At 42.8% G+C, this 126,276-nt stretch overlaps 2 protein-coding genes across 5 annotated transcripts; one reads left to right on the forward strand and one right to left on the reverse strand.

Moving 5' to 3' along the window:
- Positions 1 to 2,149: 2,149 nt before the first annotated feature.
- On the reverse strand, positions 2,150 to 11,823 carry LOC147915890 (uncharacterized). Its single transcript, XM_087437791.1, has 2 exons — positions 11,267 to 11,823; positions 2,150 to 9,242 (listed from the first exon to the last, which is right to left on the reverse strand). Exons 1-2 carry the CDS (start codon positions 11,763 to 11,765, stop codon positions 9,223 to 9,225), a joined length of 519 nt encoding a protein of 172 aa, XP_087293917.1. The 5' UTR covers positions 11,766 to 11,823; the 3' UTR covers positions 2,150 to 9,222.
- A 606-nt stretch (positions 11,824 to 12,429) lies between these two features.
- On the forward strand, positions 12,430 to 92,350 carry PPA2 (inorganic pyrophosphatase 2). Of its 4 annotated transcripts, XM_087437790.1 has the most exons (11): positions 12,431 to 12,543; positions 19,798 to 19,862; positions 27,483 to 27,536; positions 29,171 to 29,290; positions 36,828 to 36,914; positions 49,023 to 49,149; positions 67,249 to 67,376; positions 69,675 to 69,760; positions 76,716 to 76,785; positions 91,059 to 91,095; positions 92,161 to 92,350. In XM_087437790.1, exons 1-11 carry the CDS (start codon positions 12,480 to 12,482, stop codon positions 92,187 to 92,189), a joined length of 867 nt encoding a protein of 288 aa, XP_087293916.1. In that variant the 5' UTR covers positions 12,431 to 12,479; the 3' UTR covers positions 92,190 to 92,350. The 4 variants fall into 4 exon arrangements, with proteins under 4 accessions (XP_087293913.1, XP_087293916.1, XP_087293914.1 ...); XM_087437787.1 differs by lacking the exons at positions 91,059 to 91,095; positions 92,161 to 92,350 and adding an exon at positions 85,835 to 86,551 and having other exon boundaries at positions 12,430 to 12,543; XM_087437788.1 differs by lacking the exons at positions 12,431 to 12,543; positions 91,059 to 91,095; positions 92,161 to 92,350 and adding exons at positions 18,189 to 18,528; positions 85,835 to 86,551.
- The last annotated feature ends 33,926 nt before the right edge of the window (positions 92,351 to 126,276 follow it).

The raw sequence follows: 126,276 nt of genomic DNA on the forward strand, positions 1-126,276 counted from the left end.
GCCATTTAACAATGTGTAGTTAAATCACATGTGATTCTTGTATGATGGATAAATTTTATTACATCCAATTTAGTAAATAGCCAGAAGACTGAAAGCTTAATACAAATGTATTCTGCACATCATTGGGACTTGGTTAAAAACAACTTGACTGTCTTCTTTTCTATTTGTAAAAGGTATATGGTCCTCAAGACATGGGCTTATTTTCACATATGTACAATCATTCAGAAAAGAATTTCTACATGCTAACAACTGTTTTTTTTCCTAGACAAAAGGGAATAAAACTCATTTCTCATCTTTCAACCAATTGTGTCTCTGTTTGCTGGGTGAATTTGCTTTTTGCGCCATTTGTTTCATCAAAACTTGGATCAAAATCTTTTACAATAGGGAAGAAAAACATTTAAAGAAATCAGTAGAAGACAGACAGATCTCTTATCTGCTCTTATTCACAGTCCTCTTAAAGAGGAAGCCAATGCACCAGCACACTGTTTCTTTGTCTCTGTTCTTCTATGTGGCTCTCCTTAACCACTCCCACCACAGTACTCCTGGGGGTGAGGGGAGGGCCATGTGCCCCTTCCCTTTGTAGGTGTTGTCACTGGGGCTTCTGAGGTGGAATTTAGGGGGTCAGTGAGCTTGGACTTTAAAAAAGATTATGTCTTTACTTTCACTGACCTCTAACTAAAATTTAGCATTTGTGAATGTAGGCAACAAACCCAAGTAGTGTTAGTACTCTCTCTGATTTTTGTCTCCAATGGAAATAGTATACAATTGTTCTATTATTTTCCCAATGTTGCAGCTGTCTCTAAATATCATCTACACCTGTGACTACTTCAGAATGTTGGCAGTCATTGGATCTACTGCCAGAGATAGTCACTTAATGCCTCAGTGAGGAGCGAGTATGTTATTAGATCACAATGTTTTTTCTAAAATATTTTTGTAAAGATATTTTAATATAATTGACTTACTCTTTAACTATGTATTTTATTTCATGCACTCACAAACATTATTATTATTATTATTATTTTTTTTTTTGCTGAGGCATATTTCCCTGAGCTAACATGTGTTGCCAATCCTCCTCTTTTTTTGCTTGAGGAAGACCAGCCCAGAGCTAACACCTATGCCAATCTTCCTCTATTTTGTATGTGGGACGCTGCCACAACATGGCTGAGTAGTGGTGTATGTCTGCGCCCAGGATCTGAACCCACAAATCCCAGGCCGCCAATGCAGAGTGCACTGAACATAGCCACTATGCCACGGGGTTGGCCCCTCACAAACATTATTGTGAGAAGAGTTTCATAGGCCTCATAAGACTGCCAATGGGGTCGATGGGACAAAGATGGTCAGGAACTCCTAAAGTAGTTATTTTCAACCTTATTAGACCTAACTTTCCCCTTTTTAAAAATTGGGATGAAGTTCACATAGCACACAATTAGCCACTTTAAAGTGTACAGTTCAGGGGCACCTAGTGCAGTCACAATGCTGTGCAACCACCATCACTCTAGTTTCAAAACATTCTCATCATCCCAGAACACCCCACACCCTTGAAGTAGTCACTCCCCATTTCTCCCTCTCCCCACCCCCGACAACTGCTCATCTTTTTTATGTCTCTGTGGACTTGCCTATTCTGGATATATCAAATAAAAGGAATCATACAACATGGGACCTTTTGTGTCTGGCGTCTTTCACTTGGCATAACGCTTTTGATGTCCGTCCAAGTTGTAGAATGTATTATGGCTGAATAATATTCCATTGTATGTATACACCATAACTTGTTTATCCAACTCAACATCAAAAAGACAAACAACCTAATTAAACAATGGGCAATGGACCCAAACAGACATTTTTTCAAAGAAGATATACAAATGGCCAAAAAACACAGGAAAAGATGTTCAACTTCATGGTCATTAAGGAAATACAAATAAAAACCACAATGAGATACCACTACACACCCAGTAGGATGGCTATAATAATTTAAAAAACAAAAACCAAAAAATAACAAGTATTGGCAAGGATGTGGAGAAATAGGAATGCTTGTACATTGCTGGTGGGAATGTAAAATGTCACAGTTATTGTGGAAAACAGTTTGGTGGTTTCTCAAAAAGTTAAACATAGAATTGGCATATGACCCAGGAGAAATGAAAACATGTCTACATAGAAACTCACATGTGAATGTTTATAGCAGTATTATCTGTAATAGCCAAGAGATGGAAACAATCCAAATGTCCATCAGTGGGTGAACAGATAAACTAAACTTCCCTTTTCAAAGGAAATCTTTTGTAACAATATCTTTACTCTCCTGAAGTGAAATTGATAGATAATAATAAAATTTATTACACTGATAATTTTCAAAAAATCAGTATAGTGCCTATCATATATAGAAGACATGAAAGAAATTTGAAATAAAATCATAGGTCTTTCAATATGTGAATGCTCAGGCACCAGCACTCGCGACGTATGAAGTAGTCATGTGTAGAATCACCGTGAATTAAGAGCTGTAACACAGAGTGACGCAGTGTATAGTATTAGAGACTCAAACACCATGAGCGTATTAACACAATGCAAAAATACTTTGTTATATACAAAATGGCATTAGTTTTTAGGCTGAGATAATTTTTTTAAAAAGCAGATTTTGCACCTATGCGACTGATGGGACATTTGAGAGCAATGAAGAACACGGGAAAACACTCTCTTGTGTAGGGCTGTCTTAAGTGTCTTAGGATATTCAGCATCCCTGGCCCCTACACAGTAAATGGCAGTAACGTTTGTCAATCATTGTGATATCAGAAAACACCCTGACAATTTCAGAAATGCCTCCTTGGGGGCAGTACTGCCCCGTTGAGAACATGTGGCCCAAAGTCTACTCCCTGAATCTTGAAATTTCTCTGAAGATTCACGTTTTGTCCTTAAAATTAAATGCATATCTGTATTCTACGATTCAGTATAAATGTGTCAGTTTATATATACACGTAACTCTCCTGTGTCCAAACTGCTCGCTCGGAGTCTACCTCAGTATGTTGCATCTTCCTTAAAACACAAGTCTAACTCCAAAGGTGTTAATGAGTAACACAGATGTCCCCATCACCTTCAAAGGAAGTCTTAGGAAAGAGTTACATTTCACCACCTACGGCAAAACTTCTTTAAAATCCATTTTAAATCTCTCTGCTCTTTTCACAAAGTCCCTCTCTCTCCCCAAATATCTATCCTTCAGCTTTTCCAGCCAGGCCTCTTTCAGATCTTTCCACAATTCTCTCTAAATCCCTTACCATATCACACTCCACCAAACAGAGCAAACATTACACAGTAAACCCGGTCACCCATCCAGTTTCCTGGTCCCTCCCTCCAGACAGACGCAGACTCACAAGGAGGTATCCTGATATTTGTCCTTTTGTTGCGTTATGGTAGAACAAGGCGTTCTGGCACCTGGGGTTTTGTTTCTAAGGCTTCTGGCCTGTAGGAGCAGACTTACAGGAGCACACGGGCCCTGGAACCAGCTCTCTGCAGCCCTGGCCCCCGCTTCCCCCAGAGTCCTGGCTTGTGCTGATCGTGCTAGCAGTTGTGTGGACACCCCACAGTGCCTTTCTCCAAGTTGCTGCTTAAAAATTGCTTTAAAATGAATCAATTTGTTCTCAGGGATTCTTCTGATAGTGGAAAGTTAGGAAAAAACTTTGAAACAATGTCACTTCAGAAAGTAAAACAAAATTCACAATTTGCTGTCAGGCATCGTAAAGGCTGAGCCCCCACGACTGAGGTTGCAGAGACCCACCGTGCGCTCTGTCAGGCGACTGGAGGCGACAGACCCACTGGAAATCTCTTTTTCACTTGGACTCAGTATATAATATAATATACTTTCTTCATTCAAGGAACCCAGAGCTAGGTACTGTATTTGAGTTGAATAATCTTTTCAAGAATTCTCACAAAAACATCCTGCTGAATTATCACACAGGTGTGGATCTGGCAGATATACATGAGAGCTACGAAATAGGAAGAGAAAAATGATGAGCAGTGAACTATTGCCTCATTCAGAAACTCGCCCTCTCTATATTAAGAAGCCTTCAAAGTGGGAGCTAAAATTCGTTGCTACTTAACAGCTGCATATGAGGAAAAAGGAATTTTTATATTTCACACTAGGTGTTCAGTAAGTCTTCAGAAAAGGATCTCTGAGAATGTAAGCTCTTCCATTAAGTTAGTGGAGCTGGGGGTGGTGAAGGAGTTGGGTAAAATTTTATGAAATAAAAATTAGATAGGACATTTGCTTAAAAATAAAATGATACAAAATTTTCTCAATAATAATAAAGAAGAGTATGCTAGAATCTCCGGAGCAGGGAAACTGCCCAGGGGATGCCCACAGGGGAACCTACCTCCACTTACTATGAACCGATCAGTGAATTTGCAGACGAGGCTGCAAAGGCAGCAGGGCATGCCCTGGCTACAGCAGGAGTGATTCGAGTGAAAACTGAATGCCTGTCATGAACGCAGCATCCAACGCACTAATGGCACTTCTGCAGGCACTGCTAGTTAGCAAGTAAAATAAAACATGATTTTCAGTAGATGATAAAGGAAAATACAGTTAATAAAAAGAGAAAAGGAATGATATATTTTCTAAATTTAAATGACCATACTAGATATTGTTTCAGATGTTCTTGAAATGTTAAGTCTCTTGGAATCATTTTTATTTTATTGATTTTATTTATTCTTTTATTTATTTATTTTTTTGATGAGGAAGACTAGCCCTGAGCTAACATCTGTTGCCAATCCTCCTCTTTTTTGCTGAGGAAGTTTGGCCCTGGGCGAACATCCATGCCCATCTTCCTCTACTTTATATGGGACACCACCACAGCATGGCTTGACAAGTGGTGCATCAGTCCGTTCCCGAGATCCAAACCTGCAAACCCCGGGCAGCCAAAGCGTGTGAACTTAACCGCTATGCCACCGGGCCGGCGCTTTAACTTAATTTTTTTAGAGCAGCTTTAGGTTCACAGCAAAACTGAGCAGAAGATGCAGAGGCTTCCCTTATACCCTCTACCCCCACACGTGCAATCTCCCCCACTATCAATAGCCCTTGTCGGAGTGGTTCTTGTGTTACAATTGAACCTACACTGATACGTCATCACCTAAATTCCTTAGTTTACATTAGAGTTCACACTTGGTGTTGTACACTCTATGGGTCTTGATAAATGTACAATGACATGTAACCATCACTATGGTATCATGCAGAGTGGTTTCACCATCCTAAAAATCCTCTGTGCTCTGCCTATTCATCCCTCCCCAGCCCCAAACCCATGGCAACCACTGATCTCTTTACTGTCTCCATAGTTTTGCCTTTTCCAGAGTGTCATATAGTTGAAATCATACAGTACGTAGCCTTTTCAGATTGGCTTCTTTCACTTAGTAATACACCCTTAACATTTCTGCATGTCTTTAATGACTTGATAGCTCATTTCTTTCTTGTGTTGAATAATATCCCATTGTCTGGATGGACCACAGTTAATTTACCCATTGACCTACTGAAGGACATCACAGTTGCTTCCCAGTTTTGACAATTATGAGAAAAGCTGCTATAAACATCCGTGTGCAGGTTTTTGCGTGGATATTAGTTTTCAGGTCATTTTGGTAAATACCAAGGAGCATGATTACTGGATCGTGTGTAAGAGTATGTTTAGTTTTGTAAGAAACTGCCAAACTGTCTTCAAAGTGGCTGTAGCATTTTCCATTCCCATCAGCAGTGAATGAGCGCTCCTGTTGCTCCACATCCTCGAAGCATTTGGTGGTGTTGGTGCTCTGGATTTTAGCCATTCGAGTAGGTGTGTTGTGGTGCCTCATTGTTGTGTTCATTTGCGTCTCCCTGATGCCACGTGCGGTGGAGCATCTTTTCATCTGCTCATCTGCTGTCTGTGTGTCTTCTTTGGTGAGGTGTCTGCTCAGATCTTTTCCCCATTTTTTAATTGGGTTGTTTTCTTATTGTTGAATTTTTAGAGGTCTTTGCATATTTTGGATACCAGTCCTTTATTAGATATGTCTTTTGCAAAGATTTTCTGCCAGTCTGCTTAAAATTTCAACCAAAATTCTCTTTTAATATCATCTTAGTTGGTTTTTAGAGTTGAACTTAGAGTTCAACTTAGTTCAACTTCAGTACTTTAGGGTTGAATTTTTTTCTTACGATTACAAATAACTTCTTACTTTAAATACTTCATAAGTAACAGTTCATGTAATATTCTCACAGTATTTTTGCATGAAATTGTATAGGTAGTAAAGAGGGGGCCTTCAATTAGTCAACATTTCTCCTAAAATATTTTCCAATGCAAGAAGAAAAAAATCAAGATTAGAATTAATTTCAGCTGGGAGAACCAGAAAACAAAAGCAAAACCAGAATATTAGTCGCTTAAATAAGATAGATGCTTCTCTCTCTCATGTAAAAGTCCAAAGGCGTGTATTCTAGAGACGTACGGCAGCTCTGCCCCACGAGTCCTCTGGGATGCCACCTTCTTCTGGTGCACAGCCCCGCTCACCCAGGGCTGCCCTTATCTTCACGGACAAGGTGGCGTCTGAGTTCCAGGCAGCAGAGCTCAGGGAATGAGGAGGAGGGAGACATGAAGGCGAGCCAGTGACTGCCTCCTTTCCTCTTGCTTTACTGAGACATCATTGACACGTGACATTCTGTAAGTTCACGCTGTACAATGTGATGACTTGATGCACGTCTATGCTGAGAAATGGTTACCACAATAAGGTTAGTTCACACCTCCTTCGCCTGACATAATTACTCCTTTGTGTGTGTGGTGAGAGCATTTAAGATCTACGCTCTCAGCAAATTTCAAGTATACAGTACAGTATGGTTAACTATAGTCACCATGCTGTACACTACATCCTTAGAACTTCTCTATCTTAAAACTGGAAGTTTGTACCCTTTGACCAACTCTGCAATTCCCCTACACCCCAACCCCTGGCAACCACCATCCTACTCTGTTTCCATGAATTTGGATTTTTTTTTTTAATATTCCACATATAAGTGAGATCATACAGTATTTCTCTTTCTCTATCTGACTTAGTTCACTTAGCATAATACCCTCAAGTTCCCTCCAAGTTGTCACAAATGGCAGGATTTTCTTCTTTTTCATGGCTGAATAATATTCCATTGTATATATGCCACATCTTCTTAAGGAATGTTCCTAGATGTTGTCTTGCCCCATTGGTGGACTTTAATTACATGGCCACACCTATTGCAAGGGAGGCTGGGAAGTGCAGTTTTTACCCAGGGCAGCCAAAACTTCTTTTGCTATAAAAGAAGGGGAGTACCGATACTGAGGGACAACTAGCAGGCTCTGCCACCCGCAACGTACTCAGTCTCTTTCCAGTCTGTCTCACTATTTGTGTTCTTTCCTTCTTTTACCCACTTTTAAACTAGGTTGTTTGTTTTCTTACTTTTGATTTTTAAGAGTTCTTTGTATGTTTTGACAACAGTCCTTTATCAGATAGGTCTTCTGCAAATATTTTCTCCCAGTCTGTGGCTTGTATCATTCTCTTGAGATATCATTGCTTTTACTAAGAAAAATACATTCACCACAGCACTTAATATGACATAACATAATATAATATGCTATTTTAAGATCTAAAATTAGCAGACAAAGCCCCTGTTGTTTTGTTGCATTGTCATGATACTAACTTTGTTTCTCAATAGAATAATAGTATTTAAATGAGAGATGATATAGAATTTTTACATGTATTTAGAAGGAAAAAAATGTGGCTGACAAATAGCGGATGAATGTGAATGCTTGGTAACATTTAGAAATATTTTTGGAACATTTATTTGATAATATGACAGATATTTTAAATGTCTGGCAACATGAGCATATTTTTAAAGTTGCCCCTATTGATAAAGTATTCAAAAGGCCAGTGAAATATAGTCTGTGTGTCTCTAAACAGATAAATTAGAAAACATTAAAAATTGTTTAAAAATTCTCATCGTTTTTTATAGAATATTGCTGTATTTCATGGCCCTGCCCCTAAAGCTAGCTATTGGTTAGCAAGCATGAGCAATGGCAATTATCCATTTTTAAAATTTGCTTGTCATATTGTAGGTAAGGATAATAATTCATTTTAGAGACATATGCTGCTTTTACAAAAGTTAACACAAAAATAACTACTCCACAAGTCTAAACTTGTTTTATTCCCTATTAGGATAATCCAGCATTTCAGAAAATAACAGCTGTAACCGTGGTAGATTTTGTGTTATGCTCACCAATGCCAAAAGCAGAAGCAGGACTGGGACTCATGAATTATCTAATGTTTCTCTAGCTCCGCCTCCCATCTCTGCGCAGTCACAGTTGTGGTGGTCACCGGATGCACCCCTCTAATGCCGAAGGACTTCTTGCTTTAGCTGTCGGCCTCTTCAGGGATGGCCTCAGCCGCTTTGTCCAAGTCACGCCCCTCTGCAGGGAAGCGCATAGCCAATCACTGGGGTTATAAAGGCCTGATGATTCTGGTCCTGCACTGGACAACTCTAACTGGCCATTTAAGCTCCAGAGCGTCCGTGGGGTCAGCTGAGGTTGGTGTTGGGCCTGCATCACGGCTCAACTCTTCCCTCTACCCAATCTTGCCTTCTTACCTTTACTTCCACACCGGTCCCAAGGGTACACCCTAATAACTACCGCACATACTCAACTCGATCTCAGAGAATCCATCAGTGAAAACTGTCTCATCTTCAGTGGGAGCTCTCCGTATTGTTTCAGACTCAACCTGTCCCAAGGCAAGGTTATCATCTTATCTCCAAGTCGCTCTCCCATCTTTATTTCCTTATATCTGAGAATGACACATCTTCTGGTTGTTCTGTATAGAAAACTGAGTGATTTTTGTGACTCTTCCATCTCATTGCACTACTTCCAATAAGGCATCAAGTTTTGTAATTTTTTCCAATTCCAATATTCCTTTCTGTTTCCACTGCCAGGACTATTGTCTGGATCCTTATCGCCTGGTATTTGAGTTACTGTCAATATCGGGACACCTTGTCTCTTATTTCCTATTCTGAGCCCTGTTACATACTATTGATAAATCAGTTTTCCCAAATCGTCGGTTTATAAAATCAATTCCCTATTCAAGAATCTCCGGTGGTTTTGTATTTTGTAAACTCTGGAAACGTTATTCAATGGTTTTGTGTGCATTTGTCTTTACTCTCCAGCTTGTAAACTCGTCGACTTGGGACTTGCACTTGCTACCTGATGATCGCAGGAGACGTCAGTGATGGAGAACCAATGCTAAATTTGAAATAATTAAATATTACATAATAAATACTACCATCAGAAATTCGTAGTTAAAAATTTAAAGAACCTTACCTGTTATTACATCTTTTCATTGATATTGCACACTCTTAATTCTGATTTTCAAATATTTTAGTAAATTGATGGGGATTTAAGTGATTAACGATAAATAAAAACATTTAATAAAATTCATTGTTTTCTTTTCTAAATGCATGATAAACTTGGTAACATTTAAAAATGTAATTTACAAAATAACAAGTGTCAATATTTTAAGTAAACATTTCATATTCTAAAAACACTTAACATTTTTATTGGTTTCCTCAAATTAGGATGCACGTAACTTGTCATGAGTTACCAATAAGATAAGTTGCCAGAGTTAAGGGAGCTATTGGCACGAGGGCCCTCAGGACCACATGCTGGCTTCTCCCAGTGGATGACTACAGGTGTCTGGAAACAGAGATGGTGTTAACCTGGGGAAGAATTCTCTGGGAAAATTCTTCTCTTCACCATTTCCTAAAGAAAGCCATTGTTTTTAATGCCACAAAGCAATAATATGTCTAAAAATCAGACACTTGGAATGTTTGATCTCACTCTAGGAATCTATAGATCAATAGAAATTTGCCCACAAGTTTGTCTCAGCAGGATTTTGTCTTGTTGAAATATCTGAACTTCAAAGGTTAATAGAACAATTAAGCTTTTTTTTTTCTACACAAGGAAACAGTAAAATTATACAGCCACTGTGATATATGCACCAAAGAAACTTCCCCCTTTTCATGGGCGAGTCTGCCTTATAGTTTAGCCTAATCAAGTTGACACATTACAAAGCCACCACTGTTGACAAAAACATTTTAGGATCTATAATCTAAGTAGAGAGTCTAAGTGGTTAGTGACAATGTCTCCTAGAGATCCTTTCTGGAACTTGGGTAGACCAGTGTCCTAATTTTAACTGTCATGAAATAATTGGAGATGCTGAAAGAATCCAGGTGCCCAGAAGGTAAGAATGTGAACCCTGTTCACAATTGGAGTAGAAACATGTAGAGTTCTCACAGACCTTTCTAAAAAAGTTGCATTATAGGGAAAGAAAATAACATTTGTGGCAAACTACTGTTTGTTCTCCAATATTTATTTCCCTCTTCTTCTGTACTAGCATGGCTCCTAATTTATATCCCGGCCTATGACCACCCAGGAAAAAGGCTGCTAGTATACAGCCAATTCTGACCAGTAGAGTAAGTGCTGCTCAGTGGGGTGCAAGTAGAAGTGGTGTATGCAGATTTCTGGGATGTGTTCTTAAGGGAAGCGGCACATCTTTTTTTTCTTCTTTCTTGTGAGGTGGAATGAGGATGTGATGGTTGGAGCTGTAGCAGTCACTCTGAACTATGAGGGTGACCTTAGCAATGGAGCTCCAACAAATCAGAGAAACAAAAGAGAAGTAACTTGGCTCCCTCACAGGGGAGAGCCCTGTATCACTCACCTCCAGACATTACATTGATCAAACCCCAACCACTACCTAGATATAAGGACTATTCTCTCTATATAGTCACATGACTGCTACAGAGCCATCTTGATAAGATTTCTGTTTTCAGATTTTTTCAAGTAAATGTTTGTTTCAACCAATTTTTAGAAATCTTGTCTATCTTGTTAACACTAATAACCAGAGGATGTAGTTTGCAGCCATGGAACAAAGAGAAGTTAACTAGTTTAGACTAGAATCAGATCTGTAATTGTGACTTAATTAATATAAATTAGTTAACAAAATCTGTGTAAAGATGTTTGTCTTATCTTGTAAGAGCCAGGATTTTAAGTTAGAATTATATTTTTACAATTATTATATTATAAATCAATTTTTATTACACTATTCTAAGAGATTATTATTTTAAAAATGCCTTCTCTTTTAATTAAAACCATTTCACTTAGTTTCTGATAAGATCATTAGGCACTTTTCCCCCTCTTTCTGTAAAATTGCTACTCTCCTTGCTTTCGTTTTTATAGACAGAATCACTGAGGTACTCAATTTTCCTTACAAGTTTCAATTCGTAATTGAAACACGGGATTTACTGCTCTCTTCTGGACTCTCTCACTCGGATTCCTCGCGCCTCCTGCTGGGCCGCGGGCCGCCGACGACCTGAGACGGTGAAGTCCGCGCGGGGAGACGAGGGCCGCACGCGAAGACGGCGACGGCGCCGCGGACCACGGCGTCCACAGGCGCTCTGGCACGCGGATAACGGGCACTGCGCACGCTGGCGAGAAGGCTCGGGAGAGAGGGAGCTCCGGGAGCGCCGCGCGCGAGGCGGCCGTTCCCACTCGCGCGGCCCCGCAGCCCCAGCATCCCGAGCGCTCGGCCCGGCACGTTAGCCACGCGCGGGGGCAGGGTGACGCGGCAGCACGCCGCGCGCACAGACGCGCAGGGGCAGTGCCCGGCGCCGCTGCAGAGCGCAACGCCAGAGCAAGAGGGGGCGCACGGCCCTGCCCGGCTGCACAGGAACGGCCTCGCGGAGGACCGGCGTTCGGGGCGGTTCTCATCGTCTTCCGCCGGACGTCAGCTCAAGGTCAAGTCTTCCCAAGGAGGCCTGGCCGTCACGTCTGAGGGTCGCTTCTGTGGGCACGCTCGTCCGCTCTCCACGCCGGACGGATCAGCGCCGAGCACTGACGCAGCGTCCGGTCGTCGTGGTAAGCACGTGTCCTGAGCGTGCACCCCGACGGCGGGAGAAGGGGCGGAGGGCGCCTCAGGGCCGGGACCTGGTCAGCTCGTCTTGGCGCAGGGGCCTGGACGCCTGGGGGGCTCGGAGCTCGGGTCCCAGCCCCATCAGCCCGGCGCGCGGGCCTGCAGAGACCCCTCCGGGCGGCGGGGGGCGCCGGCGCCCAGGCTCCTCTGGCAGCAGTGGCTCCTCCGGGCGGCCGCGCTCCTCCGGGCGGCAGGGGGCGCCGGCGCACACAGTCCTCCAATGGCAGCGGCTCCTCCGGGCGGCCGCGCTCCTCCGGGCGGCAGGGGGCGCCGGCGCACACAGTCCTCCAATGGCAGCGGCTCCTCCGGGCGGCAGGGGGCGCCGGCGCACACAGTCCTCCAATGGCAGCGGCTCCTCCGGGCGGCCGCGCTCCTCCGGGCGGCAGGGGGCGCCGGCGCGCATCCCCGTCGCCATGCTCGCGCTGCTGCGGCTGCTGCGGCCACGGCGCCCCGCCGCCCGCCCGCCGGCCCCCGCGCTGTTGGGCCCCGCGCTCCGGGCCCCGCGCCGCGCCATGGCGGGCTACGGCACGGAGGAGCGCGGCCGGCCGGGGGAGCCGGGGTACCGCCTCTTCTTCAGTGAGTACGGGGCTCCTCCCTGCGTCCCCCCCCCGTCCGTCCGGCCTCGGGCCGCTCCGGGGCCGCGCCGTCCGGCTCGGGACGGAGTGTCGTGCGGGGCCGTGCGCTGGGGCCGCCCTCGTACCTCGCCGCCCCCGCCGCCCGGGCGGGTCCGTGCGGTGAGGCCCCTCCCCCGGGTCCCTGGGGCGCCCCGCCGGCCGGAGATCCCAGCGGCCCTGGCTCTGTCCCCGGCGGGCGACCTGCGCCCTCTGCCCGGCGCCCGAGACCCGGAGCGCCCGCGGGGCGCCCCCGCCCCCCTCCCCGGGGACAGCCCCGCCCGCCCGGTCACCCCGCCCCTCCGCCCAGGGGACGCAGGCCCGCCCTTCATCCCCCAGGACGTCGTCTGCGCCGCCGGGTGCGTCGGGCGCGGTTCGCTGTGACTAGCCCGCCGCAAGTGAAGTCCTGTCCGCTCAGGGCGGGAGGCGGCAGACGAGGGGAAGCGGCCGTGCTGGGCTCGTGGGCGACGCTTGGAGGACAGGCGGGCGGCGGGGGGCGGCGTTGGGAGGCAGGGGCCGCGGCCCCTCGGGAGCTGGAGGCCGGGCGGCGGCCGGCGGCCTGTGCCCCGCGGGGCTGGGGCGGCCGGGCGCGCTGGGTGAGCGGGGCGCCGCCGCCCGCCGTGCGCTCCGGCGGAGTCTGCGTGTGGGCCGGGCCGCGGCTGGAGCCCCCGCGGAGAAAGACGTGAGCGCGGCACCGCTCGCGCAGCAGTCGCTCCGCGCTGGCGCCGGAGCCATGCCCCGCGTGTCCGCAGGCCGAGTCGGGAGCGCCGGTGCGGTGGCAGGGAGACGTGTTCCAGCCTCTCTGCAGGGGGCCTGACTGCCGGTCGGAGGAAACAGAATGGACTCATGTCGTGCTTCCTCCCTTAGTCGCCGTGGAGCTTGGTAGAAACCGTATTGGAGTGCGACTGGGTGACGGCGGGAGAGAGCATCCTGGTGGGGTGCTCAGGCCCCCCGGGGCCAGCCCTGGCCCCGTTAGTGACTTTCTCTGTGGCTTTGAGGGGTCATCTAACCTCTGTCCCTCATTTTGTGACACCAGGGAAAGGCGATTGGACTGGATGACGTCCAGGCTGTGCCTAGTTGATCCCCGGCGTGTTGTTAGGTTTCCTTTAAACATTCGGGATCTGGGAAATTCTGATGTAAAGTGACTTCTTCCACACTGTTGAACCCCAGAGCCCCAATTCTCGGAACATTTGTTAACGTCTTAGCGACCCTCGAGTTTCATGGCATTCAGTTTGGGAAGCGCTGGATGAGATGATTCTAAAGCTTCCAGAAGCAAGTGTGTCTCGGAAATTGTTCTAGATTAATCGTCAGACACTTAGGTTGTAGGCCTGGCTTGACTGTCTTGGGTGTCACTTGACGTCCCTTAGCTCCATTTCTCCATCTCTAAAATGAGGACAGCAGAAGTAATTTTGTAGAATTGCTAGGGCAGTTAAATGAGACAGTGTGTACAGATATCAGTAGATAATCTTTGGCCATATAGTAGACATTTAATATATGTTATTTGTTTTTCCCGTTTTACTTGAAGACATAAGACCAAAATTCTTTTTGTTACCGTCTGTGGAGGGGAAAAACAATGGCATATGGATACAATTGAATATTTTGAATATGTCACAATTAATAATTCCTAGGTCTCAGAGTTTTAATGGGTACTGCCCTTCAGTCTTTGGATTAATTGTGAAGTCATGATGAAGTTACAGCTGTTTACATGGGACCAAAGATGCAGCACTGCATGTCAGTATTCCTTTGATAACCTGCATGTTTTTGTTATCTTTTGTTAATAACTTGAAAAATCACTATTTTCGTTTTTTAAACTTTTCTCAAAGGATGAGGAGAAGCAGTGCTTTTCATACTTGGGATTTTGTTAGTGTGGGGTAGGCGGCTGGTAGTGGCAGAGAAACGTAGAGAGCTGGTGCTGTGGATAATTCAAGTTGCTTTCATTTAGCGTGAGAATGGATCATGCGGTTCTTTACCAATGAATGTGTTTGATCATTTATAGTAAGCATGTGCTCATGTTGAAATTACTACAGGTTTTCTAAGTACATCTGAGGAGTAGGTGGAATCTGCCATTGAATGACCTATATGTTTGGACCTAATAAAATTTCCTGTGAATAATCCACAAAATATGTTGTCTTAAATATGAGTTCCTGTAACTTTTTTTGGTAGGTTGGCCCATATCATAGAACTGGAATTGACACAACAGAATGTAATGGCTATTGTGTGAATGTAGAAAAGCTATTTATATTCATTTGGTTTTCATCGTTGTTAAAGCTTCCAGTAAGAATCTCTGTAAATGTAGTGTGTAATGGTACGTTGGTACTTGGAGTACATGGAGCTATTTGGTGTATATATATATAATCAGATATAGTTTTCACATTCTATTAAATTTTCTCACATGGTAATACAAGTAATAAACTTTCATCCTGGTACAACTTGCTGTTGTGAGAAACACCCTCCATATGTGTGGATTCCACATCCGAGGATTCAGCCAACTGTGGACCTTGTATGTACTACTGTGTTTACGATCTGCGGGTGGTTGAATCCGAGGATGCAGAACCTGTGGGTACAGAAGGCTGACTAAAGGCCTTGAGCATCCACGGATTTTGGTATCCACGCAGGGGGCGGGGAGGGGTCCTGGAACCAGTCCCCCGCAGATCAGGGACGACTGTATAGATAACTTACAAAATGGTGGGGTAAGTCCCCTTTCAGTCCAGCTGAAGGACAAGTTTTGACACTGTGGCGGTATCCAGTGCATACAGATGGGCCTGATAGAATTCATGAGGTTATGCCAAGGGAGGCAGTCTGATTTTTGACAGGAGCAGGGTGACTACAATTGTTTATCGTACTCCTGATAAATATCCTATTAAAGTGATAGTAAGTGAATAAAAAAGGATAATCCTAAAACAACAAATAAAAAGTCATCAGAGCTGGAGATTTCAAAATATAAAAGATGAAGAACAGCTGAAGTTGTGGGTATTGGTGAAGCAGCGTGGAGGACGTCCCAGCTGGAGTATGTGTGCCGAGGGGCCTGGCTACTTTAGGAAGAAGCTGAGCCGCATGGCAGAACCTAGAGGGGTTGTGGACGTGTTGGTGTCAGGAGAGAGGGTGAGTGTGGGACGTGGAGGTTAGCACTGGGGTCAAGTTACGTTTTGTGCTGGAATCACACACGGCGGTTTACTGTGCAGGCAGGGGCTTGAGGGACGGGTTAGTTCCCTCTGTGGAAACTGAAGATGTTGGAGGGGAGTAGGAGAGCCTGATGTTGCTGCCCCAGCAGAGCTCTGCGTCCTGGCGTTCAGGAGCCCCCAGGGTGCCACCACACGTCTCCACGGAACCCGGCCCTTCCACAAGCCTGTGTGTTCCCGCGCACGCATCAGTCTCTTGTTCTTCAGGGTAAACCAGATCGTCAGGGATCACCTTCAGCAGGCTTGTCACCGCGCTCTCCTAGACTGCGTTTGTCAAGGCTGCCTGGGACCTCCGTGCAGCAAATGGAATCATCAGTTTTAAGTTCTCATCTCACAGGAGTTCCCAGCAGTACTTTCTGCAGTCGATCACTTTCTCTTCCTTGAAACACTTTTTTCCCTTTTGCCTCTGGAACAACACTCTCTCTTATCCTGTTTTGTTCGCTTCTCCTTTGCTGGATCTTTCTTGTATTTCTGAACTCTAACCTTGACATGACCTGGGGCTCAGTCCTTTGCCTGCTTCTCTATCTGTTCTCTCTGGGCAGGGGTTGTAAAGGGTCACGTAGTACATAAATAGGCTTTGTGGGCCCTGTGGTCTCCGTCACAGCTGCGTGGCTCTGCCCTTGTCGCGCAAGAGCAGCCAGAGAGAGAACATATGGGTGTCTCTGCTCCAGCAAAACTTTCTTTACAAGAATAAAAACGGGCTGTGGGCTGTACTGGGCCCAGCGCCAGAGTTTGCTGGCTGTTGTGATCGCTGTAGGTGATCCTGTCCCACAGCTTTAGATTCATACCGTCTGTGCCTCCCACCTTGGTAACATTAGCCACAGTCTCTTCTTGAACTCAAAATTTGCATGTCCGGCTTTCCACCTGTATCCCTGCTTGAAGGTCTAAGAAGCATCTTAGGGTTAACACGTATAAAACAGAACCCACTCCTCCAGCTGCCTGTCCTCACGTCTACACAGTAACCTTGGGATCATTCTTGCTGCCCCTGTACTGTTACCCCCCATCTAGTTCATTGGTCGCTCCCCTCAGCTCTGCTTTTGGAATGTATCCAGACAGTCCCTTCTCTGCATGTCCGCCTTGCTGCTTCACCATCTTCTTCCGCTTGACCAACTGAGTGGCCTCCATATTCTTCGCTCTGCTTCCCCGCTGTCCCCTGTAGCCTGCTTTCCACACAGAACTCACCTAGATCCTTTTCATATGTAATCAGATCACGTCCAAGCTCTGCTCAGAACCCCAGTGGCTTTCCATTTGGCTCAAAATGAATTTTCAGTACCTACTGTAGTGTACAGGGTCCTGTGTGACCTGGTGCTGGGCTTCCTCTGAATTCGTCTTACGCTCTTCCCTCGGCTCGTCGTGCTCCAGGCGTCCTGGCCTCCGTGCTGTTTCTCAGATGGACCGTGCGTGTGCTTGCCTCGGCACCTCTGTGCTTGCTCTGTCTGCCGTGTTCCTCCCTGGATGTCTGCTTGACCCGCTAACTCACTTCACTGAGGTCTGTGCCGAAATGTTGCCTGTCAGAGGGGTCGTCCCTGACCTTTCAATGTAAGACGTTACCCCCTTCCATTATGCACTCTTTTCTCACCCTGTTTGTTTTCCTGTGTGGTTTTGTTGCACCTGATACAGTATACACACATTCATATGCATTGCTTTTTCTACCCCCTACTAGGATATGTTTCCTAAGAGCTGAGAATTTGTATACCTAGTACCCAAAACAGTGGTTGGTATGAAATATTTACTGCATGAATGAATGAATTTAATGAAACCTTATAAGTTAAATAGAAAAAAAAAAAAGAATTATAAATTAAATAGGAAAAAAAGAAAAAGGAAAAGAAAGAAGAGAGCTTGAATTTTAAAAGATGGGTGTCCTCTGAGATTTTAAAAGCTATTGCACACATTAAAAAGTAAGAAGAGGCTATGAAAAAAAGGCAGTTAAAGAAAAAGAACTCTTGGAAATTAAAATGTGACTGTCAACACAAGGAACTCAACAGAAGGTGTAGTGGGTCAAATGGTGTTCTGTTGTTTTAGCCACCAGGTTTGTGCTAATTTGTTATGGTAGTCCTAGAAAACTGAGGCAGAAAAGTTAGAATATGAGGTAAAGAAATCTACCATAAAATAGTATAAAATGTCAGTGAGACAGAAGAAAAGAGGTAGAAAGAAGAAACCTGGAGATTTTATCTAGAAAGTCCAACATTTGAGAATATGAGTTCCAGAAGGAAAGAACTGACAAAATGGAGAAGAAATTATCCAAGGGATAATAGAAGAGATCTAAGAATTTAAGGACTCAAGTGTTCTGAGTCCCAGACACGCTATTGTGAAATCTCAGAAAACTGAGGCTGTACGGAAGATCCTGAAAGTCTTGGGGCAGGGGCAGGGAGGGAGGAGAACAGGGCACCTGCACGGGCGGGAATCAGACTGGGTCTGACTTACAGCAACACTGAACGCTCGAGACTGGAGCGATGCCTTCAAAATTCTGAGAGAATCGTCTCCTCCTGGAATTCTCCGCCCAGGCAGCCAGTAACCCCGGGTGAAGACTGAATCGAGACATTTCAGACATTTAAGGACTGGGGAAGTCTACGTCACCTGTGCAGCTTTGCTTACAGAACACAGGTTAGGGATGTGATCCTGCAAGACAAGTCAGTCAACAAAAACAGATGAACGCATGGCCTCCAGAGACAGACCTCCGCTGGGGGCCTAAGCAGCGGAGGTTTCGGACGCCAGGAGAGCATCCCGTCTGGATGGCAGCTGGAGGATAGAGATCCCACAGGAGCTGTTGGGTAAAGAGAATTCCATAGTTCTGTTTTTTTGAGGAAGATGGGCCCTGAGCTAACACCTGCCAGTCCTCCTCTTTTTTTGCTGAGGAAGACTGGCCCTGGGCTAACATCCGTGCCCATCTTCCTCTACTTTATATGGGACGCCGCTACAGCATGGCTTGACAAGTGGTGCGTCGGTGCGCGCTGGGATCCGAACTGGCGAACCCTGGGCAGCTGCAGTGGAGCACTCACACTTAACCACTTGCACCACTGGGCCGGCCCGTACATTTCCTTTTGACATACCTCCAGCCTTTTGTTTTTGGGGCAGTTGGTTGATTTATGTGATTTCAGGATGCTCCAGGTTCATCTTGTATTTTCTTTGCCCCAGCCATGGAACCAGCCCTTTCTTCAAGAAGCCCTAGTTCTTGTTATTGGAGATTGGCATTTAGAAACCGAGATTTGGGGGCTGGGTGTACTTGTTGCTATTCGGATGTCAAACCAGTCCTTGTTTTATTTTGTTAAAAGTTTATTAAAGACTAAATTTGGAGATTATGCCAAAGAGGTAGCGGGCCAGAAATAAAACATACCCTGACTTAGGAAATTACAAAGTGAACATTTCTGTGGCTGTATTAAGCCCAGCTTTTGGAAACACATGCATTCCAATGAAAGTGCATATTGGGTCATTGTATTTGTTTAAATAATATATACTTTTAAAAGTATTTAAAATATACATGTCAGTATGCAATCGAAGATAAGATAGTGTCTGTTATTGAAGTTTGCTTTTCTTTTAAGCTCACCTTGATATTAGCACCCTTATCACTGTGAATGGAAATAAATGATGTGTTTCTGTTTTTCGATTGAGTAGGGCTGCAGACCTTTGTTCACGTGGGTTTAGGTGGAGATTGGGAGGTCTGTGGTTAGGTTTCTTCTCAGGAAATTCACATCGGTTTCTGTCCAGTTCCCTTATTAATGAGTCTCTTTTGAAAAGTGAGATTTTTTCATATTTAGAGTTTTAGTCTATTTTAGACATTTTCTGCTTTGGATCTTTTAAGCCACAAGGATGAGAAATGATTTCAGCAACCCAAAGATGGTTTATTGCTATGTATTTCTCTTTGGTCTTTAGGTTGGAGCAAGTTTTACAAGTTGAATTAAACTTTAAATTGGGAGTTAAAGTTAATTTTGAAAAAACTTAAAAATTTTTTTTAAAGTTTGCAAGTGGATAAAGGTGTAATTGCGCTAAAGAACAGGATAGTCTGTTGATTTAATCCGTTTTTTTTTTTGTTCTCTTTGCAGAGAATGTGGCTGGTCACTACGTCTCCCCCTTTCATGATATTCCTCTGAAAGTGGACTCTACGGAGGTATTGTTTTAACTTGTTTTGGGGATGAAAGTATGTACTTCTACTATCACCATAAAATGCTTTTTGGAAGCATCTTGAAAGGAAAGAATGTGGTTGGAAGTCAAGAAAGTCAACGGAGTTATTATAACAGGATTGTCAGCCTCTTCGGGGATTAGAATTTGTATGAGATTCTCCCAGGAGGACTTGGGGAGAAAGCGGGGAGTGAGCCATAAAGCTGAGAACTTGATAGGAAATAAAGATCTAAGGGTAAGAGTTTAGGAGGTTAACAAGAGGCTTATTTTTAGTGATAATGACGTAGTTCATATTGGTGGATTATTTTCTGTTTGCTAGCTGCCATGTGAACAGATGCCATTTTCTTTAATTCTTGTGAGTTGCTATTATTATCTCCAAGGACACTGAAGCCGAAAACATTCTATTGACTTGTCTGAGGTCACCAGCTGTTAAGTGCCAGCACCAAGTGTTGAACTAGCATCTGCCCGCAGAGTGCGCTTCTTAACCACCCTACCAAACAGATGCTAGACAAGTCAAGTGGGAAAAGTGGTGGGCTTTGCAGAGCTGTTCTCTTAGACCCTCAAGTTGCTTGACAGATAAAGGGTGGAAAGGATGTAAGTGAGGTGGGGGATCTGCTGCCACAGGTGGAGCCGAGGGGGCCCAGAGTCACCGGGCGTGCAAGGGCTCTGCTGACTAGTTGGCAGGATGGTGTAACAGGCAGGAGGTATTAGTAATCCTCACCAAGTGGGAAGGCTTTCCTTAAAATCTGAGTAATTAATTGGTTTATTTCATTACCAAGTTTATTATGGGGCACAACTGTTAGGAAAATAACTAGGACTACATTCCAGCTCAAGATTGTATGGGGCTGGTTAGTGGGGTCGGGTTTCTGCAACTGTGGGGAGATCAGTGTAGGGGCAGAGGCCAGGGAAGAAGGGGAGAGCTCGGTGCAGGCGTGGTTTGGCCTTGCTGTCCCCTCAGGGCCAGTGCCGGGCATCCCTCTAGGCTGTGGAGCGCTGAGCAGGGTCTGTGCTGCCTGCCGAGGACGGGGCTGTCAGTCACCAACTGTGGCCTCGGGAGGAAGGGTGATGGAGACTGACTGAGTGCTCCGTGCTCGAGCTGCATCTCCCTGCCTTTCTAGGCTCCTCTCCTTACCCTTGTCTTATGATGAGGTTGAGTTCCTGCCTGTGGTCACAGATCCAGTCTGTTGTGGAGGTGGGCTCTGAACGCAGCTGCTGGAGCCCCAGAGCTCGTCCTCCGAACTGCCCTGTGCAGTCCCTCTAGCTTGTTGCTTGTAAGGAGTGTTCAGCGGGAGGATGGGGGCTGTAGTCCAGAGAGAGAAGGAGACCAGAGAGAGGGCAGAGAGGACTCCATGTTACGGTGTGTGCCTCTGTGAGAGTGTGTGTCCGTGTGTGTGTTGTTCTGGCTGGTGAACTGTCCAACCAGAATATCTCACGTCTCCCAACACCTCTCCTTGTTTTTGGCCGAAAGTGCGTGCATTCATTCATTCATTTGTTCATTAAGTTATTCATTCAATAAATAATCCTTGCATGCTCATTATGAGCCAGACAGCATTCCAGGCACTAGGGATGCAGTGGGGAGTGAGATGGATGGAGACAGACAAGCAGAAAAGAAACAAGTCAGTCAGATAATGGTAAGCGCCGTAAAACTAGAGCAGGGGAGTGAAGGGAGCAGTGACTGGTGGGTGCTGCTTCATGACAGAATCTGTGTGCCTGGTACAGTGATAGTAATAGTTTGGGGATCCAGTAGTAGGTCGGGGTGGAGGTGGAACAAAGAGTGGGCTAGAATCGTCCAGGGGGCGTGTAATTCTGCCTAAGGAGGAGGGGTTTGGGGAATTGTGAGGCTTGGGTTGGGCAAGGATGAGGACAGGGCTGGACGAAATGTAACGGTACGCCAGGGACTCCTGGCCTGTGGAGCTCGGTGCACACGGGGGTCGTGTGGGTAGGTTTCTCTGTCCTCAGCCATAATGATTAGAACGGTCGCACTTTGTACTTTGGGGTGTGTTATTTTAGGAGCAGGGCCGACTTGGCGTAATCCTTTTCTGTTTTGTTTCCTTCATTAGTATTGTTTTGGTGCTTCAAAGTTAGGTATAACGTGTGAGCACTTGTGAACGGCATAAGTTTTCTTCCCCACCCGCCGCATCCTCAGTTTTAATGTGCAAGGGCTCTGTGGGCGTAGCGGTGACCCCGGTGTGGCGTCCGCATGCGGGAGCGCAGCGCTGCCTTCATGGCCTGTCAGTCACGCTCCCGGGAGCTTCGTTTCCATAATGAAAGGACTGTTTTCAGAGTAATCACTGGAAACTGCCTGTCTTTCCTTACAGACTGAGCAGGGCCTTTGCTTAGTTAACAGCTGGGAAATGTACTTGAGAGAGATGTAGCTTTTCTGATGACTTATCTTATGCAATGCTCTGATGCTTGTGCCTGGGGGCGCAGATGCTGAGGAGATGGCTGGTGTCTGGGGGCTCTGTTGAGTCGGTCTGGACACCTCTGTCCTGGAGTGTCTCTACAGTGGGCATAGCGTCATTGCCTTACTGTGCGGCTGTATTCTTTATGAACTATTACAGTCGTAAATGCCGTCTTTTCTCTTAGAGGAAAACGGCGTTCCTACAAAGAAATCACGAGACGATGACTATGAGGTATATCTAAAGGTTTTTACTGTTGTGAGTTGCCTTATTGGCTGTTACAGACCTTGATGATAGTTTGCACTTCTGAGGTGCTTCTCAGTTTTTCGCCCTGCAAGACTTCTGTGTGCATTCTGCGTGTTTTTCTTCTTCTAGTATCTCTGTAAGGCAGTTAGGGGTGATATTACCATTTCACTTTTTTTCTTTTGGTAAAACATATGTAACATAAAATTTACCATTTTATTTATTTCACGCTTTTTAAAAATGTCCAGTTCAGTGGCATTAAGTACTTGCACATGTTGTGCAACCATCACCACTGTCCATCTCCAGAACTTTTCCATCTCCCCAAACTGAAACTTTGTCCCATTAAACACTGACTCCCCATCCCCCTCCCCCAGCCCCTGGCACCCACTGTTCTGCTTTCTGATGAACCCGACTTTTCCACGTACCTCCTTACCATTTCATTTTATAAGCGAAAAACCGGAGAGAATCAGGAAATGAACCCAGATTTTAGTAGCAAGTTATTTATCATGTAGATGGTCTAAAGTAAACGTACTTTGTGAAAATTGGTCAGTTTATCATCTTTTTATTATAAGAGAAAAGATAGTTTGAGAAGCTATTTCAGAATCCAGGAACAAGCCTTTTGGGGGTAGAGGAGAAGAAAAAAAATAGTTTACCAACCATAAGTCTGTTCTAAACATATCTTTGAAATATGTGACTGTCAAACCTTTAATAGTTCTTGACCAAGGACCAGACCATTTGATTGATGTCTGTCATCCCATCTCTGCTGTCAATGCCTCTTCATCCTGCTGATGCCAGCAGCTTTCCTGCCACCCTCCTCAGCCTTGTTCTCTCTTCCCAACCTTATTTCCATCTCTTCTCTACTGCAGCTGAAACTTATGACTCCAGCCTTTGACTCTACCTTCAGACAAGCTCTGGGGGCTGTTTCATGCCTGCCACCTTTGCCTGCCGTCTTGTGTTTTCCTAAACTGATGTTTGTCAGAATGATCCTTAAAACCACCTACACTGGAACCACTTACTTAAGCCCTTGTTAAAGGTTCATAGTCCTGCCCTCATTCCACATCTACTCAGCCAGAATCTCTGCTTGATGGGGCTGGTTAATCCGCATGTTTAACAGCGTCCCAGGGCACCCTGTCCACACTGAAGTTTGAGAGCCACGACCCCAGATGTTGGGTGAATAGACGTTCAGGGGTTCAAGGCTTTGTAGATTCCTAGAGACTCTGTGTATTAACCTGGAAATGGTTGTTTTAGTGGGAAAAATGTATTCTGAATTCATATAGCCAACTTAAAATTTAATTCTTAGGACGTGCCTGATTTGAGTTTGATTTTTTTTTTTTATTCTCTTTCATTTCCCCCACCCACCAGCCCCTGGCAACCACTTTTCTACTCTGTGTTTCTCTGAGTTTGGCTTTTTTTTTTTTTAAGATTACACGTGTAAGCGAGATCATACAGTATTTGTCTTTCTTTGTTTCACTTAGCTTAATGTCCTCAAGGTCCATCCATGTTGTCACAAATGGCAGAATTTTTCTTTCTCATGGCTGAATAATATTCCAGTATTCCATATATACACACACACACACACACCACTTCTTCTTTATCCATTCATCCACTGGCGGACACTCAGGTTATTTCCATATCTTGGCTATTGTGAATAATGCTGCAGTGAACTTGGGAGTGCAGATATCGCTTCAATATCCTGTTTTCACTTCCTTTGGATAAATACTCAGAAGTGGAATTGCTGGAACATATGGTAGCTCTATTTTTAATTCTTTGAGGAACCTCCATACTGTTTTCCATAGTGTCTGCACCACTTTACATTCCCACCAACAATGCATGAGGGTTCCCTTTTCTCCACGTCCTCACCAGCACTTATTTCTTGACTTTTTGAGAATAGCCATTCTAACAGGTGTGAGGTGCTATCTCACTGTGGTTTTTTTTTTTTTTTTTTGTGAGGAGATCAGCCCTGTGCTAACATCCGCCAATCCTCCTCTTTTTTTGCTGAGGAAGACGGCCCTGGGCTAACATCTGTGCCCATCTTCCTCCACTTTATATGGGACGCCGCCACAGCACGGCTTGCCAAGCAGTGCGTCGGTGCGCGCCCGGGATCCGAACCAGCGAACCCCGGGCCGCCGCAGCGGAGCGCGCGCACTTAACCGCTTGCGCCACCGGGCCGGCCCCTCACTGTGGTTTTGATTTGCATTTCCTGGCGATTGGTGATGTTGAGCATCTTTTCATGGACCTGTTGGCCATCCGTATGTCTTTGAAAAATGTGTATTCAGATTTTCTGCCCATTTTTTAATTGCATTGTTTTTTTGCTATTGAGTTGTATGAGTTCCTTATATATTTTAGATATTAATCCCTTATCAGATATATGATTTGCAAATATTTTCTCCCATTCAGTAGGTTGCCTTTTCATTTGTTGATGGTTTCCTTTGCTGTGCAGAAGCTTAGTTTGATGTAGTCCCACGTGTTTATTTTTGCTTTTGTCGTCTTTGCTTTTGGTGTAAGATCCAAGGTTTATTTGATGTTTTAAGACTTAGAAAGAGGAAATAAGGGTGATTTCCTCCAGTTTTTTCTCCGAGTATGTAAAATTTACTGACTGCTTTTTCGTATCTTGTTAGTTTTTCTTTTTGATCTCTGACATAAAAATAGAAGGGAAAAATGGAGAGAAAGAGAAGAAGTATAGGAGGCCCACACCCAGCTTTCTGAATTGAAACATGTCTCTTGTGTCTTTGTGACTGTTTAATGAATTTCAGCAGATCATTGTTGGTTTATAATTAACACTAATTCTAGGATAACCAGACTAACATTGGCTTTAAAAAATTACAGGTCATGTACATTTTAGCTGGAGAGAAGAAAAGCTGTCTGGAAGTGCGCGCTGAGTGATCAGGAACAAGTGATGGGTAGAGTGTGGTTTGCAGGCTTAAAATTCAAACCGCATGTATTGTTCTTTTGGCTTGATTCAAGGCTCTGTGAGGGGTTTTGGTAGGTGTCGTTGTGGAACACGATTGTCAACAGCCTGGTCTTCTCTGTCTCCTCTGAGTATTCGTCTGTGTGCTCTTGTTCTCTTAGAGCCGGGCTTTAGGGATGAATAAATTATGGGAACGTCTGCCATTTACGTAGGCTTTTCTTTTTAATGGCTACTGCAGACATAGTTAAACAGGTGCTGGGGCACCTCATGACAGAGCGTGGAAAATGGAGCATAACAGCAGGCCTGTGTGTGGAGCTGCTGAGACCGTGTGAGACAAGCTTCTAAAGAGCAGTTGTTGAGAATTCATCCTCGGCTTTGCTCTTTGTCTCGTTAGGGGTGTGCAGTTTTGTCGTTGGTAAACTTTAGTCTTATCTAGAAAAACTAAAAACCATCATTACTTTTGTGACTCAATTTATGTTTATATTTAATTTATGTAAATAGCATTCTTTGAATTAATAGCATTCACGTTTCACTAAGAAAGCCCCAGATATTGTTTATGATGCTTTAAACTCAGCTCTGGCTGCATATGAAAATTGCTTGGAGAGCTTTTAAAAACAAGCAGTGCCCTGGCTCCACCTCAGAATGATTGAATTCAAATATGTGGGATGTGGGGCTCTAGGAGTCTTTTTTTTCTTTAATTGTTTAAAGCTCTCCAGGTGATTTTGAGGTGTGCATGATTGAGAATAAGTATATTTAATCACTGCTTATCAAATGATCTGTGGTGAAGGACTAGTTTTTTGTTTTTTTCCTAACCTATTGTAAACTGATACTTCAAAAGAATACAGTCAAAATGACTTACTAGAAAAGTGTAATTCAAGTTCCAAATTTTATTCTTTTTTTTTTTTTTCTGGTGAGGAAGATCGGCCCTGAGCTAACATCTGCCAATCCTCCTCTTTTTGCTGAGGAACACTGGCCTTGGGCTAACATCCATGCGCATCTTCCTCCACTTTATATGTGACGCTGCCACAGCACGGCTTGGCAAGTGGTGCGTCGGTGTGTGCCCGGGATCCGAACCAGTGAACCCCGGGCCGCTGCAGCGGAGCGAGCGCACTTAACTGCTTGTGCCACCGGGCCGGCCCCCAAATTTTATTATTAGGCTCAACAGACATAAGAATTACTCTGTCAAATTGCTATAAATGTCTGTAAATGAACCAGTAATAGCCAGCTTGCAGATCAGCCCTGGTCCCTGACCGCATTTGCAGTAGCACCTGTAAACTGTTGCTCTGCCCTGGTAAGCTGTTACTTACTGATGTCTAATGGCACGCAGGTCAACTCCAACCTTTAAGACTTTCTTTTCGTAAGGCCAAAACTGTAGGCATTTATATACTTACATTCCTAATTACTGTAGGAAATTATTTTTACTCACCATTGAGCTAGGGTCTCCTTTGTTTTAAGCACTCTGCAAAGTTCAGAAATGATAAAAGGAAGCCCTGGTCCTTTTGTACCTTCGGAGAACCAGAGAGCACTGGATAGGTGAGCTAGGTTTAGAAAGGCGTTGGTCCGACTCTGCAAGCTTTATAGCTACCTCATAATTTTCTCTGTATTTTCATTTAAATTATATGATTGATCTTCATAACAGCCCCGTGTGTTCAGTCGGACAGAGATTATCTCACTTACCTTACAGGCTGGAAGACAGACATTCAGCTCACATGGTGGACCCAGTCTCTCCTGATTTAGTTGGAAAATAAAAATTGAAACAAGTTCCTGACTCCATTGTAGCTCTGTCACTACACGGCAAAGGTATTTCCAGAAACGTAGCAGCTTCTGACACTGCAGTGGTGGCCAAGAGACATGGTGGTGTAAATTCTGCTGTGTTGTAGACAAATTCTTCTCTAATTTTTTAGTAGAAATTTAAGGCATAGGCAGATGTATGATGCAGACTCTGAACATTTTTTGTGGGAAAAAAACTAAAGCATTCTTGTACAGGAAATAAGTGAAAAAATAAAGGATAGGTAAAATTTTTTTAATTTTCTGTCTTTGTTTTTTCTTTTAACTGCAGAATTTGTTTAATATGGTTGTAGAAGTACCTCGGTGGACAAATGCTAAGATGGAGGTATGGATATATTCTGTGACTATCAAGTGGAAATGATAATTAATAATAATATGAAAACTTTATTTCAAGTTGTTTGCCATAATATTTTAAATTTGAGATGGTTGATAAACTCCTGTATAGTGAAACATTCTTGTGAACTTACTTTGAATCTAATTTCAAAAAGCAAAATATTTAAAGCTGAATTTACACTTTAAGGAGAATGGTTTCCGTTTTTGCCTCTCTAGTTTGTGACACACGTATTTACTTAATTTTCCTTGACGACTCCGTCCTTTAAAGTGACAAATATTTTCAAGGTTTATTAAATAGAATCTGAGATGTATTTTGTTCATAGACACAACGGAAACATGTTTATTTGGGGCTGAGGGCAATTTTAGTTTCTAAGGACTTTATTCTCCTTTAGATTTTTCTCTACCAGGAATGAAAGCATTTTCCCGGCCAGCTGTTGATGTATGAGCACTATCTGAGAGCATCTGCTGTTCCCCTGGTTAGCTTTTTTTAATCTTTTCCATGAGACATGAACCTATCAAGAACTTCCCTTCTGCTTTTTGAAATTTTATTGTTCCATCTTCTTAGGTAGGATTCCTTATAGTTCTGAGTGAAATTTAATTTATGGTCCTTAGCTTGTTTAGTTATTTAAGCCTTGTCTGACAACTTTGGATGTGGTGGCAAGTACTATTGCAAGTGTTTTTTTTTTTTTAATTTTATTTATTTATTTATTTTCCCCCGAAGCCCTAGTAGATAGTTGTATGTCATAGCTGCACATCCTTCTAGTTGCTGTATGTGGGACACGGCCTCAGCATGGCTGGAGAAGCGGTGCATCGCTGCACGCCCGGGGTCCAAACCCAGGCCACCAGCAGCGGAGGGCGTGCACTTAACCGCTAAGCCACAGGGCCGGCCCTATTGCAAGTATTTAAATTAAGGATTGTTATGTAGGTGTATATTTTTCAGAATTTATATTTGGAGAATTGTCAGTAATTTCACCAGGTCCTGGTAGTATCTTTTTGTTTATATTTTAATAGGAAAGAGTAAAGATACTAGACTCTTCTTTTGGTCTTATTCAGGTGTAATGGTTTGTCACCTGGCTGTGCTCCACCCCATAGGTACAGGACCAAGAATCTGAGATTCTACCTGATTTAAGCAGCATTGGTTCATTCAAACATGACTTCAGTTATTTTTTGTTTACTTTATAGGATAGATTTTTTGTCTTTTTGCATGGCAATTTGGATAAGTTTGATAGAAAGGTAGCTTCGAGATGAAACCACTTGGTGAAAATCTGTGAGGTAACTTTATCATCACGAGATTGATGGTAAAAAAAAGCCCAAGGTTAGTAACAAAAAGCAATTTGATGAATCTTTATCTTCTTGCCGTTTCAATCATTTTATTATTTGTGTTAGAAATAATGAGTGCATTAGTAATAGAGTGCCTAAATATTTCATCTGTTTCCTTTCTGCATGGTTTTTCTTACACAGTACTGTAAATTAGAAATAAGAGCTGGCTTAATCTATTTTAAAGTATCTTTGATCAGTAAGTTGGAATATGAATATTTAGTCTGATAATAGCAGATTTTAAAAATGCTGTTTGAATATAGGATTACTCATTTCTCATCACCCCCCTTTCTTCTGTCATCTGCTTAGATTGCCACGAAGGAGCCGTTGAACCCCATTAAACCAGATTTAAAAGACGGCAGGCCGCGCTACGTGGCGAATATCTTTCCTCACAAGGGTTATATATGGAATTACGGCGCCCTCCCTCAGGTAACATTTTTGTTAAAATGGTAAAACTTCTCCGTCTTCTGAAAAAATTGCCTTGTAAATCCTGTGAACTACTTGAATTTAAATTGGTTCTGAGGACATGTCAGTTTGAGAGATTTGTACATTTAAAATTTTTCAAGTTTTATTGTATCAATAAATTCTTTTTAAACGACATATGTGTCTGTGCTCAGGTTCTTGGAGTTAGGCATTTAGAACACTCACATCTGGCCTTTTGAACACATTTCTTTTTCTTGGTTTGGCTAGTAAGAGTCAGTGCAGAATGTTTTATCTGCTTTATCTACTATCATTTCTTGAATGTACATTCATACATGATAGCAGGGATTTTATTGTTTAAACTTTAACAGATGAAGCTTTTAAATTATATACTTTTTTCAGAGCTCACTATGAATTGCGTTAGGGACTTCATTGTTCTCTGTTGTGAATTTACGCTGTCGGTGGGAGCAGTGAGGGCAAGGAGAACCGGGCCTTGGCGACGGGCAGCCGCGCTCCTGTCGGAGTCGCCGCTGTTGGCTGCCCCTCCTTCTTGTCCCTGTTTGTTTTCTTCTCGTGTCCCTCACTGTGGGCACTGGAAGTGGTCGCTCCTTCCAGGTTATTCAGAGAGGAACACTCAGAATACGCCGAATCCAAAGTTAGGTTTTGGGGAAAGAGAGAAGCATCTGCCTTCATGTTTATAAAAGCCATTCGACCATCCACCTATCTGGATATTTCATTTTTGTATTTTTATTTTATTAATTTTAATATTTTGCATGAAATTCCAAGATGCTTTTGGGGAAATATCTGAGAAAAAAGGGGTCTGTCTTTATCCAACTCAAAAAAACAGCTGCCCATGTAGACTAAACATTCACAGGAAAAGAAAAAATGTGTTTTCTAAAGAGTCCAGCTGCCTTTGCTGCATGAGAGCACCATGCGGATACATTGCTGTGAAACAGGCGCTTCTGAAATGACAGGCTGAGAGTGAGGAGGTCTGCTCCAGGGGCGCCAGGTAGACGTTTTGTGGACCTGCAGGGAAAGGGTGAAAGCATTCTGTTAAGCTTAGGGGATACTGTCTGTAGGAGAAGATATGTGGATGAGGGGAGGCCAAGGAAGCCACTGAATTAGAGACAGACAGAGACGTGTAAAGTAAAGGAGGCAGGGGATAAACTCAAGTTCACCTATTTATTTCATTAAACATTTACTAAGGCTTTGTGTGCTAGGCAGTGTATTAGGTGTTGGGTGTACAAAGAAAAATGAGATATAAATACGAGATCGAGGCAGCATCACGAGTGACTAAGAATGTGGGTTTTGGAGCCAGATTGCCACTTCTAGTACTGTGACTTGGGCAGTCCCTGTGTCCTGTGCCTCGCCGTCTTCGTCTGTGAAGTGGAGATGATAGAGCTCCTGCTGTGTGTGGTGGTGCTGAGGCTACACGAGTTACTGCGCGTCCGTCTCAGCACAGCGCCTCCTGGAGAGTGAGCTCGATACCACTGCCACTGGTGCTGTGATTGTTAGGAGGTCTTCCCTCTGAGGACTTTAGTCTCGTGGGGGTGACCAGCAGCTAGACTGGTGGTTACAGTGGAGCCTAACGGGTGCTCCTAACCTGTCTACTCATTCTGAGCTTTTGTAGTTTATCTATTTCAAGTCCTGACAAATTTTTGTCCTCCTCTGGATGTCTGAATTTTCAGGGTGTTCTTATCTGCTGTTATATTGTTTGTTAGATGCAGGAGTTCTCCTTTAGTTAAACAGAATTAGACTGCAGCAGCATCTTAGTGCGCCCTGCCTTCACTATTGCCTCCCGAAGTTCCATGCTCCACCCAGCATCCAAAATGCCATCATGGAAGCAGAAACCTGCTAACGTGTTGCCCATATGAGAACCTTACTAGATGGTTCAATAGCCACTGCCATTCAGCACTGCTAAGAGGGTAAGAGAAGATCCTGCCAAGCCTCCCTAGCCCTGCGTCGTCTGTCCGCTCCCTTCCCTGGCCCCGCCCGCAGCATCCGTCCTTCCACTGCGCCAACTTCCTCAGTGTCCGTTTCCCTGTTGCCTCACAGAGCTGCTCCTTCATTCAGTGCACACTTCTGAGTGCCTGGTGTTCGCCAGACAGGCCCTAAGTACTGGAGGTCAAGTAGTGAGAAAAGTGACAGATTCCTCTGGGACTTTTATTCTGGGCAGAGAGACAGACCAGGAAAAATAAGCATATACAGTGCATAGTTTGTCAGATGGTGGTGAGTGTGTTGGAGAGAAATAGAGCAGGAGTGGGGCTGGGTGTGTTGGGGGTGTTGGGGTCAGGTGGGGAGAAGGCCTCTGCGAGAAGGTGCTGCCTGAGCGAAGACCTAGAGGAAGTGAGGGGACCAGTGGTGTGGACGACATCTGGGGAGCCCACCAGAGACGGTGAGTACAGAGGGCCCAGGGTGGAAGAGTGCCTACCATGTTTGCTAACAGACAGGAGGGCAGTGTGGCCAGAATGGCGGTGAGGAAGAGGAACAGACCTGTGTTCTCTCTGCCTCTTCTTACCAGGGGTCTTGGCTATTTTTTAAACCCAAGCTGCTCTTGTAGTGTGTGTCTGTGTGAGTGTGTGTGTTAGTCTTCAGCAGGAGAGTGTACTGTAGACTGCATAGAAGTTATTTACCAAACAAAATAACTAAATCGATTAATGTTTACAGCAAGTTGAAATTAGGCCAGTTGTTTGTGGGAAGGATAGTTGTGCCTAATGTCTTTTTGCTTTGTAGTTGCTGATAAGGCAGAATGAGCCTGTTAAAGTGAAAGCCGCCCAGCTCCTGTTTATGTGTGTTTTTTTTTTTTGGTGAGGAAGATCAGCCCTGAGCTAACATCCGATGCCAATCCTCCTCTTTTTGCTGAGGAAGATTGACCCTGGGCTAACATCCGTGCCCATCTTCCTCCAATTTATATGGGACGCCGCCACAGCATGGCTTGATGAGTGGTGCCTCGGTGCGCGCCGGGATCCGAACCTGCGAACCCTCGGGCCGCCGAAGCAGAGTGCATCCACTTAACCGCTACACTGCTGGGCTGGCCCCCCGTTTACATTTTTGGCCTCTCTCCAGCGCCTCCCCGTCCTCCTCCTGCTTCCTCGCTCCCACACGGGCCTGCTCGCATTCGATTCCTCTGCTCCTCCAGGCACGTCCGCCAAGGCCCTCACGCTCACCGTGTCCTGCAGCTTGGAACTGTCTCCTGATGTGCACACGGCTCACCTTAAATGTGTGCTCCCAGTCACCGTCTTCACGATGTCTGCCCCGCGCATCCTGTATGGCTTGAACCCGGCCTCCTGTATCCCATTCTGCCTTCTGTGCTTTATTTTCCCTTTTCCATGACACCTCCCAACTTCCAACATGCTGTATAATTTAGGTGTTTATCATGTTTGTTGTTCACTTACTCCAGCTAGAATGCCGGCTCCGTGAGGGTGGAGAGTCTGTCTGCCTGGTTCTCGGATGTCTTCCACCTGCCCGGCTTACTGCCTGGCACAGAGTGGGTGATCCATAGTATTTGTGGGATGAGTAAGTTCACGAATGCGCTGCGTGTGTGGTGTTTGTTTCATAGGCGTGTGTGGGTATTGGATTTTGCTGTTCTCTTACCTTCTGTCTTGTAGCAGCAGAAAATTAGTTCAGAGAAATTACCAAGCCAGCCATGCCTGAGGAACTTGGAAGCAGCAGAATTCCATTCAAGTAGCAGTCTCTCCCCTGAGCTGGTGATCCTCAGGGTGCCGTCCTTCAGACCTTCGCTGTCTGGATGGTTTACCCTTGATATCTTCTCCTGCACTAGCAGACGTGCCTTCCTCAAAGTCTGAGTTTGGCCTGTGCAAAAATCCTCTTTGTCTGTCTTCCCGCAGTTGTTCAGATTTCACACATCTAATGGGTCATTCAAGGGTTCTCTCTTTCTGAGTGAATGTTTAGAAGACCCGTCTGAATAATGGTAAAGGACTAGAGTCACTAGATTCAAGACTTCTTCAGTCTTAATGTGACGTCGTTGAGTTTATTGTTTTGAACTTCACCATGAGTTTGGGTCATTGACCCAGGTCATGTAGTACACGTATTAGCTTTTAACCTGGGGCCAGTGACTGAGGCTCTCGGGCCTGTTCATCTGTGTCGTCAAACCACTTACCCCACAAGGTCACTGTGAGTGCTGAGTGGGGTGATCAGTGTGTGGGGCCCCGTAGTGAGTTCTCAGTGGTGACACTGTCACTACTGATGTCAGCTGCTGGTGGTGAAGCAGCGGTTGAGGTGTTTGCTCCAGACTGGAGCTGGCAGAGTCCAGGCGGAGGCTGAGCAGACCCCACCTCCGCCCACGTGGTGGTGGGAGTCCCCATCAGTCAGGAGTGGCTCTCGGGGCACGGGGTGCACGGCTCTGTGTATGTCAGTGGTTTTTCAGGACCTGAGGACCAGCGTGTGGTGACTGCAGACATAATGGCTGATACTTAGGATTCTAAGGCAGTGATCTCAGATGCCTGCATGAGGATGGGTAGGATTTGATTTGGGCTGGATCAATAATCTGTGTGTTCTGATTTATTTATTTTCATGGCCTTATAGCTGTCCTTTGTGTAAGTTTAACATTATTTATATTCCTCTTGATAGGTTGTTTTTTGGTCTGCTTTTCTTGGGTCCATGCAAAAATTTTCTGTATATGTAGTGTACAGGTCTGTACTCCTGGGTCTGTAGCTGTGAGTCAGACGGCTAGATTTTGAGTTACACCCCATGTGACTTGACTGGTATCCCAGATTGTTCACAAAAGAAGTTGTGACATATGCACTCCTACCAGTAGTCTCTGGGTTCCAGGTGACTTACATCCCTCCTGGTGTTTGGCATTATCAGATTTTTAGGTTTCTGAAATGGTGTCTCGTTCTGGTTTTAATTTGTATTTCTCTCATCAAACTGGTTACCTTTTCTTACATTTGTAAGTCTCCCCGTGTCCTCTTCTTTGAATTTCCTGTTCCTGTCTTCGCCCATTTTGTATTGGGTTGCCCTTTTTTTTATTTAGTTGTAGAAGTTAGTTCTAAATTCTGGGGGAAATAAATATGAAGCTTTGGAATTGCCTCTTCTGGGTATTTCTTTTCCAGCCTGACTTTACTTTCCAGTTGCTTCTCTGCCTAGTTATGCACTTGAAGCTCCACAAGAGGGCGTAGTCAGAGTTTTTAATTTGTCACGATTTCCTCTCCTGGTGATTGCTTGAAATGATACTATGTTTTCAAGTTAAGTTAGAAGTCATTTAGTATGAATCTCTTTTTGTAGTAAAAACAGAGGCCTATAGATACAAAGTATTAAAGGCAGGGCTGGAAGTAGAAAGAACCAGCCTGGTGTTTTGCTGGAGAGGGAGATCATGAAGAACTGGCCCTAAAATGACTTTATGTAGCTTAAGAGTTTTGCAATTACATGCTTATTTCCTCAACAGAAGGAACTAAATTGATGGGTGGTATTGACAGTGGGGTTCTGAGGGGAACGTAGACCGACCAACCAACCAGCCAACCAGCAGAAACACCACCAACACCAAGCGGAGCACACCTTCTGTGAAGATGGTTTCTGTCTCAATACAAGGAGAGACTTGCTTACAATTCCCGCTGATCAGAACGGGCTGTCACCTCATGAATCTGGGAGTGTCCTCCCCCCCTGGTGGCAGTCATGCAGGTGGTGAGTGACCAAGACAGTCACAGAACTCAGGCTAGTTTGTGTCTACCACTGTCTCAGTTAAGCCACTCTTCTGACAGCTGGGGAAACTGTGGTCTGGATGTTTCAGCCAGGGTGGTTCGTGGCTGAAGTAGGACTAAGTCTGGATCTCCTCCCTGAGGCCAGAGTGACTTCTCACCCACCACACTTGCCCCTCTGCATGGGAGGTTTGGGAGACGATGCCCGCGTCGGGAGGGAGGCCCTCTCAGATGTTTCCATTCTGCTTCTGGGTGCTCTGATTCTGGTTAGACCTCAGTCTCATCTTGGTCTCTCCAGCACGTTAGGATTAATTTTATGGCATTTGTGACAAATGCTGTTCCAGTTATTTACATAACATTTTTCAGGGCTTGACTGTGTCCTGTTCATCTCTGTCCTCACTCCTGGCCTAGAGACGGTGCTCCACAAATCCTGGCTCTGTGCATGGATCCTGGTGGGAGGTGACAGAAAACAAGAAGCAGTGAGGGGACACTAGGACAGAACAGAACTGCAAGGAAGGTTTTAAGGAGATGCTGAGAGTAAGAGGTGGTGTTTAAAAGAAGAGACCCACGAGATAGACTAAAGGTGGTTTCTGAAGGTAATGGCCATTCAGTTGCTCTGGCTGTTGCAATTTGGGCATCATAGCAGAAGGGTTAATAGCATGAGTTCTAATCCTGTTGCCACTGCTTAGGAACTGTGAGCTGGGGCACGTTTAAACTCTGTGCTGCAGTTTACTAATCTGTGAAACGAGGTTGATAGTGGTACGTTCCTTCGAGGGTGGATGTGGGTGTGTGTCACCTAGCAAGCATCTCTCACCTATAGCCAGTTGGTAAGGTTAACAATTATGTTTATTCTTCTTATATTTTATTAGTAATATTGGGGTAGTGAAGTGTTGTTGGACTTGGTTTACTGATTTTTTTTTTGATAGGGTGGGTCAGTTTATTCCTAAATATACTATAATTAAGACTAGAAGGAAAACACTGGAGTTTATCCAGGGTTAGCTGTAGATGAATCCATTTTTAGTTATTTATATAAAAGTAGAGGAGCCAAGCTTGGATAACCTGAAGTTCTAGATAACAATCTTGAGATGACACAGGCTCTGCACATGTTATACTGTAAATCTAAGGAACTTCTCAGTTCCATTTAAATTCAGGTGATTATGAAGCTTTTTGGGGAGGATGGTGTGTAGGGGATATTGAAACTTGATAACAAATGTCTGTTATGCTGTCCATTTATAAAAATCCCCATGTATGTATTCTGTAGCCAACAGGGTATGTAATGTTTTCAGTAAACTAAAGAGTTGACATCTTCTCATGTGTTTGTCAAGGTCTTGAGATTTGATGGCAAAGGTAAAGATTTTTTAAATGGAATGAAATTGATTTTTCTCTTCTTTGGTGGATGCTGTCTTTAGTTTATGAAGGGAAAACTGGGTTTCTTCTAGTAGAAGTCACTTAAAGAATAGGAAGTTTATTTTCAAATGCGGAAAGCCAGACCAAAGTGCAGTTACCATGTAAAGGAAGTGGTGAGTGGTGGCAGCAGGTTTAGGCGGGCAGGGGGGCAAGGGCACAGACTATGGGAGCGTCGAACCAGAGCGCCAGTGAGCCTGAGTGTAGACGCTGACTAAACTTGGAGGAGGTGTGTGTTTGGAAGTTCCACCCACTTTCAGATGTGATCATGCAGACAAAGGAGAGCCAGATGGGAGGACACACTCTAAATCTGTTCTAGTTATGATGATGCTTGGGGCAGGACTGGCCTGTTGGCACTGAGTCCACGTAATTTCTGAGCATTTCCCTTTGGCTTATGTCTGTCTATGGAACTTCATGATCGTGTGGAAAGATTAAGATATGTTATAGCGAGCATTAACCTATGTTTCTCCCCCATCCCTTTTTTTTAGACTTGGGAAGATCCCTGTCGAAGAGAAGAGAGCACAGACTGCTGTGGAGACAATGATCCTATTGATGTTTGTGAAATAGGCTCCAAGGTTTGTTTTATAGATGTGTTATTCTAATGTGTGTTCTGGTTTATTCATGCCACAGAATTTCAGTTCTCCTCGGAAGGCACCAGTTCTTCAGCTCTTTGAGTTCTAGCCCATGGATCCCTGGTGTCAGTCCCTGTTTGTATCTTCACTTTCTCCTCTAACGAGGGCTTGGTGAGCTATGGCCACGGCAGGTCAAATCCTGCTCACCACCTGTTTGTATAGATAGCGCAGCTATGCCCATCCATTGACGTCCTGTCTGTGGCTGCCTCTGCACCACGATGGCAGAGTTGAGGAGCGGTGGCAGGGACTGTGCAGTCTGCAAGGTCTAAAGTGTTTACTGTCTCACCTTTCACAGAAGAAGTTAGCTGAGTCCTGTCTTCAGCTCCCTTGCCCATCATCCAGACAGGAAGTTCAAACTGATGAAAGACACCTGGTCCTCTTCTTTCTGTGCTTGCTTCCGGGTTGCCAGGTCCTATAGGGAAAAACAAAACCTACAGTTTCATTGGTTGCTGCCAGCCATAGAATTCTGTGTCTTTGATCAATTCTTTCTTCTATTTTCTGCTGCATTTATTGCTAATATTTGTTGTTCTCTGCACACGTCCAGCTCCTTGCTCTTTATTCTCTCTCCCAGCAGAACATCTTGTGTCTAATTTTGTAGAGCTCCTGCAAACCAGCAGACATGAGCTCCCCCACCTTGTCCCCGTGGACGACCTGTGCCTACAAGTGTTTCTTCCCTTCCCTCTGTGATGTGAGAGTTCTCTTCTTCCCAAGACCAGGGCCTCTGCCGGCTCTCTAGACCCCGTCCCTCCCTGCCTCCTGGGTGACGGCATTTCCTCCTCCCTCCTGTCCTGTGTCTGCAGCTCCTATGTCTTATGGCCCCTCCCACCCGCCTCCTCTCTCTTCCCCTTCACAGGAGGGTGGTGAAGAGTTTGCAGCCTCGTCTCAGCTCCTGCTTCAGGGTGTTGCCATCCCCACTGTTTTAGTGAGGCCGCTCTCACTAAGTCCCTTGTAACTTTCTTTTAGCCAAATCCACAGGCTGTTTCTCAGGTTTTGTCTCACCTGAGTTCACCTGGGCATTTTATGCTGTCAACCGTGTCTTCTTTCTGGAAGCTGTCTCTTGGCCTGCCGGTGACTGATGCCGATATCTTGGATTTTTCTAATTCTCTTCCTTCTTGGTGTCCCCTGCAGGCACCCTGAGTACTGGTCAGCTTGAAGGCTGGGCCCGTGTCCAGCTCCCTCCTCATACAGGAGCTCCCTGGGTCGTCCAGTCCCCAGCACGTGGCTTTGCTCTCAGACTGGTCTCTCCAGCTCAGACGGATACTCTCAGCTGCCGCGTCTGCACCTGGGCGTCTCGCCGGCATCTGCAGCTCTGTGTGTCCTGGACTGAGTCCATTATTTCCTCCCCTCAGCACAGTCAGGCTCAGTGAGCGCGCCTCTCCCCCCCCCCCCCCCCCCGCATGCATTCTTAAGCCGGAAACGGAGGGGTCATCCCTGGTCATTCTTCTCTTCCTCCCATTAATCATGAAATACTGGTTCCGTGTTCTGAAAGGCCTTCCCATCCGTTTCTTCCGTTCTCAGTGCAGCTGGTCTGGTCCCCTGCTGTCTCTGACTTCAATTATTCCTGCTTCTAACCAGTTTCCTCACCGAGTCATATTTTCCTGGCCATCGTTGATTCCAGGCTCTTTTCCGGCTTCACTCTTTTGGCCCCGACCCCTCCTTCTGTTTCCGCTTCTCGCCTTTCACCCCCATTTGCTCACTGCCTCCCGCTGCGCTGGTCTTGGGTTGCTCTGACAAGAGTGTCTGCTCTCGCTCACACGGCCTCGTGCAGCTCTTCCTTCCATGTGGGATGGAGCGTTCTTCCTCCTCCACTCTAGTTCCCCTCCCCTCCCCCGCTGGCCCTCAGACCTCAGCTCAGGCTCACCTCCTCTCCGGAGTCTTCCTTCACCCTCCGTAGCCTGAAGCAGTTGCTCTTTGTTACGTGCTCTGCTCTCAGTTTCGTGGTCTCCGCTCTGAGGACAGGTCACACTGCAGGGTTCATGTCAGGGCCTGGCCCCCAGCCATGCTTCAGTGAAGAAGTTCTAGTCAGGATCAAGTCAGTTCTCTCTGGAAACTCGCGTTAGCACTCCTAGGCTTCCAGAATATTATTTAGTATATAGTTTCCTCTGACTCTGTCGCTTTATTTACTGTATTATTTTGTTGCTCTCTCCTTGTCTTTCTCTTCCTCCTCCTCCTCTTCTTTACCCTCCTCTTAGACTTTCTCTTCTGTCTTTTACTCTTTCTCCTTGCTCTCCCACTTTCTCTCTGTCTTCCCTCCTCATCCTCTCCCCCGCTTCTCTTTCCTCTCCCTCTCTCACTCCTTTCCTGCAGGGGAGACCTCCATCCCACACACATTTCTAGTTTACACACAGGTAGGGACGGTCGGGACCGTCCTGTGCAGCAGCCCTGGCCTCTTCCCACCAGATGCAACAGCAGGTTAACAGGGACCTCAGTCCTACAACTGCAAAGAAATGAATTTAAGTGGATTCTTCCTTAGAACCTTCAGATCAAAGCCCAGCCTGGCCGACACCTTGATTTCAGCCTTGTCAGGCCATAAGCGGAGGATCTAGCCATACTGTGCCTGGACTCCTGACCCGTGGAAGCCGTGAGATACTAAATTTATACTGTTTTAAGCCTTTGGGTTTGGATCAATTACAGGCTGTAAGCAGCTTCGCTCCCCATGGTTTTCTTGTATTGATGGGTCCCGTTGAAGTTTTGCCTCATTCTTCAAATACTGAATCAGCAGAGAGTGTTGTTGTGGGCACTACTTCATTCTGCTCCTGCCAGGCTCCTGAGGCTGATCAGGTGACAAGTGTGAGCGGATGCGTCCGTCTGTAGAAGACCTCTTACGTTCTGATTCATGTGTCCCTTATTTCCTTTGCTCTTGACTTCAGCGAATGAGTAGTGTGGTCCATTTGACCGTTGAGAAACTGAGTCCTAAAACATGATGTGAAGTAGTTTGCCGAAGGTCGCCTCTAGGAATGGTGAGGAAGAATTCAACCTCACATATTTGTGACTTAAAAATCCCATCTTTTGAAATCTTTTCCATAAGTAGCTGGAAAAGTTGGTAAAAACCCTGGTGTGGGTCTGCCTAAAGCCTTGAGGCGCACCCATGTTGTTGTCCCAGAACCTCAACTCACTCTTCAGACGTGGTGAACCGTGTGATCCCAGAGGGTCAGGGACAGAGTCTGTGTGGACGTTAACTTCCCTAGAAGGGTAGACTGATGGTTTTGTGATGAACTGGGAAAACAGGTTTCATCTTATAGCCAGAGCAATTTATTTCTTTAGTTAATGAGACCTGAAACAATATTTAGTAATTACAAAGTGAGTGCTTAATCGCCATCTGAAGAACAGGCCTTTGTTGGGCCTGTGCTCCTGGCTGTGAAGAGTCCCGGAATCCTTGGTACAGAACCTCAGAGTATAAACCTCTTTGAACACCACATGGGGGGGGCGAGGGGAAGGAGCAGAGTCCTGGAAGCTGGTGATAGACTTGGAGCCTCAGACATAGGAATGTTGAAGGTGGTTTAAGTTCCTTGAGGGATTATGTATTGTTCATTTGGTGTCTAACATTCTATGTTCTGCATAGATTTGTCGAATTGATTTAGAATGAATTGAATTGGGGGAGGGGTTCATAAGAATTTTACCATTTGTTCCTAAGCATCTTATCCCGTCTTTGGTTTGATTGAGAGAATTTCCAGTTTTTAAAGGTGTTATGACAGGACAGTGGTTTGTCTGATCCCTTGCTGTGGCTTCTGACATCAGAGCCTGTATCGATGTGATAAAACTGGGAATCCCCAGTCCTGCTGCCTGCTTGCCCTGTAACCACAAAAATCTCAAGCCTGCTCTTCTGTTGTATGAAATTTTGAAGTAAATTTTTGTGAATAAAAATAAAACAATTTAGAGTGTGCTTTTTAAAACTGTGTCTGATTCCCAGGAATTCTGATAGACACTGCCGCCTCCACGGTCTACTGCAGGCTCCTCAGCTGTGGCTCTCCTGACGTTATGGGTGGTAATTCTCCTACCGGGGATTGTCCTGTGCAGCGCCCCTGGCCTCTTCCCACCAGATGCTGGCAATACCTCCCCAGTTGTTTCAACCCAGAATGTCTCCAGACATTGCCAGATGTCCTCCAGAGGGCAAAGTGCCCCTGGTTGAGAACCAGTGATCTAGTTTAACACCAAGTTAGCCAGTGTAGCCAGTCTTTCATTGGTAATTATGTGATAACTTCGAATTTGGACATTTTTGTTTGATGAAGGATTTCCTGGCGTGAAGTGTGTAAGTCTCCCCAACAAGATTGCAAACCTTTGGGAACAGGGATTCCTTCTTTTTATATACATCGTGTCTAATATAGCGTTGGGTACTTAATAGAGCCTAAAGGTGTGAGAGTCTGGTTAATGTAATTGTGCATATTCCCCTAACAGTGAGATTTCAGTTTAGTTCATACAATCACACTAATCTGTTGTGTGAACTAATCACAGATGCATGCAGATTTATATTAAGATTTTAGATTCATTTGCAAATGTTCTGAAAGGTTTATTTGACTTTATGGTTTAAGATCTGGTTTTTCTCTCAAATAATTTCAAGACACAAAAGTGACTTTCTTTTGCATACCTTGCTTTCCAAATGTGAAGCTGCATTTTGCGTCGTGAAGGAATTTATTCTGAAGCTTATATTCAGATTTCAGCTTGTAGTGAAATTCTCTAGCCGACTAAACCTTTAAAAATAAAAGCATATAGAAGCAATGCATGCAGATAAATTTCGCATTGGCTACTTGAAGGAACCCCTGAAATAACTTTCTTTAGGCGTGGAACATCTGCGTCAACATCACGCTATTTCTCGGTTTCTCTTAAAACCTGTTTTGTCTGTGTCTTTAACATATTCATACTTCTTTCATTGTCAGTCATTACCTTCTTAAGGCTGTGTTCTAATATGTTTTTTTTTTTTTTAATTTTTTGTTTATTGCAGTAACATTGGTTTATAACATTGTAAAAATTTCAGGTGTACATCATTGTACTTCTATTTCTGCATAGATTACATCATGTTCACCACCAAAATACTAATGACAACCCATCACCACACACATGTACCGAATTATCCCTTTCACCCTCCTCCCTCCCCCCTTCCCCTCTGGTAACCACCAATCCAATCTCTGTCCCTATGTGTTTGTTTATTGTTGTTATTATCTACTACTTAATGAAGGAAATCATATGGTATTTGACCTTCTCCCTCTGACTTATTTCACTTTGCATTATACCCTCAGTGTCCATTCATGATGTCACAAATGGCTGGATTTCATCGTTTCTTATGGCTGAGTAGTATTCCATTGTGTATATATACCACATCTTCTTTATCCATTCGTCCCTTGATGGGCACTTAGGTTGCTTCCAAGTCTTGGCTACTGTGAATAACGCTGCAATGAACACATGGGTGCATGTACCTTTGCAAATTGGTGTTTTCAAGTTCTTTGGATAAATACCCAGCAGTGGGATAGCTGGATCATATGGTAGTTCTATCCTTGATTTTTTGAGGAATCTCCATACTGTTTTCCATAGTGGCTGCACCAGTTTGCACTCCCACCAGCAGTGTATGAGAGTTCCCTTCTCTCCACATCCTCTCCAACACATGTTGTTTCCTGTCTTGTTAATTATAGCCATTCTGACGGGCGTGAGGTGATATCTCATTGTAGTTTTGATTTGCATTTCCCTGATAGTTAGTGATTTTGAACATCTTTTCATGTGTCTGTTGGCCATCTGTATATCTTCTTTGGAGAAACGTCTGTTCAGGTCTTTTGCCCATTTTTTAATTGGGTTGGTAGTTTTTTTGTTGGTAAGATGCATGAGTTCTTTATATATTTTGGAGATTAAGCCCTTATCAGAAGTATGGTTTGCAAATATCTTCTCCCAATTGTTAGGTTGTCTTTTCGTTTTGTTGATGGTTTCCTTTGCTGTGCAGAAGCTTTTTAGTTTGATGTAGTCCCATTTGTTTATTTTTTCTATTGTTTCTCTTGCCCGGTCAGACGTGGTGTTTGAAACGATGTTGCTAAGACTGATGTCGAAGAGCGTACTGCCTATGTTTTCTTCTATAAGTTTCACAGTTTCAGGTCTTACATTCAAGTCTTTAATCCATTTGGAGTTAATTTTTGTGTATGGTGTAAGGTAAGGGTCTACTTTCATTTTTTTGCATGTGGCTATCCAGTTTTCCCAACACCATTTGTTGAAGAGACTTTCTTTTCCCAATTGTATGTTCTTGGCTCCTTTGTCAAAGATTAGCTGACCATAGATGTGTGGGTTTATTTCTGGGCTTTCGATTCTATTCCATTGATCTGTGTGTCTGTTTTTGTGCCAGTACCATGCTGTTTTGGTTACTATAGCTTTGTAGTATATTTTGAAATCAGGGAGTCTGATACCTCTAGCTTTGTTCTTTTTTCTCAGGATTCCTTTAGCTATTCGGGGTCTTTTGTTGTTCCATATAAATTTTAGGATTCTTTGTTCTATTTCTGTGAAAAATGTTGTTGGAACTTTGATAGGGATTGCATTGAATCTACAGATTTCTTTAGGAAGTATGGACATCTTAACTATGTTAATTCTTCCAATCCAAGAGCACGGAATATCTTTCCATTTCTTTGTGTCTTCTTCAATTTCTTTCAGAAATGTTTTATAGTTTTTGGTGTACAGATCTTTCACCTCTTTGGTTAAGTTTATTCCTAGGTATTTTATTCTTTTTGTTGCAATTGTAAATGGGATGGTATTCTTAATTTCTCTTTCTGCTACTTCGTTGTTAGTGTACAGTGCAACTGATTTTTGTATGTTGATTTTGTATCCTGCAACTTTACCATATTCGTTTATTACTTCTAAAAGTTTTCTGGTGGATTCTTTAGGGTTTTCTCTATATAAAATCATGTCATCTGCAAATAGTGACAGTTTCACTTCTTCCTTTCCAATTTGGATCCCTTTTATTTCTTTCTCTTGCCTGATTGCTCTGGCTAGGACTTTCAGTACTATGTTAAATAGGAGTGGTGACAGTGGGCATCCTTGTCTGGTTCCTGTTCTTAGAGGGATGGCTTTCAGTTTTTCACCATTGAGGATGATATTAGCTGTGGGTTTCTCATATATGGTCTTTATTATGTTGAGGTACTTTCCTTCTATACCCATTTTATTCAGAGTTTTTATCATAAATGGATGCTGTATCTTGTCAAATGCTTTCTCTGCATCTATTGAGATGATCATGTGATTTTTATTCTTCATTTTATTAATGTGGTGTATTACGTTGATTGATTTGCAAATGTTAAACCATCGCTGCATCCCTGGAATAAATCCCACTTGATCATGGTGTATAATCTTTTTAATGTATTGTTGTATGCGATTTGCTAGTATTTTATTGAGGATTTTTGCATCGATGTTCATCAGTGATATTGGCCTGTAATTTTCTTTTTTTTGTGTTGTCCTTGTCTGGTTTTGGTATCAGGGTAATGTCAGCTTCGTAGAATGAGTTAGGGAGCTTCCCCCCCTCCTCAATTTTTTGGAAGAGTTTGAGAAGGATAGGTATTAAGTCTTCTTTGAATGTTTGGTAGAATTCACCAGGGAAGCCGTCTGGTCCTGGACTTTTATTTTTGGGGAGGTTTGTGATTACTGTTTCGATCTCCTTACTGGTGATTGGTCTATTCAAATTCTCTACTTCTTCTTGATCCAGTTTTGGAAGGTTGTATGATTCTAAGAATTTATCCATTTCTTCCAGATTGTCGAATTGGTTGGCATATAGCTTTTCATAGTATTCTCTTATAATCTTTTGTATTTCTGAGGTGTCTGTTGTAACCTCTCCTCTTTCATTTCTGATTTTACTTATTTGTGCCTTCTCTCTTTTTTTCTTGGTGAGTCTAGCTAAAGGTTTGTCAATTTTGTTGATCTTTTCAAAGAACCAGCTCTTGGTTTTATTAATTTTTTCTATTGTTTTTTTGGTCTCTATTTCATGTATTTCTGCTCTGATTTTTATTATTTCCCTTCTTCTACTGATTTTGGGCTTGGTTTGTTCTTCTTTTTCCAGTTCCTTCAGGTACATTGTTAGATTGTTTATTTGAGGTTTTTCTTGTTTGTTGAGATAGGCCTGTATCGCTATAAACTTCCCTCTTAGAACTGCTTTTGCTGTATCCCATAAATTCTGGCATGTCGTATTTTCATTTTCATTTGTCTCCAGGTATTTTTTGATTTCTTCTTTGATTTCTTCGTTAACCCAGTCATTGTTCAGTAGCATTTTGTTTAATCTCCACGTATTTGTGGCTTTTCTGATTTTCTTCCTATAGTTGATTTCTAGTTTCATACCGTTGTGGTCAGAAAAGATGCTTGGTATTATTTCAATCTTAAATTTATGGAGACTTGTTTTGTGGCCTAATATGTGATCAATCCTGGAGAATGTTCCATGTGCATTTGAAAAGAATGTGTATTCTTCGGTTTTTGGATGGAATGCTCTGTATATATCTACTAGGTCCATCTGTTGTAGTGTGTCGTTTAAGGCCAATGTTTCCTTATTGATCTTCTGTTTGGATGATCTATCCATTGGTGTAAGTGGAGTGTTCAAGTCCCCTACTATTATTGTGTTACTGTCTATTTCTGTTTTTATGTCTGTTAATAATTGTTTTATATATTTAGGTGTACCTACATTGGGTTTGTAGATATTTACAAGTGTTATATCCTCTTGTTGGATTGTTCCCTTGATCATTATGTAATGCCCTTCTTTGTCTCTTTGTACAGTTTTTGTTTTAAAGTCTATTTTGTCTGATATGAGTACTGCTACCCCAGCTTTCTTTTCATTGCCATTTGCGTGGAGTATCTTTTTCCATCCCTTCACTTTCAGTTTGTGAGTGTCTTTAGGTCTGAAGTGTGTCTCTTGTATGCAGCATATATATGGGTCTTGTTTTTTTATCCAGTCAGCCACCCTGTGCCTTTTAATTGGAGCATTTAGTCCATTGACGTTTAAAGTAGCTATTGATAAGTATGTACTTACTGCCATTTTTTAACTTTTCTTTTTTTCTCAGTGTTTTAGTAGTCCTTCTCTGTTCCTTTCTTCTTCTATACAGAATTGATGGTCACTTTAGTTTGACCTCTCTGAAAGCTGTACTCTTTAACTCCCCTCCTCCCTCGTGTTTTTGATATCATATCTAACCTCTTTGTTGTGCATTTGTATCCATTACGTTCTGATCATGGAAATAGATAATTTTTCCTATTTGTGGTCTTTTCTTTTCCCCTTAAATCAGTCCCTTTAACATTTCTTGTAGCACTGGTTTCTTGGTGACAAACTCCTTTAATTTTTGCTTATCTGGGAAAATTCTGACCTCTCCTTCCATTTTGAATGATAACCTTGCTGGGTAGAGTATTCTTGGCTGTAAGTTTTTTCCTTTTAGCACTTTAAATATATCGTGCCATTCTCTTCTAGCCTGTAAGGTTTCTGCTGAGAAGTCAGCTGATAGCCTTATGGGGTTTCCTTTGTATGTAACTTGACATTCTCTTGTGGCTTTTAGGATTCTCTCTTTATCTTTAATTCTGGACATTTTGATTATGATGTGTCTTGGTGTGGGCCTCTTTGGGTTTATCTTGTTTGGGGCTCTCTGTGCTTCCTGTACCTGGATGTCTGTTTCCTTCCTTAGGTTAGGGAAGTTTTCATCTATTATTTCTTGAAATAGATTCTCTGACCCCTTGTCTCGCTCTTCTCCTTCCGGGACACCTATAACACGGATGTTAGTGCACTTGATGTTGTCCCAGAGGTCCCTTAGACTGTCCTCAGTCTTTTTAATTCTTTTCTCTTTTACCTGTTCACCTCGGGTAATTTCTTCTAGTCTTTCGTCCAGCTCACAGATCCATTCTTCTGTATCCTCTACTCTGCTTTTGAGTCCCTCTAATGAATTTTTCATTTCCAGTATTGTATTCTTCATTTCTGATTGGTTCTTTTTTATATCTTCCATTTCTTTGTTGACATTCTCACTGAGTTCATCTATTCTTCTCCCCAGATCAGTGAGCATCCTTAACACTCTTATTTTGAACTCTCTGTCAGGTAGGTTGCTCATTTCTGTTTCACTTAGTTCCTTTTCTGGGGTTTTGTCCTGTTCCCTTACTTGGAATGTATTCTTTTGCCCCTTCATTTTGCCTCTTTCCCTGTGCTTGTGTCTACGTATTAGGTAGGTCAGCTACGTCTCCTGCTCTTGGATAGGTGACCTTATATAAGTGATGGCTTAGGAGGCTTCCAGTGTGCTTCCCTCAGTTCTCAATGTTCCAGGGGTGGCCCCTATGTGGGCTACGTGTATCCTTCTGCTGTGGCCTGTTTGCTCTCCCTGTAGGCACCCAGGGAGGCCGAGTTATGCTCCTGGCCAGCTGTTATAATGCTCAGCTGCTTGTAGTTGTTGTGGGCCCTTCAGTCTCTTTATCAGGTGTGGGGAGCCCCAGCACAGTTGGCTGCAAGTTCTAATACCACATTTGTGTTGCGGTATTTCTTTTAAGTGAGTAGGCCCCCCGCGTGGCAGGTTGTTAGGCTCAGGGCCTTACAATTGCTGTAAACCTCTAGCCTATTAGGTCTCTTGTCAGCTCTCTGAGGATTGCAGCTGGGTGGGGCTGGCCTCAGGCACAGGAGCACCCAATTGTTTCAGGCTTTGGAAGGTGGGGCAAACCTCCTATGTGGGTCTTTGAGAAGCACAAGTCTTCTGCAGCTGACAAGCCCTGTTGCCCACAGGTCCACACACACAGTCAACACAGTCCTGCCCCGTGTGAGCGCCCCGACCTCCCCAAGCAGACCCAGTCTCTCCACGGCGGGAGCCCCACACACTCTGCCACCGCCCCACACTCTCCACCCGCTCCTTGTGCACACCCTGCCCGGCTAAAGTCGGCTCAGTTGCCAGGCTGCAGAGAATCCAGTCACCAATCTATGCAGGCCCACAAGTTGCCTGAGGGCTTGTTGTTGGGTGGGGCCAGTCTCTAGGCTGGGCTGCCTGCCCTGGCTGAGCTGGATGAAATCGGTGCTCTAGCGGGTGGGGCAGACCCTGGGCTAGCAGGCCTCATGGAGAACTCCAATGGTCAGCACGCCCACACCAGGCCACAACAATGGCCGCCGCCAATGTCCCAGTCCCTGGAGAGGTCTCACCCCTCACCGAGATGCACTCAGGGCCTATTAGGTGAGTCTCTTGTCACCAAAGCACTGTACACCTTTCTTTCTGGTGATTTTAGGATGCTTCCTGAAACGGGTGAGTTTGCGTGCGGGCCCTTTAAGAGCCAGTTTTAGTTTCTTTGTGAACCGGGTTTTCTGGGGGTGCTCCCCAGTGTTTTAGTAGCAGGCAAAGTCAGATATTATGCCGCTGGTCTCGATTGTGCTGGGTCCACAAAATGCCCACAGCGGGGGCGCTCCCCGGCTCAGGGCCCCGCGCCTCCAGGGAGGCTGCGTACCTGTGAGCTGCTCCCGGCGGCCGTGAGGCCAGCGGCTTGTGAAGGCGGCGTTTTTCCTCTCCAGAAGGGAGTCTCTGCCTCTTCCACCTCAGTTAGGATTGTCCGTTGTTGCAGGAGTTCCTCTCATCCAGTTTTCAGTTCTGTCTCAGGGGTAATTTTTCCACGAGTAGTTGTAAATTGGCTGTGTCCGCGGGAGGAGGTGAGTTCCGAGTCTGCTTACGCTGCCATCTTGACTCCCTCTCCTAATATGTTAAAATTTACTTTTCACTAGTAACTGATAAGTGTGGCTTGCAGAAAAGGTACTATGAAACAATTTAAGGATTCTCAAGTCTCTCTGTACCTCTAAGCTGCAGAAGCCAGGTTATATTATGGAATGATATACATGGGTTTATTATCTATTCAGTGTGAGTTTCTAGGCCTAGTACATTAAATTTCAAGATCTATAAGTAAGTTCAATTTGCAAAAAAAGGATCAAGATACTTAATTCTAAAAGGGATAACATAAAAGGCCTTATGACCATTTTTATATTATTTTTAATTATTAAAGCTTTATTAAATTCCAGTTTGTAGTGCTTTGAATCTTTCGTATGGATTTTTATGATATGTGAGTGAACTTCTCCAACACCTTGCAAATGCTAAATTTCTTTTTGCTTTAAAGGTACTGTCTTGTGGAGAGGTTATTCGTGTGAAGATCCTTGGAATCTTGGCTCTCATTGATCAGGGTGAAACAGATTGGAAATTAATTGCTATCAATGTGAATGATCCTGAAGCCTCAAAGTTTCATGGTAAGTCTGTAACTTTGCAGAAACAGAAGTAAATCAGTGTGCCATTGGAATTCTTAGAATTTAAAAGGGGCTCATGTGAAGCACAATGTATGTATTTGGGAGTTAAATTTATTTGTTTTGTTTTTTTATTCTGTCTACACGGAAGGTAAAGGGCAATCCAACATGACTGTGTCTGAGTCGTGTCATGTTTCTAGGAGGAACGAGAGAGAGCAGGATGTAGATGGGCAAACGATGCTTCAGACTAGGAAGGGTCAGTCTGGGTTCCCTTCCCCTGTCTCCTCTTCTCCTTTTCTTTCTTAAATCTCACTTGTTCATTTGAGTAACAGGAAAAAACTAAGGAAGGAGCGTTCATCAAGGCCATAAGCTGTTTCTGCACCTCGTTTTTGTTCTGTCTTGTACAAGTGAAGGAAGGGAGAGTGCCCTCTGACAAAGTGTTGGTGTCCCAGAGGCAGCTGGTGTGATGAAGAGCTGACCTCTGAGGCACACAGACTCCAGGTTGGGTTCTGGCCATACTGCTCTTACCCGAGGACTTTGGGTAGATCATTTAACCTTTCTGAATTTCAGTCTGCTCACCTATAAATGGAGATAAATATGCTTAAATATGCCTTCTTGTGAGGTTGTTGACAGTATGAGAGATGATTTACTTAAAGCATCTGGCTGTCACATATCAAGTGTTGAATATATGGCCACTATATTATTCTTGGACCAATTTTTTTCCTTATTTTTCTAGCCTTCTTCCTTTCAGTTTCATCTGTATTCAGTATCTCGGTGCCTTCTAGACCTCAGTTCTTATCTCAACTGGAAAATATACCATTTCTGAATTGACTGAAACTCACGAACACTTACGTGTTAACCTCTCTTAATTTATGTGCATTTAAACCTTTCCTTGCACGTGAAACAGCAAGAGGGCTCTTGCCTTTCTTGCTTGTAGTTGGGAAAGGGAGGTTCTGAAAGAGTGAAGTACGTATAATCTCAGGGTCAAAACTAAAACGTGAAAATTACAATTAAATTATGAGACTTGAGTCCATGAGCCATATATATTTCTTGCCTGTCTCGTTATTTTACCCTGGGTTTCTTTATCATTATATTTCTCATACATACCTATGTAAGAAGAGTAAATAAATATCCAGTTTAAAATATCTTTTAATGCATTAACTGCTCCTCAAATGAGAACTGATAATATAATGGTGCAACAGCCAGCCAAAACGAATCATCTAACTCATTCATTTCTGATGTGGCACACTGAAGTCACGAATCTCTGCTGAGGGATGTCCCTTTATACTGGAGTGGCTGAGCCTGAATGAAACTAGTCTTTAGGTGGAGTAAACTATCCTTTAGGTGGAATAAACTGGTTTTTAGGTGGAGTAAACTAGTCTTTAGGTAGAGTAAACTCATCTTTAGGTGGAGTAAACTAGTTTTTTAGGTGGAGTAAACTCGTCTTTAGGTGGAGTTACACCCAGTACTGTGGGGGCTGTGTTTTAACATTCTGAACTCCCTAGCATATGCCAAGCACTGGTGCCTATTCTAGTACATATTATTATTATTAATTTGGAAGATGCTCAAAAGATTTAAATAAGTTGCCCAAGTTTGCACATCTCGTGAATGGTAGAACCGTGATTTGGACTCATTCTGTCTGATGATAAAGTCCATTGTCCATCTGCAGTGCTATACTGAGCCATTCATACTTGATTAGTAATCTGTAGTATTTGTGACTAGCAGCATTGGAACCACATTCCATAAAGCCAGGTGCCTACTCCTTGTTGAGTTTCTGGAGGGTTAGAATGAAAATTTGAACTGTCTTTTCACTTTCTTTCTGTTTGTACCCAGAAAGGAGAAGACTTTGCACTTGGCGCATCTTCTCAATTCTTTTTGTGTTTGCCAGTAAAAGACATGCAGGAATACTGAAGGTTATTTAGGTTGAGATAAAATTATCAGACTAGAACAATTGGGGCTGGGCCGGTGGCGCAGTGGTTAAGTGTGCGCGCTCTGCTTCTGCAGCCCGGGGTTCTCAGGTTTGGATCCCGGGCGTGCACCGACGCACCGCTTGTCAAGCCATGCTGTGGCGGCGTCCCATATAAAATAGAGGAAGATGGGCACAGATGTTAGCCCAGGGCCAGTCTTCCTCAGCAAAAAAAAAAGGAGAGGATTGTCATCAGATGTTAGCTCAGGACTAGTCTTCCTCACACACACACAAAAAAATTATCAGACTAGAACAATTAAAACAAGAAATTGTTCTGAAAGAGAAAAAGGACTTTTTTCCGTGGCACTAAAAGGAAACGTGTATATTATCTCCATCATGAAAAATGCTTCTTCATGGTATGTTTTTAAAATCCTAAAATTAAAAGACTAGATGAGTGTCATTGACATATTTTGCTCTGAAACGGTATGCTGACATTGTGTTTTGTGTTTATGTCCAGAATGAGTCAGGCACCTGGGGGAAATGGGATTATTTACTCTAAGGGCATTTGCACTGGGTAGGACCTTACGTGCTCTTGTAGACGTGGATTTGGTAAAGCCAGTTCTGCAGCTCTAAGAGTTGCAGCTGTTTTCTTTTATTGCTTCTCCTTCCCTTTACCTTCATGTTATTGTCACATATGCACACATCCTTATTGAATTCTCCTCTCTCCTCTCATTTTACAGTGCCCCAAGAAAAAAATAAATGTAGGTACAAATTGAAGGGCAGAAATAGTTGTGGTATAATTTTCTTTTAGTCATAAATCATGGACTCCTAGGTGACTCTGTGTGGCAACTTTTATTTTATTTGAACTGGAGTCTTGACTTATTTTTATCATACCTCTCAAACGTCTTCCAGCTGTTCTCTCAACTGTTTCAGATGAAAGACGGAGTTTCTGTTGTCCTGCTGGTTACGCGAATGTTAGTGAACAGAGATCATTCCTAGTCTTACATTGTTTCCTCACTGCTTAGCCTGTGTGCTATCTCTTCCTAGGACACCTGCTGAAGGGGGTTGCAGGGAGGGGAACAGAGAGACGCTCAGTAGCTGCAGGGGCTGAAAGCTTCCTAAATTTGTGAAGGAATTTTTAAAAATCAGTTTGTGTGATTGGATTACAATATTTAATAGCTTTCTCTTGTATCATAATAATTAATTCATCTTCTAAAAGTACCTGACTTATAATTCAGGGGGAGCTTAAGCATTGTAAGCACATGGCTTGTTGGATATGATGTTACAAGTGAAAAATAGAACCTTGGCAGGGGTGAGGGGGCCTCAGAAATAAATAGAGGATCAGTCTCATGATCCTGAGAGTAGGTGAAATGCCTCTTATAACAACTTATGATTTTAGTATAGTAAGATAAAAGTGTATATTTGGATTCATATGATTAAATAAATATCAGCTAATAGATATTAAAAGTTTGGTACTATTCTCCATCTACGCTACATCTGTGAAAGTTAATCAACAATCTTAATCTTAAATCAAGCAACTTGTAAAAATGTTATGTGTCCCTCCCACATTTACCTTCTAAAATAACAAACACAGGATTTTGTATGGCACTTTTTTAGATTATAAAAATAATCATATACTTGGAACTACAATCTCCACCCCTGCACCCCGTCTGACTCCCGTGTGGTCTCCTATGGTGTCAGTTCTCCTCGTCTGGGAACGGTGTGCTCACACCTGTTCCTGAGTTTACATCTTTTCCCGTTGACTCAGGCTGCTGCCTGAAAGATTGGGAATTCACGTCTTGTACATTTCTCAGTTTTGTTCCGAATTTCTTCTCTTGTTATCGTAATAACTCTGACTGTCACACATGGAGCTGCACTGATTGCTTCGTTACTGCTCAGCAGTGACCGCAGCTGCCTGGGATGCACCCGGGGGCATCAAGGCTCCTCTCCTTCCTCCTCTGCCCTCAGTGACCAGCCGCTCTGGGCCACACCTAGCGCTACACGACAAAGTTGATCACGTTTAAGTTCCCTTCTTTAACTGTGAATGCTGTTCATGTTTTGTCTGTTGAATCTGAACGTTGAAAACAATAAACAGCATTGACAGTATCTATTGTTCACCTTGTTTGTGGTGCCTTTTACTGAGTGGTCAGCCTGGAGCCTGCTGCCCGCTCTCATCCTGGGTCTTTTCCTCGCCCTCCTGGTTACTGGCCCCACTCTTTCTTAGATTCTCGTTTTTCTTGTCCTTTGTCACTGTTGGCTGATGTACATTTTCCAAAAATTTTTACAGAAAATGCGTGGGAGATTGATTCTCTGTGTCCATACGTGTGGAAAATGGCCTTTTTTGGGTTACTTTCTACTTAAATAACTTTAAAACAGCTAATGCAGTAACTTTAAATATAAGTTACTGTTTATGAATTGGAATTTTTATCACAAAGGAGTAAGTGATTTTATAACAATTTAAACATTTGTCATCTACACTTCTTGGCATTTTTGTTAGGCAGATCAACAAGAAGAAAGATTAAAAACATGTAGGGAATGGTAAAAAAATCTGAAAATTTTTTTAAAAATTCTGTAGTTTTCTGAGGATGTATGTAATACAGAAATTTGTAGAGAAATTTTTTTATTATTTCCTATACATTTTTATTATTTAGACATTTAAAAAACAAACCCCTCCTATTAGTTTTCACTACCTTAAGGAAAAAAAGCTGTTTTTTGACATGGTCAGTACCTATTTACCAGTACCTAAAAAACAAAAGTCTTTTTTAATTTATAGACAGTATGTCCTTCCATATATATAATATGTTATATATAAAATGATGTATATAATAATATACATTATATATGACATATATAATATGTAATAATTATATAATATATATATAATTTTTTCGGTATATTAATCTAGACTCATTTAAGTTAGGATTCTGCAAGGAAGTTTTAGGGTTGTTTCATTTGTTATGAAATAACTTCTTTGATCCTAGTGAACACGTGCGCAGACTTTGGTAAACTATAATATCCTGTTTTAATATTCATAGTTTTTAACTTTGATATGACTGAACTAAAACTAGCCATTGTGTCAGAGAATGCCTTTGAATTAGAAAGAAACTGTGGTTGCTGGCTATATTTCTGTAATTTTAACATTATTATTTAAATCTAAGTTTTGCTCTTTGAAACTGAAGTAGCCACTGTGAAGATCTAAAAAAAAGTCTAAATAACATTTGAAACAAATTCCTTGTACTCCCTGGTAGAAAATAGGTCACTCTGGCTGGCTCATTAACACATGGAGAGCACCAGGGCCATTTAATGCGCTGTAATTAGGATCCAGGCCCTAATGCTCTTAATGGTACCTTAATGGCCTTGAAGAGTTAATAAGACTCTGAGAACACTGAATCGTTGCTGAGAATGCCTCGGCCATTAGGGATAATAGCGCTTGGTTATGAAATCACCAAGTTCAGAGCTTTTTGAGAAGATTGAATTTCGAGGGCATGTGTGATTTCTCTCTTGGTCAAATTAACCAGGTTCTGTAATGTGGAGCTTCAGATGCCCACCACGCAGGTGTTGGAGCCCCTCAGACCTGCCCGTGGAGCCTGCGGGCCTTGTGTCAGGTGAACTGGTGTCCCGAGGAGGTAATTTAGGCCTAGAAGCTACTTCAGCTTACAGAGCAATAAACATTTGTTTGGTCTTTAAATGAGTCAGCCCTGTTGTCTGCTGTCCTGTGATCAGTGTTGCCTGTGCACTCATTTTACAGTTTAAAAATGAAAAATTAAATTCGGAACGGTTGTATTGATGTAGATATGTTCGGGGTGAGTAAATTACATGGGTGATAAGGGGATTATTTGAAATTGGGCAGCTGAGACTTTTTCAAAGGTCGGCATTATAACTAAGATTATCGGCATTTATGTGTATTTCATACATGTAGAATTTCAACTTATGTTAAGAGAAATCTAAAAGTCAAATAAAACTACATAGTTTCTTTTATTGTCTTTCAAGGCCTGAATAAACATGTGGAAAACGAATCTCTTTGGCTTAAATTTTCATTTGCTAAATAAACACTTCTAGTGTCCTTGCAATTACTATTTAAAAAATAAGCACATTAATAAGGTGTTTGATTTCCTTGCTTCCCAAAACACAATTTAATACTGTTATTTAGGGGAAAAAAATAGGGAATAGCATAGTAATCCTAAGGGGAAATATTCGTGTGGACCGTGGAAACCAGAGAGAATGGGGTGCAGTTTGCTTTCGCTTCGTGTACTAGTGGGCACAGGAGCTCGCTGGCACGTCACCATTGTCATCCTAAGAGCTCTGACTTTCTGCAACAATTACTGTGTGCCGAAGAGCTGTGCCAAGGGCTTCTTCTGGAATGTCTGTGTGATGCTCACACAAGCTCGAGCAGGATGTGCTGGTGGTCGTGTTTTGTTCCAGGTTAGGAAGCTGAGGCCTGGTGGGGTGGTTGGGGCCTGTCTGGAGTCATACAGGGCGTGTTGGGATCCAGCTGGGCCCCGGGGCCCGTGCTCTTCACCGTGGCGTGGCACTGCCCCAGACAGGTCCTGGGTGCTGGGAGTGTTTGTGCCCGTGGACAGGGCCCCTTCCTGGGCTGCTGACCATTTGCTCCTTGTTACTTTAGGCATCAGTGAGATGATCATGATTAGGGGTCCCCGTAAAAAGATGGCTCCTCTGATCTTCCTTCCTTTGGTTTCAGTGGTTGGTATACCTTATTAGGCATGGGTGTGTAGGGATGAGGTGTGCAGGAGGCAGCTGAGGAACAGGGATGCACAGAGCTACATGTACCGCAATTAAGAGTAGCACTGACTCACTGAGAGTCTTTGTCTCTGTTCTGAGCCCTGACCTCCTCCAGCGTTGTCAGGCTTCAGTCATATTCCCATGATGTGGGGAAGAGTTGGGAGACCTCAGTTCTGAGGTCCTCTCTTGTGTGTGTTAGTTATCTGACCTGGGAAAATCCTGTAACCTCCTGAAGCTTTAGTTTCTTCCCCTCCAAAGTTTCAGGGTTGACCCTCTCATCAGCAAATGATCCCTGGGGTTTTTTTCGTTTCTAAATTTTGGTTGTTCTAGAAAATATTTTTAATCCATTATTTTTAGCCTGTCGTCTTCTAAAGTAGAAAGACCTAAATTATCTCCAAAGTTAGTGCTGATGGAAACACAGTTTAAATTAAAGGATCGTAGATAGATTTCTCGGGACATGGGCACATTTTTAAGTACTTCAGGGAAGCTGTTAAGTGTGGAGCTGCAACCGCAGTGGAGGTCTGTCTGACCCAAAGCCTGAGCCACTCTGTTATATGCTTCAAATTAAAGTTAGGTTAGAGAAATATGTGAATTTCTGCTATGTTCAAGGCACCCAAATGTTTTTCATTTTATTGGTCATGTAAAATTTCTCATGAAATGATAATGAATATTTATATTTTTGAAAAAAATCTACGAAGTCTTCTCCGAGAGGTTTTTCTGATGCAACACAAATAGACCTCTACGTAGAATTACCTTGTTTGGTATTACTTATTTTGAAGTATGTTAATTTCCATTATTTAACATCTCGTTAATGTATGTTTTTAGTACAGGTGTTGATAAGAGTAGAATTTGTGGAAAAGGAGAATGGAGATGGAAAGGCAACTAAAATGAAGGATGCTGCTCATTAGTCTGTGTGCTGTTAAGCAGGTTTGCAGAAAGAGTGGAAAACAGGAAAATCGTTTAGAGATCCTGAGTAAGCACAAACTGTTAAAACAATTAATTCTCTGAGCTGGAGCCTCTATTCATGATGCAGAACATACAGTGAGTGTTATGGAATGGAACTGTTGTTTCTCATGAATGTTTGTAAAATGTCATTAAGGACGTAGGTTCTTGCTCCCCACAGATCCTGTGTGGAGGCCACTTGTGCACACGTGTAGTTCTGTGAGAGCAGCCTCTGTACAACTGGATGAGAACGTCATGCATTTGCCTCGCTGCCTTCAGTAAAATCCCGTAGAATTGGAAACTCCTCTTTTCTTTTTTTTACCCTCTTTGGATAAAATTTCAAGTATGAGGCCATTTCTTAGTGTCTTTTATTTTCTTTTACATAATAGAGGCAAAGAGAGGTGGCATTACATTTATGTCACTGGTTTTTATCTAAAAGCAAAACCAAAAAGTCCTCAGCTGATTATATGCTTTCCTCACCTCATGTTATGGTTTGGTGAAAATAATCCAGATAAAACCAGCATTTAAATTTTTTTCTCCGGGTCTTCTTCCTCGAAGTGCAGATAGTTCTCACTCTGGGGATGTGGACAGGAACTTAGAGATGTTAATGTACGTGGCTTGATGGGGCTCCTGGGTGGTTCCGACAGGTTCCTCCAAGTTGAGAGCCTTTACATTGATCTGTCCTTCCTTGCTGTTGGGTGTTCTATTCTTGGATCTAGAATAATTGATGACAGTTTTGGTTTATATTCAGTTAGGGGATGTAATCTCCTAAGCAAATTTGATGATATTCTCCCCTGCGCATACACCTGCCACCCCATATGTAAAGCTAGCATATTGGGATTACTCTAGTCCCTTGGAGATCTTGGGCAAGGAGCCCCAATTTCCTAATTTACGTAAAGGAAATAATAACTAATTTACAGATTTGGAAGCTTCAGTGACATACTGTTACTGACTGAGCATTTAAAAAATTTTTTTTGCCAGTCTGATAAATGAAAAATGGTATCTTGTCTTAATTTTGCATTTTTTCTGCTTAATGCTGGAATGGAGCATCTTTTTCACATATTTATTGGCTATTTGTATCTTCCCTTCTGTGAATTGCCTATGGATATTGTTCTCCATTTTTCTATGGAGTTGACATATTCTTTTGATATATGAGAGTTGCTCGGATATTTTGGATATTAATTCTTTATTATTTAGGTTGCAAATATTTTCTCCCCATCTGCAGAGAATCTGCGTTGCCTTTTGACTTATAGGTATTTTTAATTTTGACATATTCCATTTCATCAATTATTTTTATACATGACTTTAGCATTTTGATTCTTGTTTGAGGATTTCTTATCCCATAGTCCGAAAGATGTTTTTCTTTATTTCCTTTTTATTCTTTTATATTTTAATGTTTTTACAACTGGGTCTTTAATTCATGTGGAATTTATTTTATTTTTTTCCATATGTACAATTTTCCCATCACCATTCAACAGAAAAGTCTGTCCTCTTCCCCCTGTTTTGAAATGTCTCCTTTATCATATATTGCATTCTTATTTTCACAAATGGCCTGTTTCTGGATTCTGTTTGGTGTCCATGATCTATTCCTGTACCAGTGCCATGTTATTTTAATTACTGTAGCCTCATAATAAAACATATACAAGCCAAATTCTCCTCCTTTTGCTCTACTTTTTCAAAGTTGTTTTGGTTTTTCTTATGCTTTTATTCCTCTCTGCAAATTTTCAAATCCAATTGTCAAGGATTTCTGCTATCTTTAATGTATTAAATTTTCACATCAATGAATATGATATATTTTTCCATTTATTCAGGCTTTCTTGTGTGTCTTTTAGTAGAGTGATGTAGATTTACCAATGAAGGTCCTGTTACATTTTATGTTAGGTTTGTCTTGGTATTTAATACTAATTTTTCCATTGCAAAAGCGTTGTACAATGCCTGTCGTGTTATAGGTGCTCAATAATTTTCTTAAAATTGATGAATAAATGAACGTATGCATGCATGTATTGATAAAAAAGGAACGTTTTGAGCAAAGTCTGAAAATATCTTCCAACTAGGTGTGTTTTCACTTATTTTAAAGGGGGAAAACATTTGTACTTAAAATTTTGGCATTTTGAGCAATTGCAGTTGTCCTTCTTTGGAGCACTGTGTACGTTGCCAAAGATGTGTCCACTTTGTGTGACTCTTTCTCTTGGACAGTGCTCTGGAGACTCCTACGTACTGTTGTGTGTGGTCAGTGTCGTTTGTTCCATCCTGTCGCTGAGTCCTGTTCTGTCGTGTAGATACACAGCATCTTTCCTTCCACCTGCTGATGGAAGTTTGGGTTTCCAATTTTGGGCTAATACGAATAAGGCTGTTATGAACATTCAAATACAAGTCTGTGTGTGAACATACGTTTCATTTCTCTTGGGGAAGTACCTAGGAATAGGGTTACTGGGTTAGATGGTAATTATGTGCTTAGTATCAAAAGAAACAGTCAAACTGTTTACCAAGTGGCTGTACCATTTTGCATTTCCACCAGCAGTCATGTGTGAGAGCCACTTGCCCCCAGAACCTCCATCCATGCTTTGTGCTTCTGTTTCCTATTGTCTTAAGCAGTAAAATGTCTTTTGGAGAAATTAAGAGGAGAAATGCACACACACACATATGTATTCTTTTATATTTACCCACGTATTTGCATTTTCATACCCTTATATTTTAGTGCTTCCGGTAGATCTATAGTTTCCATCTGGTATCATTTTCCTTAACTTGAAGACTGTAGCATTTTTTGTGGTGCACTTCTGCTGGTGATGAATTCTCTCCATTTTCATTGATATGAAATTGTCTTTTCTTGCCTTTGTTTTGGAAGCCTAGTTTCACTGGATGTAGAACTTTGAGTTACAGGGATTTTCGTAAAGATATTCCGTTTTCTTTTGGCCTCCATTGTTTCCGATGATAAGTCAACAGTGACTGTGTTGTTACCCAGTATATACTATATTGTTTTCTCACACTGTGTTAAAGGTTTTCTCCGTATTTTTGAATTTCAGTAATTTTTCTGTGATGTGCTAATGTGTCCTTTCCTTTATATTTATCCCACTTAGGGTATACTGAACTTGGTGAATCTGTAAATTCATGTTTTTGCCACATTTGGGAAATTATTTGCCATTATTTTTTTCACCCCATTCTCTTTCTCCTTCATCCCAAGACTCATGACACACACATTTTAGACCACTCTTTGTTGTCTCACAGTCACTGACACTCTGCGTGTCTTTCCAGTCCTTCTTCCTCACTGCTCTTCAGACCCGATAATTTCTGTGGGTCTTTCTTTTACTTCCCTGATTTTTTTCTGCCATATGCACATTCTGCTATTAAACCTGTCTGATTTTTCATTTCAGATAGTCCCTCATCTGGGTGATAGTTTTGTAGTTTCTGTTCCTTGACTGAGATTTCCGCATGTGTGTGCATTGTGACTGTATTTTCCTGGAAGTCCGTGGACATTCCATAATAACTCCTTTAACATCCTGATTTGCATGGGCCGTCTCAGGGCTGGTTTCTGTGGACTGCTTCCTCTCCTGATCAGGAGTCTCAGAAATATCCCAGTATGTGCAGTAAATCATACGGCCGTCCTGCTTTTACCTGACAGGTGTTTTTGTTCCATGCTGAGTCTGCAGGGTGCTGATCTTGTTTTTGAGTATTTCTGGTTTTCTCTTTTTGTAAGTTATCTATCTTGCTGTGGGTTAACCGGACAGAGTGTGTTGAAACATGAATTCAGTGCCTCCTCTTTGTCAGAGGTTTCTGTTTTCTGTAAAGCAAACTGCTTTGGAAAGTTGAGCATTGTTTTTAATTGCTGATAATTTGGTTAATGTACTTAAACTGAGTGAAAGTCTCATTTCAAAAATAAAAGTAATTTTATTTATATATTCCCTCTCTGTTCCAAATATCAAAAAAAATGGTTAAAGTTAAACATACTAGAAATGAAAAAACTTTATAAGAACTAAATTGTAATAATATTAGAAATAAAGGTAAATATGTCTATCATTAAATGAGAAATTAATTACATATTCATTTGAGGCCTGATCATTACCATAAGAAAAAAAGTATGTTTATAGAAAAAAGGTTGTGAACAAGTGTGCATGTGTATGTGTGTGTCTGTGTGTCCAGATGTTCTTTTATATGTTATTTTCAGTGCTTGTTGACATTGTTTATATCTTTGCCTAGCTACATTGATTTTTCAGTGGAGTTGTACCCATTAAAAATAAAATAACTGTCAATATTAATGAAAATATGTTTAGTAATTTTCTAAATCATTAATTCATGTTTGTTTATTTTTGAGAGAGAAAAGCATGTGAAGCTATAGGTTTGCCTCTGAGTGTAACTTTGGCTCCATCCTGTGGACAAAGTTTTAGGGGATTGGAGGTATAATAATTAATATTAGTTAAGAATTATCCTTTATTTTTTATTAGGTGATTTTCATGTCTTATTTAATCCTCACAACAGCCTTGGTTTCTTTTTTTCTGTTTTGTATGAGAAGAAACAGACAAACTCCTGTGTGTTCCCAAGATGACACAGTGTATGAGTGCCAGACTGGGATCTGGACTTAGTGCTGCTCGATTCCAAACAGGATGTTTCTCCTAGTTTACCTTATTTCTTCTTGCAAACTTTCCAAGTGTTCCTATTGTCATGATTTTCTGAATATTCTTAAAGTTTTGATTTTCTTTTGGACAAAAAAAGTTATTTTTTAAGTAAGAGTGTATTTTTCTTTTTTTGGTTAATTTTTAATGTCCAATTTTTTTTTTTTTTTTATGAGGAGGACCAGCCCTGAGCTAACATCCAATGCCAATCCTCCTCTTTATTGCTGAGGAAGACTGGCCCTGGGCTAACATCTGTGCCCATCTTCCTCTACTTTATATGGGACACCCCCACAGCATGGCTTAACAAGTGGTGTGTCAGTGCGTGCCGGGGATCCGAACCAGTGAACCCCGGGCTGCTGCAGTGGAGCACACGCACTTAACTGCTTGCACCACTGGGCCGGCCCCTCCAATTTTTAATTATATAAAAAGTTGGGGGGATTGGGTAAGGCTCTTTTTTGGTTGACAAGAGAGTTATTTAAAATTTTTTATTGTTAATCATTAGATTTAATGTATTTTGCTTACCAAATATGTTTTCATAATTTTCTCATGCTTAACATTTCTTAATGTTTTCCCTGTTTTTAGTACATAATCATTTTTAAAGTTCATGGATGCTTTCCTATGTCTCTAGATTAAAAAGATCTCATCCTTCAGACATTTCTTTCTCACATCATTTGTCGGCTGTATGTATAAAATGAACTTTATCAGCTTGAATTTTCACCTCATTTACATCATTACTATTTGCTTATTTGGCAAATAATACTGTCTTAAAGTATGTTTAATTCTGAAATCTGGGTAAAATTGAAGTCTTGGCAAACACATGTGACTGGAAACTCCCCTGGTGTGAGACAGTGTATCTTAGATAAAAAGAACAGAAAGAAACTTAATTCACAAACTGCTTTTTATTTTTTGCTGAGAAGATCACAATTTGTGACCTTCTGTTAGGTTTTAGAAACAAGTGAACTGGTTGATACTGAAAAGAAACTTGGTTACGTGGAAGGTATATAATACCCCTGATGAAGGGAAAAGATAAGCCATAAGGATTGCTTTAAAAAATGAGAAGTGTTATGATCCTGTCCTGTCTACAGAGATAGAGTGGTAGGTTTTGACTAAGATGATTTAGATTAATTTCTTTGCTTTTATAAATTCCTAAATCAAAATTAATTAAGAAAAACTGAATTAAAATGGAGAGGTCTCGTTTTGAAAAAACAAAATCAAACTTTAAAATTTGTTATTATATTGCATCCTCATTTTCTGTTTTGCTTTTTAGCTAGCATTTAATAAAGAAATTTATAAAATTTCCAATGGATTTATATAGAACTACTATTATTTATATATTTTTGGTTTTAATGTAAGAATTCTCCTACGAAGACTCCATATAATCTTTGTTAATTAAACTTTCAGATTTGGAAACAGCTCTGTTGTAAAATAGTTCATGGCTGTGCACGTGTGTCGGAAGTCGTTACTTTCTATGAAGCTTTTAAAAAACACGAGGGCGATACATATTTAGGTGACTACTTTTAGTTGTAAGATAGTTTAACATGTTACTTAATGTTATGGACTAGTCCTTTTTAGCTCTTTGATACTTTAAATGTTACGTAAATCTGATCTTCAGTGGGTTTTGTTGTTTTTTTTCCATTTATTTGTAATTCCTCTGGGTTCTGCCTTCTAAAGACATCCAGAATTGAGCGTTTGTCACCAGCTCCTTACAACTGCGTTCATCCCGGCCCTCACCGTGCTTCCCCTGCGTGGACACTCAGCACCTCCTGCTGGTTGTCCTGCTTCCACGTCTTCCCCTCACGGTCTGGTCTCTTCCCCACAGCAGGTGGAGAGCACTGCCCTCCTAGAGCCCTCTCATGGCTCCCGTCTCCAGGGGAAAGGCCAAGTCTTCACGGGGCCCCTCGACTCCTGTGAGACAGGCCTGGGGCTGCTCCTCTGATCTCATCTCCCGACACTACCTTTCTTCACTGCTCTACACACAGAGCTCTCATACTGTCTCCCACAAGCCTGTTAAGCACACTCACACCTCGGGATCTGGGCACTTACCGTCTTCCTCCCAGGACTCCTTCTCTGCTAGGTATTTGCATGAGTTGCTCCCACACTTCATTCAAGAATTTACTAAAATAATGTTTTCTTAGAGGCTGGCTTGACCTCTTATATCTAAACTCCTCTTCCCACCTCATTTGCAGAGCACATGCATAATTATAGATTTTTATGTCTTTTTCTCATTTTTAACTGTTTTTTTACCCAGGCCTAAGTTGACAGCAGATATTTTTAGCAACCTGTTTTATTAAATTATTTCAAAACATTAAAATTAATTTTATAGAAACAAAATCTCTTTTTTGTACTGATAAAATCACTTGCTTATATAATATTTTATTAAATCTCATAATTATAACAACAGGTAGAGTTGGCATAGATGCTTTGGGAATAAACACACCTGATGCTTGCTAAAGCTGAGACTTACCTGGTGGAAGTGAAGGGTGGGCCTTCTAGAGCTGTCTGCTAGACTCGGCATGCAGACTACTGTGGACATCAGTCAGAATATTTTACAGAAGTGGAGAGTCTTTGTTAATCATCCAGGTAGTTGATCAAGTAGATCTCGATTAAAAGTTTTATTTGTAATTAAAAACATAAACTGAAATAAATTTAGCTTGATTACTACATAAAAGAGCTCTTCTAGATTATTCTAACTTTTATTGTTGGGTTAGTTCATCTTGAAAATAAATTATATAATTGTCTATAATAGATTTTTCATATAAAATTAATTCCAAGAGTGGGAATAAATGACTACTAGAGAATTGCTGCTTTTCTTAAAATAACATATATCGTAAAAAATACATGTAATGAAAAATTCTGGAAATGAATAATAGTGATGGTTGCACAACATTATGGATGTACTTAATACCACTGAATTATATATTTTAAAATGATACATGTTATGTATGTTTTATCACAATAAAAGAAAACTTAAAAATATCTCTATACTTATATTCTTTTAATATAAATAAAACCTGTAACAATATTACCACACAGTATAGAAGAAAAAGCAGAATTCATGGAATTAGAAGACTTTTATTTATATAGTACTAGTTCTAATGAATGAGTTGGATAAATTGTGGCAAATCTTTTATGTTTCCTTAAGTGTAGTTTTCTTATGTTTAATATGAATGCACTTATTCTTCTCAACTCTCAGGAGTTTTATGAGGAGCAAGTGAGGTTATTTTTATAAAATTATTTTATAAACTAAATCAGTCTATAGATTTTAGGTGGAATTTTTCATATTTTCAGAAGAGTAATTCATTGAACTGACTATTGATATTGGGTATAAGATTTTGGCTTGAGGCATTTGCTGTTGAGGTTTTAAAAATGTTTAAATTGCTTATTTTATCATTTTTTTTTTATCAGGTTTTTTTTTTTTTGAGGAAGATTAGCCCTGAGCTAACATTCGATGCCAATCCTCCTCTTTTTGCTGAGGAAGACTGGCCCTGGGCTAACATCTGTGCCCATCTTCCTCCACTTTAGATGTGGGATGCCGCCACAGCATGGCTCAACAAGCAGTGTGTAGGTCCGTGCCTGGTATCCAAACCTGGGAACCCCAGGCTGCTGAAGCGGAATGCGAGCACTTAACCGCTGTGCCACCCGGCCGGCCCCTTAAATTGTTTATTTTAAATGTTTTATTTTTGGTGGAAATACAGCTCTTTTTCCCCAGGATATAATTAATTGAGAATGGAAAATGTTTATCTTGTATTTAGAGAGTTACACTGCTCATTGGCATTATTAGATTTTCAGGTTTTTTATTATTGATGTCTTTGCTTAACAGGCCCTCTACATAACTTAAGAGAAATCCTTCTGAGCTGAGATAGTTATTGAATAACTTGGCTTCTCCTTTCTTATTTGAAGTTAGTCAGTTAAAACACATTTATCAGAAAGCGTATGCAGTGGGACAGAGAGTATAGATTGGATAATGTATGGCGATGAAATCATCAATCAGGTGTAAGTAATAGAAGATGATTTATTTTGACACTGGTTAAAGTGCATGTCTAGTTGCTCACCTTTAGTGGACTGAAAGATTTTTTTTCCTCTGAATAAGAAAACAGTGAGTTGGAGGAACTCAATATTAGTTAATTTACAGAGATTTTTTTGCAAAAAGAGTGATAGGATATAGGAAAATGATCAATAGAAAGCCCACCATGGAAAGAAGCTTTTTTAATAAGATAAACAGAAAAAATAAACAGAATTTGAAGAAGAAACAACATGTATTAGGTGAAATATTTATTGGATGTTCTGTTTGGGGCCATGACGGAACTTCCCGACCTGGGATACAGTGTGTGATACTAAAAAGATGTGATCTTAATCTTCAGAATTCACTGTCCTAAGCATCTTCCATCGGTTACTAAATATGCTGACTGTGATTACTAGAGCAAGTGTCCGTGTGTTCAGTTTCAGGAGGTTCTTTCTTCACTTAGTCATAACATTGCTGCTGTTTGCTGCAGAAGTACTTTGGATAGACGTGTGGCCCATTGACGTATTTTAAAATTTTAGACCTGAGTGCCTCCAGGCAGCATTCTCAATCCTCTGTTTGCCATGGTCTCTGCCTTCCCGTGCTCACTTCACTCTGTGAAACATCTGGAGACATGTAACTCTTGCTGAACCTTTACATAACAGGCAGAAAGATAATTCCTGTCTAACTCATACCTGCAAAATGCTCACGTGTTCCTGTCGTGCCTAGTGAGCAGGGGTTCCCACCAGGCTCGGATGAGCGTCTGAAACCAGGTGATCTTAAATTATCCCTGTGCACGGTGTCATCTCCTGTTTTCAGTTGTAACTTCCTAATGTTTCAAGTGCTACCAAGTCTGTTTGTCATTTTCCATAATAAATTGTACATAACAGACTATGCTAAATTCTCTTAAGCCACAGTCTGGTGGAGAGTAAAGGCTTCTAGTTTTGTGTAGTTATTGCTCATACTTTTTGAATTGATATTTATTGGACAGGATACATTCCTTCGGGACTTCTTTTTGGGAGGGGTCTATTATTATTAATAGAGTAATATTTCCAATTATATTTAATTGAATGCCCTCAAAATGTAATGGTTAAGCTGTTCACATGGTTATAGAACTTAAAAATAAATCCTGTAAATCATTACAGAATTTGAAGTGAAAAACTCCGTGAACCATCCAGGTTTCACCCTGTTTAAAATTGCCCTGTCCGCAGTCTCTTTCTTACTCTTTCTTCTTCGGACTTTTTGCCACTTTACATATGGTGTGTTTGTTTCTTTATTTGTCTGTCTCTTGCTGCTGTGTGGGCTGTGAGAGCAGGGTCCTATTTCTGTTCACTGTTCCATTTCCTGCTTAGCACCGTGTCTGACACAGACGAGGACCTTGTTGCATGCGGGGTGTGTGAATGCGGGAAGCCCTCCTCTCCGGGGACCCTGTGCTCCTCTGGGTGCCACCCTCCCCCCTCTCTCTTCAGCATTCCTTAGCTTAGGATTTCTAAAGCACAGCTCCTGCCATTTCCCATCCCTGCTCTGAGCCCTCCCTGCCCGAGGAACGTCAGTCCTTAAGCACATCTCACTCAGCCTTCTCGCTTTGTTGCAGTTTGTTGTCTGTGTGTTTCCTGTAGTTAGGCCTCTGAGCTCCTTGAGGAGAAGACCTTCGTTGTCTCCGTCGGCTTATCCCCTGTACCTAGGCAGCGTCTGAAGGTGCTCAGAGTGTTTCTGAGTGGAGGAGTAATGCTTTCCACATGAAGCAGCGGGGATCCAGAGATGACTCGGGGCCTGTTGACAGTGATGCTGCTGGCGCTCGGTGGGCGGACTGGACCCATGCTTTCTGACTCCCTCAGCCCAACGGTCTACCTCCAAGAGGAATGAATGTTGATTTTTAACAAAAAGTCTTTTTGTGTCTTCACTTGCAGATATTGATGACGTTGAGAAGTACAAACCGGGTTACTTGGAAGCTACGATTAATTGGTTTAGATTTTATAAGGTGCCAGAAGGAAAACCAGAAAACCGGTTTGCTTTTAATGGAGAATTCAAAAACAAGGTGAAGACAATGATCTTTGTTTTAAAATGTAATTATGATACCTGTACAATACTTCCTTCACTTTGGGGGATTTCTTATGTGAATATTTGTGTAGCATGGTAACAAAAGTGCTTTTTACTGACTTTCATATTTAAGGACATTATTTTATCATTTTTATTAAAAGAATGTTTTCAGGAGATCTAAGTGGATCAATAAGACTGATAATTATCTATCTCCATCTATCTATCTATCAATATCTCCTTCATTTCAGAAAATGAGGGATTTTCAAGGTCAGACTATTGTTATGAAGAAGAACCTTCCGTTTGCTGTTCTGGAGAGGAGAAGGTTCCTCACCACTAATGTGAATCTAAGGGGGCGTCCCCCCCACCCGAGTGTTCTTCTGCCACGGCTGAATAAGCTGCTTCACAATTAGGAAAGCACCTGAATTACCTGACTGTCTTAGGATTTTTCTATTAGAGTACCACAAAGTTACCGTGAAGTGTTTCTGATATGACACGAATGGAGAAAATAGGCCAAAGAGTTGAGGTCTAAACATAGAATATTTTTTTAAGTTACTACCACTGCATAAATTACACATTATAACCAATATTTAAGTGGGTACTAATAAGGAAAGTATGCTTTCTAAGTAAAGAAGCCATGTTAATGAAAACTTAAAAGTTACAATTAGTATTTTGCTATACTAGAATTTATTGCTAGACTCAGTATTTTTTTAAAGGCACATTAAAAGATCCCTTAAGATCTCTAGGACCTCGTCTAGGGACTTATTAAATATAAATATAAAACTATTATTTTAGATAGGATTCTCTTACTGAAAAATAAAATGTTGAAAATTTATAAAATAAATTATTTTTTATCTTTTTTTCTCCAAAACATACGTTCTATTTTATGTTTGAAATGATATAAATTTCAAACCTGTATAGTACTTTTGTGCCCCTTTATTGCCTCAGGATAAGACTGCCAAGTCATGAATTTATAAAAGAGTGAGGTGGTTTGGGTTTTTTGTTTGATTTTGACAAACATTAATTCTTTTCTGAATGAAGACTAGGTCATTTATACAACCTTGTTTCAGAAAATAATTATTTTATGCATTGCTTTTTACCACTGCTGTTTAAAATATAGTGCCTAGCTCAGGAAAATTAAATTATGTCTCTTCAATATGGTGGAAAAGGGCTCTGTCCTGTAATCTAGATTTTTCCTACTGACTCCTTTAAGCAAGTACTGGACTTGATTCTAAATAATTGCAATTATCTAAATAATTTGGTTAAAAATCTCTCCATGTATCATCCAGAAAATAAATTGGCTTTTTTTGTCACATATCTTAAATGAGACTCCCCAACATCACCTCATTGAGCATTAAGTCGTTCTCCTGTATCTCAGGCAACAGAGAGTAAGAGAACTTTTTCTCTTCAGAACTGAATTTCCCAAGATTCTTTATTTTCTTCATTTCTTATCATAATGTGTTTAGTTATCATTGAAGGAGAAAGGAACTAGTATGAATTAGTTAATATATAAGGACTCTCCTTAAGGAAAATTAGCAACATTTTAGGAAAAAGATCTAAAGAATTTTCTGCTTTGGAATAATAAAGCAAGTTTTCCTTAGATGGTCTTGCTAGATATGTATCTAGTAAGTGGTGTATCTATTGTTGATTTTGCATTTTTTTAGACACCATATCAATTCGTACTAAAGAAATTTGAAAATGTTAAGGAGATTTACTCCCCTCAGACAGTGGGTTGTCTAAAATGACTGACGATGACGTGAACGGGTTTGTGCTTCCGCACAAGCCAGGTACTGGGCTCAGCACTTTGCATACAGCATCTTTTTTATTCTTCCAGCAACTCTGTGTTGTAAATCAGGGATTGGCAAACCGCCTTCTGTAAAGGACCAGACGGTAAATATTTTAGTCTGTGAAGGCCACGTGGTCCCTGTCACAACCGCTGAGCTCTCCCGTCGTAGCATAAAGCAGTCGTGGGCCACAAACAATGGATGGGCATGACTGTGCACCTGAAACTTGACTGACGGAGCCAGGGAGCAGGCTGGATTTGGCCCCCAGGCCCTAGCCTGCGGCCCCTGGTTTAGATGACCCCTGTTCCATTCCGTTTTGGAGCTGAGGAAGTTGAGGGCTGGTGAGATTCGGTGGCTTGCTCAGAGTCACACAGCTGGTCAGTAAGGACGCCAGGATTTTACTCAGCTTTGCCCAACTCCAGAGCTCATGGTTGTAACAATGAACTGTCGCAGTGAGAATGGTTCCACATTGGTCTAATGATGTCATTGCTGTGTCTGTTTTGCTTTGGAACTAGGCTTTTGCTCTTGAAGTTATTAAATCTACTCATGAGTGTTGGAAAGCGTTGCTTATGAAGAAGCGTGATGGAGGGGCTATAAATTGGTAAGAATTTATCTTTTCTATGTAATGTTATTTTATTATTAATGGTACTGAATAGCCATATAATACTACTGAGATCTGATTCTTTTAAAAGAGAATTACAATTTTTTTCATTTAAAAAATACTTATGGAGCACCTGTTGGGAAGGCATTACTGAGTGCTAGGCACTATGAAACTGGGAATGGTCCCTTTTTGCCAAGGGGATTATAGTTTAGTGGGGGATACTGTCAAGGAACAGACATTTATTTATAATACATTGTGACACGTGCAAAGATGGAGTAAAAAACATGAGCCATTTTTCAACATGCAAACATACGGTTATTTTATTTATGTGATAACTTCCCATCATTTCTTGATAAGAACAGTAAAAAACCTTCTTATCCAACATGATCTGGGTCACTGGCTGATTGCTTAAGGGCAATCATCAGTAGTAACATATGTAACTCAAACATTCTGTTTTACTTTAAACCTTTAAATGTGCAGTTATCCACCAGTCTTTGGATATAGAGCTAAGACCTTTTCTATATAGATCCCACATAGATTATGTATGTCCTAACATAATATATAATAGAAAATAAAGGTCAGATCCTGTAATCCTGTAAGTCCTTATACTTAAAAACCCTTAGAGGTTTTTAGGGTTCTTTTTTCTAACGTTTTACAGTTGTCTTGCCCACATCTCATTTGACACCACATTTTTATAGTGATTCATCTTTATTGAGGCTTTTTAGAGCCTTGGTAGTGTTTCCAGGGTCCATAGTTTCAGAGCCACTTAGTGTTCATAGATACAGCTCTCTTTCCACACTCCCTGCGTTGGTGATCACAATTACTGCTTAAATTATGAAATTATAGTAACAAGGACAGCTGAGATAACAGGTTTGGAAACAGCAACAAGTAACTGTTGGTGAGCCCGACTGTAGGAGGCAGAAGCGTGCACCACTGTGGAGAGGACTGCATCGGCCCCTGTGCAGACCCAGGGAAGCTGGGAGGCCATCCGCTCTTTCCGCAAACACTGATGGAGGGTGTGCTGCCAGGTTCTGTGTGGTCCTAGAGTTACCACTGCGAATGCAGTAAGCTGAGTCCGTGCCCTTTGGAGCATAATGTCTGGGAGTCGAGAGAGACCTTAAGGAAATGGTTAGAATGGGGTAACCAGGTGGGTGAAGAATGAGTCGGTCTCAAGGAATATCTTATCCGAGTCATCAAGGGGCTCGTCTTGCCTCTGACACGGATGCGTGGGCCTCATAGCTCCCGATTCTCTTTCTCTTGCAGCCAGAGTGACGCTGTCAACCTGTTCATCTTCTCCCCCTTTTTTTCTTACCTCTTACACTGCAGACCACTCTCTCTTTTTTTCCGCATAGTCTTAAAATTTAGATTATAGTTTCTAAACAGTGCAATTTATTAACAACAAAACTGGGTATAATTGGATGTCTTCCAGCCCTGCCTATTCTGTGACTAGTAGACTGAGCTGTTCTTTACGCGGATGTTTGTGGGATGAGCTCCTCTAAAAAGAAGGGTCTGTAACTGTCCAGAGAGGAGTGGGCTTCTGTTGCTGTCGTCTCCTTCCTAAGGGAGCTCTCTGAAAAGCTCTGCAGCCGTGGTGTTTCCCAGGTTTCTCAGCTGCACAGCAGAGGCTGTCTCTCTGTGTAGCCTTCCTCAGCTGATATCCTTCCTTTGTGCTGGTTCTGGTGACACTGAGGGGACGTTATTTCCAGCTCTGCCTCCTAGGTAGGCGATTACGTTAACAATAAGCGTTGACATTCGTTGAACTCCATGCTATCTTTCAGGTGCTCAGTGTTTTATATGTTAGCTAATTAATACTCACGAGAACCCTGTAAGATACGTATCATCATCGTCTCCATTTTACAGATGAGGAAACTGAGTCCACACGGAGAGTAAGTGGCCTGTCTCAGGCCACGCTACATGGGGAGCCAGGATGTAAGCCAGGTTGCAAACCTGCTCCCTTAACAGCCGTATTCTATGTCTACATTGTCAAAGAATACAACAAAATAAGGGTTTTTTTAGCTTAAAAAATTTCAGGATATAAGTTTTATGCATCTAGATAATTTAAAGTCAAAATCTTCAGAATTTTAACTCATTTTTGTCGGTTTTTTTCTAATTTTTTTGATACCACTTGATTTACTAAGTATATTCATAGTAGTTTGGTTTTTTATTTCCTTTGTCTTTACCTGATAAGTTGCTTCCCTCTCTGAATTCCTTACAATGCCTTCTGTCACTAATGAGCAAACCCTCCTCTCCCCCTTTTTAACCCGTTCTCCCCACTCAGTTCAGTTCAGCTCCACGTTATTTATCACAGCAGTCTCTCCCACAATGGAGGGTACATCAGAATTACCTGGGGAAGCTGTTAGAAAGTGCAGATGCGTTGTCCCCTTCTTTAGACCTGGTGAATTAGGATCTCCCAGGAGTGGGGTCTAAGCATCAGCTTTAAAAGCTCCCTAGGGGCTTCTGATGAGCCTCTCTGCTTAAGAACCAGGACATCAAGCCCTCTTCCCAGAGAAGAGCACACGAGGCCTTCCAAGGAGCTGATCCCTGGTACCATCTGGCCTCATTGTCTGTCAGTCTTGCCTCTGATCTCATGTTCCAACAGCGCAGAACCCCTCGTCTCTCCTCACAAACACCTCACTCATCTGGAGGCCGTCACTCATTCTGATTCCTTTGCCGTGATCGTCTTCTCATTTCTTGAACTGGCTCACTTACTTGTTCCTTAAGCCTTCGTTTTGACCTCACCTTCTCTAGGAAGCTGTCCCTCACATTAGCCCTGAGCCAGCTCGGGTGGATTCCAAGCCCTCTGACCTCCTGTCATGGCATTTAATGCAGTTATCAACCACCTGGTTTATGGGCTCGTCTGCTCCTCTAGAATGTAAGTTCTTCGAAAGCAGGTGACTAAAGAGGCCTTATTCGTCTTTCTTTTCCTTACGCCTGACATCTAGTAGCCACTCAGTAAACACCTGTTGGGGTAAACTGTTGAATGATATTTTAAAGCCAACAAATAACTGTTGTTTTTTTAATCTAGTAGCGACTCTTCTGTTTCCAGAAGCACTGCACTTACTAAGTCTTGAATTGATGTTTTGAGTGATCCTCTTTATCACAATAAGTTTTGTTGTTGTTATTTTTATTCTTTTTTCCCACTGCTTAATGTTTACTCTGAATGCTACATATCCTTTTAACAGAGAGAACGTCATTATTTCTATTCTTACCTGGAATAACTGAACGCTGTTGTAGGAGAAATAGAGTTTTCCATTTGGGTTTGCTCTTCTACTCCTCTCACTCTCTTCAGCTGTGATTTATTAATCTACCTTATTTTTAAGAAATCAGAAACGTACTGTTCATTTTACCAGTTTATTTTATTTCACTAACCATTATTTATTCCGACTCATTTGTCTTCCAAATTTTTCAAGTTTTGGTTGATTCTCAAATGCCCTTCTAGCTATAAAACTGCTTTAATTCAGTTACTTATCATTTCTTCACTCATAAATTGTCACATTGCAACTGTTCTCTAGTTTAATATATTCTACACAGTACTGTCAGAATTATCTTTGAAAAATACCAATGTGATTGTCATTTCTATGCGAAACACTTCTTGTGGCTCCCTTCAGCTATAGGATATAATCCAGCTCTTCTGTGTATTAAACAGCACGTCCAGACCTACCTTTCCAGCTTCCTGTTGTGTCCCCTCCTGTCCCACTGCCTTTCCTCCATGAATGCCTGCTCCTTCTTCAGGAAGCAGTCTAGGTGCCACCTCTGCAGAGAATGTCCATTTCTTCTGGGCAGAGTTAACTGACCCCTGTCTATGCTCTCGTGTCACTGCTGTGCCCCCTCTAGGTAGAACTTGGAGTGCACCATTGGTTTATGTTCTAAATCCAGTTTGTACCTTAGCACTTGTGATGGGACTTGGCACATAGTGTGTAGTTTTAACATGCTTACAGAATTAAAAAAATATATTTTTTTAAATGTATTTTTTTCCAAAATACACACACACACACACACACACACACACACTGATTTTTCCGAATTGTTTAGGTCTTGGCATTGTTTCCTTTTACCTTTCCAGAGGAAGGTGTATTTGATCCATACACCAATAGCCCCAGTCCTTTAGCTTGTGTAGATTTACTTCAGTGTCAGTTTCTTCTACAAACTCTGGAGGTTATGGTCCGAAATCAGTGTCCTTATCTCTTTAAATTTTCTCTCTCCTTTTCTCTTGACTACTTTCCTTTAGGATGGAAAGCCTTGACAAATCTTTATCCTGGGCAGTGTCTTCGAGGATTCTCATGAGTGTGAGGCTTTGTCTGATTTGAGGTTGTCTTGAAGAAAATAATTTTCTCTTTACTCAAGTTCCATATTGCTGGCTCTGTAAATTTCATCTTTTATGTGTCTGTTTTTTATTTGCAGGTAATTTTCTATTTCTGTTTCTTTTTCTTTAATTAGTTAGTTTGCACTATTATGTATCCATTAATATACCTTTTTATTATTTTTAAATGCAGTTTGGTTTGTTTCCAGTGTTTTTGGTATTGCTGATCTTTCTCTCTAATGTCACATCTGCTTATTTTGGTCAACAAGATTGTGTGTAGGCTACGTAATGTTTATAAATTTAGAACACAGTATTGAGTATCTTATTATAAAAAAGAAAGCAGCACGTTCTTCATGGTCATTATTTTCCATCTCATTTGTGGTAGCCACAGTCAGCTGGTGTCTATCCATTACGTGATGCCTATGCTTCTCCTCCCGTGGGCCATCGTCACAATCTGAGAGCCAGAAAGAACCTTAAGTACTGTGAGCTCCCTGGGGGCTCCATGGTTCAGTATTGTCCCCAGCTACTAGAAATGTCCTTAACACATAGCATAGGGATACATTTTTGAATCAATAAAAAAAATGAATCAGTGTTAACTATTTTTAATACATAAAGGCCAATTCAGAGAAAATAACATTTCTTGATAACGTACCTCTTATTACACCTTCAAACATTCAAGGTGAAAATCACTTCATTAAATCCTGAGGAAAGTGTATTACAACCCAGATTACATACTTTAGTAACTAAAAGGATGTCAGTGAGGAAGTTGGCCCTGTTTTGGCTAATAAAATGCTAATGTAAGAGCCTGTTGGAGAAATAGTAACAAGGGGGGCTTTGTAATCTCTCATCTTTAATTGATATATCATGCAAGACTCTCCAAGTCCGTTTAGAAATAGGTTATCAGATTTACAGATAAAAATATAGGACACCCAGTTAAATCTAAATTTCAGAGCAACACATCTTTTTAATATAAGTATGTCTCATGCAATATTTGGGACATACTTATACTAAAAAATAGTTTGCTGTTTATCTGAAACTCGGATTTCATCAGTTTATCTGGCAGTACTGTTAGAGAAGGCTCCCTGTTCTCTCACCATCGTTTTCCCAGAATTTCCAGGGAATGTTTTACTTTGGTTTGTTATAATGTTAAAAACATTGTATGTAGCATATCTAGTGTACCCCGTGCTCTCTTCAGAGGACTAGCACTTAAGACTTTGCAGTGTCTAGTTTTTCCCTTGTTCTTTTTAAGTTTAGTTTTGACTTTCTTTAGGGAAACGTCTGACTTAGAAGGCCTTACCTTTTTCAGTTTCCAGCTTCCCTGAACATGGACTGTGGAGAAGAGGATACAAAGTAGTTTAGTCTTACAGAAGATAATGCCAGCTTTCATCAATTTTATTTATGCCAAGAATGAAAATACATCCTACACTTTGAGTCTGGATAGAAAGCAAAATGACCACTTACTATAACTGCCGTATACCCAAAGTCTGATTACAGACAGATCTAGTTCAAAAGATAAATAACTAGACAGATCTTTTTTTTTTTTGTGAGAAAGATCGGCCCTGAGCTAACATCTGCCAATCCTCCTCTTTTTGCTGAGGAAGACTGGCCCTGGGCTAACATCCATGCCCATCTTCCTCCACTTTATATGGGACGCCGCCACAGCATGGCTTGACAAGCGGTGCGTCAGTGCACGCCCGGGATCCGAACCGGCGAACCCCAGGCCGCCGCAGTGGAGTGCAAGTACCCAAGCCCTTGCGCTACCGGGCGGGCCCCCTAGACAGATCTTTTTATCATGTATATCCCAGCGTATTTCACAAAGCAATTGCAAAAGTAAATTTGATAACGCGTGTATCCCTTATATCCACTTGAGGGGGGTGTGAATGTGTGTGTGTGTCGTCTCTCGTTTATCTCCTTCAGAGATCTGCCAATCACATTTTTTTTCTATTTAAAAAAATTAATTTGGCTTTGACTCCCTTCTCTCCTACTTTTTTCTGTATCCATTTTAATCTGCTAATTTCTTTTATGAAATTTTTAAAATATAGAGTTACTGTGTTTGAGAGGAGTGATGCCTTGGGCAGCATCTTTTGGAGACAGCGTGCTGTCCCCGCTGTGTGGGAGGCTTTGACAGCGTAGAGCCTTTCCTGGTCATGGAAGGAGCTGGACTCGTGCCTTGCTGAGCCTCCTTACTTGTGGAGAAACTGGGTTTCCGTATTCACGTGGTTTCCACTCCTCACTCTTAGCTGAGTCCTACATGCGAGTCTGAGAAAGAGATCCCACGACATGGTTCAGTAGCCAGTTACCAGGCTTATCACCTCCCTTAGAGGAAGAAGCTTCCTGTGGGTCGGATGAGGTTTTCCTTTCCTTCAGGAAGGTGAAGTGCAGTCGTGGTGGGCAGCCTTTTATATGTCCCAGGAGGTTATTTAGGGCTGTATACTCTCATTTAATTCTGGAAAGTGCAGTGCTGTGGAGCACTTTATCTTTATAACTTTGCCTGAAAGAACGTACAGGAGTCCACTTTTCCTGGTGTATATTCATGTAAGTCCTTTTCACTGGCTAGAGTTGTGCATCAGTGTGCAATATTTGAAGCTGGTTTTCTTTTTGGCAATTGCTCCTTTTTTATGCTGTTTAGTAATAACCTTCTCTTTTCCTCTCCAGCACGAACGTGCAGCTCTGTGACAGCCCTTTCCATTGCACCCAAGAGGAGGCAAGATTGTTAGTTGAATCGGTAAGGAGCGAGTACCCAGGGCTCCATGATCTTAGAGATGTCACGGGGGGTCTACTAGAAATCCTGAAAAGTCCAGCAGTGAAATGTGTCAAGTCTTTTGGGAAGCATAAAGTTAAAAAATAACATTAAAATCTATTTTTTTAATCTAGGGAATTTGAATTAAAAAATCTTAAAACCTTTGAGTTGAATTTTAAAATTCTATTTTCTAAAGTACATTAACCATTTAACTAATTTCATGTGATGCTATTTTTCTCAACATCACCAATTTGTTGTTGTTTATATGCATTTGCTCACCTCTGTCCTGTCCTGTTCCCACGAGTTATCCACCACTCAGTGTCTGAATTCAGCTGGCTGTTGGTACAGGCACATTTTGGCTCAAGAAAAATAAAATAAGTAAGACTTTCCCTTTTTTTTCCCTTTTAGTTTGGCTATCTCACAGGCTTTCCTTCTTCTAGTAAGAAGACATCGTTGGATTTTTACATGTCATAGTGATAATGCTGCCTGGAGGCAACTGAATTTAATAGTAAATTAATACTTGATTTGGAAAACACTAAGAAAATTTGTATTCAGATAATCAAGTAATATTGCTATAGAAAGTGTGTTCAGGAGTGATTTTGGGCTAGAAATCCAATTTATAATTTTTTTTTTTTTCCTTAAACTACTTATGTGATAAAAACTGGTGAATTTAGATCTTTACTTCAGGAACAACAAAAATGCTTACTCACTATGGCTGCTGTGAGTTTTTTTCTCACTGATGGATCAGCTGTTAGTTAGTGCCTGCTCTGTGTGGTAGGATTCTAGGTGCTGGGGGAGCAGTATTAAAGAAGAGATACAAGAACCTCTGCCGTGGCATAGCTGACATTCTAGCTGGGGAGATGGATAGTAAATAAACACACAAGTGAAATATACAGTGTTTCTTAACATCATGAAGGCTGTGATGAAATGAGCAGGGAAGAGAGGCTCAAGTCCAGGAGTGGTGGGGTTGTCGTCATTACAGAGGTGGTCAGAGACGGCCTCACTGACGAGAGGTCTGACGCGAGTCAAGACTTGCAGGAGGTGAGGGGACGAGCCAAGTGACCCTCTGAAGGAAAGCGTCCAGGCCACAGTCCCAAAGGCCGTGGGGCAGGAGGATGCCTGACATGTTCAAGAAATGCCCCAGGAACCTCCACGACTGGTGGAGAGAGAGAGTCTGGGGGAGAAAGGAGGAGGTGACGTCAGAAATGTTTGGGTCTGGGCTGGAGATGGAGGCAGATTCTTATAAAGATCCTGTAGAACAGTCTGTAAAGACTATTTTAAGAATTTTGTTTCTTATTCTGAATGAGATAGGAACCACTGGAGGGTTTTGAGCAAAGGCGTGATGTGGTCTGCCTGAGGTGGTAACCAGGTCACTCTGGCTGCACTGGTGAGAGGGGACTGTAGAGAGGTGAGGGAGATGCAGGGAGCCATCGCAGCTGTGCGTCGTCATGAGCATCACAGCCATACAGGCACAGTATCAGTGTATCTTCTCCAAGTTTTCCATTTCGTGGCTGTGTAATTACATTCCGAACTTAGTGCTCATCAATATTTATTATTACTTCTTTAAGGAAAAAAAAATAGACAAAAATCTTTTTATCTTTGTCCAAGCAGTCTCCCTCTCACTAATCCCAGATTAAGACTATTCTATTTATTTTAGTTTTGGATTTATAAATAATAGATATAATAGATACTTTGTCTTAAAATTAGCTGCAAGGTTAAAGTTTCTATTTTATATCCTGTTTTTTGTTTCGTATCATATTAGTGGGAAAACTTCTCTTGGAAAAAAAAATTAGAGGACATGGATATGATCTGGATAGTTAGATTTGGGGAACAAGATTAGAATTCAGAAACATTAACATCTGGCTTTAGTTACATGGTTTGGTAACTTTGTTGTGCTTTGTAATCATGAAGAAGATGCTGTACTGGACTTACACTCAGAATACTGCAGCAGAACAGCAAACTGCAGAAAAAGCCGTCCCTCCTCTCCAGCTCTAGGGATCTCACTGTACGTGGGATTTCACCGTGAAAACTTTGTCAGTTAAAGAAGTGCCCTATTGGCAGCCTCATCAGGAGCCCCGGTTAGGTAGCACTTTCTCTTGAAGATTTATCAACTTGTAATAACGAAATACTTTGTAGTCAGAGCATTTTGACTTGGCATTTCCTCTCTTCAGAACCACACTGAGATGTTGGGCTCAGAATTATTTAGGTGTGTTTTCCCAGACCTCTCTGTTTTGCTGTGTACTGAACATCGCACTGGCGTCACAGTGCTGTGGGTTTCTGCTTGTCTCTTAGCTGCTCAGAATAATTTCAGCTGTTGAAGTCGTCCGTCAAACTTGGTCCTATTCAGACCACGTCAGTCCTGGGCTCGCGTGGAAGCAGATTATAACCCGAGGGTTGATTAGTGAGCTCACGCTAACAAGTTAATCAGCAAGTGTGATACACAGACATGCGCTGCGTCGGGACTGCATGTATGGCGGGGGTCCTGTAAGGCTGGCACCGGAGAGCCCAGGTGTGCAGCAGGCTGGACCACCCAGATCTGTTAAGTTCATTCTGTGATGTTCGCACGACAACGAAATCACCTAATGACGCATTTCTCAGAACGTGTCCCCGCCGTTAGCCACGTATGACTGTAGATCCAAGTGATGTTATCTTGAGAGATGTGTAGATGTTAAATGAGTCTGAAGAATAGTTAAAACAAGGCCAGATAGTGGTGGAAGTTTTCACTTTCCCCATGTGTATTGACAGAATACAGGATGTGTTGACTAGGGAAGATTTTAGGGTAAAGTAACTGCTTTGGTGAATGGATACTTTTAAAATACACAAAGAGAAGAAATGGACTAAACTTTTGAGTGGTTAGTAGAACTGTTGCAGGAAGCATGTACGGTGAGCATATATTGATCAAAACTCAATTAAGTGTGGCAGCATTGAGACCAAAAAATCATTATCACCCAACAGTATGTACAGATTAGGAAAAATATTGTCACTATAACCAGGAACAATAACATGAAAACCAACAGCCTGATGAGTATTAGTTGGAAGCATTTTAGAAACAAAATAGGAATATCTACAGAAGAAACTGGTCATACTTAGGTGAGAGGTCTTAAGAAGGGTGGTGGATCTCAGGACGATAAGGAGAATTGAAATGATCACAAGGATTATTGGGTTTTGTTTATGAGTATAGACGTTTGAATTGTGGGCACTCATCAGAGGCATGGCAGAGTCAACACGAGGCTCGTTACTGAGATGTCCACGCACTAGGGAGGAGCAGAGGAGAGCCCTCCCCTCACCCTGGGCGTCCGGGCACAGCATGGCCACTGGCAGCCGGACTTCAACCACAGGAACACCAGTTACATTTTTTTGGATGTTGTGTCAAGGTTTTTGAACCTTTACCTAAGTTTATAGCCTTTCCCAGTTCTTGAGGACTATTTGACTAGAAATTGGAGCTTTATTTCAGGGAGCAAGGTTCAGAGCATTTGTAAGGAACAAAGAATGTGTGTCTGTGTGAGTGTGCACATGAGTGTGCGTGCACGTGTGTGTGCGTGAGTGTGCATGTGTGCACACACGTGTGATTTTCCTTTCAGATCTAACATTAGTTGATATTTGATGACAATTGATTTGACTACTGGGGTTTAAGATGCTACTTTTAGGATCCTTTACTATATGTAAATGTTATTTTGAAAATATATTGAGAAGATTGAAACAAAATTTACAAGCCTAATCCAATAGATGTATATAATTAGAGAATATAGTTTTTTCTAGTATGTATGGACACTTCCAAAAATTGAGTATATATATTAGACCACAAAGAGAGTTGGAAAGAACACCAAAAAGTTGATGTCATGCAGACCACGTTCTCTATCTACAATATAATAAAGTTACTAATCAGTTATGAAAATATTAAAAGAAAAAACCCCAAATCAATGTGTTGGGAAACTAAAAACACTTTAAGTCGTGTCTCAAAAAACAAATTATAACAAATTATAAAATATTTAAAATTGAGTGACAACTAAATCACTGTATGTCAAAACTTGTGCAATGCAGCAAAAATACTTTTTGAGAGAAATTAAATGTATATAGCAGAAACAAAGAAAGATAATTGAGAGGCTAAACATTCAAGTCAACAATTACTCTGTTCTTCTTCCTACCTTTTTACATTATAAGAAGAATTATAAAGAGTAGACCAAATATTTAATGAAATAGAAAAAGAAATAATGGCAAGGATCAATTAAAACAAAATACAGGTTTTCTTTTAAGACTGATAATATAGAAACCTATTAGAGGAAGGATGATGAAATAGAGAAGGCACAAATTAAAATATCAAATTAAAAACAAGACATAATTATAGACATAGGAGAGATTTAAATAATCAGAAGGAAATATTCTGAGATGCTTTTGGCAATACCTTTCTAAACATAGATGAATTGACAATTTTGTTTAAAATATAAATTACCAATATTAAATCAAGAATAAATAGGGGCCGGCCCAGTGGTGTAGTGGTTAAGTTCCCACACTCTGCTTCGGCAGCCCGGGGTTCACAAGTTCAGATTCCAGGCGCGGACCTATGGACCACTCATCAAGCGTGCTGTGGCAGTGTCCCACACACAAAATAGAGGAAGACTGGCACAGATGTTAGCTCAGGGGCAGTCTTCCTCACCACCAACAAAAAAGAATAAATAGAAACCCCAAATAGACTTATAGCAGTTTAAAAGAATACTTAATCGTGAAGATGGCAGTTATCCCATATTAATTAATGAAGTCAATCTGTTTTTAATCAGAATCCCAATAAGGTTTTCACTGAACTTGACAGGTTAGTAAAGGGCCAGGAATAATCCAGACAAGATTAATAAATTTAAATAAAGGGAAAAAAAGCTGTAAACAACTGAGGATATTATAAAATAAAAGCTAAGCTATTGATTGGGAGAAGATATTTGCATATAAAGGAGAAAAGGATTAACAATTTATTCAAATTAACAAGAAAAAGATAACCCAGTAGGAAGAAAATGGGCAAACAATGTGAATGGACAGCGCCCAGGAGAGGATGTTAAATGGCCAGTAAAGGTGGAAACTTGCTGGATCTCACAGCAGTGGGCGAGGTCAGACTAAGACACTCTGTAATTTGTAGTGATCAGACTGGCAACCATTCAGGAGTCTGACACACCCACTGTGTAAGCAGGTGGGGAAGGGAGAACTCTGGTACTTGTTGACACACCCAGTGGGAGTGTGAATAGTGCAGCTGCCCTAACGAGCAGTTAAGTTGTTTCCAGTCAAGTTGAAGATGCTGATAACCCATGCTCAGAAACTACGCACCTGGATACACACTCTGTTGACACTAATACATGTGTTTATATGGTCAGACGTGGGAAACTGGAAACTGAGTAAATCTATCCGTCGATAGACAGCTGGGCGAGTAGACTGTGGTGTGTTCATACAGGGGGCACTAGCCACAGGCAGGGCATGTGGATCAGAGTTGCGTGACTCTGCGTGGGCAGAGCCTGAGTGCGCAGTGGGTGGAAAGAGCATCTGCAGCAGGACGTGGTCTGATCGTTTATTAAGTTTTTAAACACCCAAAGGAGTCTCTTATATTAATACAAACAGATATGGTTTCTCATTTTAGAAGCATAGATCAAAACAGTAAACAGTGTCAGCTTTGTGGTGAGGAGAAGTTAACTTCTGGGAAGGAAGGGAAATGGTAACATCTTTATTTTTGATGAGTAGGGAGAAAAAGACTTCAGTCGTTAAGTGAATAACTCTTAAAAGTCTAGGGAGTAGGTGTGTGTTATAATACACTGTATTTTCTGCATACTTGAAGTGTTTCATAACTTAAAAAATTGTATGTCGAGAAAAACAGTAGAGAAAATTAATGAACCCAAAAGCCAGTTCTTTGAGAAGACCAATAAAATTGATCAACCCGTAGCCAGAATGAGCAGGAAGGAAAAGCGAGAAGACAGAGCTTGAGCATCAGGAATGAGGCCAGCGGTGTCACTGCTGCTTCTACAGATGCTGGGAGGACAGGGAAATGCTGTGAGACTCTATACCAGCAGGTGGGACAGAATGCACAGATGCCGTGAAACACATAAACTACCAACGCCCTCTGAAGAAGTAGTAGATGTAAACAAATTAAATTTCTACTTAAAGCCTTTCTATAAACACAATGTTAGGCCCAGTCAGCTCTCACTACTTTTACTCAGCGTTGCGCTGAAGGTTCTAGCCGTGCCGTAAGGTGTTAAAAAGAAGGAAAAGGCCAGCCCAGTCCCTTGGCTTAGTGGTTAAAGTTCTGTGCGCTCCGCTCCCCCTTCTCAGGTTCGGATCCTGGGTGTGGACCTATTCTACCCACCAGCCATGCTGTGGTGGCGACCCACGTACAAAATAGTGGAAGATTGGCATAGATAGCTCAGGGCTAGTCTTCTTTAAGCAAGAAAAAGAAGAGGATTGGTAATGGATGTTAGCTCTGGGCAAATCTTCCCCAGCAAAAAAAAATTTAAAAAAAAGGCATCCAGATTATAAAGGAAGAGGGCCTGAACATCTATGTAGAATATTCAATAAAAGCTACCAGAATAAGTGATTTTAGCAAGGTTGCAGGATACAACATCAACATACCAAAAATGATTGTATTTTTATATACTAGCAAAAAACAATTGGAAATTAAAAGTAAACGCATTATTTATAATGGCATCAAAAATATGGAAACTTAGGGATAAATCTGGAAAAAAATATGTGAAGTACTTGTACCCTGAAATCTATTAAACACTGCCAGCAGAAATCAAAGCACTAACTAAATGGGATGATACGTCATGTTCACGGGTCGGAAGACTCCATATTGTTATGATGTGAGTCCTCAGATTGATCGATAGGTTCAATGCAGTGGCAATCAAATTCTAGTACACTTTTTTGTAGAAATTAACAAACTCATATATGTAAATACTGAGGACCTAGGATAGACTAAATAACTTTGTAAAGAACAAAGTTGGAATAGTAGCTCTTCCTGATTTCAAGGCATTTTATAAAGCTACAATAATCAACAGAGTAGGAATGGTGTAAAAGTAGACCAAGAGATCAATGAAACCAAATCGAGAAACAGACCTACATGTATACATGAAACCTGATTTTCAAGATGATAATCTTTTCAACAAATAGTGCTTGAGCAAACAATTATTCCATACAGGGGGAAGAACCACTTCAGTCCATATCTAGCACTATGTATGATGATTGTCTAATGTGTATCCTAGACCGAAATTTCGAACATAAAACTATAAACCTATTTTGACCTTGGGTTAGTGTTAGGCAAGATTTCTTAGATATGACACTAAAAGCATAATCAATTTTTAAAAATGGTAAATTGGAGTTCATCAAAATTAAAAATTTCTGTTCTGTAAAGCACAATCTTAAGAGAGTGAAAAGAAGCCACATACTGCAAGAAAATATTTGAAAATCATATACCTGATAAAGGGACTTGTATCCAGAATATGTAAAAAACTCGCACAATTCAATAATAAGAAAACAAAACTCCCCCCCTCAAAAAAAATGTGCAAAAATTTTGAATGGTCACTTGGTCAAAGAAGATACACGGAAAACACATGAGCTGATGCCCCACTTTAATAGTCGTCAGGGAAATGCAAATTAAAAACCACAGTGATGTGCCTGGGCACACTTTTTAGAACAGCTAAAGGTGTAAGGGATTGGCCATACCAGTTTTGGGCGAGAATGTGGAGGAACTGGTACTCCGTACCCTGCTGGTTGGAATGCAGAATGGTGCCAGCACTTTGAAAACCAGTTTGGTATTTTCTTGAAAAGTTAAACAGACACCTACCATATAATGTAGCCATTCCACTCTTAGATATTTACCTGAGAGAAATGAAGTATATGTCATACAAAGACGTGTACACAAATGTTTATAGCAGCTTTGTGTGTAGTAGACAAGAACTGGAAACAACCCAAGTGTCCATCAGCAGGTGAATGGATGAACTGCGGTACATTCATATGAAGGAAGGCTGCTCAGAATAGAAAGAAATGAATTACTGATACATGCTACAACATGCTGAATTTCAAAAATTATGTGGACTGAAAAGATTGTGTCATACCATTTGTATTAAATTTTAGGAAATGCAAACATGAAACAGATGGCTGGGGGATTGGGAGGGAGCGGGCAGGGATGGATGTTACGACCCTTTTACAGGGTTGGGAGGAAGCGGGGATGGTGGTGAATGTGTGTATTATCCTGACTGTGGTAATGGCTTCACAAGTATGTGTGTGTCAGAACTCATCAAATGTAAGCTGTAAATACCTGCAGTTTATTTCAGGCCAGCGTTAGTCCAATAAAGCTTCTTTAGGACAAAAAAAGTTTGGACTGGAGTCCGACTGTCTAGGTCCAAATCTCAGCTTTTTTATTCTGACTTGAGGCAAATTATTGAACTTATTTATGTGTTGGTTTTCTTACTCATGAAATGGAGTCAGTAGTAGTATCTTCCGTATAGAGCTATTGTGGAGAATCGAATGAGATAATCCAGGTAAAATGGGAGCAGCCAGAAAGTGTTCCAGGAATGTTAGATTTTATTGTCACTGTTGTTACTAGTGTTGTTGACTTAAACTGACCAGAGAGAGATCCTTTCTCTTGCAGCCTCCTCTTGAGTACTTCCAGAGATAAGGGTATCACTTCACGAGATAGCCTGTTTCACTGCTGGGTAGTGGAAAAGTCAACCTGACTGATTTAAATCATTCTATGAGCATTAGTTCTGTTTTCAGAGACTTACCAGGAAGAAGGGGAGGGAGGAAGAGTAAGCTGGTTTCCACAACATAACATATTCTAATACTTGACCACGTCTCCCGTTTGGGAATTCCCCCCCGATTCTCCCACCTGCTTCTCCGGGAGCACTGTCTTCGTGTCCGCTCTCTGCGGAAGTGGAAGACCTTTGGGCGTCGTGTGAAGTTGGGGCAAGTTTGCACTAGATAATTTGTAAGATTCTCTAATATTTGGTGATGTAGTCAGTTTACTGGGAAAAAAACCAGAGAGGTGAACTTTGTGTGGTTCCACACGCAGAGAGGACCGCGCCTGCGGAAGGAGCCCCCGGAGTCCGGGATTGGAGCCGCGAGAGGGAGGCCGCGCGCTCCCTCAGCTGCAGGCCTGGCCCGTGTGGTGCGAGCCTACCCTCACAGCAGCGACGGCCAGCGGTCTGGTGGGGGAGGGACCGCTCAGACCGGAGGACAGCAGGCCCTCGAGAAGTCTCCGAAGTCGCCTCGGTTGACTTGGCTGGCCTGCGCGTGGCCGGGTGCCTGCTGAGAGCGGACAGAGGTGACAGCGCACGGACGCACGAGAGCAGCGCTTTGGCGGGACACCGACTTTGATAGAAGATGTGGCGGTCCGACGGCAGTGGTAGATCTCCTTCGCCAGCAGAGCCGCACTGTCCGCAGTGTCATCTGGAACCCCGGGTGGCGTTGTCACTGTGGCGTCAGGACTCCGTCGCTGACTCGCAGAGAGCCCTGCGTTCCGGAGGCCGGGGGGCAGTGTGGACCTGGGGCGGTGACATCAGCAGGTGGCCTGGCCGCCCCCTTCACCCCTGAACCTCACGGCGGTGTCGTGGGTGCCGCGTCGGCGTTTACCAGGAGCCTCAGAGGTGAATCCGGGTGAGGACGTGGGCCCCTCGTGTGAGTCTGAGGCGTTGTTATCGCGAAGGACGACGGCACCTAAAAGATTCACACCAGAGCCGGGTGTGTCCTTTCTCCTGAGGCCCACGACGACCACGCGTCAGTGACGCAGCGGCTTAGGAGCGCACACTTCGGGGTCCGCGCTCTGTTCGGCGTCCGCGCTCTCCTCGGGGTCCTGTGCTCTGCCCGGGGTCTGCACTTTACTCGGGGGTCTGTGCTCTGTCCGGGGGTCTGCGCTTTGTTCAGGGCTCTGCGCTCTGTTCGGCGTCCGCGCTCTCCTCGGGGTTCTGAGCCCTCCTGGGGGTCCTGCGCTCTGCCCGGGGTCGGCACTCTACTCGAGGGTCTGCGCTCTACTCGGGGGTCTGCGCTCTACTGGGGGGTCTGCGCTCTATTCGGGGTCCTGTGCTCTGTCCCGGGTCCTGTGCTCCGTTCGGTGGTCTGTGCTTTCCTCGGGGTCCTGTGCTCTGTTCGGGGTCTGCGCTCTGTTTGGGGTCTGCACTCTCTTCGGGGTCCTGTGCTCTGTTCAGGGTCTGCGCTCTACTCAGGGTTCTGTGCTCTATTTGGGGGTCCTGTGCTCTATTCGGTGTCTGCGCTCTGTTCGGTGTCTGCGCTCTATTTGGGGGTCTGTGCTCGGTGGGAAAAGACCAGCTGTGAATGTGAGACACGGTTGCAAACGGGGACGTTACCGTTGGGTTGGTCGTCGCTCCTCACGGGGCTCATTGGGCGCTTGGTCTCCGCCCGGGGCTGCCTATGGCGTTCGACGGCAGTCACATCCTGGAGGCGGCGACAGTCTCTGCTCTGGTGAGCGGGACGCGGCCGCTGCAGAGCGTGCTGTCTGTGCGCCGGGTCACCCTCTGTCCCGGGACCCCCTGCCCCGCGGCGCCGGGGCACCCTCTGTCCGGGGGCCGGACCCGCTGCCCGCGGTCGGAGGACGGCGCTGCCCGGGCAGGACCGCCCTGCGGGTGTGGCCGGGACAGCTCGGCGCTGGTGCCGTCCGGATGTGTGTGCCTGTGACGGTTCACGTAGGGGATTTAAAGCGATGACTTTCCTTTATAGATCGGGATCTGATTCTAGTCGACTTGTCTCTGCCTCCTTCCCTTGTGTGCCTCGCCTCTGACAAGCTTCCCTCTGCCTCACACTCAGGGACCCACCGAGGGAGTGAGGAAACCCATCACTGTTAGCGGCTAGCCCCTTAGTACGTTCTCGGGGAGGAAGAGGGTGAAACACGTCAACTTAAAATACTTTGGCGCTTTGTTTGTGGCTGAGTGAGAGTCGGTCGTGCCTTGCTGATTGCTGAAGCAGGAATCAGCAGGAAGGTGAGAGCGCCGTGAGCGCGGAGCCCCCGCCTCGTGACGGTGGAGACGCGGGAGGGGCGAGGCGCGCCTTCTCCCTGGAGCTGAGCCCTGGTGACCAGGTGAAGGGCATCGCAGGGGAGCAGGATGCTGTAAGGCGCGCAGTGTCGTGGTGGCTGGGTAATTAGCGCAGATGTAACCTGCGGGTCACAGTGCCTGTGGGGACGCGGTGGGGCTGTTGGAAGGAGAGACGCCGGGTGCAGCGCGGTTGTACTAACAGTTCATATCAATTTAAAATAGCTTATACAGAATAGGGACAGACGGCAGGGTCAGCTTTCTTTGGTTGATAAAAGGAAGAGGAATTCTTTGGTAATGAGAACACTAGAAAGAAATTAAAGATGTGAACATTCACGAGGATTATTCTGGGAGTGGAAAAGGATAGGACATAGTAAATGACAGTAAAAAATAAAACTCACTGCTGCGTGGAGACCTTATCTTGGATGGGGATAGGTTGCTCACATTCTCCCCTGCTGAGAAATTAGGAGGAGCAAGTAACTGAAAATCCTGTCTCAGTTTCTTACAAGGAAAACGTAAGGGGGGTGACTCCTGAGGGTGAGGTCGCTCAGATGGCGCCCTGTGCCTCTCTTTGTTCTTCCGTTTTCCATAAGCCAATGTCCCCTTGGTGGTTAAGAATCAGGAAGTCATTGACAGTAGGTGGGGAGTTAAATGCTGATTCGAATTACAGACCACTGCTGCTCTTTTCTTATTTAAATGTTGGTCTCTCTTTTGGCATGTGTTAATATGGAAAAATGTAAAAAAATAAAAAATACTCACAAATTTTAATAGTGATCATCTCTGAGCATTAGACTTACCCCTGACATTTGGACATTCTGAATATATGCCACCAACCAAGACAATATTTTAAGAGTGAAGAAATAAAAATATTCTGGAAATTATCTTAAAAATAAAATGTAATGATAAAATGTCTTAGCTAGAGTTGTTTGTCCATTTCTTTTCTGTAATACTTTTTAGGTTAATGAGAAGCTGCTCAATCATTCTGTGTTAGAGACTGTACATTTTCTTCCTCTGAAATTTTGGGCTGCTCCACTAAGAAGCAGCTGCTCATTTTAAACAAGAAATCTAAACAAACAGCTGACTCTCCAACAAACTTTGTAATAGGCGTCCTGCACGATTTAAAGATCGTGACAATTTCAAAGAATAAGTAAGTTACTCTGTGTTATAGTCTGTTTAGAAAAGCAGAGCCGTCAGATCCCAAAGGCCTAATCTCAATTAGTATAATGTTATGTTGTAGTGTTACTTTCATACCCAAATTTTTTTAAGTTCCACCATCCTCAGAACCCACCATAGGTAAGCGTTTTCTCTGTGCAGGGAAGCTGAACAGAACTTTTCTTGTTTTTTGAAGTACTTGGAAAATCTCAAGGATGTTTTACATAAAATTTGTACGGAAGTCTTCTTTATTTACATTGTTACATCATCCTTTTCTATGACAGAAAATAAGACAAAGTGTATTTGATTCATCTTTTTCTTAAAGAGTAGAAGGAAAAATAACTTTAAGCCATTTCTGATTTGGGGAAGTGTAATAGGGCTCTCCAGGGAAACAATCAATAGGATGTGTGTGCGTATATATATAAACAGAGGCTGTGGAGGCTTGGCGAGTCCAGAATCAGCACTGCGGGCCGGCTGGCTGGAGACCCGGAGAGTCGGTGCAGATGAAGTCCAGTGGCATTTTGCTGGAGAATTCCCTCTTGTTCACAGAGGCTGTTCTTTTCAGGCCTTCAGCTGATTGGGTGAGGCCCACCCAGGTCATGGAAGGCAATCTGCTTTACGCAAGGTTTACTGATTTAAATGTTAATCTCAGCTGAAAACACCCTCCAAGCTGACACATTAACTATCACAGGGACTATTTTAATATTGCTGAAATGTAAATTTTCCTTCCTGATGAGTTGTTCTTATTCAATACTGCCCTTAGACCTAAGCAAGGAGGGCCCTACTTTGGGTCCTGGTTTTTAGAGGGAACTGCTTGGGCACTCATCCAGAGGACAAGACAAAGGAACCACAGTCACGCACCACCAGGAGCCGAAGCCCCCATTTAGAGCACCTTCTCACTGCTCGAGACCCTGGAATTCTTTGCCCAGATGACTGCAAGCCTGTTTCTGGGGTCTGTGTGGTGCCTCCCCAAGTCCATGCTTGTCACTGTGTGGACACATGCTCACGGGCACTTCTGCAGGGCCGGTGGGTGGCTGTGGAGGTAGGGGTGCGCAGATGTGTGGGCTGGAGTTTCTGTCCTCACAATGCAGATGGAGCCCGGGGTGGGATGGGGCCAGGGGCCTCTTTTCCTTACTCTGCCATATTCGGGCAGCCCCTGAGGTGCCCCGAATGCCAGACCAGAGCTCCCCAGTCGTTACAAAGGCATGTTTATCAAGGTGGTTGGATGGGACATGTTTTACATCCTTTCCTTCACTTTGTTAGCGTCACGTGTAACTTAAATATTCCCGTGTGTGGTCTGTGGTCCTCCATTTGTGCTTTGCCCCAGACCTCAAATGCTAGAGGCAGGTCTCTCCTGTGGAGGGTGAGCAAATCCCGAGAATTAGAAGTCGATCATTAAATTTGAAATCTGGAAGGTGTGTTATAAGATCTGGGTGGTGGTTGTCCCTCGGGGAGAAGAGGCTACGACTGGGGAAGGGGCTGGCATGTCCAGCCCTGGATGGTGGTTACAGAGAGGTTTGTTCTAATTATTCTGGGGCTTTGTGCGTCCTCTCTGTGGAAAATGGATCTCCCAATAAAATGTTAAAAAAAAAAGTATTTTTAGTTAGAAAAAAAATCTATCTCAGAAAAACTTTGCTTTCAAACTTGCCTACCACAGAGTATATTACATCTGCTCTAAGAATCTTGGCCCATTCATCGAAATAAACAGAAAAATTATTTTAAAAGCTCTAGAAGACAGCTAAATAAATTATATAATTTGTGTGTGTGTATGTACACGAACGTGTGTGCACAATGTATGAATGTGTGTGTTTGAGTTTTGTTCTCAAGTCTTCAGCCGAAGAAGCAACTGAAAGAAAAGCCCTCTTCTCTCCTCATTCTTAGTGAAGTGTGATTTTTTAATTTGACTCCAAGCCTGTGGATTGTTTATCTGAAAGAATGGGCAATGATAATCAAAGGCAAAGAGAAGTATTTATTTCTTGCAGGTTAGAGAACCATTGTGTGTAAACTTTGTTCTGTAATGTCATGAAAACACCCTTCTGGATGCAGTTTCCACACTGAATGTTCGAGATGACAGACCCACCCTCTGTTCTCCTCCCTCAGGTGTCGTCTTCAATGAATAAGGAAAGTGAGGAGGAAGGTATGGCGTATTTTGGTTCTTGAGATGTGTAAATTTATTTGTTTACAGTAGTGGACAGCAAAAAAATTAAAATACAATAGATTAATTTAAAAGTTATAGAAACTAAATAAAATACTTCTAAAAATAGTCATTAAAATTTTCAGATGAAATGCCTTATTTCCTAATTTCAGAAAATGAGAAAGTGCACATTTGTTACTTTTAGACTAGAAAATAGTTTGATTATGTGGGTTTTTTTGGTGAAGTACTGAGAAATTCCAGCTAGTTCTAATAAATTTTAAAAGACTTGAAATATCTGAATTTGGGATATTTTCCATATTATCTCTCATCATTTTAATGAATGATTCATTTTAACTGAAGGTCTTAAAATCAAAATTTATAGTAGGATTAAAAATACCATATTTTTTACTACCATTTTTATTACCATTTTATTACCTTTATTATTTGAGGCTGTTTTGAGAAACAAGTAAAAATGTTCTGTGGTGAAATCTTCAGAATACAAGCATATGCACACGTCATTTGTCTTTCAAACTGTCACAGGCCTTTGGCCTTTTGTTTTAATATAAAACATTGGAGGAGTATTCAGCTTGCAAATTTGGAGGAAAAATGAGAACTATTCACGATGAGTCAGGTTGTAAGATGTTCAGAAAGGAGCAAATCCATAGACGTGATTTCATGGGAAAGCAGCATATTCCTTATATGGGAAACTAACAGATTTTTTTTTCTGTAATCCTCTCTCGTTTTGGGTATTTGGTGGGCAGTTGCATTTCACAGTGTGGGGTTTCCAGACCTTTCACGTGTAGCCAGGCTGCCAGCTTCTGCATTATGCAGTGGAGACTGGAATGACCCAGGAAGGTGTAGGAAATGAAGTGGGCAGGCTCTAGAACTCCTGAAGTCATTTAATGTAAGACTTGGGCCAAGTGAGAGCACTCAGGACGGAGGGGAAGGGAAAGGGAGTGTGGCGTGCTGAGCTGATTGTTTTCACCTGCCCAAGGCTTCCTAAGGTCTGAGTTACATTGGTCTCTCCCCGCTCTCCCTCACTCACCCTCTCCTCCATTTTCTATGCAGAGCAAGTGTGGCACTTCCTGGACAAGTGACTGGGATGTGAGGTCGGCTGTCAAGATGCCAGTCTCCAAGGACTCCCCCACGTGTGCAGACAGGCGGATCTATGAGAGCTTGCTGACTTCCCATTGAAACTTCATTTTTTTTCAAACTTTTTGAGATATGCAATGTGTAAATAAACACTGAAACTTTTGAATTAGTCTCCTTTGGATATTGATATGATTTGAAAACAAGATTTTGTTTAATTTCATGGCAGAAATTTAGATGCACTGAGTTTGACCAGTTCTAATTTCTATACCTGAAGGAGCCCAATGATTTCATTAGCTTTTATTTCTATAGTTAATGTAAAAATTACTAGTTTAGTAAGTTAGTAAGATTTTTTTGATACTATTGTTCTTGTTTTCATACCATATTCTCCTTTTTCAAGTCCATTGCTGGTGGAGGCTTCGTTTCACCCACTTCTGTCCTCTTATTAGTGCCCATGTGATGTGTTCACATTTATTAAGACTCTTTCCTATAATTTCTTATTTTGGAGGTCCTAAACTCTCTGATTCCCATCTCTATGGTGATGACTCCCAAGTCCAAGTCAGAAGCCCAGGTCCCTCTCCTGGGTCAGCCTGTGGATGCCTCTCTAAATGCCCTTGACCCTCTGGTCCCAAACTGATCACATCATCTCCCCTTGTTCCTGAGCAGTGGGACTAACATTGTCAGCAGGACAGGTCTCCAGCTCAATGTCACGCCCTCTTGCCTCCTAACCGAGGGGTTGTCCTGCCTCTGGCATTTCTCCCTCCAACCCATCCTCCACATTTGCAAATCATTATTTTCCTAAAGCATGGGTCTTGCCTTGTTACATGTTTCTCAAATGTCTCTAATGGCTCTCCTTATCCTTGAGAATAAAAATCAGACTGATTTCCTCAGGAGTCCCATCCTCCAGCCGGGCCAGGCCCCTCGCTCGCCTCCACACACATCTGTTTTTACACACTCCTGGTGCTGTGCTTCTCTGCTCTGGTTTTGCCGATGCTGCTCCCATCTTTCTCTCCCTTTTCCCTTATCTTCGTCCCCACGTCGCAGTTACGTATGTTGTGTGGTTCACAAAGCACCGTTAGGATAATAGTACCCTATCTTGAGCATCTGTTGACTATTAGGCGCTGTTTAGATGTGATGTATATGTAGACCCTTAATACGTTGCCCACTTAATATCGAGGCTCAGAGGAGTTCTGTAACTTGCCCAGGGTCTCACAGCCAGTAAGTTTCAGAGCCAGAACTAGAACTTGTGACTATATGGCCCTGCATCTTAGGGTTTCCACCCCGCTCTGCATGCTGCTTCCCACACACAGCCCAAAGCCAGAGCACGTCTGCTTTACAGATAGCGACAGGCGTAGAGCGTTGAAGGGATTAACCCTCAGAGATAGAAGTGTCGCTTGAGATATCTGGGAGTGTGTGAGCCTCTTTGAGGGACGTCAGAGAATGTAAGGAGAGAATCTGTTGTTCTTAATTTTATTGATATATAGATTTTTTTAAATTGTGAAAACAAAACTTATAGAAAGACAGAAAATAACGAACAGCTATTATTGCAATAGTGGTAGACGATAAACTGGATTATCAAAGGATAGATTAATGGGCTTGTGGTTTAGTCGCCTGTGGTTTATTAGTCTCCTGAGAGTTGGAAGAGAGCAGCCATATTTGGTGGCCTCTTGGGGGTCCCACACCTGGTGCTGGGCCCCTCTGCTCAGGAATCAGTGCCGAAATGCCTTGCTCACTGCCCTACTCCATGAGTCACAATCATCTTCATGGTATCTGATTTACGTAGTTATCTTAATCAGGATATAATTTTGAATTTTAATTTTTCTTTTATTATAAGCATCTTTCTGCATTGCCACATAGTCATCATTATTATTATGGGGACATTATATTTCACTGACTGGCTATTTCTTGATGTTTCAGAATGTCTTCCAGACTAGCTAATCTGATTTTTGCTAGCCTGTTCCCGTGGAGCAATTAAATAGAATAGACTTAAATACTTATAAAGGAAAACTAGAAAAAATAGGGTGAATCATTGTTAAAACTGCCTAAAACACATTAGGCACCAAGAGTGAGCCGTGGATGGGGTTTTAGGTAGCAGCCACAGCCAGCTCCCCTGGGCATGAATAATCAACAGGTAGACTAGCTGAGATGCCTTTTTCTCAAACTTGCTGTTATTACAAATATCTGCAATTTTTATGAGCTTTTATTTACTTTTCACATACAGACGGAATCATTTCATACATGATATATTTAGTATCACTCGTCCTTCATTCTACAGAAGGAACACATGAATTTCATAAAACCCATCCCTATGTGCATTCTTAGCGGTTTGTGTACTCCTTGTTAGTAGCAACATTGCGTGCCTTATTCCCAGAAGGGGTTCCTTGCCTTGCCACATGTCAGGATGGGTCTTGGGACTGCCGGTTTATCTGTGTTACTGCACAGTGGGTCACATCTCTGAGTCCTGGGTGGCGTCTGTTCTTTTCGTCTTCCTTCCTGCATCATCTCTGAGGTGCATGTCAGTGCTTGCGGCGGGGTCTGCGGGGCACCTGCTTCAGAATCACTTAGAATCCTTCTTCAAGTACAGGTTTCGGGCTTTCCCCAAAGATCTACTAAATCAGTTTCTGGGGTGGGACCACACACGTTTTCCCTCCCCCTCCATCCCCCAAGTCTTACAGATTAAAGTTTGTAACCCATTGGTTTAAATAATCGAGGAGTAGATCATCCTGGGAATTGCTCAATGTTCTGTTTGGGAAAGAAACCTAGGTGTCTGGTTGTGTAGTGGACACAAGCAAAGAATATTGTCATTACCTCCTATTACAAAAAACAAAAGAGAGAGTAAGTTACACTAAGTCTAGCATTAAATATTAAATGTGTTTTTGGTTTCAAATCAGAGAAAAATGTACCGTATCTGATGAGAATCACTTTGACTTCTAAGTTATCAAACTGCTAGATGAAGTGACTGAGCCCATAATAACCGGCCAGCCCACCTGCCCACCCCTGGCTGGGTCTTCCTAAGGCCCAGTGAGAGATAAGCCTCTGCTTCTGAGGTGACAGCCCTGGAGGGCTTGAAACCGTGGGAGGTGGCTCTGCTCTGACGGGAGGGGAGAAGACCGTGGTGGCCACGGAGGACAGGAGAGCTTTGTGAAGCGCATGAGCCCTGGCCTCGGACCAGGGTTTCTGTGGCCGACCTGACATCTGCTCTGCTGGGATGAAAACAAACTCCCCGTCTCAGGTGGTTTCCCTTCGTGGAAGGAGTGAGGAGTCCGTGCAGCCAGGACAGAAGGCGTAAGCTCTTCTTCCCTTCAGTCAAAAAGTATCTACTGAGCTCTCGTTATGTCACCTCCAACGATGTGTCTGTCTGCTATATCCTGAAGGCCGGAGCCTGAAGGTGTCCTGTCACCTGGAGAGGGAAGCTGTTGGTGTTTCCTCTCCTCCTCAGAACACCCACCCATAGGGTACTGGTTGCAAAGTGTCGACTCACACACAAAGGTTAGGGGGTTGGATTACATCAGCCCAGGATGCCCCCATTACGATGAATTTAATTAGCCAACCCTCAGATTTCAGACATGCCGCCCCATTTACGCCATTTTAAAATGCATTCATTCCAGTCATTTATTCACTGCCTATATGTGTGTGCCGGGCACTATTCCAAGTTTTCAGGATACATTAGTGCAAAGCAGACACAAATGCCTGCCCTGTGGACCTCGCGTTTGTGTGGGGAGGAGAGACCATAGACATAATGCATGTAGTGGGTAGAGGGAAGGACAGGGTAAGGGGTCCTGGCCACCCAGCTTGTGCTCAGGGGCAGGAGTAGGGATTGGAGGTGGAGGCTGAGTAGGTCAGGGAGGCCTCACTGGGAAGAGGGGAGCGGGACAAAGGTTGAAGAGAAGCAGGAGTGACCCACGTGGGTCCCCGGGGAAGAACAGAGGCAGAGGGGACCCCAGGAACAAAGGCCCTTGGTGGGAGCGCGGCTGGCAAGGAGGGAGGGAGAACTGCAGCAGACCCCTGTAGGCCGAGGGCAGGACGTGCCTCTCACCCTGATAAGCGACCACCGGAAGGTCCTGAGCCGGGGCGGGCTCACCCCACGGCTGTGGTGAAAACAGACTGTGGCGGAGGTGCAGAGGTAGGGGCGGGCAGAGGGCAAGGGTGGAAACAGGAAGATCGCCAATAAACTTGCAAAGAGCTTCTCCTCCTTGAGACCATTTTCTTAGTATAAATTACGTAAGATAGAGTCATAGAAGAGGAACATTTTATGGCCAAATAGATTTTCATAAGGGTGGTTCCAAATTGCATTGCCACCAGCAGTATAAGATTTCTAGTTTCTTCTTTCCCACCCTCTCTAGGATGGGATATTTTGTTGTTGTTGTTATCCATAATGGGTTTCAATTTTTTTCCCACATATTTACTGGTTATAGTGTCCTTCCTGGATGTTCTGTTTATTTTCTTTGCCTACTTATCTACTGGACCTTAATGTTTTTAATCAATTTATGCCATATCCTTGGTTTTAGGTGCAAAATTTGGATCCTGAATACTGGATTCAAATTCAAATCACATTCAAATCATTCAAATCAAAATCATTCAAAGCAAAAATCGAAATCTGGGCCCTGAAAATATTTATGCCAAGCTCACGGGGGAGGAGGTGGTGGGATGTGCTCATTTCTCTTGTTCCAGGCAGGGCTGTCCGTATTATGTTACTGCTTCCTCTTCTCTGTCCAAAGGTAAACATAATTTTTTTAAAGCTAACGCCTAATTTAAAAATGGGTAAAATAGTAAAACCAGTACCGTTTTTAAAAGAAATCACGGAAGAATGCCAGACAATAGTCCTATCCAGTTAGAGCAGCTGAAGAGGGTGCAGACGAGCGGCCGTGTCCTCGACTAGGAGACCCGGCACTCGGCAAGATCGGGGGAAGCACCTGAAGGCAGGGCTCCCCTCCTTGGGCAGCAGAACGTGGATCCCAGGGTTCAGGCCCGAGTCTGGCGCTCCAGGGGCGCTTCTCTCCCCAGGGGGCCGCGGCGCGGGCGCAGCGGACTCCGCTGGTCCCTCCTGGCTGAGCCAGCAGCCTCGCGGGCGGAGCCGCAGGGCCCGTCGCTTGCGGGGACTCGGGCAGGCTCCTGGGGAGAGGCGCGGGCAAAGTGGGCCAGGCCCCGGGCTGCTGACTCCAGGACCCCGGGACGCCCTTTCCGTGAGCCTCGGGGCTCTTGAGTCCGGTCCTCGAAGCCGAGCTCGCGTGCCGCCTCTTCCGGGAGGCCCGCCGGCCCCGCACGTGGGACCCGCCGCTCTCCCCCCGCGAGGGGGCAGCACCGGCGGCGAAGTCCCCGCCACGGCGCGCGGCTCCCGCCGGCTCGAGTCCAGTCGCTCGCGCTGTCTCCACTGCTGGATTGTGAGCTCGCTGAGAGCGAGGGTTGTGTCAGGACGCCTGGGCACACGCATGCACAGTTCACGTCTGTCGCGTCAGGTGGATACAACCGCCTGCGAGGGAGCCGTTCTTCCCGTTCTCTGTGTCCTGTTAGTGAGGCTGAGAGAGGGCCGGGGGGTCCCCGGCGACCACAGGCCTTCTGCCCCCGGGGTCCGCCTTCCGTCACGCGGTCGCACGCGTTGAGCGGGGTCTCTCTGCCCCGTTCCGAAAGCCCATGCAAGATCTTTGCAACGTAAGAATATGTTCCTCTTAGGGATCCACGAAACAGGAGATGTAATGTTTCCGACCTCAGTACCAGTGCTCAATTCAGCTTATTTTATTTTTCACGCATACGGACCTGCTCACTGTACTCAGAGAACTCATACATGTTAAGGCATAAAATTATTAAATTGCCTTTTTTTCCAAGTTGCATAATTCTTGCTTCCTAAAATTGTACTTATCATGAGATTTTCCTTGAAACGCTTTCTAAATTATTTTATTGTCTTTTTTGCTACGCAGCCCTCAAATGAATACAGTAAACATCTGCTTAGAATTAAAAAAACAAACAAAACCTGGTTCTTCACTTTTTATGCAGTCCATACACCTTTTTAATGCAGCCTAGAATATTTGTGCTTTTTGAAACAATGATTAGTATTACTCAGTTTTTTCCCCAAGTGAATAAATGACATCCAGAAAGTAAGATTCTCTGCAAGGTTCTTATCTATTATTAGTACTTAAAGCATTTTGAGAGTTTTACACAAGGTTCCTCTAATGCCTCAGGAAAAACAGTTTAACTGAGGTAAAAACAATACCTTAATTGTGACAATACTAAGGCTGATCGTCACATGTTCATGGCTGCTTTTCTGTGAAGTATGAGGCAAAAATAAACATGAAACACTTAAAAATAGGCTCAGGGCTCCAAGGACAAATTCCTGCTCCGGCGTGGCTTCTTACCTGGGTCTTGGTGTAGGTATTGATAAGAATTTTTATGCTTGAAACTTGACCTCCCAAATCTGAAGGTAGAAGTAACACACTTTGATTTTTCGATTAGAAATACCACGAGAAGCACAGTGACGGGAGACCTGAACAACCTCGAGACAGTGGGAGAACAAATCAGAATAACCTGTAGTGAGAAAGGAGAGACACCCTTCATGCAGGTCTCACAGAGGCTGGTCAGTTGACAAACTCTCATGAAAACCGTTTTAAAGGGCATCTGTTGCATTTAAAACTCCACTTACTCCAAACTACTGTATTTCAGGGAATGTTTTTCTCACGACAAGTTAGTTTTTCCTTTTCTTCCCACAATATCAAATGTCACTCCTCTGATTTCTCCTTTTCTTTAGTTTTTAAGAACAGTTTAAAACCCTAATTTATTCCTGGAGATTTTAGAAGTTTTTGGTAGGCTCTCAAACCGTAACTTGATTTTGACCAACTCCCACCCCAGCCTCTGTCCTGCCCTTCAAAACCAGTCCTATGGATGTAATTCTCAGGGTTGTATTGTCTCTGGAACGTACGTAACCACTTACAGATAGATTCTACGTAATTCAGGAATTTGCCGAAAGCACGGCAGGTATAGCTGTAGGTTGCTTCTCTGGATCTGAAGGAGGATTTAGAACACAGAGCACAGGATGTTGAACCGGGAAGAACTTCGCATGTCACACGAGGAGGAGAGTGCAGAGGTTAACTGCCAAAAGCCGCCAGCTGGCAAGTGGGCGACCAGCTGGAAACCCCATCTTCTGATCCAAGCCTGTTGCCCTGGTTTTGCTTTTGTTTTTTCTCGTCACGTTTTTTGTGTACTTTACCACTTTTAAAGTAGAAAGGTAATCATTTGCCCTTTCGTGGGGCATGCGTTTAAAAACAGGTGTGTTGTCATAACTGTGGAAATGAAGATGTACATCATCTTGCCATTCTTTGCTGTAAATTTTTTCCCCAACTAACAGCTATTTAAAACGTTTATGATTTTAATACAAAACAATATTCTTTATATGGAGATTTCTTTTTTGTAATAAGAACTTCTTGGTAGGCTCTCAAACCATAATTTGATTTTTACCACTGCCCAACCTCGTAATATTTCTTGTCAATGTGACTATGAATTAAAGATCAAAGGTAAGTGCAGGAATCCAGTGTATGGCTTAGCATTTTAAATTGAAAAATAGTACTTGTGACTGACTTACAGCATTTTTAGGGTGCAAAAATTATGTTTAATTTTTGTGTATGAGCCGGACGAGTTTTTTTCTCGTCTTTGGCGTGTTTCCAGTCTGTGGCTCCCAGGATCCCAGGCTGGGAACAGGAAAGAGACGAGGCAATCCTTTTCGCCTTGACACTCTTGTTGGACCGTGCAAGTATGGATCAGCCTTTAGTTTTTCATGATGTGTTAGTACTTTGAGCAAACGGGAGGAAGATAAACCAACCGTGCTGTTAAAAATACCATCTTTACGTCTGTTGGCTGATGTTTCCCACGGTGTGAAACCAAAGGGCAGTAATTGGGTTGGCACTCCCTCGTGCCGTTTCCAGCGTGCACGGAATGAAAGACCTAGAGCAGAGACGGGATTCCAGCAGACACAGCTGGCGTGGGAGCTGGAACTCACGTTGGCCCAACGCTCTGTGGCACAGATTCGTCCTCTCTGGCCAGTCGTCCATCCCAGGAAGCTCTCTGCAGTGTGTCATGAGGAACGTAAGATGTGGGGAGTGTTCAGGGCTGGACACCTGGAGGGACCGGGACAGAGTCATTTGCTGATACCTACATGCACTTGAAAACGTGCAACTTCAGGTTGGATTCGCGCTTGTTTCCTGGAGAGAGGAGGGACTTTCTACGTGCCGGTGGCAGAGGCTCCTCCCCCTCCTCTGGAAGGACCCCTGAGTGGCGAGTACACTGACTGTTTCTGTGTGCACACCGTGTGCATGGTTTAAGGTGGTGCCTCAGAGAAAGAAGGGAGAAACAATGAGTCTTTGTTTACTTTCTCCATAAAGAGAAATTTGGCACTTGCTTTATATAGGACATAAACCAGTGATGACAGGATCCATGTGAAAATTTTGTTCCCAGGAAAATAATTTACAAAAACAATTATCTTCCTGTAATTTGTGAGAGTAGGAGTATAGCCTCACAGATAAGGAAGTAATGTTTTCATCTGGGAGTGGGTGCCCTCCTGCCCTTTACTGTCACAGAATATGGTCATTAAGGCCAGAGTTGTGACAGCATCACAAGAAGGGGTTGATCATTGTCTTTCCTTCATGCCGACTGATGGTGAATAGATTATTGGCAGCCTTATTTGCATTCACTTTGGGATTAAGGTTGGAATCATTTCAGATCATAAAGAGATTTTTCCTACTGTTCTCCTCGATCTTCTAACTAATACGCTCTATTTTTACATTTTGAAATTTAAATTGTTAGTGTGCAGTATTTAGGCAAAAGAATATTACATCAAGAAATTGGTGGTAGAAAGAATCTTAGCTGAGTGACCTTGGCAAGAAGTGACCTTGAGTCATATGATAATGGTCATGGGATTACCCCTTAAAGTGAGGGGTCCCAGGATTACGTTGGGAGTGTACTTGCCCCCACTTCCCAAAGGCTCAAGTGTTTAGGGAGAAACAGCCTCAGGTTTGCATTGGCTTCTTTCTCTGTTCCTCACACAGGATACTGGGCGCCGTGGACTAGAAACACCCTAAGGATAAACAAAAATAGCCAGTTGTCTGACTCACATAAAAGTTAAGCAGTTATGAAAATAATTTTTTCCAAAAGGTTAAATCCTTGATTACATTAGTGTGATAAGGGCAAATTGATTTTTTTGAATTTTGTTACTATATTAATCTATTCTGCATCATAAATTATCACAAAATTTAGCAGATTCCAACAGTACACATTATCTCACAGTCTCTGTGGGTCAGGAATCCAGGCAGGGCATAGCTGGTCCTCTGTCTCAGGATCGTCTCAAGGCTTGACTGGGGAAGGATTTGCCTCCCAGCTCACCTGATCGCTTGGAAGATTCAGCTTCTTGCTGGCTGTTGGCTGGAAGCCCCTCAGTCTCTTGCTGCGGGGGCCTCTCCAACATGGCAGCTTCTTCCTCCAAGTGCACAAGCCAAGAAAGCAACAGTCTGCCAGCAAGAGTGTCACAATCTTCTGTTACCTAATCATGGAAGTGACATTGCATCATCACGCCGTATCCGATTGGTTAGACGCAACTCACTAGGTCCAGCCCACCCTCGAGGGAAGGCATTAAACAGGGAGTGGGGACCAGCAGGCCAGGATCATTGGGCACCATTTAAAGTCTGCCCACCACAACCACAACTCCCACAACCAGTGGAAATTCGACCTGGGCCAGAGCAGGGAGCGTGGAGGGAGCTCACTGCCGCTGCATTCCCAGGGAAAGTGGACTCTGGCAGAGGATTTGTGAGTTTGCTTGAGTTTCCAGAAAAGTATTGTTCTAGAAAATCGAGGCACATCATGGGGAAAGTTTTTCCTAGAAATAGTAATAGGAGTCTTAAGATGAGGGACACCCAGTCAAGGAAAAAATGCCATCCGTAACATAGCCGGCAACCAGCAGTTACGTCCATCTAAAGCGTTTCACGCTTTGGGATCTTTGTAGCTGTTTAGTGAGTCATGAAAAACATAGAAGGTACAGAGGAGTGAATGAGTTAAAGGGAAAATAGAACAAGCTGATACATTTAACTACTTTAAAAAAAAACCTTTGAACAATGATTAGAGATTTTAACATACAACCATCTAGGAATGTAATCCTGGAACTGCTGACAGCCTGTCAGTGAGTCTCACACTTGACTCCAGGTTCCCTGGGAACTTCCAGAACTCTCAACAGCTGAGGGGTGGTGGTGCCAGGGCTGCTTGTGTGGTGCACGAGGCAAGGCAGAGGGGTTTGTAGGACAAGAGAGATCAGGGGTATTAAGTAACAAACGTGTTTCAGAAGCAATGAGATAGCATGGCGTGTTGTTGAAGCTTTGGTTCTCAAGTCACATAAATTTGCTTCCTAGAGCTGTTACTTAGTAGCTGTGTGATCTCCGGAAAGTTACTGAACTTTTCTGAGCCTCAGTCTCCTTTATCTGTGAATGGCTTTGTCAATAGTAACTGCCTCGTGGGTTTGTTTTGAGAATTAAATGTGATAATGTATATACCATTTAGTGGCACATGGTAAATTCCCCTAAATATTGACTATGACTGTTCTACAGATTGATGACTACACACAGAGGAGAGAGAAAGAGATGAGACGGGATGACTCAAGGCCTGGCCAGAGACGCTGGGAGAAGGCTGGTAGCATTCACTAACAAAGAGTAAAGATGGGGCGAGGGTGGCCTCTCGTTCGGATGGGGAATGATGAGGTCAGCTTCAGCATGGTTAAAACTGCGGTGGCAGCATGTGACGATATCCTGCAGGTCTCTATGTGCTCAGGGGGGAGGTTCAGTCTGGGGTGAAGATTAGAGACACCATCTGCTTACGACCGCTGAGTCATATTGGTGGGTCCAAGGTGAGCACTTGACCCTTTCCCCTGACTGTGCCCCCAGTCAAAATTGATTTATTCAAGACCTAAGTCTAAGGGGAGCCAATCAATATCCCTTCTTAGAGATTCGGAATTGAGGCCAAGACGTCACAGCCCAGAGCTCCTGCTCTCCGTAACAAACGAGATGTGAATTCAGTCTGCACAAAGGAAAATGAAACGGACACAAAAAAGAAAACAGAGTAGGCAAAAAGGCCACATGTTTTGAGTCTCTGATGCCCAGTGTTCCTAAGGCTCAGCTTCATTCTTGCCTACGATCCTTAAATTAAATACCAGTCGCCCCTGCTATCTGAAAGTTTGCTTTATGCCACTTCGTTTTTAAGAAAGACCTACATTGGTACCTGTTTGTGCTAACTGAAAGAAGTCTGAAGAGGAATTTTGCTTTTACGAAGAAAGATGAAATGTGAAAATAGCATTCAGCATTTGTTTTGCAGCGAGCCAGTTATAGAGGCTAAGCCGTCAAGCATAGTCATATTTCAAGCCATCCACAGCAGCCACATCGGACCTCGAACCTCGACCTTGGACACGGAGGCAGCACTTAGAAGATGTGGACGTCATGACCTGCCTGCCTTGATGGATTCAAATGACGAGGGGATGGTAATAGACGACGCTCTTCCTCTCTCTCCTGCACCCCAGTCTCCTGTGCCTCCCACCACCCTAACCTCTGACGACTCAGCCTAACGTCCCGTCATCACCACGGTCACCGCCACACACCTTCCCGTGTGCCTCTATCTTCCCGGTTCTGACAAGTGAAACTACACCATCCAAACATGCTTTCTACTTTATATAGGCTGCATATGTCTCGTATCACTCCTGCTTTTACTGCATGTTAGTGTCACTTTAGGTTTTACGTGTTATTTGGTATGATTTGGTAGGAGATTTTTGGTATCTGGGAACACTCAAAAATTTATCCCATAAAAATTAACGGTAATTGCTTCTTCACTTTATGAAAGGTTTTGCAGGAACACTCTACTTTCAGAGAGCAGGCGAAACCTGTATCTTTTAAATTTTTATACTGGTTCAAGTTAGGTTTCTATTACTTGCAACTTCCAGCTGATTCCCAGGAGCCACCCGTGGGTGACAATTGCAGGTGTTTGGAGAAAATGAACTCCCCGAGGAAACAGGAAGCAACTGTGAAAGGGAACAAGGAAGGTGCCACTCGGGAAAGAGCAAAGCTGACCCAGAGTGGTGGGAGCCGGGAGCCAGGGCAGGGACGAGGGATGGACGGACCGCCCACCAATTGCCACAGGGTGGTCGGAGAGAACGAGGTCGGAGGAAAGCCCTCTGAACTTAGTGTTTAATTTTAATTAAAGTTTTTAATTAAAATTTAGTTTTTTTGGAGTTACCATTGGTCACCTTAAAGATGTCTACCATTCTCAACAGACTATCTGTAATGAAATCTCTTAATTAAAGCTTTCTTGAAGTTTGGCAAAAAATGTTCCCTCCTTTATAAGTCTTCTTAGCAGACACGTGGAGTATGTCTGCATTTAATTTAGAACTGTTGGGTAAATGGGTTGATTGCATTAAATCTGCGTTGGTTGTGGTTCAAAATAATCTGAGCTTTTAATGGCGAGGTTACTGATTCCGGCTGAGTCGCTTAGTCTTGAGGTTAGGAACCAGTTCAGGAACAGCTGAGAGGGACATCATTGTGGCCACTACAAAAGGCAGGAGGAAGAGGGGTATTTCAGGCTGCTTCCAGAAGACTAGACGGAGGCCTCACAGAAGGGAGCGGCCACAGGTCAGGATGGAGGGTGACCCAAAAGAACGGAGCTGACCAGAGATACGCTCCTCTGAGAACCGAGACAAACTCAGGACAGGTGAACCGAGTGCATTGTAGCTTTTGGCAACTGAGTAACAAAGTAGCAAATTGCCCAGCTTTTTAAACACTGAGACTGGACTTAAAATGAGAGCGAGGTACCTATGAAGGGAAGGCTAAGAGACGCTTAGCATAAGCACAGTGAGAAGCAGAGGGGACCTCCAATTTTCCCCTTTTGTTTTTCTTGTTACTGTGTGGTTCCCTGTATTTGTGTTTGATAAGGAAATGCACTAATTTGTCTTGAAAAATGTGTGTTTTTAAGGATAAATAGTAGGTTGTTGGTTGCCCAGATTTTCATTTCTCCAAGCCTAACTCACTGTGCTTTTCCAGTAGCCAGAGGAGACTCACGGGTCTTCTAGAAGTCTGAACTGAAGGTCTAGATGGAGAGATTCAAAGATGTCCACTAACGGTCCCAGAGACGCACAAGTCCCTCTGAGTCTCGGCCGTGGTCAGAAGGGAGGAAACTCCGTGGTAGACTTCTCTGTAACACAACGGGGCCTGTCTGCACGGAAGAGAGAGGCACACAGCTCTCCGTGCCCTGCGTTTGGTTAGCACTGCCCATCCCCTACAGAGCTGCAATGCCCTCAGGACAAAGGGTGTCACTGCCACGGTCCCCAGCTTCTTTCTCTGTTGCTTTTGGAACCTCAGTTAAATATGAAGAAAACTCTCCAAATCTTCTGCCTAGATTATCGCCAGTGATGGATGCATATTTACTCCCTACCTGGCAAACGAAAACTGAGACTATTCCTGGACGAGCTGTCCTGCTTGGTTTTTGTTTTGTTTGCACGTGGCCAATGCTCGTCGACACTCACCATTGGGCTGAGGGGAGCTCGTCTCCTGACAGCTAGGTAGTTACCACATTTAGGATTGTTTAAAGAAGTAACTGGAAACATTAAAAGTTTAACATCTCACATGGGTAGACGTGGCCACTCAAATGATAATTTAAAAAATTAGCCTTACAGGAAAGTGCTTCCTGAAAAGTTGGGTGAAGGGAAGCTGCATGCAAAGTAGCAACTGTCTATGATGAAAACCAGTCCAGAGCACAATGTAAGCAGAGCACAGAGGAGGTAGCAGACTGAGGAAGGAGACTTACTAGAGTGCTGGGTGTCTGGATGATTTTTTACAATTCTTGTTGATGGTATAAAGCTATGAGTGTAACAAATTTAAAGTAACCAAAATTGATGGATTTATAGCAAGTGATGGTTTTTTGCTTGAACTACAATAAAAACATTTTAACCTAAACCATGCACATAATCACTGAATCAAGCAGTGGCCCCAGTCCAAATTCTTGTGAGCCAAGCAGTTACATGGGGTGATAGAGTGGTGAGGCCGCACATCCCAGGACCGGAGCCAGGAGAGTTCAGAAGGCGTAAGAAGATCCTGTAAGTGAGCTGCTTTCTCCATGAAGGAGAGCTAATAGTGCAGCTCTGAAGCTGGCTGTTCAGCAGTTATGTGAGTAACTCTGGGTTCATGGCTAGTTAGAAAGAGAAAAAAGTATATGTCAGTTTCTTCTGGGAAACAGTCCATGAAGATAAACAACAAGGATGGTCTAGCGGTGATAAATTGTGTGTAGATAATTGACCAGAAGAAAATGAATTTTTCCTTAGGAGGAGATGGGTCTAACTGCTGGAGATACATGTGCTCTGCAAAAGCAGTTAGAATCGGAGTCCTCGCAAGAAGCCAGCTCAGCTGGAAAGCAGGAAGTTTCACTTCTTTTGACTTAGTGTTGTTGATGAAAATATGGACACTCTACGCCTGTCTGTTTCCGATGAGCACTGGTTTTGCATATTAAACCTTAAGAAGATGCAGCAATAACTTCTTAAAATCACAAAGGCTCTGGCTTAGTAGATTCAGATGGCTTTAGCAGTCCACCTTGTGTGGTGAAATCTTCAGATCTAAATTGATCTAGTGGTGAAAAAACGAACTTTGGAGTCATATAGATCTGGACTTGAATTGTACTTTATACTATCTGCATGATCTTGGGCAACTTGCTTAAACTCTGAGTCTGTTCCCTCATCAACAAAATGGGGATCAGAATACTCTCTTAGAGACCATTGTGTTGTATTAAATGAAATCTACTAGAGGTAACTTAAGAAGAAAGGAGAAATAATTGTAAGGCTACAGGGTGTCTTATGAACCCCCAAGGACAGGCAGTGTGGCAGGCCTCATAAGCAAGTGAATCCAGGAACTGAAATATAGTCAGGAACCAACGTGACTTCTGGGTCTGTCCGTCTCTCCTAAGGCCTACTGCTCTTTTTCTGCATCATTCTTCATTCTCTCCCAAGACTTGCAAGTGGATCTAACATAGTCTCTCCATTAGAACATTTATCTGTTCTAATGTTCAATAAAGACCAACCTGATTTGTCTGTATCCAACTGCAAATTCCTACAAATATGAACTTAATGGCACAGTTTGCCTGATGTCAGGTGTCCACCTCTGGTCCAGTCAACTGCGACCTCGTGGATCAGGCTCTTGTCATATGAAGGTCAACTGCTTCCTGGAATATGTTAAGGACGTGGGCGTGAAGAGAAAATGACAGCCATCTCCATAACTGAAACTTGACTTGCTGAGGACAATATGAGGATCAAATGAGATAATGCACGCGAAGCGTCTAGAATAGTGCCTGACACGAAGCTTGTAAAATGGAGTCTGTGAAGTAACACAGCCGATAGGCAAAGCCATCAGATTTCATCCACTTAATATTTGATTCCTACATTGCTGCACGTGTCATCAGAGAAGGAAGCTCACAGGATCGTTTGCCACGTGATCTCCGTGAAAGGTTTATTTCTTGACCAAAGTGTCCACTTCAAGAAGGAGCTGCCTCAGCAGCTGATGCTGTTGTGGTCAAGTTCCTCCCATCTGGCGAAAGCTCGCATCCCACCCCACACCGTCTTTGTGGTCTTGTTCGAGCTTCCCATATACGTTTACTGACTATGGGTTAATAAGCAGGCGAGTATTTGAAAAGCTACCTAGCAGAATGAATAAATTATTTGGATATTTCCTTTGAGTTTTTATAAAAAACGTGTGGCTATTGACTAACTTTTTTTGTTAAATTGCTTTCCCCTCCTGCACTGATTTCGATGAGATTACAGAATATCAGTCAAGACACTGGACCCAAATGAAAGCTCTTTGTGTTAACACTGAGATAGTATTTGTTCTCCTATAAGCCCCTCTTCTCTGGCTGTGAGACAGTGTCCCCCAAGCAGAAAGAAGCAGTCACGCCCTCAGACAGCCAAGCTCACCTGAAATACAAGCCACGTCCAAGATGTGCTGTTCCATTCCTGCTTAAATCAGGGTGTCTATTTTTAGAATTTAAATATCCCCTTTCATTAAAGAAACATTACGAAGTGGGTATGAACGTACTTTTCTTCTGTACCTGAAGCAGTTGTGGTGTCTAGAGGCGCTGTTATTTATAAAGGAAAAATTATCCCAATAAGCTTGAGTTCTATAATGGATATTGTACACTAGGTAACTTTTTGAAAAATTCAAAAACCCAAACACACTGAGTAGTTTCTCTTTGAGATGATTTGAATTTATTATTATTGTACCAAATGAAAAAAAATGCCTTCATTTGCTAGACTGCCAGGTTATAAACCAAAAAATATAAATAAAGGCAAAAAGTTAACTTCTCTCTGAAAGATTTTTTAATGATTTCATACTTGTGGGAGACATTACATAATACGTTCCCTTCTTTCCCACTTATAGCTTTACAGACTTCACCCTTAGGGCTAGGTCCTACTTTAGTCTAAGGTCAATATTTATCTTAGAAGCAAGGGTACCAATGCACCTGTCAGGAAACGTCTCATAGAAAACCAAGATGCACAAGTTATGCGGAGAAATGTGCATCTTGCACATGATGGTGACCTCTGGTTTTTTTTTTTTTTTTTTTTTTTTTTTTTTTTTTTGCATTTATTTTTTTTTATTGCAGTAACATTGGTTTATAACATTGCAAAAATTTCAGGTGTACATCATTGTACTTCTATTTCTGCATGGACTACATCATGTTCACCACCAAAATACTAATTACAACCCATCACCACACACACGTACCGAATTATCCCTTTCACCCTCCCCCCTCCCCCCTTCCCCTCTGGTAACCACCAAAGACCTCTGGTTTTAAGCTGAAGAACTGGGCAGAGAAATTCAGCCTTCAACCTGGTTTAGGATAACATCAGGAATTGATACTTGTCCTGCCTGGATCCAGGCCACTCTGGTGCAGACTTCCTGAAATTGCCCAGGACGACCATAATAAGGTGGACTTCAAGGGCCCCCCACTGCTGGGGAGTAAAGATGATGTGGTTTTGTGGTGGGTGCATCATGTCTCGCTGACATGTTCAGGATTGCACGGACATTGTGGAACACATCAGAGGTGCCCTGGTGGTCAAATGGCTAGAGTGGGCAGAGCTAGGGTGAAGGTACCAGACCTTAATCCTGAGGCTGAAGCAGCTGCCCTGGGCCTTGCAAAGTGACCCACTGTCAGATCAACTCAAACCTCTCTTCTGGGCCTGACCTGTGTGTCCAGCTGCGTTTTAGACATCTCTACCCAGAAAATCCACAAGCATCAGCATGTCCAGACATTAAACTCATAGTTTTTCCTTCCAAAATCATACATCTCCCCTGGTGAACGGGCTCCAGCCTCCACCCACTTTCCTAAGCCGGAATCCGGGAACGACTCGTAGCAACTCCTCTTCCATTTGCCTCCATATCCAGTTTCACTCGGTCACATCAATTCTGCCTCCTAGTAAATCTTTGACTTGTGGTTTGCACTGATCTTGGACTACCTGTAAAGTCCATCACTTATAGTATTTTTCTCTCTCAACTTAAGTGATGATTAGTTTCCTAAAAGTGGGTCATTGAAAAAAATACAAACAAATGGATTTCCCATTAGAAAAGCAGCAGTGTGTGAGGTATATATCCAAGTAGTTAGAATAGAACAGCCACACTGTGGTAGTGTGAATAGTAAAAGTAGTTTATCGAAAAATGAATAAAGTGTGTTTTCATGAAAACCTTTTAATGGCAGGCCCAAACCAGCCTGGTGGAAGCTCAGTTCTCCTCAAATGTTAACACGCTTACAAACCATCTGCCATCTTGTTACCATGCACCTTCTGGCTCACTGGGTCTGGGCGGGCCTGAGATTCTGCATTTCTAACAAGCTCCCAGGGCGTGTCGATGCCACTGGTTAGAAGACCAACTTCCAGCAGCAAGACCTCAGCCTCACGGCTCTCAGTTATGTTCATTTGCATCTCGAGGAAGTCTTGCCCCCAAATCCTCTCTGTCTTCCTGGGGGACGTGTTAAACTTGCTCTTAAATGCTGGCAGCATCGTTCCGATGCTTTTCCTCTGGTGAAGCAGCCCTTCAGAGAGATGACCATTCACATGATTCCATCGTTAGGTCACAACCTCTTTTTTTGTACTAGAGGTAAAAGCTTCAACCTGTGTGAATCCCAGTGACATAACGTGACATTTTACAGACATGTAAACCCTTCAAAGATTAAAAAATAATAACAGCACTCTGGGAATACATGTGTTTATAGAGTATGAACCTAAAAACACCTCAGCAGCAGCTGAGAAATCTCTTTGCATCATCCTTAGCCACTCTCAGCATGAAGACTTCTGTGGCCAGCAAGACTCCAAAAATGTGTCAGCAACATAAACGATGTTAGCCCGAGAATAGCACATGAATGTTTTCCCTAAAACAACTGTGAATTTTTTCATCACTTTATTCTGAAAATACAAGGAGATTTTTTAAGAGTGATAAGATTTAATATGTTTCTGAGACGAAATTTTCATATCGTTCTACACAAATGAGATCATGCTATAAATACGTCTTCAGCTTGCTCTTTTTCCACTTAACAATGATCTTGGGCATCCTTATGTACTAGTATATGCAGTTTTTAGCATATGCTTTTTGATACCTGTGTAGCCCTTATTTTTGTATATTTTCATGTATTCTGGAATTGTATTTAAAATCCTTTTGTCCTGAAGAGGTTCATATCCATTAACTGAGAACAAATTAATTAGTTGCACAACTTTAAATTACATTGTGTTGCTAACACTTTCTGAATGCATCCTCTACACCAGATACTGTACCAACTGCTTTACAAGCATGATTTCATTACATCCTGAGGCAAAGTTTAACATAGGGTGTTGTAAGCTGAGTCACTGCTCACAAATCCTGGTAAGTCAGACCCATCCTGCCCTCACACTCAGCCTTTTGGGTCCTTACTTGTCACAGCATTTGCAGTGACAGCAACAAAACTTTATCTCTTATGAAACATGATTCTAGAAAGAACTTAATACTTACTGCTTATTGCTAACGACACAAGTGAAGTGAAAGAGAAAATGGTCTAAGACAATCACTGGGTAGATTGAAGAGCCTCGTGTGGTGTTGGCGTGGCTCAGATCAACACCTTAACCAACCATGTCGCTGTGGGAGGGTTTCCGTGGGCATTCCAGTCTGAGTGCAAAATGGCTCCAGTGGAAGAGAAAGATTCAAGGAAAAATGAAATGTTATTTGACTTATGGTATTTATACAGGCACAGGCCGGGAACCTCTGCGTGGAATGGAAAGTGATTTGGGAGAGAGCAGGCACTTCTGTAGACACTGCCACGTTCATCAGGTTGGGGATTTGCAGGGGCAGGTCCTGAGAACGCCAAGGCCTGCTCTGCCACACCTTTCAACTTGGTCTTCCCCTCTCTGTCCCCTCCGGCACTTACCTAGTTCAAGCTTTCATGATCGCTCCTCTGCACCAGTGCAGTAGACTCCCATCGTGCCTCACTGCCTCCAATCTTGCTCACCCCCACCCCACTCAGCACATTTTCCACACTGGTGACGGAGTCCCCTTTGTGACATGCAGCTCTGACTGTCTGCTCCGCAAATCTTCAGTGACGCTCCACCGAGCACAGGGTGAGGTCTCGGCACCTTCTGGGGCACACAGGTTCCCCACAGCCGGCCTCTCTTCTCTCCCTCTGCCCTAATCCTTGACTCCGCGCTCCAGGGATAGCACGTTACACTCGGTTCCCCAGATACCCGAGGCTACCTCATCCCTTGGGGGCCCTGGGGGGGTGGAATCACTGGCACACCATGGGCATCTTGAGTGCAGGGGCCGTCTGTCCTGCTTCCTTCTCATTCTCAGAACCCCAGCCGGCACTGACGAGATGTGTAGAGTAAATGCCCCTTTATTCCTTCTCCCACCTCCTCTGTGTGACGGCCATACCAGCACACAGCACAGGGGACGTGTTTTCTTCCTCATACTGCGATTATTTATGGCCCTATCTCCCCCACCAGATAGTGAGGGGTGAAGTTTGTGACTGAAGACAATTTCTTGTTCATCTTTGTGGGATATGTACTTGGCACAGGGCCTGACAGGGCTCTGTAATGTTTTTACAGAAATTTCAGCATCTGACTTCTCCTTCTATTCATTGACTTATTTTCAGGTCAGTTCCTCAAGGTGGGATCCCTCCCTCAGAAGGTACAAGTGTATTTTTGGTTCTCTACGCGTATCACCACATGGCGCTTGGGGCTTCATCTATTGAGCGTTTTGGTACTTAGAATGCCAGCAGCGCCGTGTGAATGCCTTCAATTTACCACAACCGCACCCATATCGGCTGTATTTTTTAATACTTACTGGTATTTTCTAACTAATCTAGTAGGATTGTGTGTGTGGCAGATTGCTTTTAGGTCTATTGCCTCATGTTTCCTAAGCTGCTTACTGTGAGAAGAGAAGGAAGATGTGGAAGCGCGCAGGGGCAGGAACCCCCGGGTCTGCTGGGACTCCGGCCAGGACTCCTGCGGTTGCCCCGACTCTTCTGCGCTCGCATCGTGTTGACTTAACGGCGCCTGTTGACAGCACCCTGTGCGTGCACAGAACAGGTCCCTGCTCCGAGATGGGTTAAGGTGTGTCTCATGTGAGATTAACCGAGAGAATAAGTTATCCTCTATCAGGGTGGGTAAAAACTCTCCCTGCTGTCATAATCTCATCAATGCTGTGTCGTGTTCATGGGTGACTTCTGACTTGCAGACGTTTCAGTTTGCTTAACTGATGTTTATCTGGTAACATTAATTCCCCTGCTCTATCGCCCTCCTCGTCTTCTTCCCCCTCGTCAGCCGTTTGGGGCAGGAGACGCGTCCCTGTGGCTGACCCCCGCGCGCGCCGGCCTGGGCGGTCCGCAGGCTGCGCCCCGCGGTCCCCTGCAGCCCCGAGGCCGGCGCTCCAGCTCCGCGCGCTCCACTGGCTGCAGCGCAATCCCGCGTCTCAGGAGCCCGGGGGCCCGGGCCGGACTCCGCTCGGCCGAGCGCCCGCGACCGGGTCCGCGGCGGGGCCCTCCCCGCGCCGTGCGGCCGGCCCCGCCTTCCTCGGATTGACCCCAGCTCTCCGGGCCCCGGTCACTGACGCCGCGTCGGCGGCGGTCCTCCGACGCCTCGGGGAGGGCACCCGGGTCTCCTGCCGGCGGGAGGCCCAGCCTTGCTATTTTCGCTTGAAAGAGAGTTGTCAACTGCTGCTGCTTCGGGAACGCACCAGGCAGAGGAAAGGGTTGGCAAGAAAGACCGTGTTATGTTATTTTAAGCTGACCTGCCCTTCAGGTGACAAGTGTAGCTGGGAGATGGCTCACGGGGGATACTTTTAAAAACACACTGGAGGGCTCCCCCTCCCCCTCCGTCTTTAACAATTTCATAACACGTCTGCCTTCTATCCCCATTGTCCTCCCTGGGTTCGCCCTGCGTTAGAGCTGACTGCCGGGAACGCGCACCAACGCTGTCTGGGGGCTTTGGGGGGTTGTGGTGGAGAGTTTTTGGGGCATTTAAGACACTTAAGAAACAACAAAACAAAACATTGTTGTCTCAGCCCATTCAGGCTGCCGTCACAGAATAGCACAGATGGGTTGCTTTTAAACAATAGAAATCTGTTTCAGAGTTCTAGAAGCTGGGAAGTCCAGGATCAAGGCGCCAGCAGGTTCAGTGCCTGGTGGGGGCCCGATTCCTGGTTCACAAATGACCATCTTCTCAATGTCCTCACATTTGGGGCCTCTTTTATTAGGGCACTAATCCCATTCCCAAGGGCTCCACCCTCATGACCTAATCACCTCCCAAAGGCACACCTGCAAGTATCATGACGTTGGGTGATAGGATCTAACCTGTGAATTTGGGGGGACGCACACATCTAGTCTCATGATAGACAAATTCAACCGCATTTGTGGACTTAGAAGGCTAGGAGTATGATGGCTTTTGAGCTTCATCTGGAACCTGGATCCTGTGGTATGAGATATGATAAAAGAAATCAATTATATGCCTGAAGTCCCCTGAGGTTTTGGTAGATTTTTTCAAGGTTATGAAATGAAATTCAAGGAAGCATTCTATAATTATTCATATGTTAAGTTTAATATATAGCTATGACTGCACACCCCCAAATTTTAAAGACAATGTTGTTTCCATGTCTTGGCTATTGTGAGTAATGCTGCAGTGAACATGAGTGTGCAGAAATCTCTTCAAAATAGTGATTTTTGTTTCCTTTGGATAAATACCCAGAAGTGGGAATGCTGGATCATATGGTAGTTCTATTTTTAATTTTTTGAGGAACCTCCGTACTGCTTTTTATAATGGCTGCACCAAGTTACATTCCCACCAACAGTGCACAGGGGTTCCCTTGTTTCTACATCCTTGCCAATATTTATTTCTTGTCTTTTTATAGTAGCCATTCTGACTGGTGTGAGGTGATATCTCATTGTGGTTTTGATATGCATTTCCTTGATGATTAGTGATGTTAAGCACCTTTTCATGTACCTGTTGGCCATTTGTATGTCTTTGGAAAAATATCTTCAGAACCTCTGCCCATTTTTAAATCGAATTGTTTGTTTTTTTGCTGTTGAGTTGTCTGAGTTCTTTATATATTTTGGATATTAACCCCTTATCAGATATATGATTTGCAAATATCTTCTACCAATTGTTAGGTTCTTTTTTCATTTTGTTGATGGTTTCCTTGGCTGTGCAGAAGCTTTTTAGTTTGATGTAGTCCCGTTTATTTATTGTGCTTTTGTTCCCTTGCATCTGGTGTCAAATCCAGAAATCATTGTCAACCAGTGTCAAGAAGCTTACCACCTATGTTTTCTTCTAGGAGTTTTATGGTTTCAGGTCTTATGTTCAGGTTTTTAACCCATTTTGAGTTCATTTTTGTGTCTAGTGTAAGATAGTGGTCCAGTTTCATTCTTTTGCATGTGGCCCAACACCATTTATTCAAGAGACTGTCCTTTCCTCATTGTATCTTGGCTCCTTTGTCATAAATTAATTGACCATACATGTGTGGATTTATTTCTGGATTCTCTATTCTTTTCTGTCGGTCTATATGTCTGTTTTTATGCCGATACCCTGTGGTTTAGATTACTGTAGCTTTGTAATATAGTTTGAAATCGGGGAGAGTGATGCCTCCAGCTCTGTTCTTCTTTCTCAAGATTGCTTTGGCTATTAGGGATCTTTTGTGGTTTCATACAAATTCTAGCATTGTTTGTTCCATTTCTGTGAAAAATGTCATTGGAATTTTGATAAGGACTGCACTGAATCTGTAGATTGCTTTAGGTAGTATGGACATTTTAAGAATATTAATTCTTCTAATCTGGGAGCACAGAATATCTTTCCATTTATTTGTGTTTTCAGTTTCTTTCATCCATGTCTTATAGTTTTCAGGGTACAGATCTTTTACCTCCTTGGTTAAAATTATTCCTAGGTATTTTATTCTTTTTGATGCACTTGTAAATGGTATTGTTTTCTTGATTTCTCTTTCTGATAGTTCATTATTAATATATTGATATGCAATTGACTTTTGTGTATTGATTTCATATACTGCAACTTTACTGAATTTAATAGTTCCAACAGTTTCTTGGTGGAGTCTTTAGGGTTTCCCATATATAATATCATATTATCTGCAAACAGTGACAGTTTTACTTCTTCCTTTCCAGTTTGGATGGCTTTTATTTCCTTTTCTTGCCTAATTGCTGTGGATATGTTGAGTAAAAGTGGCGAGAGTGGGCACTGGTGTCTTGTTCTTGATCTTACGGGAAGAGCTTTCAGGTTTTCACTGTTGAGTATGATGTTAGCTGTGGGCTTGTCATATATGGCCTTTCTTATTTTGAGGTATGTTCCCTCTATACCCACTTTGTTGAGAGTTTTTATCATGAATGGATGTTGAATTTTGTCAGATGCTTTTCCTGCATCTATTGAGATGATCATATGAGTTTTATCCTTCATTTTCTTAAAGTGGAGTATTGCATTGATTGATTGTGTATGTTGAACCATCCTAATATCCCTGGAACAAATCCCACTTGATCATGGTGTATGATCCTTTCAATTTACTGTTGAATTTGGTTTGCCTATATTTTGTTGAGAATTTTTGCATCTATGTTCGTCAGGCATATTGGCCAGTAATTTTCATTTCTTGTCATGACCTTGTCTGGTTTTGATATCAGGGTAGTGCTGGCCTTGTAAAATGAGTTTGGAAGTGATCTCTTGTTTTCAATTTTTTGGAAGAGTTTGAGAAGGATTGCTACTAATTCATCTATAAATGTTTGGTAGAATTCACCACTGAAACCATCTGGTCCTGGACTTTTGTTTGTTGTGAGATTTTTTGATTACTGAGTCATTCTCCTTCCTAGTAATTGGTCTTTTCAGATTTTCTGTTTCTTCATGAGTCAGTCTTGGTAGGTTATATATTTCTAGGAATTTATCCATTTCTTCTAGGTTGTCCAATTTGTTGTATAATTATAAAATTGTAATTATATACAGTACATATACAATTGTATATAATATATATCCAATTATAAAACAATGTATAATTGTTCATAGTATTCTCATGATCCTTTGTTTTTCTGTGGTATCAGTGGTAATGTCTACTCTTTCATTTCTGATTTTATTTTAGTCCTCTCTCTTTTTTCTTGATGAGTCTAGCTAAATGTTTGTCAATTTTGTTTCTTTTCAAAAACCAGCTCTTTGTTTCATTAATCTTTTCTATTGTCTTTTAAATCTCTATTTCATTTATTTGCACTCTGATCATTATTTCCTTCCTTCTACTAGCTTTGGGCTTAGTTTCTTCTTCTTTTTCTGGTTCCTTGACATGTAAAGTTATGTTTTTTTAGGTTTTCCTTTTTTCTTAAGGTAGGTGTTCATCACTATAAGCTTCTCTCTTAGAACTGCTTTACAGAATCCTTTAAGTTTTAGTATATTTCCATTTTTATTTGTCTCAAAATATTTCTTGATTTCTCTTTTGATTTCTTCTTTGAACCATTCGTTGTTCAGTAGCATGTTGTTTAATCTCCACATATTTGTGAATTTTCCGGTTGTTTTTTGGTAATTGATTTCTAGTTTCATACAGTTGTGGTCAGAAAAGATGGTTGACACAGGGCCGGCCCTGTGGCTTAGCAGTTAAGTGTGCGCGCTCCGCTACTGGCAGCCCGGGTTCGGATCCTGGGCGCGCACCAATGCACCGCTTCTCTGGCCATGCTGAGGCCACGTCCCACATACAGCAACTAGAAGGATGTGCAACTATGACATACAACTATCTACTGGGGCTTTGGGGAAAAAAAAAGGAGGAGGATTGACAATAGATGTTAGCTCAGAGCCAGTCTTCCTCAGCAAAAAGAGGAGGATTAGCATGGATGTTAGCTCAGGGCTGATCTTTCTCACAAAAAAAAAAAAAAAAAAAGATGGTTGATACCATTTAAATCTTTTTAACTTTATTAGGACTTGTTTTGTGGCCTAACATATGATCTATCCTGCAGAATGTTCCATGTGCACTTGAGAAGAATGTGTATTCTGCTGCTTTTGGATGAATGTTCTGTAAACGTCTGTTAAGTCCATCTGGTCTAATGTGTCATTTAAGTGCAATGTTTCCTATTTATTTTCCGTCTGGATAATCTACCCATTGATGTAAGTAGGGTATTTAAGTCCCTAATATTTTTGTATTGCTGTCTATTTCTCCCATTAGGTCTGTTAATATTTGCTTTATATATTTAGGTGCTCCTATTTGGGGTGCATAAATATTTACAAATGTTATTTCCTTTTTGTGTTGACCTGTTTATCATTACATAATGACCTTCTTTGTCTCTTATTACCGTCTTTGTCTTAAAGTCTATTTTGTCTGATATAACTATAAATACCTCTGCTTTCTTTTGGCTTCCATTTGCATGCAATATCTTTTTTTTTTCCCTTCACTTTCAGTCTGTGTGTGTCCTTGAAGCTGAAGTGAGTCTCTTGTAAAGGCAGCATGTATTTGAGTCTTGTTTTTTAATCCATTCAGCCACTCTATGTCTTCTGATTGAAGAATTAATCCATTTACATTTAGAGTAATTATTGTTAGGTATGTATTTATTACCATTTTGTTAATTGTTTTCTGGCATTTCATAATTCCATTGTTTCTTTCTTCTTGCTCTCTTCCTTTGTGATTTTCTGTAGTGGTATACTTAGATTCCTTGCTCTTTATCTTTAGTGTATATTATAGGTTTTTGCTTTTTGGTTACAAGGAGGCGTACATAAAACATACTTATACAGTCTATTTTAAGTTGATAACAATTTGAATTTGAATGCATTCTACAGCTCTACATTTTTACTCTCCCTTCCCATGTTTTATGTCTTTGATGTCACAATTACATCTTTTTCTCATGTGTATCCATTAACAATGATTGTAGTTATAGTTATTTCTACTACTTTTGTCTTTTAACCTTCATACTAGACTTACAAGTGATTGAACCACCACCATTACAACATTAGAGTATTCTGAATTTAACTGTATATTTACCTTCACCAGTGAGATTTATACTTTCATATATTTTCCTCTTACTAATTAGTGCTCTTTTGTTTTAACTTGAAGTCCCTTTAACACTTTTTATAAAGTCAGTCTGTGGTTATGAACCCCTTCAACTTTTATCTGTCTAGAAAACACTTTCTCTTTCCTTCATTTCTAAAGGACGACTTTGCTAGAGTATTCTTGGTTGGTAGTTCTTTTCTTGTAGCACTTTGAATATATTGAGCCACTCCCTTCTGTCCTGCAAAGTTTCTGCTGAAAAATCTGCTGATAGTCTTATGAGGGGTTCCCTTGGACATAAGTTATTTTTCTCTTGCTGCTTTTAAGACTCTCTCCTTGTCTTTAACTTTTGATAATTTGATTATAATGTGTCTTGGTGTGGGTCTCTTTGGGTTCATCTTATTTGGAACTCTCTGGGCTTCCTGGATCTGGATGTCTGTTTCTTTCCCCAGGTTAGGGAAGTTTTCAGCCATTATTTCTTCAAATAAGCTTTCTGCCCTTTTCTCTCTCTCTTCTCCTCCTGAGACCCCATATGTGAATCTAGGTCCACTTGATGGTGTCCTTTAATCCTTTCAGCTATCTTCATTCCTTTTCATTCTTTTTCCTTTTTGCTGCTGTGAGTGGATGAATTCCACTGCCCTATCTTTGAGTTTGCTGATCCTTTCTTTTGCTTCATCTAGTCTGCTGTTGACTCCTCTATTGAATTTTTTGGTTCTTCAGATTTGTCATTTCTGTTTGGTATTTTCTTTGTTCAAGCGTTGTTCTTCTGACCTCATGAGCATTTTTATGACTATTATTTGAACTCTTTGTCAGGTAAATCACTTATCTCCAGTTCATTAAGGACTTTTTCTGGGGTTTTATTTTGTTCTTTTGCTTGGAACATATTCTTCTGCTTCTTCATTTTCCTTGACTCTCTGTGTTGGTTTCTTTACAGTGGATAAAACAGCCTCCTCTCCCAGTCTTGAAGGAGTGACCTCCTGTAGGAGATTAAACTTGTTGTTCAACCCTGCCCTGGCTCTTGGCTGTCTCTCAAACCTTTGTGATTGTCCAAGCAGCTTTCTTTCTTCTTAGTGACTCCCAGTAGTTGAGGGTGTGCCAAGACCTTTCATGTCCCAAAGGGGAGGACCTCAGTCAGCATCTAGGTTCAGGCTGATTGGAAGCTGGACCCTCAGGCCACAGCTCTTAAAGTATGCAGATAGACCTCTTTTAAGGGGATGGGAGCTGGATGTTTCTGTCTGCTCCCTCTGCACTGAGCCCTGCCGAGACAGCAGGTTAAGAACTGTTTGTTTGCTACTATCCCACTGAACATGTGAACATAAGCCCCGTTGGCCACCAGAGCAGGTTGATCTAGGGGCATGTCCCTTGGATGGCAGCCTTCAATGCTGGGCTGCCAGGTGTGTGCATAAGTTCCTCTCCAGGAGACCCAACAACCTGGAGTGAGGCAGAGGGCACGAGGAGCAGGGCACCTGCTGGCCTCTGCAGTCTCTGGGGAGTACTGCAGTTGGTGCCTGGATGTATGTTAACATAGAAGCCTGCCTCTCAGGCCAAAGCTTTCAAGATAAGCAAATAGGCCTCTTTTGTGGAAAGATTGGGCCCATTTCAGTCAGCTGCCTCTGTGCTGTGCCCTGGGGGGTAGCCCTGGTGGTTTTGCAGTTCACTACAGCCTTGTGGATCTCGTGGATGCCAGCCCCATTGGCTTTCAAAGCTAGATGTTTTGAGGGTCTGCCTCTCAGGGTGAAGTCTTAAGAAGTCTTAAAAGATGGGGTGCCAGATGGGAGTCCTGTCAACGTAAATAATCCATAATCAATCTATAAATCAAAATTGGGGTGAGTTTATCATGAGCCAACTTTTGAGGACCATGGCCCAGGGCCTTCCTTCCCTAAGGAAGGAAGGGCACTGAAGAAGTGGGGTGTACAGAGTGGTTATATACCATCAAAGATGTATCACATCGGATTGCAATGTCCCTTTTTACAATAGCCACAAGATCGCCCTGCCAGGTTGCCCTGCCAGAATAGCTATTCATGGACACAGCGGGGAGCCTGTCTGCTGTCTCGATGGGCATGGCTGGTGTCAGGTCTATTGTCTCAAGCTGGGTGGTCACAGGATGAGTGCAGCAGTCAAATCAGCCTAGGGAGAAATGCTTATCCTTAAGGAAATGTCAATGTGGGGGAAGTTGCATCCTTATCTTAAGGGCATTTACTCTTCTCTTTGGGACATGGCAAAGCAGATACACAATGAAGGCGACAGGCCCTTTTGGAAAAACAAACCCAGGCTGAATTAGTTTTACCCCAAATGGCTTCCTCATATTCTCCAATATATCTTATTGCTTGCCATTAATTTATCAGTCCAAACCCTTTGCTCCTCAGGGAGAAGCTGGGAGTTGTGAGTTCCCTCTTGGTTGTGTGTTGCTGCTCTGAGGGTGGGGTTTATGGTGAGATTATGTCCCAGCCTCTCCTACCTGCTTTGATGTGGGTTTTTTCTTGTTTGACCAACATGTAGGAGCTTCTCAGCTGGTTTCTGGATTTCTTTCAGAGAACTTCATTCCATATACGTTGTAGATTTGGTGCGTCTGTGGAAGAGGTGAGTTCAGGAGTCTCCTGTCACCATCTTGAACCTGAACCAATAATTCTATTTAAATGAACAATCAACAATAAAAAATAAAGATCAGACTTACCAAGAAAGGCGTGGGATAATATGAAGAAAACTGTAAAATGCAAGGTGCATGAAAGGATTCTTGAAAAAATGTGTAGTCATGTGCAATGTGCTCAGATGTCATTTCTCCTTTACTAGTATATTTGCTGCAATCATAATTAAAATCTTAGTGCGTTAGGGGTGGGGAGTGAGATGGGGAACTTTGGAAAAAGCATCTAAAATTTTCTGGCCAAGTATAAGTATAAGAATAGCTTAAGTCTGCAGAAGAGGCGTAAAAGGGGTGAAGATGTGGCCAAACAGAATTTGGTGCGAGAGAGCCAGGCCTTGGTAAACAGTCCCCTAAGTGGAATGAAGCCCAGGAGTTGTTTGTGTCCGCCTTCCTGAACAAGGAAGTAAATTCCAAGTATAACAGGATGGTGGGGAGCAGGTGAAGCACCAGCATGGGCGGGGTAGGGTCGCTGCCCTGCATGCCCGCCACCTCCAGCACACTGAGGTGTGGGCAAAGGAGGCTGCACTGGGGCATGAAGCGTGTGCCTCTGCTGTGGGCAGCTACCTCACTTCCACCAAATTGGGTAAACAAATCAGGAAGTGTGTGTGTGTGTGTGTGTATGTGTGTGTGTATGTGTGTGTGTGTGTGTGTGTGTGTATGTGTGTGTGTGTGTGGTGTACTCTTCCTGCTAACCTGTGGTCCACCTGAAATTCTGCAAAGACCTCAGTCAATACTCACATATTTTGAAGAGGAGAGGGCATGACACCAAGACAAAAACCCACAAGGCAAAAGATTTTTAGATTTGACTTTAGAAAAAAATAAAACATACACTTAGGGTGAAAGAAACTACTTTATAAACATTGAACAGATAAAATGCCAATATTCCTAGTATATAAAGAACTCCTTCAATTTTAGGCAAAATATATGCCACAATAGAAAAATGAGTATTTACAAAAAAAAGTGATAGAAATGACTAAGAAACCTATAAACAAATTACAAATGAAACAAGATTCTATTGTTTCGAAAACTATGAGCCTGATGAGGTTTGAGGTAGATGATACCCTATCCTGGCAAGGATGATGGCCACCATCACAAGTTAGGGTGAAACGTGTGAGGAGGTGGGAAGATCTAAGATTTACCTTACAGGCAAAGCCAGCGAGTTAGGCTGTCATAGCTCATGGATGCCAGCGTCAGAGACAGAAGACTTCATTACTTACAGCAATAACAATAGCCGGAATAGCAGCATTTTTTGTGCCAATTCCTGAAGCCTCAGTTCCCACAAGGTGACTCTTTACCTGGAATTTCTTCCAAGGTTACTGGCAAAGGGTGCAAACCTACATGCACATACATGGACACGGATTTTCATTGCAGTGTTTTTTTAGAGCATCAAAAAAATTTAGAAACAACATAAATGTTGATTGTTTAAATGATAGTTCCCCCGTACAAGGGAATATTAGGAAACCATTCAAATGGTCATATAGTTCTGTATTTAATGACATGAATTTAAATTTCTTTGAAAATTTTATGGGGGATGTTATAGACTGAATTGTCTCCTCAAAATTCATATGTTGAAGCCCAAACCCCCATGTGACCATATTTGGAGATAGGGCCTTTATGGGGTAATTAAGGTTAAATGAGGTAATTGGGGTGGCTCCCTAGTCTGTTGGCACTGATGTCCTTATAGGAAGAGGAAGAGACACCAGAGCTCTCTCCTTGAAGGCACAGCGGAAAGGCCTTGTGAGGACGCCGTGAGGAGACAGCTGTCCATCAGCCCTCACCAGGAGCTGGCCCAGCTCTCCCGTTGACCTTGGACTTCCAGCCTTCATAACTATGAGAAAGTGAGTATCTGCGGCTTCAGCCACCCAGTCTGCAGTGTTCTGTTACAGCAGCCTTAGCAGACTAATACAGGGGATAAGCAGCTTGCATGAATTGTGAACTCATTTATACATAATTTTATAATTACCTTTTCGCATAAAGAAATGTCTAAAAGGATGTTCACCAATGATGCCAACGGTGGTTGTCTCTGGTAGATTTTGGGTGACATTTAACCTTCTTACTTATTCTCGTCTATATTTCTTAACTTTCTACAGTAAACATGTGTTATCCTCTATATTCAAGGAAAAAATAATGTTTGATTTTGGGGAAAGGGAGTACCTTTTGAAGCTAACCTCAACATAACTCCATTTTTCTCTGACATTCTGGCTGGTCACCTCTGAGCTACTTCCACGACTGTAGGGTGCGTGACTGTTCCCTCTCAAGTCATGACTTCCCCGATAGGTCAAGTGCATCCTGAGATGAATGGTCTTGGGTGTTATGATATGTGGCTCCCGGTGCACGTGTGGTTCGAGACTTAGGGGCAGGACTAACACCACACGGACTACGTCGGGTCTCGTTTTGAACGTGAACTTGAGCAGGTTGAAAACTGCCCAATAATTAGATGGGTTCACATCTTCTGCTTCAATCTCTCTGCTCCTCAGAGTAATGCTGACCTATTTTAGGTGGTTCTTTTACGGTTTCCCCTTATTGACAGCTTTGATTTAGACACTATTGGCATGCTAAATTTTAAAAGGCAGAGATCCAGAGATAGTTTCTTTGTAATTTTAGTTGGTATTTTGGGGCAGGTATAAGAGCAAACACAATCTCACTCACCAAGTGAAGGTAAGAGTATGGGGAGGCTTGTTTTCATGGGTTGTGTCATCAGGAGTTCTGCCTTATTCAGAGGAAGTATTTCCATCATAACTGGTGTTGGCCTCCTGCCATTTGTGTATAATTTTGGTATATTAACTCCTTATGGTTCATCACGTTTATGGCACACCAGTGATGCATTTGTGGCCCATTATTGACAAGGAGATAAATGTGTAACCCAGATGTCAGTTGGGGTTTCTGTTTCCTGAAGATTTAGGTGAATTTGGTTCAAACCCTGCATATCACAGTTTTTATGTGTCCAGGATTCTCCACAGAATTTCTGTGACTTCCTGCACTTATCTTCTAATGGTCACTTCCACTGGTCACCAGTCCTAGCACATTCACACCATTATAATCCAGCCTCCACCAGCCAATACGAAGACCTTCACCATTTCACTCGATTTTCCATGAGAAAGTCCAATCAGCTATGATCTTGTGGATTTAGTAACATTATTGAAGACATGAAGGGTGGAAGGAGAAATCACATCACGGTTTCCCACCAGTTTGTTTGCACTGCTTGTCAGGTTCCACAGTCTTCTCAATGCCTGTGTCTCTGACCAAAGACCCTTCTCCTGATTGGCAGGCCCCTGAAAAGCACAGTCTAGTCCCATCAGTTTGATTCCTTCTTTTATGGGGAAGCTTCTTTGTAGGTTATTCTGCCTTCCTCTGACACCTGCAACTACAGAGAATACATATTTTTCCATTTCTCTACGTTGATGACATGAAAATGGAATGTTACTGACACTCATGCCATGAATCCATGGCAGGGGTGATATCCGCATGCAGTAAACACATTATTAGATACCCTCCCAGTACCCGATACTGTGCTAAGTACTGGGGTACAGAGACATAGTAATGAAAACACTTTTTAAAGCCTTTTCCGTTTGAAAAAAACCATTATAAAGTTACAGAACCTTACAGCTAGGAAGGCTCCTGGAGGTGTCCTGTTTGAACTCTTCATCATTATACAGACGATAAAGCTGGGGAAGGAGATTGATGACTGATTGGTGGCAGAGCTGGGGCTGGTCCCTGCGTCTTCAGTCTCCTAGTTCTTTTTCCTGTGCATCTTGGAATATGGAGACTGTTGGTCCAGTGAGTGTGTGGGTGAGGCCTGTTGGAGAAACACTGAGGGGAAGATGCGAGAGGCGTACGGGGATGGGAAGAGATGGGCAAGCAGGGCCTCGTGTTGAGAGGATGTGGAGGCGATGCCCAGCCACAAGACGGCAGTGGCCGCTGAGGTAGACGCGGTCCACCAGTAAAGGGGGCTGTGCTGCCGGGGGATGGACACAGGTGTGCGCATCCGTAGGTGGGAGAAGGAGAGAGAAATGTGAACCCAGTGCCTCCTGACGCTCGATGATGTTTCATCTTGTATTTTCAGACTGTCTGTGCCCAAAATTTCCTCTGATGTCACTTTTCTTAATACGGGCTATGAGAGTAGGAGTTGGTAAGTTTTTGAGAAATCAGGCCATCTTTGTGGGATTCCCAAGGATTGAGAAAATAAACTGAATGATGTAAAAACAAAAAAACCTCTTCTTTTTCTCAAAAGATTTGTTGGAATCCTTGGAGTAGACTGAATATCTCCAAATAGTGACATGAAGGGCGACAGTGCTAGCCAGAGGGCTTAGATGACAGACACAGACACGTGATTTCCATGGTCCAGGAGGACCTGGAAGGTGGTGGTGGAAGAGGGTGGGAGACGGTGGCAATGCTGCTGGAGAGCTCTGTCTGTTCCCTGGTGCCCTGAAGGTGGAGGCGCCCACTGTGCTAGGAATACTCTCAGTTACCTTCCCTTTGTACTGTGTCTTCTTTCTCAATCTGGACACAATCTGACCTTACGTGTGAATTGGAGACCTGGGCCAGTTCTAACTCTTTTTTCAAGGTGTATTGCTTATAAGGAATAAAACCCCACTTAATCTATAGTAAAACGTGGATGTTTAAGAACAGAAAACAAGAAGAGCAAGGCCATGTAGAAACCAGGACTGGGGAGTCAGGAAGTGAGGTGCTTCCCTGTCATTTCAGTCTGTGTGATTTTTTCCCCCTGCTTCTGAGCATCTCTTCCCAAATCTAAATTGTTTTATCAACGCACAGCCCAGGTGGCGGCCCCGGCCCAGTTCTACCTGGTCCTTCTTGTAATCCTCGCATCACGATCACATCGTTGATTCAGTCCTTGTGTCTTAGCTCAGATTCCTGAGAGGGGATCTGGTTCCCTTCTGAAAGGTGTCCCCTGTTGGTCAGCTCAGCTGTGGCTAGAGAGAATGGAAGGTGTGA

The sequence above is a fragment of the Ceratotherium simum genome, chromosome 12, assembly GCF_057802395.1.
Source record: "Ceratotherium simum simum isolate JZ-2026a chromosome 12, ASM5780239v1, whole genome shotgun sequence".
In the NCBI taxonomy this organism is placed as follows: domain Eukaryota; kingdom Metazoa; phylum Chordata; class Mammalia; order Perissodactyla; family Rhinocerotidae; genus Ceratotherium; species Ceratotherium simum.

What these genes read in the sequence shown, in the direction of transcription:
- LOC147915890 (XM_087437791.1), bottom strand. Translation starts at nt 11,765, where the DNA reads ATGAGAACCGCCCCGAACGCCGGTCCTCCGCGAGGCCGTTCCTGTGCA. An exon ending in TCAATTACGAATTGAAACTT is followed by an intron (nt 9,243 to 11,266) that starts GTAAGGAAAATT and finishes TTTCAAATTTAG; the next exon opens with CATTGGTTCTCCATCACTGA.
- PPA2 (XM_087437787.1), top strand. Translation starts at nt 12,480, where the DNA reads ATGGCGGGCTACGGCACGGAGGAGCGCGGCCGGCCGGGGGAGCCGGGG. An exon ending in GGACAAATGCTAAGATGGAG is followed by an intron (nt 27,537 to 29,170) that starts GTATGGATATAT and finishes TCATCTGCTTAG; the next exon opens with ATTGCCACGAAGGAGCCGTT. An exon ending in GATGGAGGGGCTATAAATTG is followed by an intron (nt 69,761 to 76,715) that starts GTAAGAATTTAT and finishes TTTCCTCTCCAG; the next exon opens with CACGAACGTGCAGCTCTGTG.